The sequence below is a fragment of the Puma concolor genome, chromosome A3 (genome assembly GCF_028749965.1).
Source record: "Puma concolor isolate L17-30 chromosome A3, mPumCon1.1.hap2, whole genome shotgun sequence".
Lineage (NCBI taxonomy): Eukaryota > Metazoa > Chordata > Mammalia > Carnivora > Felidae > Puma > Puma concolor.
The window spans coordinates 81,731,492-81,865,506 of NC_141669.1; the positions used below are offsets into that span (position 1 = coordinate 81,731,492).

General features: G+C 41.6%; 3 protein-coding genes and 1 long non-coding RNA gene across 18 annotated transcripts; 2 read left to right on the forward strand and 2 right to left on the reverse strand.

Annotated features, from left to right (window-relative positions):
* Nucleotides 1-315: 315 nt before the first annotated feature.
* Nucleotides 316-30,590, reverse strand: CHST10 (carbohydrate sulfotransferase 10). 4 transcript variants are annotated; one of them, XM_086701335.1, is made up of 8 exons: nucleotides 30,451-30,590; nucleotides 28,437-28,500; nucleotides 19,823-19,932; nucleotides 19,142-19,273; nucleotides 12,039-12,130; nucleotides 6,112-6,346; nucleotides 3,859-3,964; nucleotides 316-2,170 (listed from the first exon to the last, which is right to left on the reverse strand). In XM_086701335.1, the coding sequence occupies exons 3-8, from the start codon at nucleotides 19,863-19,865 to the stop codon at nucleotides 1,633-1,635; spliced, it is 1,146 nt and encodes a 381-aa protein (XP_086557461.1). In that variant the 5' UTR covers nucleotides 19,866-19,932; nucleotides 28,437-28,500; nucleotides 30,451-30,590; the 3' UTR covers nucleotides 316-1,632. The 4 variants fall into 4 exon arrangements, with proteins under 4 accessions (XP_086557461.1, XP_086557460.1, XP_086557462.1 ...); XM_086701334.1 differs by having other exon boundaries at nucleotides 19,142-19,269; nucleotides 19,819-19,932; XM_086701336.1 differs by lacking the exons at nucleotides 28,437-28,500; nucleotides 30,451-30,590 and adding an exon at nucleotides 22,151-22,220 and having other exon boundaries at nucleotides 19,142-19,269; nucleotides 19,819-19,932.
* A 252-nt stretch (nucleotides 30,591-30,842) lies between these two features.
* Nucleotides 30,843-77,511, forward strand: NMS (neuromedin S). 11 transcript variants are annotated; one of them, XR_015249281.1, is made up of 11 exons: nucleotides 30,843-30,978; nucleotides 43,213-43,237; nucleotides 49,176-49,280; nucleotides 65,780-66,126; nucleotides 68,011-68,066; nucleotides 68,396-68,434; nucleotides 71,892-71,915; nucleotides 74,695-74,730; nucleotides 75,296-75,337; nucleotides 75,495-76,458; nucleotides 77,352-77,511. XR_015249281.1 is itself a non-coding variant. In XM_086701340.1 (11 exons), the coding sequence occupies exons 4-10, from the start codon at nucleotides 65,793-65,795 to the stop codon at nucleotides 76,445-76,447; spliced, it is 570 nt and encodes a 189-aa protein (XP_086557466.1). In that variant the 5' UTR covers nucleotides 30,843-30,978; nucleotides 43,213-43,237; nucleotides 49,176-49,280; nucleotides 65,780-65,792; the 3' UTR covers nucleotides 76,448-76,458; nucleotides 77,352-77,511. The 11 variants fall into 11 exon arrangements, 5 of the variants coding, with proteins under 5 accessions (XP_086557466.1, XP_086557464.1, XP_086557465.1 ...); XR_015249279.1 differs by lacking the exon at nucleotides 71,892-71,915 and adding an exon at nucleotides 73,423-73,500; XR_015249283.1 differs by having other exon boundaries at nucleotides 71,892-71,943; nucleotides 76,409-76,458; nucleotides 77,352-77,395.
* A 16,970-nt stretch (nucleotides 77,512-94,481) lies between these two features.
* LOC147582562 (uncharacterized) lies at nucleotides 94,482-98,500 on the reverse strand. The gene is made up of 2 exons (XR_015249285.1): nucleotides 96,013-98,500; nucleotides 94,482-95,096 (listed from the first exon to the last, which is right to left on the reverse strand). It is a non-coding gene; the product is annotated as an uncharacterized LOC147582562 (long non-coding RNA).
* A 13,246-nt stretch (nucleotides 98,501-111,746) lies between these two features.
* PDCL3 (phosducin like 3) lies at nucleotides 111,747-127,456 on the forward strand. Of its 2 annotated transcripts, XM_086701344.1 has the most exons (7): nucleotides 111,747-111,877; nucleotides 113,218-113,347; nucleotides 115,458-115,548; nucleotides 115,814-115,957; nucleotides 116,739-116,947; nucleotides 120,336-120,491; nucleotides 123,751-127,456. In XM_086701344.1, the coding sequence occupies exons 1-6, from the start codon at nucleotides 111,872-111,874 to the stop codon at nucleotides 120,476-120,478; spliced, it is 723 nt and encodes a 240-aa protein (XP_086557470.1). In that variant the 5' UTR covers nucleotides 111,747-111,871; the 3' UTR covers nucleotides 120,479-120,491; nucleotides 123,751-127,456. The 2 variants fall into 2 exon arrangements, with proteins under 2 accessions (XP_086557470.1, XP_025787849.1); XM_025932064.2 differs by lacking the exon at nucleotides 123,751-127,456 and having other exon boundaries at nucleotides 120,336-120,712.
* Nucleotides 127,457-134,015: the final 6,559 nt, after the last annotated feature.

The following is a 134,015-nucleotide window of genomic DNA, read 5'->3' on the forward strand; positions in this document are numbered from 1 at the left end:
ACATTACTATTCACACTATAACGTTTCAAATAGAAAAGAGGTAATCAGCTCATTAGGTATCAAATGACTTTAACAAGACTTTGCTAAAACTTTACAGAAAAATAACTCCTGTTACACCCTTTGTGTTTCAGTTGAGGATGAAAGGCTACCACACTGCCTGTCATCAATGTTGCCAATGGTCACACTTTAGCCATGCTTCCCTTCCACAGTCCTGTCCCTAGCAGCCATCTAAGCAGGCCTGAGCTGCCTATCACTGTCACCAGGTCTCAAGGACCATGTGTGGCCATGGAGCACCTCCCCTGGAACCGCAGCACGTTAGATTTGGCACATATTTTTTATTTTCTTTTACTTTCACATTTACAAACTCAAGAAGCCATTTTGAGAGAGGGAAGATTGAGGCTGCCTGGAAGAAAAGCAGGGTTCATGGGCACTGTGCAGAGTCGGGCACTTAGGACTTTTCACAGGGAAACTATCCTGAATCTCAAGAGCCCTCATTGTCAGTTGACATCTGAAATAGTAGCTGTGGCTTGCTCCTCCGTGCCTGGAAGATGCGTTACTGGAGGCTGCCTTGGCCCAGGATTTTATTGCTGGTGAACTTGAGTATCCAACTTACAGTTCAGGATGATGGCATTATCGGAAATGGGTCCAGTGGTGAGCATTTTGCAGAGATGAAAGGAAACAGCAATGTGTAAACTGCACTGATTCTGCAGTGCTGGCAAGTTTCCCACACTTGCCTCTGGTCCCGGAGGGGGGCCCTAGAGACGGGTGTTGTCCATCGGGATGGGACAAAGAGGATGGACATGCTCAAATCCACAGCAGCTGGAGTGCCAAAACCTAAGCAGCTCTCCCTTCCCCCATGCTATGTGCCCTATAAGGCCCCCAGAGATGTTCCCTTTCTCAGATGGAAAGAATGTATAGTCCCCTCACTTTCCAAAGTTGTATCTCTTGGGCTGAGTGAGACAAGTGTTTGGCAGGCAGTTCAGAAATATGGACTAGAAGACATAGGCACAGATCTTGGAAAGATGAACTGCTGAAAAGTACCTTTGGGTCACCTCTGAATTTCACAGGAACAAGAGAGTCATGGAAAAATGGTTTGCCTGTGATTATAGCAGCACTAGGACGAAAGCCAGAGGTGTAATTTTATTACTCAGATTTGATCCTGTATCAGCCCCATGTGACTTTTGTGGACCATTAGCTTCTCCCTCTCTCCTAAAAGTGCTAGTCTTGCAACCCTCCAGTGACAGGCGGGACCCCACCCTTCAGGGAGCTGTGTATCTACCTCTTCCACAACTGAAGGAAATGGAAATGACTCCTACACCATGTAATTTTTCTTCCCAGACTGTCAGACTACAAATGTTTAGTCCCTTTCCCCTTCTGAGGACAGCGAAGGCCTTATGGCATTGACAGGGGAGAGGACCGAGGGGGAAGCTGCCAGGGCCCTCAGTGCACCTTATGTCCAAACTAAGTCATAACGGTCAGGGTCCAGCTTCATCGGCCGAGGCATGCACAGGTCCATGGGGGACTGCGGTGTCTCCAGTAGGAATGGAATGGAGGATGTGTCATTTCTGTGCCCACATCTCCCACCTGGTTAGCCTCTGGTCTAACAAAGATGTGAATTCACAGTTTTACACATTAGTTTAGCAAAAAGTCTGGTTTCTGATACCCAAAGAGCTTAAAGTCCCCTTCAAAACGTGCATACAGGCGCCGGATGTCTCGTTTGCTGATGCCCAGAAAGTAACGCTCCACCTTGGTTCTGTTATACACGGTAATGCCCGGAGGGATGGTGGGGTAAGATACCAGGTGGTCTATGCCGGCTTCTTTTAAGATGTATGGGGCATCATCCTCCAGGGTCTCGTGGTGACCGATCACACTGTACTTTATCTCACAGGGTGCACACAGTTCAACGTACGTCACCCAGTGAATGATGTGGTCCCCAAACTGAAGGTCCAGCCATCTGTGGTTTGGATCACCCAGGTAACGTACAAAATCTTCAAACTGGATGCCCCTGGTCTCTGTCCGGTTCCTCCTATATTTCCTAATGATGCCAGGGGCAATCTCATGCCTGTACCAAGGCTCAAAGCGGGGATTGTGAACAAACTTATCCTTAAATGCAGAAATCAGCCTTTCGAAGGGATCTCTTACGATAAAAAACTTGAAGTATGTTTTCAAGCTAAGGAAGGAAATGAAGATAAACAAGCAGTTAGGCCAATGCTGTTGATGGTAACCAGGGCGAGGTGGGAAAGGGGAGGGTCCCTACTGCAGCCGCTGCCACCATGTCTAGAACGCACTCCTGTGAGGAGCAAGTGACATGCATTTCTGAATTCACTCAGCCACCTTTGGAAGCAGATCTTGCTACTGACCCATCTTACAGTGAGGAAGTGGGGGCTCAGAAACCATAACTGTCCCAGGCCACAGGACTCCTCACCTGAGAAGGTCACTGTGAAGACATCTATTTATCTGAATAGATATTTGAATATTCCAAAACTTCAAGGACATTTAAGTCTTGTTGGGCAGAGAACTGACAAGGCCAGGAACCCTGAGAGAGATAGGAATAGCAGAGGCCAGAGAAAGTTACTTTAGGGTCCATCTGTATAGAGTCAATTCACAACTGCCAGGGGAAGGACAGCCAGAGCAGGGGACAGGTAAGAGAAGTGGGGAACACGGCTGCAGGCTCCAGCTGGCAGGAAGGCGGCCCAGGGGAGCTGCCAATAGTGACGGGGGTGGTGCAGTGGTGGCAGCATGATGGGCCTGTAATGGTGCTGATGGAACAATGACAGCATCGGCCACTGATGTAATTACGGTGCTTACTCCATGCCGGAAACTGTGCTCAGTGCTCTGCACACTTGAACTCCTTTTCTCACAAAAGCTCCCGTGAGATCAGTGCTTAGGTGGATAGCAAGACACCCTTACCCAGGAGGCTCTCTGATCTGGCATTTAACACCTGCATTCTACAGGTTTTGTGCAAACTGGGAAGACCAAACAATGCCAGAAGCAATGAAAATCAAGTGGCTGAAAAGTAAGGGAGGTCAGAGTTCATTTGGTGCCCTGACATTTATTTGCTGCTTACGCATTCTGATTCCTTTTAAGCTTTGTTTTATGGGGTCATTTCTTGGCTAATGAAAAGAAATTAAAAAAAATTTTTTTTTTTAATGTTTATTTACTTTTGAGAGAGAGAGCAAGCACAAGTGGGGGAGAGAGAGACAGAGAGAGAGAGGGAGACACAGCATCCAAAGTAGGCTCCAGGCTCGAACTCCCGAACCATGAGATCATGACCTGAGCTGAAGTTGGACGTTTAACTGACGGAGCCACCCAGGTGCCCCTAAAAAGAAATTTTCAATTCACTAGCTAAGTGATTTTTAAAATGCCCAGTCTCCATCCTTGCTGTGGTCAGTGAGGTCTGTCTCTCTCTGCCTATGTCAGGTCCATCCCCCACCCCTCTCCTTAGGGCAGCTACGACAGAAGCAGGTGTAATACCTTTGGAAGAAAATGAAAAACTAAGTGGGAATCCCTGTAATGCAAATCCCTTTCCTGTGACATAAAGGTTCTATTAAGTAAGGAATCCATAAAATTTAACAGGACTGAAGCAGAACAAAGACAACTACTCATTTCTACTAAGAAAATTGTGTAACCTTTGTTTTAATGGACCGCAGGAAGGTAAGAGTGGAGAAAACATTGTGAAATTCTCATAAAGGTTTGTGACTTTAAATGCACTGAACCCTGAGCATATGCTCAGTGGCCTCTCACCCAAGTAAACCAAAAGCCCCCAGTATTCCTCAGAGCAGTTTGATACACATGGTAAGGAGGGAACTGGGCCTTGGATTTTACAAAAATCCCCCTCCCCTTAGGAACCTCTCCTACCGCTTCTGAATTTCTGCATCACTGAAGGAAGAGAGACGAGGGAGGCCATTCTTCTCGTGGTCATGAACCACATTTTCAGGGATCTCCTCAATGGAAGGAAAGGCCCCTGGTAAGGAAACAAGGGAGTACAGGTTGGCCACCTCAGTGCTACCTGTAAAGGAGGATGCTTGGTTTCTTAACTTGGGCCCCATGTTCCCCACAAGTCCATCCCCTAAATCTCAGTTTACGTCTTTGAATTCCAACTGCTGTGCCAAGAGGAGAGAGTGAAGAAAAGCTTCTGGTAATCCATAAGCCAATAGATGAGTTGGGGGTGGGGGGGATAAGGGGAGGGACACTGCCAATACCTACTCCTGGCAGCACACCTAAATTAGGTTAAATCTGACATTTAAAAAAGATCCCTGTATGCATACAGAATTCCTAAAACAAGCAACACTCATTCTACTCTGAAACTGGGGGGGAAAGCCAGAGGAGTGGCACTGTGAAACATACTGGTGCCTGAGGCCCTGGCGGGGGCGGGGCGGAGCCCATTACTCCCAATGGGCTTGGCTCTCCCAGTCCCACATCCCCAGGCCTAAGGTGGTTCCTAGGCAACCTCACCATGTCCCAGATTGGCAAGTGGCAAAGCTGACTGGTGCTAGGAAAACCTGGCCACTGTTGTGGGAGCGGTGTGATATATCTGAAGCAAGGGACAAGGAGGACAAGGAGGGTTTAAGAAGGCAGAGCAGGAACCTTGGGTACACTCCGTCCTCAGCCTGGTGGACTGAGTAGGTTTTTCATTCTTTTCTCTATTTAGCCAAATGGAAACAAAATGTCATTATCCATGAAGGTTCCAGCCAGGCCTCTGCAAACCTTCCATCCTTATTTGTGTTAATCCTCTTGTGTTGGAGTCCAGCAGGGAAGGATCTGTCGGGCCATCTAGGCAGTGGCCACTGCTTTGTCTGTTTGACTTATACCTTCTCCAGATATGTAAGTGCCAGTCCAGAACTCTGCGCAAAGTGCTTTGGATGACCATAAAATGAGCAAGATGAACGTCTGCTCTTGAGGGGACAATGAAAGAACCAGCTCTGAGGATGTGTGCCGAGACCTGCTCAAGTACTTGTCCCCATGCAGGTGTCTCCAGGGACCACTGAAGACAGCCACTGGAACCATCCTCTATCTTATGGCCTGGCAAACCTGCCCCCATTTTTATCCTGCCCTTGTAAATTGGTGTTTACTTCTTTAGAGTCTGATGCTTTGCACTGTGCTGGCAGATTTGTGAGACGTTTGTGTAATTATTGTTTTAAATTTGATTTGTAACCTCAATCTTTGATGTCAAAAATCAAACATTCTGTCGACTCAAGAAGCACATTAATCAAACACTATAAAATTGAAGCAAGTGCCTCCCTTTTCTCCCCCAAACAACCATGAAAAGGCCAAATGACCAACAACTCTGAGGACAGCAGGAGATGTGGGCTAGAGGACAGAGACCCCAGGGCCACCTCCCACAGTGCTCTGAGGGCTGATTCCTGGTCCTGGAATGATTTCCTTTTGAAGCTGAATTTAACAGAGCCCATATTTATCTTGGACCTACTCAAGGTAATTGGAGTTTAAGCAAACGTGATATCTGAAGAGAGTAGTGAGTAATCAAAACCTGTAATGTATGAGGTCACTTTTCAATGATCTGATTTGTTTCCAAATAAAGATCCGATTTCCTGAAGCAAGTCAATTGAATCCTCTGACTATGGAAGCTCAGTGTAAAATGGAGATGCTTGCTTTCTACCCAAGCGGCACAGAACACCTCATCTGTGGGTGAAGGGGGCAGCCCTCCCAGGCATGGGTGCAGGCCCTCCCACTACAGAGGGACAGCTGGGAGGGCAGTGAGTGTGGAGCCTCGACTTACCAGGACAGAACTAGCAACAGCTGAGAAGCAAGGCAACATATCTGAAGAGAAGAAAAGGGGTCAACCTGGGGGTAGGCAGGCTGCCTGAGACAGGGATTCCGCTGTGGAAAGTGAGGAGATTCTGGCCATAGGCAGGGCCCTTTGAAAACCTCAGTATCTAAAACTTTTAAACCACCAACTTTTAAAGTACAACTTCAACAGGGAAAACAATAGAGAACTGACTACAAGGTTACCAGCCCCTCCAGGACAACTGTCCCTTCCCTTAGCTCCTTCCTGCAGTCCTCCTCCGTCTCCCCTGCCCAGGCCACAGTGCCCCTCCCCAGGCAAACCCTGCTGTCCACTGACCACACACATCCACCAGGCGCTGCACGCACCGTTTAACACGATCAGCACCTTCTTCCACTGGGTGTTGCCCACTTTAGGAGTCTGGCAGAAAAGAATCTTGTGCTTGTCACAGACAAATATCCGGTCCAGGACAAACTTGGATACCGCAGTGTGTGAGAGATTCTTCAGGGCTTCATCCCTGCAGACATTTCTGATGAGTTCCAGGCGCTCCATATAGACCAGGGGTTGAACAAGCCGGCTGTCTGAAAGCACTTTCCCGGTTGGCTGCAAGTAACAAGGAGGCAAAAGAGGCACAAGGGCCTTGTTAATAGAAAATAGAAGCCACCGGGGAGGCCCTGCCCCCTGACCTCATAGGAAGAGCAGAGCTCTGTAGGTACCATTCACTTTCACGGGATTCAGACTACATGGATGTGCCAGACCAAAGCTCAGCAGAGACATGAAGATGCTTCTTCCTCCTCAGCTTGGACAGACTTAGGAGGTAGCAGTGGGTGAGCTGCCGACACTTAGCTGATGGCAGGGATTGTGGCCCATAGCTTCTTGGACACGCAGGGTACTTTGCATTCAGGGATCTTAGTGAAGGCCAGTTTCTGCCCCCTTCCTGCTCCCTATCACTTCCTTCCACTCAATTCTGAGTGTACGTATGTGAACTGTACCTAAGGACCAGTCATCAACACACGTGCTGGCTGTTTTGAAGACCCTCTGGTATACTGGTAAAAGTTTAAAATTCATGATTAAATTAACTAAATTAACTCATTCAGTGTGTTTTAAAAATGCAAAAGCCATTACTCCACCTCCAACTCCGTGACAAGCACGCGGTTAAGCTTCCCTGTACCGTGGTTTAAACAAAGGGGACGAGTTCTGCGCAGTAGCGGTGTCAGCTGTACCCGAAGCGTGGCCACTGCGGGCAGGTGTCAGGGCACGTCCTCCCACCCGGTGAATACATCCGCGTGAGCATGGGTCCAGAGATCCCCCCCGGCAGCCCGGAAAGTGGGCCTGGGAGCAAGCGGAAGTGGGCACGCTGGCAGCCCACGACCAGCCCAGGACCACGGGAACCGCTGCGGGCACAGCCTCCAGCTGGGCCTCTGAGGTTGGGGTGCAAGCTGCACCAGGACGCTGTGGCTGCTGTTTTTTGTTTTTTTTTTTAATTTTTTTTTTCAATGTTTTTTATTTATTTTTGGGACAGAGAGAGACAGAGCATGAACGGGGGAGGGGCAGAGAGAGAGAGGGAGACACAGAATTGGAAACAGGCTCCAGGCTCCGAGCCATCAGCCCAGAGCCCGACGCGGGGCTCGAACTCACGGACCGCGAGATCGTGACCTGGCTGAAGTCGGACGCTTAACCGACTGCGCCACCCAGGCGCCCCTTAAGAGACTCTTTTTTTTTTTTTTTTTTTAATCGTATGCCGTCTGGATTCGGAAGCGTTTGTTTTGTTCACCTCCGAGTTATCTGGAGTAGGTCTCTCAGTAGTTTCTCCTCTCAGAAACAGTATCATTCCCAGTCTGTGTGTAGCTAGGACAGTTCCTCTGTAGCCTTCACATACAGAGTGTGAAAACCGTCCCTACGACACCTCAGGCTGGCACTGACGGCTGCAGGGAGGTGCACGTGCGGCCCACCTGACTGCCACACTTTGCAGGCAACCCATTTTTAATACCTGGGTGCCTGTAGGATTTTTTTTCTGTCATGTTTCAGCACGTTACAAATTTTGCCAGGATAGGTCAGCGTGGGTCTCGCGGCTGATTTGCCTGGAAGGCAGGGAGCCATCTGTAATCCTGTTCAGAAAATGTCTTTTTTTCCTCAGGACAGGGGGGCAGGGATTAGGCTCATGTACAACAGAGGGAGAAAGTCATTTTAGGTTAGGAGGCCTAGGTTAGGAGGTGGGCAGGGGTTTTGGGATCAGACTTCGCCTCACAGCTCACATGGATCTTCCCACCAGGTGGGAGGACTCCTTCGAGCAGAAACTAGTGCTGATGTGTGCTCCATCATTTGCTCACAGAGGCTACACTTCCCACACTACTCACACCACTAGGGTGCAGAGCCCGCCCCCTCTCCTTCAACACAGGTTAAGCACATGAATAACCATGTGCTTGTCATTCAGGAAATGTAGTTTTACACCATACAGGTGTTATACCTCAATGAATGTTTTTTAAAAAGGAAACCTAATAAAACTTCTGATAGTGATAAAGAGAGCCATGGATTGTGATGGACCGTAGCTGATGTTTTTTCCTTTTAATGCTGGCTATTTCCTTAAAATACAAAATGAACATAACTTATTTCTTCATAAAAAAGATGAATTAAAACTATTGCCTGGTGGGGGGAGCACCTATAAAGACTTCTAAGAGGTTCTAGAAAACTGGTCCAAGTCCTCTGTGGTTGGGTTTCTACCACATCTGGGTTACTTTATGTATCCAAAGGTAGCTCTGCAAACATAGCACATTTTTGTCTTTCTTCAGCATGATCTTCACTAACTAAAAGCCACAACTCTGCCAGATCCCCCTGAATTTCTTTCCAGGGCTGGCCTGTCCCTTTCTTACCAGCTATGAACCCTTTTCTTCTTTCCTTCCTCCCCTTTTCTACAGAATGACAACCACTATTTCTAGACACTTCCTGAATTGGCCACAGGGCCTTTCCACTGCCCAATAAATCAGATATGAGTCAGTATGGTTGGCAAGGAAAGCAGACGCAAAATGGGTTCATTTGACTTTCCTTCTTAAGAGCAAGTGGACTTAAAAAAACAAAAAAGATGAAAAAGCTCAAGTTCCAAATTATGACATACACTTTTGGGGACCGCTTTAGAACCTAACAGAATATCTATAACAGAAAATGGCTTTTGTTAACACTCGATTCAAAATTCTACTGCTCCGTCACTCAGGAGAGTCAACTGTTTGACAAGTATTTATCGAGTCTTTACTCTGTGTTTGGCTGGTTTCAGTGCTCTGTGGAGACACGGGGAAAGCCTCAGCTGAGTAAGAATATATGGCACTGTCCGTGTACATGAGGGTGTACACGCCCTGAGTGTGTGTTGGGGGGTAGGAGATGAGTAAGACAGAGCAGGCAGAGGGAATATGCCAGCAGTTCAGTGACACCCTGTCCTCAGTGACTTATTACCCCCTCCCTGTTCACATCACGGTAGAATGTCTGCCCACAGAGATCTCCTGACTTCCCAAGAAGCATTCTGAAAGGCAGTTCTGAATAGTCTGTTTCTGCCAACCCCACTCCTTTGGCCGCCTCCACTGTGGCTCTTTTCCTCAGCATTTTGAAATGTTTCTGTTGCTGTTTATTGTCTATTCATTCCTTTTAAGTTACACAGAACTTCTTCCAAGAATTCAAATCAGATGGTCCCCTAAATTAACTTTATTGAATGGACCAAAATGGCCTTTTATCTGTTAAAATGCACTAGGTTTCCAAAGCAATCATTTATGAGGCTGCTGTAACAACGAGTCCTCCCCTGGGACTAAGTCAGGTGTAAAATGGGGGAGAGAGATATAGCCTTCCAAAACACAGGAGAACACACTGGAAAGACTGTAACAGAGGACTCCACCCCACCACACCAGTTCTCTGCTTTCCCTCATGGATCTGCCATAACCAAACTCCCTGATATCCCTTCTCACAGGTTTGACTGAATTTCCTGGGTTTCCCTGGTGAAGGGAAGAGTGTCTTGGGAATTCCTAATGGCTACTTCTTGAGGTCAAGACATTCTAGAAGTGAGAGCGGGCACCTGCAGACTTACCCAGCTCTGATCCTTCCCAGGGACCTGTCTTCCTCCCTAGGGAGCACGGGCACGAGCCCACCACCCTGGCCTTTGCCTTCGTGCTTTCATAAATGGAGTCTAATTTAACCTCATTCCCTCCCTGACCCCAACTCTTGCTTACTTATCGACACAGTCTCTGTCTCCTCTCCTCACTCTATTCTAATTGCTTTAAACCTCAGATCTAACCTGGATCACGGATGACACTCAAGACCAATGCATCGCAGGGCAGCACCTCCAAACAAGTTCTCAAGAAACTGCAGAAAATCTTCCTCCTTTTCAAATTTGCTTTTCTTCAAGCTTAAGCATTAAATATAAAGGAAGACAACTGCTCATTCAATGGTGCTTATGGACTGGCATGGTTTTCTGTTTTCTTCCTTTGCAACTATACTAAACCAATTTTAATGACTGACATTATTTTCCATTCAAATATTCAGCTATATTTAGCACAAAATAAACGTTCTTTTGCAGTTTTTAAAAATTGGAAGTATAACCAACATACAACATTGTATTAGTTTCAGGTGTACAAAATATTCACTCGACAACTGTGCAAAATAAACTTTTAAAGGTGAGCTACACAACCTGATCACCTTTAGAAGTCACCTGTCTTTTGGGAAGACATTGCTGAGTTTAACATAATAACTCTTGGTCTCAGAGCACTGAGTCTGACCACTGTTCCCCACTCCCTCACACCCCTTGATGCGAGAAAGTGCAGGGGACAGGGGACATGTAGCTGAAAGTCCCCGCCCACTACCTGCTGTCCCTGATACACTGGCTCTGTTCCTTGAGCCTCACACTTTCCAAATGCAAAATGAGAATAAAAATACTTATGGCTCAGAGGGCTGTTTTTGAGGACGGGTAAGATTAAAACTCAGTAAAGTCTTCTGTGAACTGCAAGGCATGTTCTGGTGCAGTATTTCCAACCACAATTAGTCCTGCAGACCAACAGCCTTTGCAGGAAGTGTGTTCCTCTGTCCCCTAAGAGTGCCACCCCCCAGGATGGTCACTTTTGTTCTTTTCAAGTCACAGCATCCTACCAGCACCCTGGTCTCAGAGCACTGCATTTCTCTTGTGAAACTCTTACCCCACCTCTGTGTCATTACTGATGCCAGTAACTAAACATTTATTTCCTCACCCCCTTCTATTAAGGCCACTCTCCTATTTCCTTCAGGTTTCTCTGGTTTCCTGTCTCTGTGGTCCATCCATTCTCTTCCCTTGCCCTGGAAATGCCTCAACCTAAAAGCAATATTCCAGGTCTGCTTCAGGGAGTTCTGCAGACTGGATGAATCAATCAGTGTCCTACAACCTGTAAACTCCAAAAGTACTTCACTCTAACCAAGTGCACACTTTCTAGACTTTGTCAGGTTCTAATCTGTTGTCCTTCTTGTGCAAATCAAGGACAGGAACTGTCTCCTTCTCTATGGTTAAATTCTGGGCTGATAAATGTCTTCTAGCTCGGTCTACCCATTTCATTTCTTTTGGCATAACTGCAAACCAAACCACGGAATGGGTGTTAGGAAGTAAGAGGGGATCTCAAGAGTATGCTCCTCATCTTGGCTGGGGAACGATTAGGAAGTTTTGTGTAAAAGGAGCTTGAGGAGAAAGACTTGGGAGTCAGAATGTCAAGCAAGAAGAGTGCTGAGTAGAAGTCGGCAGCCTTGGGCTCTGCCACTAATGCCCAGATGATTCGGGATGATTAGCCTTTTCCCTAAACTCGGTTCTCTTATCCATAGTGCTTGGAGGGAAGATTAGCTGCTCCTTGGTCCAATACCCCCTCCTAACTTTAAAGTTCCAGGATTCTGGGTCAGAGACCTTTTCCCATTGTCTTGGTTTTCTCCTGACCTTGCCCAACATCCTCCATTCCCCTGCCAAGGCTCCTTCTCAGCTGGTCAGGAATTCAACACAATCAACATTTACAGAGGATCCATGATGTACAAAGCACTGTGAGGAACATAAAAATAGATATGACCATGCCACCTCCAAAGAGAAGCTAAAAAAGATGAGCAGAAAGGTGCAGAAGTAACAGAAGTCACAACTATGAAGCAGAAAGTGATGGTTAGAGGAAACCAGCTGACATGAGCACAGAGGGGAGGCTAGTTCCCATGTGACAGGGGGACCCAATGGGGCCACAGCGGGTGGAAAGAAGACACCACAGTGAAACTGGAGAGAAGCAGCTCTGCTCCTCATTGCCCTCTGCCTTGCTGTGCCCACCTTCAGTTCCTCAGGAAAGTGCTTCTCTCCGGGTAACTTCCCCACATCTGGCACGGCTGTCAGCAACAGAAATTCCTGTTTCGCACTGTATGCTAGAAGACAGAGAGGTTAAAGCATATTCTTATGGAGGAACAGACACACACATCAGTGAGACAGAACAGAGGCCCCACAAAGAGGCCCCCACAAATATGCCAACTGACATTGGACACAGGTACAAAATCAGTTCGGTGGAGGAGAGGCCTTTCAACAAACGATGCTCTGGCAACTGGACATCTATAGACCAAAAAAATGAACCTTTCCCTGAACCTCACACTTTACTCGAGAATGAATGCAAAATGCATCAGCAATTAAATGTAATAAAACTTTGAAGAAAACATAGGAGAAAATCTTTGGAAAACCTGATAAACTGACTCTCACCAAAAAAACTTTTGCTCTGCAAAACCCCTATGAAGGGGATGGAAAGACAAGCTACATACTGGGGGCAGATATTTGCAGATCAAATATCTGATGATGGACTAGTATCTGGAATATGTAAAGAATTCTCAAAACTCTGCAGACAAAAAAAAAATCCAATTAGAAAATGGGTAAGACATGAACTGGCATTTTACTGAAGAGGATCTACAAATGGCAAATAAACACATGAAGAGCTACTCAAGGTCATTAGCCAGCAGGCAAATACAAATGAAAACCACGATGAGATACCACTACAGACCTATCAAAATGGCTAAAATAAAAAATAGTGAAAACTCCAAATGATAATGAGGCCATAGAGACACTGACTAATTTACATGGCTGGTGGGAATGTAAAATGGCATAGGAACTCTAGAAAACAGTTTGGCAGTTTCTTTAGAAACTAAGCACGGTGCTTGGGTAACTCAGTTGGTTGAGCATCCAACTCTTAATTTCGGCTCAGGTCATGATTTCATGGTTGTGGGATCAAGCCCCGAGTCAGACTCCACACTGGGCATGGAGCCTGCTTAATACTCTCTCTCTCCCTTTGCCCCTCCCTACCCCTAAAACAAAAAACAAAACAAAAAAAAAAAAAAAAAGAGAGAGAGAGAGAGAGAGAGAAAGAAAAACAAAAAACCTAGGCATTTAACTACCATGTGACCTAGCAATCGCATTCGTGGGCATTTATCCCAGAGAAATGAAGATTTATATCCACACAAAAACCTATATACAAATGTTTATAGAAACTTCATTTGTAAAGCCCCAAAATGGAAAAAAAAAACCCAGATGTCCTTCAACAGGTATATGGATAACAAACGGTGGTGCATCCACACCATGGAATATAACTCATCAATAAAAAGGAACAAAGTATTGATACACCCAATTAAAGTTGGATGAATCTCCAGAAAATTATGTTGAATAAAAAAAAGCTAAAACCAAAAGGTCACATACTGTACATAACATTCTTAAATTATGGAGAATAGATTAGTGGTTTTCAAGGGGGGTGGGGGCCAGGGATGGGAGACAGGGAGAGGGAGGGAGGTGTGGCTATAAAATGGCAACCCAGGCATCCTTGTGGTGATGGCGATGTTATGCATCTTGACTGTATCACTGTCAACATTGTGACTGTAACTCTGCACTGTAGTTCTGGAATGTTACCACTGGGGTAAACTGAGTAAAGGGTACACAGAACTCTGCATTCTTACAACTGCATATGACTCTACAGTGATCTCAAAATTAAAGGGTAATTAGAAAAAAACCAAGTTAGCAGTCAAGTCAGTATTTACACATTAGTTTAAAAATTCATGGAAAGTGAGATTAGACCAGACGAATCTTACAAAATGCTAGTCCAGAGTAATAATTTACAAAAAAAACTGATTTGGGGGAAACCTTTGAGTAGAATTTGAAGATAATTTTCAGATCTTTACAATCAAAGAAACATTTGCTTCCAAAATTTTGCAAAGTCTAGGTGCACTGGGTGGCTCAGTCAGTTAAGTGTCCAACCCTTGGTAACAGCCCAGGTCGTGATCTCGTGGTCATGAGATCAAGCCTCCAAGTCAGGTTCTGCACTGAGTGTGGAGCCTGCTTGGGATTCTCTCTATTCCTCTCTCTGCCTCTCCCCTGTTCATGCAAGCATGCTCTTTCTCTCTAAGTAAACATTAAAAAAAATTTTGCAAAGCCTAAAAACGTAATTAGAGAGAAAAAGTAGATACCAAAAAAGTACCAAAATCAGCATAACACAGCATCAACAAAGGGACATTTATTTCACTTTTAAAAAATAATCAAAACCTACTCCTCTTGGGTCATTAATAGCAACATGTGCACACTGGACTACAGCTCCCACCTGCACTGGTCTGGCTGTTACACCTCCTCCAGGCCCCTGGCAAGCACTGCTACTGGTATGCACCATGGGCTGACATCCTCCTCGCCCAGGGAGGGCAAAAACATCTTACAAGTACCTGACAAAAATAATAATCCCTTCTCCCCATCTGTTACACGCCTTTGAGTTATCGGACTCCAATAAAAACCTCTTTGCCACATACCTTTAGGAACGCTACTAAAATCTTTTTTCTTGTCTACATGTGATTTAAAACGCAATCCTAACCAAAGCTGTGTGCAGGAGCTCGTCTGTACCTGCAGTAAGGTCAAAGAGCCCTGTCTATGTGCCTTCAGCCCCCAAAGCTCCTGAATGCACTCCAAGGACTCCAAGAGACCAGCCTCTACCCATCCTCCTCTTTTGCAACCTGTCATCTTTGGGCACTGACACGCTGACAAGAAAATTCACATTCTATGCCTATCTGGTCACTTCGCGTTCTGACAGTGTCTTCTAAGATTAGCACCGCAATGCTTAGTTCTGCCACAGGTTGAATGGATTTTGCAGAATCCCAAGCTTCCTTAATAACATTTCAGATGGGACAATGCATCCTGAATTCTAAACAGCTGACTTGCCAATGAATCTCTGAAGCAACCTGTTCCACACACTCGGAAGCATACAGAACAAGCTTTGGCAACTGCGGAACATCTTGCCTTCCAATACCACAAACACCAGTCAGTCATCCACCAATTTTTATCATTTTTATGATTTTAAACTTCTTGATATTTGCTTCAAATAAAACTGATAGCACAGTTTACATTTGGATTTGTTTTATTTCTGTTGCTCTGTCAACAACCATTTGTTTTCACAGATGCTATTATCCCCACTAAGATCAAGGGACAGTCTCCTTCTCCACCCTGACCGTTAGGAACAAGCCTCTAGCTCCAGAATCAAGGATTCTCATCCTGTAGGTAAGGCCAAGTGTTCTCATAAAGCATCAGATCACTTTTGTTACAGGCATCGTTATATTTACAATATTTTATAAAATGTCTTTAAACATGCCAAGTGATGTACCCTGTTGTTCTTCTAGAAGTGATCACATCCACTCATCTCCCTGACCACACTGGGCATCAGCCACCCAGCGTCAGTCACCTGTCCATCACACGCAGGCAGTAGGCACGCAAAGATGTTCAGGTCACGGACCCTGCCCTTAAGCGACTAACAGCCAAGGTGAAGGGCTGAGTGGAGGCAAAAGATTGGAAGAGGAAGTCAAATTGAAGTGAGAAGAAAAATCAGTGTCTACACACACACACCGGATTCACAAAGATGTCGTTTTTTTGTTTCAAGTCTCACTGTACCATGCCATCAAATTCCCGTCACTGAATGGGATTTATTTCTTGTGGTACGGTCCAGTTAGAACACCTGAACTTAGATCAGTATGACGCTGAAATTTTTTAACCAAGGATGAGTCATTTCCACAAATATTTCCATGGCTTCCTTGCTGAGCTGAAGAAAGACCATAAAACTATTTTTTTGAAAAGGTAAGTGAGACTTTAAACAGTGTTTCAAGACAAATCCACCCTTCCTATCAGTTTAAGTGGCAGGGAAATCATTAATAACAGGAGAGTAAAAAGAAAACACACTCGTCCCCTGGCAGATTCTGGAACAGAGCCCCATTTCCCAGAGGTCAGAGCCAGAAGGAACAGCCCCACAAACACCAGAGTTACAATTGGCTCCCTGAACGCTGACACCAAGGATGTGCCATCTGCTTTACAGAAAATAGAACCTCATCATATAGGAGAGCACTGTGTTGTCAGTTATTTCTTTGTGATGATACTTCACATTGTGCTTTTGGTTCAAAAGCCACAACACTGTGAACATGAGTGAAACAAATTCCAGCACATGAGAAAATCCCTTTCGGTCACACGTTCACAAACCTCATTCAGTTTCCTATACAGCCGCAAGATCCACCAGGGGGTTTAAATGCCTCCCCAGACAAATGCTCTGTCTGTACCCATGGAACCCTAGAGTGGCAGGAGATGCCCTTGCCGACAGCCTCCAAGAGGCTGTGTATTTGACTTCTCGTGGGTGCTCCATCCCTGCCCAATCACCCAGACTGGAAGACACCCAGCATGGGAGCTCCTTTCCTTCATTCAGAAAGCTGGTGAACATCTGTCTTCGTGACCCCACCCAGGCATTTAGGGACAATCAGGTAAGGTTCTGTGTGCTCAAGAAAGGCTGGGTTATGTTTGGGGCCTGAAAACAAAGGGTTCTCACTTTATGTTCCCTGCACACTGTGGGGCTGACACTGTCCTCCCAGGCAGTCCGCCAGGCTTCCCGGGGGAAGGGGGAGGGGCAGTGGGGCCAAGTGTGCACTGCCTCTAAGGTCCCCACTAGAAGTGGTCAGCACCCCTGTGCCCCCATTCACTAACCACAGCAACCACACCAAACATCCAAGGGTGCAAAAAATACTTGGTGAATAGCACCAAACAGATTTTTCCTTCAGGTTTAAAATCCTCAAGCCTTTCATCCTTCCCTCTAGGTTTCACCTTCTATCCCTTTGACTATTTGCTCCACTTCACAAAACCCTCTAGAGCTTCTACAATTTTCTGAAAGCATTCAGCATGAAACCTGTCACATCCTAGTGGAATGACACATCAGATACCATTGAGGAATGACATGTCCTTCAGAGGCTATTCTACCAGAGAATATTACAACTCGAGGCACACAACTTACTTATTTTTTGTGTCTCATAAAATATATTACCTATACTCCTACTTTTTGAAACAAAATAAACCATAAACAATTTAACCTCCTGACTTGCCTTTGAAAGTGCCTTCTAACTTACTAGGTGACATTTAAGGGGATCAGGAGTAAAATGTGTAGTTGTGGACCCGTTTTCACAGTGATCTCACATCCTCAGCATCTGCCTCTCTTTCCACATTTGCAGTTCTCCCCTGGGTCACACTCCTAGAGACTCTAACTGACTTGGTCTCTGGTTGGGCCAGCAGAGAAAGGTTTACAAAGTCCCACAGATGGTTCTAATGTGCCACAGGATGAGAACCACTCCTCTGATGCTGAAGGAGGGCTCTCCATCACAGGTACATTTAACTATACTGGAGCAGCTGGAGAAACATCCAAATGGTCAAGCTGAGATCATTGTCTCAGATTCCAATGACGCCCCAAGATTCAGCACCTGCTGTTCTGACAGAGGCCCGTGGTATGGACCATGATTATCTGTGATTATCCACAATGCAATGTGATGCTCTTGGCCGCCTCAGATATCTGCAGTTAACACAGCCTTCCCGAGGCTGTGAAAACCTCTCAGGTTCTCACGAGAGGTCCTGGAAGGTGCAGGTGGCACCTGTAATGATGACAGCCTGTCAGGCCCGAGCATGAAGGAGCTGAGTTACTGAGTGCAAACACTGGAGCTGAGAACCACCTCTTAGGGTCAATTTCAGGGCCATCCTCTTAGGCCTGCACATCTGCCTCCAGCCTTGTTCCCCTACAGACAGAGTGAGAGAGCGAGAGCAAGTGGGAGAGCGAGAGCAAGTGAGTGAGAATGGGGGGGGCAGGGGGCACTGGGCAGCCCTCAGCATAGCCGGGAGCTCTGTGGGCTGGAGCAGGGCCCTGTAAGCTGCTGGCCACACAGATGGCACAGTTCATGCAGCCACCAGGAGTAAGTGGGGAAAACAGCTGGAACGGATACTTTCCTGATCTCCCTTTCCTAAGGGCTGCTGTCTGCAGGATAATGTGTAAAGGGCTATGCAAAGTGAAGATGTCGTATACACCCATGTGCACAAGCATCCTCCCCATTAGGCAGATGTTGTCAGGCCACCCTGAATCTGCTCATGAGTCTTTTCAACATCTCCCGTTTGTCTTGCCTCACTTTGCCATGGAAGGAGTCACCTTGGGGTTCAAGATGACCATCAGTGCACCTCCTTACATACACCCAGCAACCTCACAGATCACAGAGAGAGCCTCACTGTACTCAGGTCAATCTTGGAGCCGTCAGAGTATGTCCAATTTGTAGAAAAAAAACCACTGATGACCAGGTAAGCAAAGGTCAAGGGCATAAACTAAAATATGCTCTTCTGAGGCTGGATTTGGTGCACTTAATGTCTTCATCTGAACACCTACGTCAAGTAAGGGGAATCAAAAAGTCCTCAAAGGCTACCCAGCACAGGGGCACCTGGGTGGCTCAGTCAGTTAAAGCGTCCAACTTCAACTCAGATCATGATCCTACAGTTTATGAGTTAAGCCCCTCATAGGGCTCGTTGCTGTCTGCACAGAGCCTGCTTCGGATCCTCTGTACCCACCACCCCTTCCCCTCCCCAGCTCTCTCTCTCAAAAATAAATAAAGATTAAAAGAAAAAAAAAGACTACCCAACACATATTTAAATCACCTTCCTTCTAGTACACTGAAGGTGACTTTCAAACACATGGCTACCAGCACACAGCACCAACTAGAACACAGAGATGCTGGTCAGTCATGGTAGCATCTCATGACAACACGAAGCAGGGGGAAGTCCCAAGCCTGGAGCCTACCAGATGCTCTGGAGAATGGTATTGCTGGGAAGAGGTCACCAAGGAAGCCCAAAGAGAAAGTATGCTCCACCTGCCCCGGGGGAGATACAGGGGAAGAGACTTTCATCCATTTCCACCTCCTGTCCTGCACTTCTGTAACATGAAGGAATTGGATGCTGTGACCTCCAAGGTCACCTCTGGCATTAAAGTTCTTTTGATTCTGTGACAAAGGTCATCTGTGCATGTACCCAGGAACAGTACCACAGCATTGTGTGGATTAGCCGAAATCTATCCCACAAGGAAGCATACCTACCATCGGGGTCTTTAAAGGTCAACGTGATAAATTTGCTAGCAACCATGAACATGAAAATCACCCAAAAGCATGCGGCCAACAGAAGCCACTGGTGGTGCATGTTGTCAAATGTCAGCCATTCAGTAATTCTTTCTGGAAAACAAAAGTGAAATGCACCTGGCACTTATAAATAAATTGAACAAAAGGTAATAAAAAGAACAGGTGATTTTAGTTAGTAGCATCAATACAAATATTTGAAAATCTTTTTCTATTGATACAAGGGTATTTTGACTTAGTATTTAACTTAATTTTACTCTTAATAATATGAACTTATCGATTTGATAATTCAAAAAAATGTAAAACACTCTAATGGAAACGAGCCATTTCTGTTTGTTTTTGGAAAACATGATAAGCTTTTGCAGATTTGCCTCTTGATTCCTTTCTGGCCCAAGCTAACATCAGAACATGTTCCTGGTGCCCAGTGACAGCCAAGGCCTGGAAGTAGGTGGGCAGAAGGAGGTCTGCCAAGGGCCAGACCTTTGCTGTAGTAATCTGCAGAGGGCAGAAGCCATAGTAAGGCACTTACAAGCAGGCCTTGTGTAAAATCCGGACATGCTGACAAGATAAACATAGCCACACCTACAGAATCTCCAAAACAGTAAAAATGAACACTGGAGCTTCTCTCTCTCTCCATTCACTTGCCTGCAAGAGTCTGCGCAGAACCTTGGGGGTGGGTGTTTTTCATGCTATCACTGCCTGAGGGGTGATGCAGGGCATGTCAATCCTTAGCAGGTCACAGAAGTCACACTCTGCTGCAGGGAACACATAAAGAACAGGGAAGTCAGTCAATTCTTGGCAAGAGAGACAAAAAAAGGGTGTTTCATTTCACCTTTAACACAGTGCTTCTTCAGGCCAAACCAAACCACTTAAAGAAACCATGGTGGGCTGGGTTGGTTTTCACTAGCTGACTGAGGCCATCAGGGTGAACAGGTCCTCTCAACAAGGTGCTGATGACATACGATTTCAGAGAGCTTCTGAATGCCAGCTGGGACAGAGCTCAGTGAGGACCCAGGTAATCAACTCTCCTGCTTATCTCAACACTTACCTCCCAGAATTTCACTGGAACCAGGCATCTGAAACCTGAATTCCCTCTACCAAGTGGTTATCCAGCCTATACTTGAATACATCCTGCAATGGGGAACTGACCATCTGCCATGCAGCCCATGTCTTTACAGGGTGGCTCAGGAGCTACCCTCTGTCAACCTCAGGTGCTCATCACACATTAGACCCAGTCAGTGTGTTTCCTGAGGTCTTCAAATAGGGTCGCTGGATTAAATAAATAAAAATAGAGAACAATCAGTTATATCTGAATTTCAGATGAGGAATACAGCAGTCTCCCCTTATCCATGGGGGATACTTTCCAAGGCCCCCCAGTGGATGCCTGAAACCACAGATAGTACTGAACCCTTGATAGTCTATGGTTCCTCCTACACATATATACCTATAGGAAGCTTTAATTTATAAATTAGGCACAGTAAGAGATTAACAACAATACCTAATAATAAAGTGGAAGAATTATAACAATACAGTAGAACAAAAGTATGTGAATGTGGACTCTCTCTCAAAGTATCTTACTGTGCTGTATTCACCCTTCTTGTGATGATGTGAGATGATAAAATGCCTAGGAGAGGAGAAGAAGTGAGGTGAATGATGTAGGCACAGTGACATAACGGTAGGCAACTAACTGACCTTCTGAACATTTGTCAGAAGGAGGATCATCTGCTTTCAGAGTGCAGCTGACCGTGGGTAGCTGAAACCACGGAAGGTGAAACTGCAGATAAGGGGACACTACTGTGAATAATGTTTTAGTAGAAATATGTCCCAAATATTATATGGGATGTTCTTATACTTCGAGAAGCTATTTGTTGCCTCTCTGAGTTTTGAATTTCACTGGTAGTCCTGTGTTTTATTTGGCTACACTACCCAACATGGGGCATGCCAACTCCTCTCTAATCACCTAAAGCCAGCTGGCCTGCCTTGGTTGAATCTTCCTTTCTCCTTTAGTCCTTCTCTTCTGAGGCAGCATGGTACAAAGCAGAGAGCCCTAGGTGGCTCCACCACTCATCCAGCTCTGTGACTCAGCAAGTCACTTAACCTCCCTGAGCCTTGACTTCCCACCTCTGAGACAGGGTCCTCCTCCTTCCAGAGTGGTCATGAGGATTAACAGGCCCTCTATAAACATAAATTGACCCTCTGTGACTTTCCAATTCGATCTGCAAACAGCCTTCTTGGTGGCCAGAAATGAAAGCAACAACATGGTCTGCCTCAAGGAGACAGGAAAAGAAAGGTGAGATTCTCATTCCAGAGGACTCGAGCTCCTAATCCTTCTCTTCCGGGAACAAGTGAGGCACAGACTGTGCCCAGCAGCATAGGGCACTGCAGTCCCGAGTCCATTGATCTTGTCCCTCCAAGACAGTGATGCTCGGAGGGGTCCATCCCCATGGGTCACAGTGGGAGCACTCCAGAATGGCAGAGAGGCAGAGGAGCCAGTGTGGGCTGGGGAGGGAGTAAAAAGAAAGGAGACAAGTACCAGAGAGGAGGTAAGCAACCAGAACAGAGAGGCATTTGCTCCCTTACACCAGTTTTCATGAAGTCTTGGAGGCTGAGGAATAGGTCCCGGGGCTGAGTGGCCTGGGGCTTGCAACCCATGTTTTGCTAAGACAAGTGCTATGGACAAGTGAATACAGAGGAGAGGAACCACCGGGGCCTCCTCCCTCATACACATGCTTGCTCTGCAGAGCAGGGGAACCTCCTGGCACTGCCCACTCGTGGTGTCCTACTCTGATCAGAGCTATACTTTTGGCCCCTGAGCACCCTCCCCAGCCATCAAGCCAGCACTTGGGAGGTTTTTATGGCTTAAGAATTCAGTCTTTCTAATGGGAACTAACCTTCTGAAGGGATCTAATTTGAGTCAGCCCACTGAGCTCACCTCTATATAAAAGTAGGGAGATAATGAATAAACAGACTTACATGAAAATGAAGGGTCATATTACCTGCTCTCCAGGAAGCCAAGTGGCTCAGATTTCTATACATCTGGGCTACCTGAATAGTGAGACCTGCATTATCCTGATGCCGTGCCTGCCTTCCTAAGTCCTGGATTTTAATTTCAAGCCAGGAGTGCTTTACTCTTTCACCCAGGCCTAGGGTTGGTGGGGGTAGGGGATAGGTCTATTCTCTTCTCCCAGAGTCTACCCAAGTTTCTTATCTGTCAGGATAAAACCACCACTGTATTCCTGCCAGTGTGTTGTGAGACCCCTCTGAGACAGAGCGTGCCAACAGACCTCCTCTACAACTTACATCGGCCAATGTCTTCTTCCAGATGGCAATTTTACTTCAAACCCGCTCAACTCCAAAAGTGACTTCAACTAGACTCCTACTGAATGAGACATAGAGTGCCCTCTCCTACCCAAAGCCTGGCTGCTGCATCAGGTCAGGAGAAGGGAAGTTTTAAGGCCCCCACCTCCTTCTCATCCCCGTCAGGATGAAATGGCAGGGATAGCCCAAGACACTTGGGGACTCTGATTGGGGGCTGCAGATATGGAGAGTTTAAACCATAAACCATAACCTCTGCATAAGTGGTGCATAAACCATAGCCTCTGCATAAGAGTGCATAAACCATAGCCTCTGCCAAAAAATGTACTCTTGAGGTGTATAAAACCACAGGCCCTCACCGATGTGTTGAGTAGAGCTGCCCAGACCAGGCTGAAGCCTGCCAATGACCCTCTGCCCTGCTGCAGGCCTCCCTGGAGGCCACAGAGCCTGAGGGTAGTCACTGTGAAAGGGAGCGCTCTCTACTGGCCACTGGGATTCTATAAATGTGAAATAAGCAGGGCCTGCTCCCCTCCCAGTGCACAGCAGAGGAAAAGGCAGCTCTCCCTCACCCCCCACCCTGTTGGAACCCCCCAAAAGCCTCTCTCCATCATCCTGCCTTGTTTCATTTCCCTCATTGCACCCACTATAGCCTGAACGTTTCAGTCATTCACTATGTGCCCCCATAGTGGAATGTAAGCGCCCCTAAGTACACCAAGGACTAGAATAGTGCCGGGCGCTCAGGAAGTCAACCACCATTATTTGCTGAATGACTACATCCACCTAGAAACTTACCAGGAAAACTCTGGAGAGCTGAAAGGTACTTTTGAAGGCACCTTGCCCAACCCTTTATCTGAGAGTTTCCAAACTCTTTAAAGGATTGAGGCCCCCAATTTCAACCTCAAAATATTTCTCCAATATCCACGTGAGAGTAGTTATATATTTAATATCTATTACCTGAGTCTAGACAACAATTAAAAGCTACTAGGACTTCAGTATTACTTGCAAATAAAATCACATTTTATAAATCACAGCATTACATGCATTTGAACAGACATACAACTTAAACATACTGACCAGGGGGGATTAATAAATGTCCCTGAAGTCCAAAATTTTTTTCTAAATTTTAAATAAAACTCTGTGCTGAAGGGCAAGCCAATAACACAGATTCAAAATGTCAATTTATATGTAAACAGAAAGGGCAAGTTGCAAAGCTGAATGTGTGACCCTATCTGTAAAAAAATTACATATATGAAGGTATGTGATTATATACACATATAAACACATATATACATGTAATGTATACAATACAATCTTGAGAGGATGAGAGCAGTTATTTTTTGCTTTGTACATCTATACATTAAAGAAAAACTTTTGCAGCAAGCATGTATCCATTTTATAATAAAAGCTGACAAAATACAAATAATGCCACTCACATACATGCACCCTGGTGTTTTTATTTATTTTTTCTACCTGACTTCTACTAACTGCAGTTTCCTTACAACTTGGCAATGGATGGTAAACACTTTTCCAGCCAGGAGAAAATGTGGTTAAGTGACAAATTGAACATATGTCTGAATATTTAGTAAATATATCTGTCTTCACTAGTTTTCGTTTAGCTTTTAAAAATAATTTAATATTTAAAACATAAAGTACAAAGAATAAAATAACAAAAACAGATTCTGGGCTCTAATAGTTTTGCTGTACTTACTTGAGTGTTTGTAAAGGAAAGAAAGTGTTACAAATAAGGCTGGAGGCCCCCTATGCCCCTGCCTGGCTCTAATCACGCTGTACCCCAGACCTACTCCTCCAGACCTACTCCTCCATCGGGGTGTTACACTTTGTAAGACTCAACTCCTCTGACAGAAGCAGCAGCAGGGGTTAGGGAGGGTGGTCTTCCCTGCACAGAGAAAGGCAGGGCCTCCTGCAGAAGATGGGAAGGCTTGTTCACCCAGGGCCTGCAAGGAAACACTACATTATATGCAGATGCTTTCTAGGGAGGCTCCCGCTGCGGGGAGAAAGCCTGAGGTGGAGAGATGCACTATTTTTAAGCACTTACCTTTTTCATCATCTACAGTGAGGCAGTTCACAAATCACACATAGACTTAAGAGAAAAAGCTGTCATGGCAAAAATTTAGATAAACCAGGACTTGTTCTCCAAGTCATGTGCTATGTGCACCAACCAGAACCAGTAAGACTAAAGCCTGTTCCCTCTCAAAATACCCTTCCCCTCAGGGCTGGTATCTCTACAGTTTACAACATATAAGACACAAACAGGAGTAGATGTATATCTGCATATAGTTTTAAGGACACAATAACCTAAAAAATACTTATTTGCCAAATTCATCATGAAAACATATTCATCCATCCAAAAAAATAAATGCCAGGGATACAACAATGAGTCCCAAACCAAACACATATACACAGTTTATGTCCTTATGGAGCCTATAGTCTAACGGAGACACCCACATGCATCAAAGAGTCTATCCCCTAAGTGGTATGAGATAGAAAGACATGATGCTGTGAGAGGAAAATACAACGGGACAGAACCTAGGCAGAGATGAGAGATAGCAGTTTCGTAAGGTGGTAAAGGCACAGATTCCAGACCAGGTGACCAGCAAGGAACAGCGGCCCGGGGGTACACAGGAGTAAGCCAGGGGCCCCTGAGTAACCAAAGGAAGCCCCTGTGGCTGGAGTTTCCAGAGCACGGTTAGAGACGATCAAAAGCAGATATGGTCACACAACACTGTATCTTAAAACAGCAGTTATGGAATTTAGTTTCACCTTGTGAGCAATGCAAAGCCACTGAAGAGAGCTCTCCATGAGAAGAAAGGTAGTAGTGTCATGATCTGATTTAAATTTTGAAGCTGTTTCTCAGGCACAGAGTCAAAAATGTAAAGCACCATCTACCTGGCCATTCCGCAGGCTCAACATCATTTCCGTAAGTGGAGCAGGAGTGTTCTAACCCAGCTAAGCGGTTCACATCACCACCTAGACCTACCGTCCTAGACCACCACCACCACCACCACCATCATCATTGTCATCGTTGTCAAGGTCTCTAAAAACTAGCTTACCATCATCATAGTTGAGGTCTCTAAAAACTAGCACACAACTAGTAAGATCCACAGTATCTGACGGGTTGGATTTTTAGAAATCCTACAGACTAGGGGTTCCAGTTAACCATAGCATGTTTCTGCTTTGAGACTACATGCATTCTCAATCTAGGTATCTACCTAATGGTGTTTGGCTTTATGTTTAGGGCAGTGTTCCAGCCCTGGCTGTACTTTAGTATCACCTGGGGGGCTTTTAAATAATATAGCAATGTCTTGGGCCCCAAGAACACTAGAGCCCAAACAACACAAATCTCTGGAGATGGATCCAGGGCTTGTTTTGTAAGCTCCACACAGGATTCTAATGAGCAGCCAGGGCTGAGAACTGCTGGTCCAAGCCCCCAGCCCTCCTCAACTTCTAATGCCCACATGAATCCCTGGGGATCTTATTAAAATGCAGATTCTAGGCATTCTGACATAATAGCCATCCTCCCACCACTTCTTTCCATTATAAGAATGAAAACTAGTAGCAAAAGATTATCTGTCAACTAGCATCTATTGATGCTCTGAATTACATGTACCCTGAAAAAACAGCTTAACAAGGTTTAATTAGAATCATAGACCTCTATCACTGTTCCCATTTGTTCTTCTTTTCTAGCCCTCCTGCCTAGAGGTAACTAGCCTCTGTAGAATTTGGGTTTGGTCTGACCTTGGAAAAATTACAGTAATTCACCCCATTTGTTTAAAGAAAAAAGAAAGGGATTCCAAATTCCCTTAGGCCCAACTCCTCCAAGCCCACGCCACTACCTGCACTGCTTCCCCTGAATATACAAATTCTCCATGGGGTTTACCTCCTGTCCAACGATGACACCCCCAAGACTCACTATTTCTGTGTGCAGAGACTGGGGCTTAAAATGAACAGTCTTTCCTCCATGGCTCTGCCAAGGGCCACGGCTCTCCCTGCAGTCCGGTGACAAATGGCCTTTAAAAAGCCTGACATTTTCTGTAATTAACTCTCCTTTGTTCAAGGAGCCAAGACAACTCCCAAGTTGCCTCTTGCAGCTAATGGTGGCAAACCTGAGCGTGCCCCAGGCCCCCTGTGGTCATGGTGTGCTGCCCCGAACGGGCCCCTGGGCCCCCAGGAGTCAGCATACCCATCTTCAGAGCTTTCTTATTTCCAGTCATTAAATGAGAGTTTCACTTCAAGATTCAGGTTCTGAAACCTAGCCAGAGGGCTGGACTCGGAAAACCCACAAGTCAGAACTAGTGGATAAGGTGGTTTCCCCTCTTATGTGGAAAACAGGGTGAGCTAAGCAAGAACACAGCTGAACCTACCAGAAATCCCAGTCTTTTTTTTTTTCCCCCTCTCTCTAAACTAAAAGTGCACATTGTACATGTTTGTAATGACTAACAATGGGTTTGGTTCTATTGCCATCTTCTGGTGCAAATTCTCTCTCCCCTGCATTTGCAAAAAGATGCTTGTAAATCCATTTGGTCAGCTGCCAATAATATTCCTGCCAGTGGCTTTTCCCTGTGTTTGAGCTGCCATCCAAAAACACAAAACCTTTCTGGGTTTGTGCTGAAGAGCTTGACTCCCACCTGCCTTGTTCTACTTTTTCTATGCATGCTTGCTTATTGAAGGTTCTGAAAAAGTCCTGTGGTAAATAAGCCCATTTAACTCTGTTTACAATAGCTTTTTTCCCAAATCTCATTTATTCATTCAGCAATATTGACAAAGTGCCCACTTTGAGCCAGGAGCTGTTCTAGGCCTCGGGAATATGACAACATATACTCCCTGCTCTCATGGTGCTTCTACAGAGGCAGATAGGCCATAAACAAATAGAGCTATTAATATATATAATCACATCAAGTGCTAAGTGCCACGATTGAGAGAAGGGTAAGGGGAATGTTGAGAAGAGATGGAATAGAGTGAGGGAAATCATGTAGCACCTGAGCCAACAGCTTGGTCGGTGTCCCAGTGTCCCCAAAGCAGCAAGGAGACAGTGTCCCTCATGCTGAGTGAGCTAAAGGGCTAGGAAGTGGCCCAGATAAAGCATCCTGTCAAGGGTCCTTTACTGAGCTGGCAACTCCTGAGTCCCCACCCCCACCACATACAGACCCCAGGGAAAGGATCACGAGTCCGGTGTTCAGTTTTTAAAACAGTAATTCAAAACATAACCAGGCACTAAGGGAAACTTCAACAAAAAAGCCTGGTAATGCACAAGGAACTGGTAGCCTTTGGGGGATTGATAGGAAGAAGGGAGATTAGGTAGCTGAGGGCTGGAGCAACTGGGGACATTCAACAATCAACTATTCCATATCTTTGTATTTGGACCTAAAATGTCATTACCTAATCAATAAAATCACTAAAAATGACAAGGTAGTAAGATAAAATATTGTGTATGAATTTATAATATATATAAAGTGCCATGACAGTCGCTGTGACTTCTAAATTCATAGGGCTTCTCTCAATCTAAGTTCAGAAATTTCCTTTGTCTACTGGGCCATTAATCATTACTAAAATTTACAGTCTCAGAACGACTGATCAGCCTTAGTTACCAGGATGAAAACAAACCCCTTACTCTGTCCAGCTGAAGAATGTGTCTGAGATTAAGACAGATTCTCATGAATAACAATAACAAACAGCAAACGCCTGCCTGGGGCTATCTACACTTCAGGCACTGCTCTCAGCCAGTACCAAACTCACTTAATCCCAGGCTGAAGAGGTTGCTTCTATTATTATATTTCAGGAAACATTTCTAAGTAGAAGTGTACATACTCCTACTTAAGGCTTTTAAATTTCCCAAAATTTCCATACAAGCAAGAAAAGAGGCAGTAAGAATACTAAATGACAGGAATCTCAAATAACTAGTGAGATCACATTCTCCTTCACGCACCTTCTGAAGCCTGGGGTCCACATTTCCTTGAAGTATTTGCTCTGCCTGAGGTTCTTGGTTCCTCCTGTCACCGTATAGGATAATTAAAACAAACAAACAAACAATAAGCACCATTAAAAATGATAAGATCTTATGTAACACAACTTGGTTTATATTTTGGAAACAGTCAACCACTTTGATTATTCAAGTACAGTTTGCACAACAGGTTTCTTACAGAGGTGGGTTGTATATGGAATTTTTGACAAATGAATAAATATTCTAAATGTACCAAAAGAAGTACCTGTTTAAAAAACTCATGTAAATTCATACAAAAAATGAAATAAGTTCTGTTGCAAAAAATAATTAAATCCTGTTATATCTATTTTATGTTTGACATAAAGAATGTCATAAAGAATTCTTTGGGTAAAGAATTCCTGTAGACGATGATGGGATGATGAAATCTTCCAATGCAAGATGTTCTCTGGGTTTTGTATTTCTTTAGGCTTTAACATCCTGGCAATTTCTAGCCAAATGACACATCATGAATGAGTAACTGGAAACAAGCCAAACGCGTGGAATTAGAGATTACAGATTTAATAGAGTTGGCTGACAAAATAAACATACAACTCATTTAACACATAATACAGCCCCAACTGCCTGGGATGCATGTAGCACAGTCTAGCTGTGTTTCCTTTTACTCTTAAGAGTTCAATGTTAAAATTAAAAGCAATTTCACGTTATGCAGATGGAAAGATGAAGCTTTACGTACTCACATCCAGATTCTTCCAGACCTATATCAGAAGAAAAAAGACTCTTCATTCCTGCAATCTCAAAGGTCCTGAATTCACCTCTCCCTCATTTCTATTTCTAGCTTTCTCCCACCCTTTTATTGTACAACCTCAAGCATTTGAAAAATGATCTGAATATAACTGCAAATTGCCTGGGATATTTCCTGATTCTTTTCTTTCTTTGTTCAGTTTTGCAAGCACTCTGGTTTTCACTTTGGGTAAGGAAAGAATTTTCCTCTCAGGTATTTCTTTGAGATTCTATTCTTTCAGGGTCAAGAGCAAAGATGGAAACTCCAATTTTGAGCCAAGATGGGCTCAAAATGGGAGGGGGGGGGAGGTTAGTTTCTCTTTGTGTCCTTTCTTTTTAACCCAGTCACTGAAAATTTCAAAGTGAATAAGTAGGTACTGGAGATCAGCAAGCCCGAGCTAAATTGAGCTAATTTTAAGAATGTCTGAGACATTTCTCACTCTGGCAGTTAAAACTGACCAATACCCAACTCTTTATGGCCCAAAGCCCCAGCCTCTGGGTGCTTCAGACAAAAAAACTCTTTATGACAGTCCTCCCGCTTAGCTAACCAGACAGAACCTGGCTGCACTGCCTTCTATTCATTCACTGACCGGCCCTTTCCTGCCTTTAGAGACTTGGAAAACAAAAACGACAGCTTTTGGAAAACCTGGTTCATCTCCCTAGCCAGAAGTGCAGAAATTTATACCTCAACCTCCAACTTCTGACCAGTCCTTCATTGTCAAAATCAGGGCTGAGAGCATTCTGGAGCCTATTTGGCAGGAAAGATGCGTTTCCAACCATCCTTTCCCCTCTCACCCACCAAAACCGTGCATAATCGTGCACTTAGGAAAGGGTGCACATGTTCCTTCTTCCTTGCTCTCTCTCTCTCTTTGCATGCTCCTTGCACTCAAGTTAAACATTTTCTTTCTCTTTCCACCCAATCACAAATGCAAATTCTCAGCCAAAGATGAAAGAAGTAAATTATAGATCACCAAATATCAACCATTCCACCGGTCACACCATCCCGCAACAAGGACGCCGCCTTATTGCATAATTACCGTGATGAAGGTTCCTCCCATTAATCCCACCAACTAGAGAGGTCTTCAAGTCACCAAAACACACTGGGATGGTGCTCACAAAGAAAGACCGGTTCACCCCGTTTTCCTGTCCACTCGGGACGGGGTGGGGGTCGGGGCCCCGGGGTCTACGACACCCACACCCCGCCGGTCCCCTAGCTCACCCTCCGCGGAGCCGGAGCTCGCCGGGGTCCTCGGGCCCTTCCGCGGCGCTGGCGGCGAAGCTCTGCCCGGGCCTCGCGGGCCTGGGGGCGAAGCGCGCGGGGGTCCCAGCGTCCCGGGAGCGCGGGAGGCCCACCCCGCCCGGAGGCCTCGGCGCCGCCACCGGCGGCCTCCGTGCCGCGGCCCGCCCGGCCCGGGATGAGGCGGCGCGCCGGAAGGAGGAAGCCGGGAGCCCGAGGCCCTCTCCTGGGGGCGAGTTCGTCGCCGCCCCACGCGGCGCCCGCCCGCGCGCGCCGCCTAGCCCGCTGTGCGCGCCCCCGCCTCCGTCCCCGGCCGCGCGCGCCGCCTGGGGCCGCGCGGGGAGGCGCGGGACGGCGCGGGGCGGCGAAGGGGCCCCGGGACCCCGTCAGCCCCTGCGCATCTCCGCCGCCGGATCCTGCGCCCAGCTCTTGCGCCTCCCGTCCTCCCCCGGAAAGAAATTCCATCCCAGGAAATTACAGAGAAACGTGCGGCCGACATCCAGAAAACAGGTATAATGTTTGAGAACGAAAAAAATCCCAAACCTGGGAAAACGAAGAAAGGCCAAACTTGGAAAAAGACAAAACTGCTTGAGTTTGGGGTACTTCCCAGCATTTTCTGATCAGTCTACTTTGTAAAAGCTTGACCTTTAGTTCTTCGCGGACCTCACTCTGCTGATAGTCTGGGGGATGTAATTTTGTTGTCTAGGTGTAGTTGATTAATACGCAACTGATAAAGGCCAGAACAGTGTACAGCCCTAGAGCACTGTGACTTCTTAATCTGCAGAAATGGATAGGACTTTAGGGTTTAGAGCCTGGTCTAGAAGTCAACCCCAAAGCTGTTGGGGGTTTTATTGCCCTGGAAAAGATAAACTAGTTTTGTTTTGGTCTAACTTACCTGTTTGTTAACTGTCTTAACTATATGTGTATCTTTTTAGCAAATGGGGTAATAGAAATATGTGTGCACACACCCGCACACACATGAACACATAAAATTTATCAAGCTTTTAAGGAGCCAGCCTCTTTTGGCCTACCTGGTGGGTGCCCTTCCTAATGAGTTAAATAGAATATGGATGGAGCTCACCATTTCAGTGTAGCAGGATTCTCACACAGAGCGGTGACAACAAGGCATTTCTTTCCAGGAAGCAACTTTATTCCTGCTGGCACCGCTCAGTTGGGTGTGTACCCAAAGAACTGAGCCCCCCAACGTCCAGTGGCATAGTTTTTAAATACACTTTGTATTTCTTTGGTAACAGTCTGATTAAGTAATCTCAGTTTACAAGGTCATGAGGGATGTTGTCACTTAGGTGCATAGCCAGCTTACCTTGAAGTTTTTTGGGTTTTTTTTTCCCTTTTCTCTCTTTTTGTCTCTCCTTAGGAAGGGGACCCTACCACATCAGAATTTCACTTTTTACATGATTACCAACCATCGTGGCTTAAAGATAGCAAGGTGGTTTACTTGGTCCTTTGGTCACTCATCCCAGTATTTATTAAGCCCTTACTTTAGGCACTGTGATTGACATGAGACATGTGCTTTCTCCTTGAAGATTTAAATGGACATACATACGTGGGAGATACACAATAAGAAATTTGGAGTTTAGATGAGACATAGAACATAATCCAGGGTTTATGGGTCCAACCAAACTCTAGGAATTAGGCCTTGTGTGTTCAGATCTTTACTGTACCACATACAGCTTGTGACCCTGTCAAGTTCTTTTCCCATATGTGTCCCATGTTCCTCATCTATAAAGTGAGGATATGGTACTATACAATATTGGAGATAATGCATTTAAAATACATAGTACAATTCTCTCCCAGTGGTAAATATTACAATAAACATAAACTACTTTCATTGTTATTATTTATTGCATTCCCAGTGTGCTGTTCAAATATTAAAAGATACAGTTCTTTCTAGGGATTTACACATTGGTGACAAAAATGACTGAGTATTTTTCTTAGGGTATTTGCAAGTAATTCTAGTTCTTTTTGTTTCTATAAATGAACTTCAGGAAAGCATTATTTAGTCTCTATAACAGAAGGATAGTTTCTAATGCAGTGGTTCTCAAAGTGTGATTCTTGGACCCCTGGGTCTGTAATGCCTAAGACTGTTTTCCCATTAATGCTAAGACATTAGTTGTCTTCACTATTTAGACATTTTTTCTGATGACACAAAAGTAATGGTGGGTAAAATTGATGCCACTTAGCATGAACCTTGGCAGTGGAATAAAATGAGATTGGTGGTTGTCTGCAGGCGAAGCTCTTCATGATGGTTTGTGATACTTTTTTTTTTCATGGAACACCATTTTTACTTGAAAGAAGAACTGACAGACAAACTGTGGTTACACAGACTTGGGTATTTGGCAGACATTTTCTCCAAAATGAATGAAATGAGCCTGTCACTTCAGGAAAACAACTGATGCTATCTATTGCCAGTGATAAAATTCAGGCTTTCAAGTGAAAATTCAAGCTTTTGGAAAACCTGTATCTGCCACTAGGAGTTTGACAGTATCCCAATATTTAAAGATTTTTGTCTGATGAAATCAGTGGTGATGCTAAAACCTTTTCTTTCTTTCTTTCTTTCTTTCTTTCTTTCTTTCTTTCTCTCTTTTTTTTCTTTCTTGGTATATTGAATATTGATAGATTGTGGCTGAATAAGAAGTATCTGTATATTATATATTTGGCCTTTTCCCTGATTTCTTGACACAGAGCTCCTAAAACTTTGTAATTTCCACAAAGATAGGGGTGACAGGAACATCTTTTGTTCTAATATTTAGCCTTTGTTCCTGGTTCCTGACACAAAGCTCCTAAATCTTTTGGAATTTCCTGGGTGATAGTATTTTTTGTTCTAATCAGTCAACTCTAGCTAGCTTCAGATGGGGATTGGTCACCACAAAGACCAAACCTTGATTAGAAACCTGGGACTTTCAGCCCCACCTCCCCCAACCTCTGGGGGGAGGTGTGGGGCTGGAGAATGACTTAATCATCTTGCCTATGTGATGAAGCCTCCATAAAAACACTTAAATCATAGGGTTTGGAGAGCTTCCATGTGGGTAAGCTATCGAGGTGCTGGAAGGGTGGCCATGTGGAGATGGCATGGAAGCTCTGTGCACACAGACAGCCTTGACCTAGGAATCTCTTCCATTTGGCTGTTCCTGAGTTGTATCCTTTATAATAAATCACTAATAAGTAAACTGTTGCCCTGAGTTTTGTGAGCCATCATAGTATAATCAAAACTGAGGGTGGGAGTGGGGGTCATGGAAACCTCTGATTTGTAGCCAAGTCAGAAAGAGATACAGGTAACTTGGAGACCCAATATTTGTGACTGGCATCTAAAGTGGGAATGTCCTGGGGCGCCTGGGTGACTCAGTCAGTTGGTTAAGGGTGTGACCGGCTCAGGTCATGATCTCACAGTTCATAGGATTGAGCCCCGCATCAGGCTGTGGGCTGACAGCTCAGAGCATGGAGCCTGCTTCAGATTCTGTCTCCCTCTGTCTGCCCCTCCCCAACTCGCACTTGGTCTCTCTCGCTCTCATTCAAAAATAAATAAACATTTAAAAATAAATAAATAAATAAAGTGGGAATGTCCTTGTAGGACTGAGCCCTTAATCCTGTGGAGTTTGCCACTAACTCCAGGGAGTGTCAAAATAAAGTTAAATTGTAGGATATTCAGTTAGTGTCTGGAGAATCAGAGAATTGATTTTTGATGTTGGAGAACATCCAGGCTGATGAATTTTAATGTCACAGAGTATGAGAAGTTCATTGATAGGGTCTTAGATTCCACACTGCATTAAACTTTAAGAAACTACCACTAGCTGAGTTTGGGTTTAGTGTTAAAGAAAAACATGCAAAATTATCTGAAAAGATTATGAAAATACTTCTTCCTTGTCTACTTTTCTGCATGAGGAAGGATTTTCTTTATATTCTTTCACCAAAATAACATTGCAGCAGATTGAATGTAGAAAGGACAGTGTATATGAATCCAGCTATCTTCTAACTGAGACATTAAAGAGATTTGCAAAAAAAAAAGCTAAATTTTTGTTTTGGAAAATATAGCTGTTTTTCTTTAAGATTGTTATTTATGGTACCCTATAACATGGGAATATTATTATCTTCAAATGAATTAATAAATGTTTTAAATTTCTCAGTTTTTATTACTAATACCATAAACTTGGATAGTTATAATCCAGATTAACAAAAGCTCTTTGGGGTTCCTTGATCATTTTTAAGAGTGTAAATGAATCCTCAGATCCAAATGTTTGAGAACTGCTGTTTAAAAGAAATTCAAGTCCTTAATGATAAAAGAAAAATATACCAGATTCTTTTACCTTCCACAACTGTAAAATGTATATCTTTAAAGTCAAGGCCAGAGGTGAGACTAGGGAATAACAGAAGTTAACCACTGGCCCAAAATATTGCCACCTGTTGGAACCAAACCAGTGGAATAAACAAATAGATGCATCTAGAGAAACCTAGATGCCTCTTACGGGGTTATGGGTTACATGAAAAACCATTCTCCTATGAGAGTAAAAATTTGCCAGTTCCTCTGACCATTCTGTGGTACTAAGATTTTATAAATTTCTCTCAATACTTCATTTTGGGTTAAGCACAAAATAGACTTGGGGTCCGTTAGTGTCAGATCCTAGAAATTGAAATTGTTTTCCTTCTTTGGACTTCCCGAGCTCCTCACGAAACCACAGAGAGGCTCCTGCTTTTTCCACGTCAGGGCCCTGGCCAGAGACGGTTCCCACAATACTGGCTAGCCCCTTCCTGAGTTCTCATCTCAGTGTTCACAGTTGACATCAGCCACTTACAGACCTCCTTGGGTTTTCTTTAAAAGAATGTGTTTGGAAATTATTTTTCAGCCATCCTGGAACTTAAAGGCCATGGAAAATTGCATATAGAAAGCACACATCCAAGTTCCTATTCCCGAGCCTACTGAAAAATTGCACTTGACTCCCTTGGTGGGTGTATGAGGAGATACTTAAACAGAGTTGAAATGAGATTTTTCCCAGGTTAAGGCTTTAGGAGAGCTGTAGTGGCCACAACCAGGCATCTCTAAGTAGTTCTAGAACTGTGAAATTGTTCGGTTACTAAGAGGGCTCTTAGGAGACGTGTAGAGATAGGGATTATACAGACCCGCCAAGTTGATGGCCCTTTCCAATTTATAGAGGGCCATGTAATTCAAAAGTTGTTTGTTTGTTTGTTTGTTTACCAGCAGATGGTGGAGGGAAATAGCCTGTCTTTTATGCTGTGGCCCTCAGAAAACCTCTAATGAGTTTATTATGGTCTTTATGGGGGGTTGTTTTTTCTTGTTAATAGCTTCTCCTAAACTAGGTAAAATATGATAGAGCTTCACATTAGGAAAAAGTCACCAGAAGATTTTTTTCATATTTTAATTCTTTTTTTAAGTTTATTTATTTATTGAGAGAGAGAGAGAGAGAGAACAAGCAGAGGGAGAAAATTCCAAGCAGGCTCCACACTGTCAGTGCACAGTCAGACACGGGAACTGTTAGATCATGACCTGAGCTGAAATCAAAAGAGTTGGACACTTAACCGACTGAGCCACCCAGGTTCCTCTCATATTTTAATTCTGAGACCTCTTTAAGACCTACATTTTGAATTGTTGAAAACACATTTTAAATATTATTAAAATGAGAAAAACCAAAGAGGTGCTGAGCTGTTGAGATGGGAAGACACATCCTACTGTCAGGTTACACTATATTCTCAATGTAATTGCCTAGGGATAGAAAATTGTATTGGAAGTAAGGTGACCACACAGAGTAAGATTGGGCCATATGACTAAGCCAATGAATATACACAAAAGTGATCTAAGCCACCCATAGGGCTCACCATTGGGAACATGCCATATGATCCTGAAGTTTTCTTCCCCTGACACATGTCCTAGAAGGCAACACACAGAATAGAAGCAGCTGTGATTGCTAAGTCACCATTTGGAGGAAAATTACAGTACCTGCATAGAATAAGACAGACATGAAATCAGTATTCATTGTGGTAAGCCAGGAATAGTTCATGGTATGTGCCTTATGAAGCACAGCCTATCCTAATATAATATTCTAGTTAAGTGATAAGCACACTGGACTGAAAGTCAGGAGACTTAGGTTCTGTGAAGTTGAACTATAAGAAATTGCTGATAATCATTAGTTTTTGATGTTCAAGAATGTCAGTTTTACATGATTCACCCTTATAGTTACACTTCTGTGACCAAATGATATGCAACACTGAGTAATCCACCAATCCCAAAGGTATTCTCATTTTTCTCATTTATAAACATCAGACCTCCTAGACATCTGTGGAACATTCCACCCACTAACAGCAGAATACACATTTGTCTCAAGGATACATGGAGCATTCTTCAGGATCTATATCCTATATGCTAAGCTGTAAAACAAGCCTCAATACATTTAAAAGGGCCGAAATTATGCAAAGAAAGTTCTCTAACCATAATGGAATTTAGAAGTCAGTAACATGAGGAAATTTGAGAAATATACAAATTAAATTGAACAACACAATAACCAATGGGTCAAAGAAGAAATCACAAGACATTAGAAAATACTTTCAAATGAATGGAAACAAAAGCACAGCATACCTGAACTTATGGAATATACTGAAAGCAGAACTCAGAAATGTATAGCTATAAATGGGAACGTTACAAAAGAAAAAGATCTCAAAATTTAACCTAACGTTTTACTTTATGAAACTAGCAAAAGAACAGCCAGCTAAACCCAAATCAAGAAAAAGGAAGGAAATAACAAATATTGAAGTGGAAATAAATGAAAGAGAAAATTGAAAAACAATGGAGAGAATAACAAAAAATTCGTTCTTTGAAAAGATCAACCGAATTGATACACCTTTTTCTAGACTGACTAAGAAAAAGAAGAGAGAGGAATAAAATTACTAAAATCAGGAATGAGAGGGGAGACATTACTACCAAGACTATAATCGTTGGAGAAATCAAAAGGATTATAAGTGAATACTTGAACATTTGTATGCCAACCAATTATATAACCTTACATAATGGACAAATTCCTAGAGAGACACAAACTATCTAAAATTGACTCAAGAAGAAAATCTGAATGGACCAATAGCAAGTAAGAGATCAAATTAATGGTTTTAAAACTTCCAACAAGGAAAAGTCTAAGCCCAGGTAATTTTACTATTGAATTCTACATTTAAAGAAGAATTAATACCAATCCTTCACAGCTTCTTCAAAAAAATAGAAGAGGATGGAATACACCTCAACTCATTCTGTGAGGCCAATATTACCCTGAAACCAAAACTAGAAATAGTCATCACAAGAAAACTACAGACCAATATTCTTATGACTACAAACACAAAAATCCTCAAAAACATACAAATTGAATCCAGCAACATATATAAAGGATTATACCCCATGCCCAAGTGGGATATATCTCAGGAATACAAGATTGCTTTAGCATCTGAAAATCAATTGATGTAATATACCATGTCAATAGAATAAAGACAAGTCACATGACTAAATAGAAGCAGAAAAAGCATTTGATAAAATGCAACTCCCTTTTATGAGAAATGCATGCAACACACTGGAATAGAAGGGAACTTACTTAACTTGGTAAGTGACATTTACAAAACCCCACAGATAGCATCGTACTTAAAATAGTGAAAGACTGAAAGCTTTCCCCCAAGATCAGAAACTAGACAAGATGTCTGCTTTTATTATTTCTACTCAACATTTTACTGGAGGTTCCAGGTAGGACAGTTAGGCAAGAAAAAAAAAAATAGTATCCATACTGGAAAGGGATAAATAAAACTATTTCTATTTTAGATGACATGATCTTGCATACAGAAAATCCTAAGGACTCCACTAAACTATTAGAACTAATAAATGAATTGAACAAAGTTACAATATATGAGACCAACCTACAAAAATCAACTCTATTTTTATGGACTAGCAATGAACAATCCAAAAATGAAATTAAGAAAACAATGCTGTTTATAATAGCATCTAAAGGAATACAATTCTTGGGGATATATTTAACAAAAGAGGTATAATACTTATACTCTGAAAACTATAAACATTTTTGAAAGGAATTAAAGAACACCTAAATAAGTGCAGAGACATCCCATGTTCATGTATCAGGAAATTTAATATTGTTAAGATGGTAGTACTCTCCAAATGACCTGCAGATTCATTGCAGTCCTCATCAAAATTTCAGACGACTTCTTTGCAAAAATTGCCAATGTGACCCTCAAGTTTGCATGGATATTCAAGAAACTCAGAGTAGCCAAAACAATCTTGAAAAATAAGATCAAAGTTAGAGGAATCACATTTCCCAATCTTAAAACTTACTACAAAGCTACAGTAATCAAGAGAATGTGGTACAAGCATAAGAATAGACATATAGATCAATGGAGTAGAATTGAGAGTCCAGAAGTAAACCCTCACATTTATGGTCAATAGATTTATGACAAGGTTGCTAAGACAGTTAATGGAAACAGAATTGTATTTTCTACAAATGGTGTCAGATGACTGGATATCCACATGAAGAAGAATGGATTTAAACACCTCTGTCATAACGTATTCAAAACTTCACTCAAAATCGACCATAGATATAACTGCAAGAGTTAAAACTTAAAAAAAAAAAAAGCTAGCAGAAAAATAGGCATAAATCTTTGTAACCTTGAATTAGACAATAGTTTCTTAGATATGACACCAAGAGCACAAGGTCAAAAAAAGAATTTTTTTTATTAAAATTTTAAAAATGTTGTGCTTTAAAGAACACTATCAAGAACATGAAAAGACAGTCCATATAATGGGAGAAAATTGTTGCAAGTCATATATACCTGTTAAGGGACTAGTGTCTAGAATATGTACAGAACTCCTACAATTCCATAATAAAAAGACAAAAAAACTCAATAAAAATGCACAAAGGATCTGAATAGACATTTCTCCAAAGAAGATATGCAAATGACCAATAAGTGCATGAAAAGATGCTCAACATCACTAATCAGTAGGGAACTTAAAATCAAAATCACAAGGAGTTACCACTTAACACCAACTGGAATGGCTACAATCAGAAAAGACAATAACAAGTGCTGATGAGTTGTGGAGAAATGCAACACTCATACGTTACTGGTAAGAATATAAAATGGTGCTGTTGCATCAGAAACCAGTTGGCGGTTCCTCAAATGTTAAACATAGGGTTCCCATATAACCCAGCAATTTCACTCCTGAGTGTGTACCCAAGAGAAATTAAAACAAGCCTACAGAAAAACTTGTACATAAATGTTCACATCACTATTTATAATAGCCTAAGAGTGGAAACATCTCCATCAAATGATGAATGAATTAACAAAATGTGGTATATCCATACAGTGGAATATGACTTGGGAAAAAAAAAAAAAAAGAAGGAATGACATGGATGAACCTTGAAAACATGTTAAATTGAAAGAAGCCAGAAACAAAGGACAACATGTTGTATGACTCCATTTAAATGAAATGTCCGAAATAGGCAAATCTGTAGTGACAGAAAGTGGAATAGTGGTTGCCTGGGGCTGGAGTGAAGGTCAGGAATTGGAAGTGACTATTAGATACAGGGTTTCTTTTTGGGGGCGATGAAAATATTCTAGAATTAGATTGTGGTGATTGCTTTACAACTCTGTGAACATACTAAAAGCCATTGAACTTTAAGTGGATGAGTTTTAGGGCATGTGAATTATATCTCAATAAAAAGGTTAATTAAAAATGTGAATGTGTAGTGATTTAGAAAAATACCCTCACTTATATTGCAGTTCACCTCATTGTATGTATCTGTTGAACAGAATAGTAGATGGAAAAATGCTCAGCTAATAGTTAGGAGATGTGATTTCCAATCTGGCTTTCATGTAGAGTCTGGTAAATCAACCTCTGAGCCCCAGTTTTCTAATATGAAACCAATATGTTATTTTGAATAACCGCTGTGTTCCCTTCCAGCTTTAATAGTCAATTATTCTATGGAAGCTAGATCTGAATCTGTAAAGAGTTGTTGTGGGGGATGTACATTTATATCTGGGTTTAAGTCCTGTAATGAAAATAGCAAAGTGTGGAAGGAAAAATGTCAGAAGCATTCATCTAAGAAGAAAATAATATGGAGACATAAGGAGAAACAAAAAGACAAATTTTTTTGTCTATGTGACATACGGTTAGGTAATTACCCATCCAGTTGGTTGAAAACACAATTATTATTTTCTTTCCAATCATGGCAAGATGGGACCTACTTTTACATCTCTTATGATAAGGAAACTGCCAATTAAAGTTACTATTATCTTTTTTCATACAATGCTACTCAGAATGCAACATAGTGCTAGAGTGGCACTTTGAAAAATTGGCCTGCACTTCTGGTATTGAGTTCATAAAGCATGGGAAAAATGTATCTTGGTCAGACAAGATGTGTTAATAAAAAGCATGAATTGACTGTAAGTATCGAGAATTAACAAACTCCTGATGTCTTATACTAAATATTGTTTTAGGATCGTTATCAGAAAAGCTCTTACATCAGGTGGAAGGTTGGAAATTCACCATGCATATGCTCTATTTTATTTACCATCCAAATCTTCTGCTAGTAATAAGTTAGGGAGGTGCATTGATTCTTCAAACCACGAGAGCACTATTTGGTTCCCAGCTACTGTTGACTCTCAAACCTGGCTAATCATCAGGGATCAGTGTAAAGTAATTCACATCAGTGGCTCTGTCCCCTAGAGATTCTCATTCACTAGGTAAAGCCTGGACCCTAATATTTAAAATCTCCTCAGATGATTCCAGTGAGCAGCCAAGTTTGGGAATACTTGTCTAATTAAGGCCCTGAATTACTGGATAGCCTTAGTGCTTAGGTGCCACTGACTGAAAAATGCTATTGAGAGAGGACTTCAACCCCCTCCATTTTGACTTCAGTCTGTACCTTCTAATTGATTAAGTTCTTTCCAGCTTATCTCTTAACTCAGGCAAAAGACTGTGTGTGTACAGCATCCTGTGATGGGAACTGACACTATTCCCTCAAGCAATAGAGACCCCCCTGATGCCAGCAAGACCCCACATATTAGGCCTGACCTTTACTGCCAAGCTGCATGAACTACCGACCTTTGTCCCACATTTCCCTTATGTAAACCTAGAAATATTTTCAGCACTTTGGAGATGGTCTTTGAGATGTTAGTCTGATGTCTTCCCAGTGTTGTTAGTGTTACTGAAATAAGTTCCTTTCTTGTTTCACTGCCACTCATGTCTCTGGCTTTGGATTTTGTCAGCAGGAATGAGTGGGCCGAACCTGGTCTGTTTGGGAGCCAGATGCTGTTGTATCCCTGTGCCCCAGTTACACTATGTTAATTTATATTTACTTTTGTGGACAGGACAGAGAAATGCTACATTAATTGTACTAAAACTCTTTTTACAAAGTGAAAATAGTAATCATGCATCCATATGATTGATTACGTATGCTTTCTTTTTCAGCACCACATTCAAAGTTTTGGCCTAACCCCTCTTTGTTTCCAGAGTCTCAAGAGTCTCTGGCAAATAGGCTGCCATTATTAACCTATGCTCTTGATCTTGATTACTTGAAAAGTCTTAGGATTGAGTGATTTGAAACACACCGAAGAATACTAGTGTTTTATTTGTATTTTCCATTTGGTCAAAATCTGTTTTGTTTTCCCTTGCCTTAATTGAATCACTTGTGACAGGTTGTTCAAAAGCTCTTCTTCAATGTTGGCCAGAGGTTTTTGACAGACAGTAGTTCAATGCACTGGAATAGACTATTGCAATGTATGCACTGGTTGCAAAAACCTTACCTACCTTTGGAAACTCTGTGATTTGAGAGGTTTGATAACTTCCTCTGCCTTGAATTGACTTGCTTTGTATACCAAAGACCCAGTTTCAATACTGCATCATGGTGGTATGCCTTTTCTTTGTTTATGAAAGTTGGTAATCCAAATTCAAGTTAAAATTCAGCCACATTTGGGGCCACCAAAGTAATTTGCTTAACTGAGATGACAGTGGAGTGAACGGATGCCTTGCCTGAATGAGTGAGTTTATACATGTGTAGCCAATGACAACTACGTGACAGCCTTCTCTTCATTCTGGTGGCTGGCAAATTTCTTTTGCTATTGATTATAAGAGACAGACATGGATGTAGGTGATACCCTAGTTCCTAGTAGAAGTTAAAGAAAAGAATGTTTTAAGAGGGGATACTACTCACAACTTTCTATTGAGACCACTCTCTTAAAGGCCATTGATAACGAGATTAATTCTACAGACATTTATCAAATGCTTACTACATGCCAAGTATTATGCAAGTGCTGGAGAGCCATAGATGAATAATAATAGTAATATATATAGCAAACGTTTATATAATGAATACTATATGTAAGCAACGTTCTTCATACTGCACACAGCAACCTTTTAGTGGGTCACAAGAATCAATTTAGTGCTTCACAACCATCATTTGAAAAATGAAGAGAAATGAAGTAACAGAGTGGTTCCCTCGTATTAAGATTAGGCCATTTTGGCATGGACATTATTTTGAGTTAAAACAATCAAAACCCAGCAGATTCAGGAAAAGGCTCTTTATCTCTCCATTAACTGTCTGCTAGTACAAGGAAGAGAGCTATTAATAGAGATTCTTCTTTACCCAAGAAATTTTTCTGCATAATAGGGTACCTCTGTTTTCCAAACATCTCCTTATACCTTCCTGCTAATGTTCTTTCTCCCTTTTGTATCCTCAGAGTCCTACCCGTCTCCTTAGCTCATGTAAGTGTCATGTTGCCTCATTATCTTTGGAATTTCCATGTCTGTGTGGATTCCCTGTGTGTGTGCTATTAAATTTGACTTTTTCCTATTAATCTGTGTCTAGTCAACTTGATCTTAGACCCGGTAGAAGGGCCTTGAAGGGCATAGGAAATTTTCAACAACAGTAAGAATTGTTCCATAAAACTTTTATTTCATACACACCTATACTCATACATCTATGTCCAGTGGGTCACAATATAAAATTTATTTCCTATTGTTTTGGTCAAAATGGTTTAAAAAAATGTTTATTTTATTTTTGAGACAGAGAAAGAGTGCAAGCAGGGGAGGGACAGAGAGAGAGGGAGACACAGAATCTGAAGCAGGCTCCAGGCTCTGAGCAGCCAGCACAGAGCCCAACACGGGGCTCAAACTCACAAACTGGAGATCGTGACCTGAGCTGAAGTTGGACACTTAACTGACTGAGCCATTTAGGCACCCCTGGTCAAAACAGTTTTAAAGTCACTGATCTGGAACACTATTACTAGAAGCATTAAAATGGGTTAATTACAGATTCAATTTTTTAACAGATATAAGGCTATTTAGAATTTTAATTTTTTTTATATAAGTTGGTTAGTTATCTTTTGGTTAGTTGTGTTTTGGGGGGAAATTTTCCATTTCATCTGACTTTTCAAATTTATTTGCATAAAGTTATTCATAGTATCTTATCTTTTTTTAATATTTGTGGAATCTACATTAACATCTCCCTTTTCATTTCATACTGGTCATTTGTGTTTTCTTTCTTTTTTTCCTGCCCAATCTTGCTAATGTTTATACTTTATTGTTATTATTTTTAAAAAATTTTGATTTGTTGATCTTATTGATTTCTTCTGTTGCATGTCTGCTCTCTATTTTATTGATTTCTGCCTTTATCTTTTTTCTTCCTTTTTATTATTTTCTGTTCTTTTTTTTTAAGTTTATTTTTATTTATTTTGAGAGAGAGATAGAGAGCAAGCAGGGGAGGGGCAGAGAGAGAGGGAGAGAGAGAATCCGAAGCAGGCTCCATGCCATCAGCACAGAGCCTGATTCAGGGCTTGAACTCATGAACTGTGAGATCATGACCTGAGCCGAAATCGTGAGTCAGATGCTTAACCAACTAAGCCACCCAGGCACCCGAGGTGCTGTTCTTTTTAAGATAGAAGCTTAAATCATTTATTTTCAGCTTTTCTAATATTTACATTTAAAGCTGTAAATATCCCTTTAAGTACAACTTTGGCTACTTTCTATAAATTTTGACAGAATACTTACCTGTCAAGTCATTCCAAGTCATATGGTTTTTGTTTTGTTTTTTTTTTAATATTTTTTTTTTTTTAACATTTATTTATTTTTGGGACAGAGAGAGACAGAGCATGAACGGGGGAGGGGCAGAGAGAGAGGGAGACACAGAATCGGAAACAGGCTCCAGGCTCCGAGCCATCAGCCCAGAGCCCGACGCGGGGCTCGAACTCACGGACCGCGAGATCGTGACCTGGCTGAAGTCGGACGCTTAACCGACTGCGCCACCCAGGCGCCCCTAAGTCATATGGTTTTAAGACTCCATAAAAACCTACATTTTGCTCCTTTTCCTGCTTCTATTCCTTACTAGGACCTGCACCCCCACTTTACACATGCCTTGTAATGCAAATAGCATATGTCCTCCTTGTAAGGGACAGGAGTTAATGATTTCTCTGGAATAGATAACATCTAAGGAAGGACCAGGTGAGAATGATCAGAGGAAGCTGTCATATGCATATTCCAGACCACAGATACTAGAGGGCTCAGCACCATGGCCCCCTGCCTCCAAGGAATAACACTTGGGCCCTCGACTATGTTCTAACTTGTTCTTGGATGCCTGAAAGGACAAATTCATTGGATCACAATCCTTAATAAAAACCCCCAGACCCTGAACAAAGATCAGACATATGCTCCTTTCCATGTCTCCCGGATGCTTCATCTGTATCTGTTCTCTCTGTATGTTCAATAAACTCTGCTCTCACTTCCTGCTGGTTTGCATTTGATTTCCATCCTTCGCAAAGTCAAGGACCCTCTTCCTGCAGGACCCCATCTGGGTCTGGCCTGCTGGTGTCAATAATTCAATGGTTCTGTTTGATTTGTTCTATTTAATTTCTTTCAGCTTGAGGAGTATGGCAGCATAATTTTGTGACTATCAGAACAATAGTCACAATTTCCCAAATCATTTCTTATTTAAAATATATCTAACAAAACATCTTTTGGCATTATCTTATGAAATAGCTTTTACCAGGAGATGGTGGTGTGACCCCAACAGGTGGAGGCGGCCATGCAGGCAGTGAAAGAATTTGCCCAAGGCAGAACAAAGGAGATAGCAATGTATTGAATACATTGTAAGGGAGTAGTGGGCAGGACAGCAAGGGAAAGTCTGCCAGGAGGCAGTGTTGAGGGGGGGGGGGGGGGGAGGAAGAGGTGGTTTCTATAGTTATGGGAGGGAGTGAGGAAGTATGGGAACATATGGAATTTTCCTTTTTTGGTAACTATGCCCTGTTGTAAGTAGCCCATTTGTCAACTGGGGCCTATGGCTATACTGAAGTGAATCACTTAATAAGCCTGTTTGCATTCGCCCTGGTGGTCGCTTGTGGGTCCTTTTACCTTCCTCGGTTTTCCATTGCTCAAGCCTATTGCCTAAAAGCAGCCTTGTGGAAGCACATTTTGATTCTTCCCTGCTTCCATAAGAACTGTGAAATGGCATCTCGAATTCTTCTTGTAAGATATGAGCTACTAAGTGTTGCTTATTCATAATGTCTGTGGGCAAATAAGGACATGACAATGAACCTCTTTTGTCTTAATAAAACTCAATATATTAAAACTTTCCAGAAAATTGAAATGCTATTATAATCATGGCAAAACATTAAGACAACCAATTAGAATTATGTACTTTTGATATAAAAGTTTACTTTCAGGACACCTGGGTGGCTCAGTTGGTTAAGCTTCTGACTCTTGGTTTCAGCTCAGGTCATCATCTCACAGTTCATGGGTTTGAGCCCCACATAGGGCTCCACAGCTGGCAGCAAAGAGCCTGCTTGGGATTCCCACCCCCCCCCCCCGCCCCTCCCCCACTCACACGGACTCTGTCTCTCTCAAAATAAATAAATAAAAAAGTTTGTGCAGTCCAGTTACATCTGTAAGAATAGCTTTATTATGCCAAATAGTCTGTTTTCCCAGAGGCATGGAGATAACAAAGATGCTTTCCTCTTTTCTTTTTGGGATGGGATGTCTCTCACCCACTGCTAGAAGGGCCTACATTCTCAAAGCTCAGCACTAGAATTGCATTAGCACTAAGAAAAAAGCCAAGCCCTGGAGACTCAAAATTTATAATATGAAAAGAGGGCAGAATAGAATTATTGACAAATGGAATGTGGAGCTGGGTTGTTTTGCCTCTCTAATTCTGAGTCATTTTATCACATATGAAATGTCCTATAAAGAGTAATTTAACCTCCTGATGTAGATATTGCTTGACTCATGGCACACAGTGGGATAAAAACTGGCCTAGTTAATTGCAGTACCAAATTTTTAGGAAGGAGCAGGACATGGTCTTGGTTGTTGGAAGTCAGAAAATTTGCTTCAGAAGACATCATTTTGCAGTCCTTTGATGCAGCATTTCCATATCTAGGGATTTGCTCTAAGGAAATAACTATTTACATTTGTGAAGCTTTAATTATAAGGATGTCTATCATAATATTGCTTAGAGTTCTATAAAAACTACAAAAAGCCTAAATATTCTCAATTAGGTAATGTAAGTTTATTATATTGGAATATGATAAGGCCAAAAATGATGCTTCTGATGAATATTTCATTCTATAGAAAACATTCCTACTATATTTTAATTTGATTTTTTAATGTTTATTTATTTTTGAGAGAGGGAGAGACAGAGCATGAGCAGGGAAGGGGGAGAGAGAGGAAGACACAGAATCCAAAGCAGGCTCCAGGCTCTGAGCTGTCAGCACAGAGCCCAGCATGAGGTTCGAACACACAAAGATTTCATGCAAGATCATGACGTGAGCTGAAGTCGGACACTTAATCAACTGAGCCACCCAGGCACCCCTACTATATTTTAAAGATACAAATATTATATGTGATGTAATTCAATTTTTTTAAAGGGCAGATGGTATATTATATACTGTATGCTTTGATAAAATACCAGAAGGGATAAATACCAGATGTTGACGGTTGTTGTCTCTTGGAGTGGGGATTATAGGTGATTATATTTTTTGGCTTATCTGCAGTTTAAAACAACTTCTTAAAAAAAAGTCTATGCTTTTTGTTTGTAATACTGAAAAATAGAAGCTATTGCTTTATAAATTGCATTAGAGCAATTGAAAGATGAGTGAATATGGACCCTTGCTGTGAGAATTTCCAGCTATCTGACTTGAATGACATTTAAAAAACTGTTTAATTGTTTTTGAATCACCTCATCTGCAGCATAGATAGGAAGGTATTCAATAGAATATTAACCATGATTATGGTTATTGAATATGGAAGAATCTGAGTATTTCCTTCTTGAGTTCAATCAGAGAAGCATACCAGTAGGAATGGGATGTATTACAGGGATTTGGCCTTACAAAATTGTGGGAGCTAGTTAAATAGCTTATACACGGAGGTTATCTCCGCATCCGGAGCTGGGCCTGATGTCAGTAGGGAAGGCAGTCAGGAAAGAAAGGGCGTGAAATGAGAGAGAGCAGAGACAAGCTGGAATCTGCAAGGATGAACTAAAAGCCACATCAGTTTCTCACCGACTTCACTGCTCTGACTTCAATGATAACTTGAAGAAGATACTTGTGCCTGTTGTCACAAAGCTAATGTGTACCTGGTAGGAGGTAGAAAGCCCAGAAGCCCAAGGAGGAATCCAGCAGGAACTAGAACAGCTGTGGGTCTGGCTGCTGTCTCACACCAAGGTGGGAGGCAGATCTGTGGTATCAGTCATGGTCTGCAACCACACCTACAAACCAGGTAGAAATACACAGTTGACCCTTGAACAGAGGGGCCACTTATACCTGGGTATTTTACAGTAAAGTACTGTAAATGTATTCTCTCTCCCTTATGATTTTCTTAATAACATTTTCTTTTCTCTAGCTTACTTTAATTGTAAGAATACAGTATATATAATAACACATAACATGCAAAATGCATGTTAATCGACGGTTTATATTATCTGTAATGCTTCTGGTCAACAGTAAGCTATTAGTAGTTAAGTTTGGGGGGAGTCAAAAATTATAGGAGTGCTGGATGGCTCGGTCGGTTAAGTGTCTGGCTCTTGATTTTGGCTCAGGTCGTGATCTCATAATTTGTGAGTTCAAGCCCCAGATCAGGCTCTGTGCTGACAGCACGGAGCCTGCTTGGGATTCTCTCTCTCCCTCTTTCTCTGCCCCTCCCCCACTTGCTCACTCTCTCTCTCTCTCTCTCTTTCTCTCTCAATAAATAAACTTAAAAAAATTATATGTGGATTTTTGACTGTGTGGGGAGTGGGGGTGTTGGTGTCCCTAACCCGTGTTGTTCAAGGGTCAACTGGTACAACCAAATGGAGTAGAAGTATATTTCTGAGTATAAATAAACATGGCTTCTGGTTCCTTTCAAGCCCCACATAAGACTGTCTTGTGGCCACACAGGAGGAGGAATTCTAGCCATACAGCTTGACTAAGTTGATACAGCACAAGCTACCATGGCCTTTATTTGCTACTAACCCATGGGAGGACCACAGACAAGTTGCCTATCTTCTATGGCTCCCCAAGCCTCTCCAAGATAATTAAAAAAACAGCACTAGCCACTTTTTGTTTTGTATGTATGGGGTAAAGATGAGAAAGACTAGATTTGTAAAATTATTGGGTGAATGTTAGGATTAGTTCCGTATCATCATTTTAAGTTGTTTTATGTTTATTGTTCTGTGACATAGGCCTTCCTCTGGAAATGCTGCTTTCTGTCAAGCCGACTATCAAAACACATTGAATATGAAGATTTGATAGAAAAACGTATATATAAGCCAACAGTAACCCATAAGGTATGTCAGTCTTCCTAACAAGTAAATGAATACTTTGAGGTTTTCTCCCCAATGGGAAACAATGATAGTATGTCTCTTAATTATGTACTAAAACAATAACTCACTATTCTCTCTTCCATCAAGTTGCAAATATATAGCAAGCATACTGTCTTTTATAATAATACTGCCCACTGAGCCTAAATACTACCCATTGTCATGTGTCGAGTCGCTGCTATGTGTCATGTCCTGGCCAAATGGCTTTTAATACATCATATCTAATTTTCTCACTAACTGTGCAAGATAAGCATTTTTGCCAATCCAATGTGTGTGAAATAGTATTTAATTGTTTTAACTTATATTTCTCTAATACTAGTCTACTGATCGTTAGGTTACTTCTTCTCTGAATGGCTTATTTATATCCTTTGCTGAGTCCTGGCCCAGGCCATTACCAGCTGTATAAAATTGAACAAGTTATTTAAATCCTTTGCATCTAAGTTTCCTTATCTGTAGAAAGAAATACATATAAAGGATTACTGTATAAATGTAGAGTAATTTTTAGGATAAAGTGTATTCATGTATATTAACTATTATTAATTCATAGCACATATGTTAATTGGCATTTGGATATAAATTCCCATTTGCTCTGTTATAAATATGTTCTCCCTGACAGTGGCTTGTCTTTAAACTTAATTTATAACATATTTTATCATATAGGAGTTTAACATTTTTATAATAATATATATCAGTACTTTAATGATTTCTATCTTTATAAAGAACTCATCTTTCCCTCAAACAATAAAACATTATGAGATACCTTCTTCCAGTTGTTTTAAATTCTTTTTAACGTTTATTTTTGAGAGAGAGAGACAGAGTGTGAGTGGTAGAGGAGCAGAGAGAGAGAGAGAGACAATCTGAAGCAGGCTGTATGCTCTGAGCTGTCAGCACAGAGCCAGATGCAAGGCTCGAACTTACAGACCGTGAGGTCATGACCTGAGCCAAAGTCGGATGTTTAACCGACTGAGCTACCCAGGCGCCTCTCTTCCAGTTTTAAAATTTTGAATTTCACATTTAGATATTTAATCTACCTGGAGTTTATTTTTATATGGTATGAGGAAGTACATATCTATTTTTTTTTTTTTTTCCATATAGAAAGCTGAGCTAGGTCAGACCACAAGTGCTAGTATAGGTAAGAAGTCTGTTGAGAATGGTGACCTCACTTAGCTTGGGTTACTTTCTTGGTTGTTTAATAGTTGACCCAGTCAACAACCAGGGCAAAGGATCATAGGAGGGTAAAAGCATGCTGTCGAGGAAACAGCTCTCCCAAATTTCTTTGTCACTGTGGAATTGCCCCTAAATACTTGGGGGTCTCAGCAGCCTGGGAGAGAAAAGTGCCAGAGGCTACAGAATCAAGACAACCCGCCTTTTATATCATCTTGGAGTTTAAGAGGGTTTTGGTGTGAAGTGTTACATCAACACTTGAGGATGACCCTGTGATCTCTTAAAGGTGTTGGTACAATGCATACTTTCTATTCCATTTCTAATTGGGCCTCCTTGATTTTTTCGTGCTGTGAGATGTGAGGTGACACAGTTGTCCCAACTCCATTTATTGACCAGTTCTCCCCATGATTGGTAACATGTCCCACACCAGAGACCTGCAAAAACCAATGTCTGTCTATGAATACAATAGCTAATATAATCATTTATGTAAAACAGAGAATTTCAGGGGCACCTGCATGGCGCAGTTGGTTAACCGTATGACTTTGCCTTAGGTCATGATTTCAAGGTCTGTGGGTTCAAGTCCTACATTAGGCTCTGTGCTAATAGCTTGGAGCCTGGAGCCTGCTTCGGATTCTGTGTCTCCCTTTCTCTCTGCCCCTTCCTCTCTCATGTTCTGTCTCTGTCTCTCTCTCAAAAATAAATAAACATTAAAAAAAGTTAAAAAAAAAACCAGACAACTTCAAATGTTGTCCATCTTGATTTTGGTTTGTGGATTCTAAATGTCCAAAGTTCAAATGATTCAGAGTTGAAGTGAAAGAAAACTAAATCCTTATTTTCCTTTTGATGACACATTCTAGTTTTTAAAGATTCATAACACAATCCAGAGCCTTTTTATATTGATGCCTAATTGTATGACATGGGCTCAGGACTTGGATTTGTGCCTTCTGATAAATATGGTGGTGTCAGATATCATAGCAGGTGATTATAATTGCAATAATTCTGTAGCCTTCTCACAGTAGGAAACTAAGTCAGTCTGTGAATTGGTCAGCAAACTCTCCAAAGGAAATTACTAATGTGAGAAGTGGAGGAATAAATGTGTGGTTATAGTCCAGTTTAATTTCCTGTGAACTGATTGCTTCCTTGGTAGTGGTCAATATGTGTGTCTCAGTGCCTTTGGGGAAGCATGCTCCTATGGTATTATGATGGATAATAAAAACACAGAATCCTGTGTCTCCCTCTCTCTCTGCCCCTCCCCCACTCATGCTCTGTCTCTCTCTGTCTCAGAAATAAATAAACATAAAAAAAATTAAAAAAAAAACAACAACACAGAATCCTGAAGAAGAACATTGCTAAATGGTATTAAAATATGGCTCTGGGATGAAAAAATGAGCTTGTGACATCTGACTAATAGGGAGATGGAGGATAGTGAGAATTATTCATAGTGGTCAATGAAAAGGCTGGGATGCACATTGAGCAGAGCAGCCAGCAATACTCGGGTGTTGTTTGCACATTGCTTCTCTAAGTGACAAACTGTAATCATCAAAGCCTTCTCAAAACTTTCCATTCACCAGGGCTGCTTAGGCTAGTATACGAGTGATATTTTTACAGATGGCTGTGCACGGATCATATAGACGCCAGCAGCTGTGATGGGTCCCCACTGTGGCACGGATCACCCAAGAAATTCCATGTGGCTTCTTGGGAGTCCTCTATTATTTATTTATTTGGGGCATAAGATTTATCTTTGTGAGTGTTTTTCCAGAATTAATATACACCAATAACCTTTGCATGTCCTGAGTATCTCTAAGGTGATGTAGAGAGGAGAATCCAGGATCATGCTGGCTAGAGACAAGAGGCAGAAAGAGCCCAAAAGGGCTGAGAGTGAGCTGTTGAGCAAATAAGAGAAAATGCTTAATTCTGCTGAACTGAGATTCTCAACCTAGGGACTGAACTTAGGGCTCTCAAACTTAGATTTCTGCAGAATCCCCTGGGAAGTTTGTTTACAATGCAGATTCACCCCCAATTCAGATTTACAGAGTCTGGAATGGACCCACAAATGTGCACATCCGAGGTGTTTCTGAAGTATGTGGTCTAGGAACTATATTCAGAAGAAATCCTCTACTGCTGGTGAGTAGTTGTATGTGTTGGGGGTTCATGAAAAAAGACTATGGAAAGGAACCATGCACCTGAACCCCCAACATAGTATGACAAATTGCACATCCAGACATGCCTGTGCATTTGATGAGGGAGCATAAGGCAAGCTGACAGGCCACAAACACCCTCCATACCCCCCACACCCAGATGGGATATGTGTGATACTCCTCAGGTACTCCTGGCTGCCCAAGAACAAAGGAAAGTGGAAAACAAATAGTTAACTGATAGAGATCACAGTTCTATAGGACCTAAGTCTCCATCACCCCTCCATAGTGATGTGGGAAACAAAGGCAGAAGGAAATGACAGATAGAATTAAATTTCTTTATCACCTGCATCCCATTGACAAATACTTGAGGCTGACAGAGTGAAACCTTTCTCCCTGAACTCCCTACTGTCTTAATACTAATGCTTTGCTAGAGGAAAAAACAAACTTAGCTTGACAATAGCTAGACCTCCAGTATCCTGTGAGTCTTTAGTTTATGAAAATCTTGCTAAAGATTTCCCCTGGACTTTACCTCCCCACAACTCCATAGTATAAAACCAGTCTCTCCTCATGGTTCCAGGGCAGCTCTTCCTGCCCATGGGTCTTGTCCCCGTGCTTCAGTAGAATCTACCTGTTTACACCAAAGACATCTTCAACAATTCTTTCTTGGCCATTGGCTCTGGGCCCCACAAACCCCACTATCACCCCAAAAACCTCATCACATTTTTCAGAGATAAAAATCTAGGGGCACCTGGGTAGCTCAGTCAGTTAAGCAGCCAACTCTTGATTTAGGCTCAGGTTATGATTTCAGGGTCATGAGATTGATCCACATGTCCAGCTCTGTATTGATAGCGTGGAGCCTGCTTGGGGATTCTCTCTGTCCTCTCTCTGCCCCTCCTCATGTGTGTGTGCACGCTTGCGCGCTCTATCAAAATAAATAAACAAACTTTATTAACAAAAAAGAAGGAAAGAAAGAAAGTCCATACGTTTCCTCACATACTTGGAAGGATCCATGTCCCTCAGAAGTTACAAACCATGATAGCATGTAATCTCCACAAAGCAAATGATCGGATCTCTATTGCCACAGGTGTTTAACTTCTCTTCCAGATTACTGCCCCATATCCATCCAGCATCTCACACAAATATGAACATTCTTGGCCCTAGGAAGGCTCTGGTCGGAGACAATGTCTGGGTCCCTGTGACTCAGTTGTCAGTATTGGGAAAGTAACACAAAGGGACATCCTACTGAGATGGATAGGTAGCTTGTCTCTGCAAACAAAGATAGCAGTGCTGTTTTGTGCACTAGAAAGCCTTGCTAATGGCTCCCAAAGATAGCCAGAGGGGCATGGAGCTCCCCCAGGAGCTGCTTCTCCTCAGTCAGTGCCTGGGAAAGGACCCTCAGAGTCAAAGGTCTGATTAGAAGAAGGTCTTTCTAGTCCTCTGGCTTCAGTTCCAGAGCCCCCACAGCGCCTTGAGCTTCCAGAACCTTCCTCTCCTGTCCCTCAGGCTGTGTAAAACTGAAGAACAGCCTGGAGTTACAGTGTAAGGGCATCCCCATTGAGCATGCTAACCTTAACTTTGCCCTTAGCCATTTTTTTTCATTTACCACATAACTTCTCAAGCATTTATTATTGTTAATTTCCATGAATTATTTTTTCAAACTGTTTAAGCAAGATAAAAGAGTCATAGAATTTAGTTTTATTATAATTATTAATATTACCTTTGCACAAATGAGATGAGAGAAGTGTCCATAACCCTCTTCTGACTTAGAGGACTCACAATACGTATGCTTTTCAGAAAAAAAAAATCTCGTAGGGAATATTACCAGAGTAACACGTTTTAAAACAAGACCAATGGAGGATTACCACCTTCATGGAAGTTATAGTTACATCCACAAGCTATAGCAACAATCTCTGAAATTCAGATGTTTTATTACTCCTGAGTTAGAAATAACATTGACAGGCATAGTTAAAGATGTAGAAGAATATTTCTTTGTGTTTTCATTTTGTTTTATTTCAGTTAGAAGAAGATATATTTTCTTCTTAACTAGCTGAGATTTCTCTCACCTCTAAGTAGAGGGTCTGTTATTTCAGGATTTTGATTTCCTTGACTTAGCACGGTGAGAAATAATGCACACCTCTGTATTAACATCCTTAAAAATCGTAAAATTTAGAGTAGGAAAAAAGTAGGAAGAGAATTTAACAAATTGGGTACGGAGCGTGAGTGTGAGGAGCTTGATTGCCCTCTCTAACTCCCTGCTTCTTCCCACCAGCCTCCAACTAGGTAACTCAGCCTCTTCTTTACATAGAAGGTAGAGGTTCCCCATCATGTGACTTGCTCAGATTCCTTCCTACCACCTCCAGATCTGAGTATGTCTTTACACTCCCTCCCTCCTGTTTCAGGAATAGAGGACTTATCCTTCTTCTTGGCTTATGATTATATCCCTTTTGATTACTCCATTACTTTGGCTCCTCAATTTCCATTCATTTCTCTGCCTCCCCCATTTCCTCTCTTCTGCCTATCTGCATGTTTGCGTCTCCCTCACCCTTCATTTATTTTAAATCTCCCCTGGTTCCCTGGCCCTTCACCTTCCATCCTTCCTGAAAGGCTGTATCTGCCTCTTCTGCACACCCTCACCCCAGACCCTACTGATACTGCTCACCAGTGAGACCCTAACTGCTAAATCCACTCCTCTCCTGCAGGGCATTTTCCCTGACTATTGCTTCTTGGCTTCTGTTCCTCCCCTGCCCTTGAGCACTGATATTCACCAGGGTCTCATGCTCCTTCACTCCCTTCATTCTCCCAAAGCGTTCTCAATTTCTCTAGTGACTTCAGCTGCCGCACACATACTCCTGATGATTAAGTCTACACACATGACTTCAGTCTCTTTCTTAAGCATGAGGCACTCATCTCCAGCTACATCCTGGACACCTCCGTTTGCATCCTCCACGGGCGCTTATACCACACATCAACCCACTGTTTTCTCTCCATTCCCGGTCTCTGTGAAGAAGGCCACTCTCTGCTCTGCATCACAGGCCTGACTCCTTGGAGGCCTCTCCAGCTCCTTCCTTTCCTTCAGCCTCCAGATAGGCATCCCCAGTTCTTGCCAATTCTCTGGTTAAAATGTCTCAGTCCACCCCCACTTTCCCTTCCTGCTGACGCTACCTTGGGTCTAGCCCTCACTGGTTTTCACGTGCAGATGTTTTCTGATAGATTTCCATTTTAGGTCTCACTTCTCACATAAGCTCTCTGTAGCTACAGCTGTGGGCAGGCCCCAATACCTTTGATGACTTCCTGATACACAATACATCCTACTCCTGAAATGGCATATTGGCTCTTTAGGATAGCATTCCATGTCTCTAACCACTATGATTCTTTCCCTCTCACTTCCCTTCTCTATCAGAAGTAAGGCCAAGTTCTGATATCTGATACTCTGATATCAGAGGTACCCAGCTGGTGGCAAGCACTCCATCTGCAGATGGCAAGAGTAAGCTTATAAAAATGATACCACTCATTTCCCACTGTCTCTAAAAGTCTGCAACCTGACAACCTGCTTCCATTTTACCCCTTCATTCTGTTTCTCTTAACATCTTTGTCATAGTCATAAGAATCTCCCAAAAGATGCCACAACCCTCTCTCCTCCTACTCCAGCTATCAGCCATGCTTCTGCCCCCGCCTCTGGAAGCACCAAACTTCACTTTTCTCTGATGTTTTCCCATCTATGTACCTTTCATATGGCTACTCCCCCTCCTCTTCCTGCTCTGCTGGGCAAACTCAATTGGTCTTCAAACCCCCTGTTGAAGCCACCTCCACTGTAGAATCTTCCCTGCTTTCCCCATAAAGGACATACTGCTCTCATGCCCTCATAGGGAATTACTGATGTGTTTGCTTTTCCTGCTACAGTATGACCTCCTTGAGATCAGAGATTATTTCTTATTAATCTTCCTATCCCTGGTGCCTGGCAGATAGTTGGAGCTCAATAAATGTATAAAGAAATGAATGAATGAGTGAAAGACTATCATTGTTCCAAGTGCCATGGCAGAGCAATAGGACTGGGACACAGAGCCCCCATCCTTCTGAGGGTTAAAAATAGTAGATGATGCAAAGTGAATATGTGGGGAACTCCTTAAGGCAGAGAGGGCAGTAGAATCAACTAGCAAATGGTGTTGTTGAGAGGAGGAGGCAATGTTTCAGGTTGCTTTGCTGGAGAAGTGGATAAAGTACACCAAAGATGGTTAATGGGGCTAAAATAAACTCTGGTCTCTAGCTTAGAGACCCCTCCTCTGGGTTCTTCTTCCTTTGTTTGCTGCATGCATGAACCCCCCCCCCCACAAATATGGAGGCTGATAACTATAAATTACCCTTCCCACTCGCATTCGGGGCTCAGATCTTTGGAGAAACAGTCTCCTCTGAGCCCGCCGGTGTTACATAAATCTCCAATCCACCAAGATCTCCGAGTGCTGCTTGGTTTTTCTGCCAGTGTTCCAGCCTGGTTCCGTAACAGCTTCACATTCCAAGCAAGAGTCATCCCCATTCCTCTTTTCCTCCTTCTCCAGCTTCTGAATCATCAGGCTAGAAAGACTCCACAGCAAATTGACTTATCCCACCCACACACCCCAGTAACCTGTCTAGAAGACATAGGCTGTTCTCATCTCAAACAGGCTGACCTGGGGCATGTGAGTTGCTTGTTTATGTTTTCTTGTCTCAGTTAAGTTCTTATTCTAATTGGGCTTCATGAAACCCCTCCTTCTTATTCAAATTTACCCTTATGTAGAAACCCACTGAGGGGCGCCTGAGTGGCTCAGTGGATGCATCCGACTTTGGCTCAGGTCATAATCTTATGGCTCATGAGTTAAGAGTCCCACATTGGGTTCTGTGCTGACAGCTCAGAGCCTGGAGCCCATTTCAGATTCTGTGTCTCCCTCTTGCTCTCTGCCCCTCCACCCTCATGCTCTGTCTCTCTCTCCTCCAAAAATAAACATTAAAGAAAATTTTTTTAATTAAAAAAAAAATCCACTGGATGCAAGCCATTATCTTTTCTATTGATTGCCATTCCTATTTACTAAATTACTGATTTAGTAATTAGTAAAGATACTGATTCTCATCTATACTCTCCCATTATATAGTCTCTATTTCCAAACGCTAGCAATTTACTCTTTTAAATGTTTCCTATCTAATACCTCTGAACTTTCCCCTATGTGTTTCCTAGAGATTCCTTCTTGCTTCTCTCCTGTGCCTACACTTCAATAGAGGCTTTATATTCTCATTTCATCATAGTCTCTGCCTGCCTAGACAGGATTCTTGATTTTTCATACTTACATAGCCCTGAGAGCTTTCCTTTCAATAAATTATTCATTCATTCGCCTAATACAGATTGAGTATTGAGTTACTTAATTTTTGTATTGACTCAGCATACAACTAGGAAAAAAGAAAAAGAAATAACTCTAGGTATCTTAAACAGAGGAATTTAATTTAGGGAATTGGTTACAAAAGTGTTGGAAGGAGTAGAGTGGGTAAAGTTAAAAACATGACGTATTGGGGCGCCTGGGTGACTCAATTGGTTGAGCATCCGACTTCGGCTCAGGTCATGATCTCGTGTCCGTGAGTTCCAGCCCCGCGTCGGGCTTCATGCTGACAGCTCAGAGCCTGGAGCCTACTTCAGATTCTGTGTCTCCCTCTCTCTCTGCCCCTCCCCCACTCATGCGTGCTCGCTCTCTCGCTCTCTCTCTCTCTCTCTCTCTGTCAAAAATAAATATTAAAAAAATTTTTTTTAAAAAGACATTACATATCAAGTGTTGATAAGAATGTGGAGCAACTGGAATTCCCATGTACTGCTGGTAGGAATGTAAAATAATACAACTATGGAAAATTACTTTGCTGTTTCTTAAAGAGTGAGATATACAACTACCATATAATCCAGTCATTCCAAGCTTAAGTATTTACCCAAGAGAAATGAAAGAAGATACCCATACAAAAACTTGTACACAAATGATCATAGCAGCTTTATTTGTAATAGCTTAACACTAGAAACAAATGTCTGCCAAAAGGTGAATGAAAAACAAACTGTGATACATATAAACAATAGAATACTATGTAGCAACAAAAAAGGAATAAAAGATTAAAATATGTAACATAGGTCATTTTAATTGTGCTGAGTGAAAGAACTCAGATTTTAAAGAAGAAAATATTGTATGATTCCATTTATGTAAAATTCTAGAAAATGCAAGCTATGATGACAAGAAGCAGATCTGTGGTGAGGGAAGAAGAGGGAGAGATTACAAAAGAGCATGACAAACTTTTGTAGCATGAGAAATCACATTTGTTATTTTTATTGTGACGATGATATCACAGCATATACTTATGTTAAAATTTATCAGATTATAAATACATGTGGTATATCTCAACAAAACTGTAAAGGAGTTGAAAGGAGTCTGGAATTGAAAAATTGAAAAATGGTAAATGGTGACATTACCCAGAGATTAGCAACTGAAGAAAGCTCCCATCCACCCCTAGGGTTGGAGAATCATAAGGAAAAATGATGTTCACAGAGCCTGTGTTCCTTGACCACTAAGACTAATGGGGTCTCCACAAGAGCTACTGTTTCAATTACCACCTCTACTTCTCTCCAGGAATCCAGGAGCACACACTCTCATTACACCACAGGACCTGGGGAGTATGAAGTCATGTATAAATGCTGCTGCTTGTGGAGTGCTCATGGAGTCTAGGAGAGTTGCATCTGCAGGAGCCATCACCTAAAGCAGAAAAAAAATGGCTCTCCCTTCTGTCTTTCAAATTCCTCCCATCCTTTTCTACCAATGATAGAAACTAAGGGGAAGCTAGCTGGGAAGAAAGTTTATTTTGCAGGTTTCTAGCTCTCCCTGATCAGAGGGGAATAAGGAAAGGCACTTAAGGAGCTGAAGGCCAATGGACAAGTAACTCACCCAACTGTCTGATATATTACTCTTGGCAGAGGAAAATATAAAATGAGTAAAGCCATGGTTCTTACTTTTGTGGATCTTGTCTCTTAGCACTTCCTGGTTCTCCTGAGATTACATGGCTCTCCCATCCCCTGCCTCCACTAAATAGCCCACTATTTAAGAGCCCACTAAATAAGAGCAGATGTAAAGGCCACGAGAAAAGCACAGGATATAGGCATAGAAGGTGGGAGGCAAAGAAAGAGTGTATTCAGGTGAGTGGGGACAGTGCTAGCAGATTGGAAAGGCTGGCCTTTTCTACCACCAAACAGCTTTTTGGGGGCTTTAACAGCCAGCCTCTGAAATAAACCTGTCATTACTTTCTGTGAAACCCTGCTAGAGAGATAGAAGCCCTCAAACATTAATTCTCATACCTGCGTCTTAATTTGCTTTAGACTCAGAGGTTCTTGAAGGACACTAGGTGCCACTGAAGATCTCAGAAAGCTATGCTTTGAACACAGAAACTTATAATCAATTTTGAAATTACATTTTTTATATCCTACAGATTAAAGTTCAGTTCCTTAAAAGCCTGCTGAGTTTTTTCATAATAACCATTTACAAAGTGGGAGCTAATTTAATGTGGAAAGGAGGAGGAATTTTTAGTGTAATTTTCAGCATTCACTTCTGTTTCAAATGGTGTGGGAGCTCCACTTGTGAGTTCATGTATTTAAAAAAAATGATATTTCATTAAATTCGCTTGACACTGACAAATCCACTGGTTACAGTCTTTTCAGTAATGCCTAACAAAAGAAACACTTCGGAAAAATAAATGTAATAAGATAAAGAAAGAAGCTGCGTTTTCATGTATGTAAGTTCAGATGTTTAAATGTGAACCCACATACTCATAATAGTGTTTGGAGTTGAATAAAGTTTTAAAATTTAGTTTTAGTTATACAAGTAATTCATAAATAGCCAACGTGATCATTCAAAAGTACAGATAATGGAAAAGCTTTTATGATTCCCTCATAATCCCATTTGTCTGGAATCACTGCTCTTTGTGTGTTTGTGTGGAATCCTACCCTTTCTCTTTGTGTTACCTACATACGCACTCATGGGACTGCAGGAGCCATTTTGAAAAAACTTGTATGTAAGTGTAGGTTAGTCGATTACAAAGTTGGCTGTATACTTTTCAGCCCCTTTCATTGAGAAGTGGAGTTTATTTTCCCACCCCGTGAATCCAGTGATGTTGTGCCAGTTCCAAACTAGAAGACTGTAGCTTCTACACTCACTGCCTTGGAACTCTGAAACCAGTATAGGAAAAAAAACCTGGGCTAGCCATCTGGAGATAGAGAGACCACATGGAAAGGGGTCCCAGACACCCAGTCTGCTTACCAGATGAATGCAAATGTCTGAGTGAGCCCAGCTGAGATTAGTTGACCCAGCCCAAACCATAAGAATTGCCCAGTTGAATGCAGCCCAAATTACTGACCTGCATAATTTTGAGCTAAATAAATTGTTTTAAACAACTAAGTTTGGAGACTGGGCTGTTATTGGTTGAGGAAAACTGATACTAGATAGTTGTATTGTAGTTCTATAACTGTTTTTCTTTACTCACTATGTTACAAAGAGTTTGACTTGTCAATACAGATAGATCCATCTTATTCTTTTTAAGCGTTGCATACAGGGGCGCCTGGGTGGCGCAGTCGGTTAAGCATCCAACTTCAGCCAGGTCACGATCTCGCGGTCCGTGAGTTCGAGCCCCGCGTCAGGCTCTGGGCTGATGGCTCAGAGCCTGGAGCCTGTTTCCGATTCTGTGTCTCCCTCTCTCTCTGCCCCTCCCCCGTTCATGCTCTGTCTCTCCCTGTCCCAAAAATAAATAAACGTTGAAAAAAAAAATTAAAAAAAAAAAAGTTGCATACATTTCCATATAAATGATATTCTACAGTTTAATATTTTCTCTATGTTAGACATTTAAGTTGTGCCTGCCTGCCTCCTTTCTCTCCCTCCCCTTTCTTTTTCTGTATTATATCTGTATAGTTGTTGTATAGTTACCCCCACTCTGTCTTTTCTTTGATAATATTGGTTATCTTTTTCATATAGATATTTTTAAAATATAATAAAATTTATCAATCTTTTCCTTAATGGCTTCTCTATTCTAAATTTTGCTCAAGAACAGTATTCCAATCAAATATATACTCTATTTCTTTCTAATACAGAATTTTATATAAGCGCCCCTGTGTATTTATGGGTATATTAGGCTTAATTCATTAATCCTCTGAAATTTATTTAAATTTATAGTGTGAAATAGGGATTTTTTTTTTTGCCAACTAGATTGCTAATTGTTTTTTTTAAAGATTTTATTTTTAAGTAATCTCTGCATACAATGTAGAGCCCGAACTTACAACCCTGAGATCAAGAATCACATGCTCCACCAGGTGCCACGTGGATGGCCAGTTGTTCTAAACACCATTTAGCATAGTTCGTCATTTTGCACTGATTTGAAATAACCACTTTTACTCTGTATTTAAATGATCTGCTTCAAGACTCTGTTCCAGTCCATTTATCTATTTTTTATTGTCTGTTACCAGATCAATAACAAAATGACTACAACAATATAACAATTACTACGGCTTTATAGTACATTTTGACATTGGCAGAGTATCTTTTTGGCAAAGTATAGTTTGAATATTTTCTCTCTGGAAATGATTTGAGAGTCAGTTTTAAAATTCCATGAAAAAGGAGTTTTGGAATTTTAATAAGGATTACACTAACTTTATAGATTAATTTGCCATCAGTTGAACTTTTAACAACATTGACTCTTGTCCTCAACGATCATGATATGTCTTTTCTTTATTCACATATTTCCTTACGTCCTTCAGTAAAGTTTTGTATTTTTCTTTTTTATTATATTGCATACTTATTTTTTGGCTTAGTCCTCAGAATTGCATAGTTTTTAAGGCTATTTACATTTCCTAATAAATTTTTAAATGTGTTTTTATTTTTTTAAGTTTATTTAGAGAGACAGAGAGCACGTGTGAGTGAGTGCACGTGGGAGGGGCAGAGAGAGAGGGAGAATCTCAAGCAGTCTGCACACTGTAAGTACGGAGCCCAATGCAGAGCTGGAACTCACAAACCACGAGATCATGACCTGAGTGGAGATCAAGAATAGGACACTTAACCAACTGAGCCACTCTGGCGCCCCACCTAATACATTTTAAAATTTATTTTTGTTTATGTTCAAGAAAATTATTCCTGAAAATAGTTTTGTTTTGTTTTGTTTTGTTTTGTTAATTAGGCCATTTTGGTAAACTCATTCATTCTACTAATTTGCCAGTTGCTTCTTTTGGATTTTCTGGGTAGATAATCGTATCATTTGAAACTGAGAGTTTCTAACTTTCATTACACTTTTCATTTCATTATTTTACTTTTGGAGGGCTCCTGAACTGACTAACCCTCCCACTCCCCCATGTGTTTGTATTAGTCTGCTCAGGCTACCATTCTGAAGACTACAGTCTGGGTAGCTTAAACACCAGAAATTTATTTTCTCACAGTTTGGAGTCTGGAAGTCCAGGATGAAGTGCTAGCAAAATGTTTCGGATGAGACCTCACTCCTCAGGTTGCAGACAGTCCCTTCTCACTGTGTCTTCTCCTAGCCCTTTCTTTGTGTGCTCTCAGAGAAAGGATTCTGGTGTCTCCCTCCTCTTATAAAGACACCAGTCCTGGGGTGCCTGGGTGGCTCAGTCAGTTAAACATTCGACTTTGGCTTGGGTCATGATCTCGCAGTTCGTGAGTTTGAGCCCCACGTTGGGCTCTGTGCTGACAGCTCAGAGCCTGGAGGCTCCCCCTCCCCTACTCGCACTCTGTATCTCTCTCTCTCTCAAAAATAAAAGATTAAAAAAAAAATTTTTTTTTGAATAAAAAATAAAGATACCAGTCCTATCAGATTAGAGCCCTATCTTTATGCTTCATTTGGCCTTAATTATCTCCTTAAAGGTCCGATCTCCAAATATAGCCTCACTGGGGATCAGGGCTTCAACATATTCCATTTCTGGGATATCAGCATAATCCAATTTCTGAATTAGCATTAAAAATAATGTTTTTAGGGGCACCTGGCTGGCTCAGTTGGTGAAGCATGTGACTCTTGATCTCAGGGTTTTGAGTTCCAGCCCCATGTTGGGTGTAGAGATTACTTAGAAATAAAATCTTTTTAAAAATAATGAGTTAAAAAATATTTCTATTTTTTATTCTAAATATCTGAGAAATAATGTGTGAAAAATGTACAAAATAAAATTAATTTGATATAAACCAGAGTTATCACATAGGTTTATTTGAAAAATGTATGTTTGTGCATAGATCACTTAGTTCATGGTAGAGATAGACCAAATATTTAAACAATACTTATTGATTGATAGTAGGACTGCCACAAACCTTTGCTAGTATGTGTGTGTTGTGTCTAAAATGTCCATAAGTAATTGTGTTTTAATATCATATAGATAAGTGGTTTATGTTCAAAAAGCAATCATTCATTTTTTTCCTGTTCGTTCCTAGTAAAGACTTGCAGTTGGGAAGTGGGTGTATTTCAATACAAAGATATCATCTCTTCCTGGTGTTTGAAGACCTTAGTTTATTCTCCTTGAACTAAAGTGGTAAATACTGTAATAAATAGAAATCTCTATTTTCTTGCTGGCTTAAGGAAGTAGGCAAAATATTATTGCTATACAGTAGTTTATAATTCCCACTCTCTTATGAATTAGAATTTTTTGGCAAAATACCACATTTTAAGTCATAATTAAACAGTTTATGTGTTTATTCTGAGTGACTCCCACACAAAATTATTCTTAAAACTTTCATTAACTGAAAAAAATGATATGACTTAGGTAAAGTATTAACATGTTTTAAATACATTGTAAACATTCAACAATTGTTAGTTGCCTCCTAATCCTTAAAAGAGAAAAAATTAAAGATATGCATAATGAAAAAAAGATATTTATGTGATATATGCCTTATACAGGTTGTGCTGTTTGCAAGACTGCAGACTTCATTCTTTCTCCTTTCTATTCCATATCCAATCTCAAAGAGGCTGTATGTTTGTGCATAGATCAATAAATTTTTTTTATTATTGAAATATAGTTAACACACAATATTATATTAATTTCAGGTGTACAACGTAGTGACTTGACAACTCTATACCTTACACAGTGTTCCCCACAGTACCATTTGTCACCATATGACATTAGTATAATATTATTCATTATATTCCTTCTGCTATACTTTTCATCCTATGACTTACTTATATTGTAACTGGAGGTTTGTACCTCTTAATTCCCTTCCCCTATTTCTCCCACTCTTTTACCCTCTTCCTTTCTGGCAACTACCAGTTTGTTTTCTGTATTTATAAGTCTGTCTGTTTCTAGGTTTTGTGGTGGTTGTTTGTTTTATTTTTAAAGATTTCACATGTAAGTGAAATCATATGGTATTTGTCTTCGTCTTATATCACTTAGCATAATACCCTATTATAAGATGCCTATACTAGGCAAAGCAATCTGCAGATTGAATATATTCCCTATCCAGGAAGGTCTTTTTAGAAAAAAGTGAACACATTGACTAAAATCCCACACTTTTACAGACATGACTGGATTCAGATATCCTTGAGTCCAAATCCCTGCTCTGCATTCATTATGGTTTGGTAACCTTGGCAAGTTCCTTATTCTCTCTCAGCCTCAATTTTCCCATTCATAAAATTAGGATAATCATACACTCCTTACGGATCTTCTGTGAGAACTACATAAAATAACCTAAGTGAAATCCTAAATAGAAGCTCAGTAGATGACATGTTATTATTGTTGTTATTATTATTGTAATTAAACACTTATGTTTTCTTATATGCTGGTTTTATTTGAAATATTTAACTTATTCATAGAAAGGAGTCTGGACAAACCTTAAGGAGTCTAATTTCTAACTATGCTTTTTAAAATATCTACTTGAACTTTTGAGTTTCTTGTAATATTATATCCAGGACTCCAAATTTTGTTCTCAGATGCACCAAAGACTATAAAACATCTTTGTTAATGGTGGAAAATAAACAGCTTCTTAGGAAATAAGACTTCGTCACACAAGAGTGTATAGATTTATATCCAGTTCTTTGATTAAAAAAAGAGAAAACGCCTTTCTAGAGTCAGAAATGTTTCTCAAACCACTATAGAATAACAATTATGACTCTCCACTTTTTATTTTTATTGCTGGATTGAAAAAGATGATTCTCTACAATGCTTACCCCAGGAAGAATTATTCCACAAATAAGGGCCCAGCGTGACATTTATGAGAAAGCCAGGGTCCTCCTGTGCAAAATTGATTGGTTCTCAGCCAACGGGCTCCCGGGCGTTGCAAACAAAGGCACCTTCTCCACTGGGACCTATCAGATGCAGGGCAGAGTATTGCCTCTGCCTTTGGAACTTCAGGAAATGCTCAGCTCCTATCTGGGCAGCACACATCTGTGGCCAGCAAAGAGGAACCTGGCTTTGAAAATGAAACAACTTCCTCCTCAATTCGTTTCCATCTTGGCCATCTATTGCTTCTGCATGCTACAGATTCCCTCCTCAGGTAAGGAGATCCCTTCATCAGACCCCCAGCTGGGCTGAGCTCTAACCCTTCATCCTTCAGATCCTGGGTCCTGGAAGGAGTCCAACATAATCCCCTCACCTACCTCCATTTCCACCCTTTTGAAATGGCTTCCCATTTGTCCCTAACCTTTAAGAGAGGGTAGACAAAACTAGATGCTGCAGCCTTTTACCGAAGGACATGACTCCCTTGTGGAACTGTCGTTAAACAGCTCCTGACTTAGGGCTGTCCCAAAGATGAGCTGCTAAAACTGTGAGGGATATGAGTTGGAGACCCCGATGTCTTAGCCATCTGTGTTCCTGGAATTCTGAAGAGAGAATACAGTAAAATTGAGTTTACAGACATGAGGACTGGGGATTGAGGGACAGTTGGAGAGGGGCGGGAAAGGAACGCAAACAGGAAGAAGGAATATTTTCCTGGCCTTTCTGTGGGCTCCCTGGAGGCAGGATCCCAGACAGAGCTGCGGAGGCCCCAAGTCTTAGTGGGCTTGGGCGCTGTCCGAAGATCTGACTGGACAAGGCTATTGCTTCACCAGCTTCTGAGAAACCAGTACCTTTACAGGGAACCAAGGGTGGGATATGGGATCAGTAGTCGGAATGCATTACCAATTTCAAGGTAATTCACCAAATGATACAGGGATGCATGTGGTGGCAGCTCCAATTGGAAATGTGGACTATTTCAAAATTTCAGACTTTTCCATTAGAATTTTGATTTAGGGGTGTAGAAAAGTTTTGAAAATATATTCAAACAGAAAATATATTTCAAACAGTATGTTTGTTTTGCTGTGTCTTACAGTATAATCACAAAGCCTAGACATTGCAAGGAACCTTGGAGGTCATCTAATTTAACCTTTCATGGCAAGCAGGGATCTATGATTTCCCTGTTTGATTACTTTCAGTGACACCCAACTCACTACCAGCCTAAGAGAGCCAGTAACTGCCTCTTCTTGGGTCCAGTAGAATCTTGTTTATATTACACTTTGGGGAATTTGTTATTACCTTTTTTTTATCTATCTATATATTTATATCCACCTCCCCCTTTTTCCTATTTAAGTTTTTTTGTTTCCCGAGGATAAGGTTCCTATGGTCTTTATCATTTGTACTGTTAACACAGAACCTGTTAATAAATCCTTATAGGATTAGTTCAAATTACTTTGCATTTTTGAATGGCTCCAACCATCAAAAATTTCTTTACACTAAACTGAAATCTGATCACGTGTAACTTGTAACCATTAGCCTGAGTTATTATGTATATACTCTTGAACTAAATATTCCCTGTCCCACATTTAAAAAAAATCTAAGTTCAGGGTTTTACATTTATCCCATTAATTTCACCTCTCCAACTGATTCCTCCAATTTCTGTATTAGCTATTCCCCCAAGTATTGCATCGTGTACAAATGAGATGGAGACTTCATTTAGGCCCGGTAAAGGCTGACTGGCATAGGGTGCAGCTGTGTGCTGGTAACACCCTTGCCCAGACCTACCCCTGAAAAGTCTGATGAAGCAGAAGAACAAGTATCTGTACTTCTTAAAAGTCCCTAGACTGACTCTGATGCACACACTTTCTTGACACCATCTCCTAATATGCTATCTCCATAAATTCCATAAAAATACAAATTAAGTTTTTCCCTCTTGAGTTACTAACTCTTATGTTGGTAACTCCTGGTAAATTAAAAAAGGAATTGTGTTTAATTAATTTTAGTACAAATCTCACATTTACTGTTGTAGGTAGAAATGTGTTTTCTTTGTAAATCCTTTTTAAAATATTGTATTTCTAGAATCTCTATGTTTTTCAACATAAAGATTTAAAAGTTAATGCTATGAACTTTTTTCTCTAATTAATATTTTTGTGATTTCTCATAATAGGATTTCCTCGACCTCTAGCTGATCCTCCAGATGACTTGGATATCATGCAGCTTGAGGTATGCTGCTATTCAGTAATGTGCGATTTTTATTTCATCTTGGCCTTGAAAATATCATGTGGATAATGTTCACTTAAAACTATTTTAAGATCAGATTCTTGGCTGCAGCAGGAACTCATATTGCCATTTTCATAGCCTCATTTAAGGCATCCTGAGAGTTGTGTTGAAATTCACTGCCACTGTGCGAGAAGGTAATGCAAGGTTCATAAATGGGACAGTTTTAGAGTTTTATATGTGCTGTAATAGATTTCTATTGACTAAGGAATTTAGACTTATCTTTGATTTGAATTTAGACTTATCTTTGATTCATTTTTCATATTTTTCTTTAGTGGCTGGCATATGGGGCAACTCTTTCTTGGCAAACTAAGGTAAAACAGTTATATGCATATAATTATTCTTTAAGTTATAACAATTCACATGTTTATATCATAATTGATATCTGTAAGAAGCACAGTTTTTTGGTACCTACAGGAGAAATCTGTGTGTATGTCTAAATACATGTGTAAGAATGTAGTTTTAGGAAATAACAAGTGAATCTGTCATATATAAAATACCATAAAATATTGGTAGTTCATGTATATTCTTATAATTATTATAATACATACATATATAATTATATTATGTATATTGTGACATATCATGGTATATGTTACAAATTGATATACTATGATATAATAGTTCTTCAAAACAATCATGTCATGTAAATGACCTAACAGTGATAGGAACCACAACAGTAATGTTTCAGTGGATACAAAGTAAATAGATCTCATGTAAAGAACCTAACGGCGATAGGAACCACGACAGAACCACTTTTGATTCAGTGGAAAGTACAAGAGGGTGGTGTTAGGGTGGAGTCCATGACTCTTAGCATACACTGAATATTTTCACCTTGAGGCACATCTTTTCTTCCTCACTTCCCCCAAGCCACAGCATACCATATCCTGGCCACATTGAGCTGCTCACTATTCCCCAAGTGCACCAGGCCTTTATATGTTTGTTTGCACAGGCTTTTCCTTAGCCAAAATGCCTTTGCAGGCTGTATTCGCAGCTCAGACTCTAAAACCAAAGTACCTGGGTTTAACACCCAGATCTACTTAACTTTGGCAAGTTTGTTAATCTCTCTGTGTCTCAGTTTTCCCATCTGTAATATGGGAATAAACCTCATGTTATTGTGAAGATTGAGGGCTTTAATATTTGTGAAGTGTTTACAACAGTAACACAGTAAATGACAGCACTTCAGTGCCAGCTGTTACCATTATCTCTGATGCCACTAATGGCCATCCTTCAAGATTCAAACATCACTTTCTCGCTTACACTTCATAAGTATATCATGCCTATTTCTTCTTATTTTCAGTTTATCTTATGCATATGTTTGAAGACAACTGTCCTCTCTTATCTTCAAAACTAATCTTATAGCCTTGATATCCAGAGCAAAAATTTAGGGTGAAAACTCAGTTTTCCATCTCCTTGCCACTGCCTGTTCACTTCACACCAAATGGGCTTCCCTACCCATCAAATGAAGACTGCAAGGATGTCCCCTACATAAGCAGAAAAAGTGGAAGTGTGGCAGTCACATGTGCTAGTTACAGTATTAAATTGGGTTATAGGTTTCCCCAAGTGCAAGGTGCCACATGGAATGAATTTCCTTCCACTTTCTCCATCTTCCCAAAGCCAATCCTGTTCGTCATCACCAGTTGTAGAAGAGCAAGGGCTTGTTCAGTGAACAGAACTATCAATATTTTTAAATCTATGGATAGAGAGATTGTGGCTCTTCCTGGTCTTGCTCCTGCATTAAAATATGACCTGTGGCATGTCACTTCCTTTCCTGGGGCTCTGGTTCCCTCAACTATCCCATGTCTGGATGAGCTACCTGGGCTCTAAGTCCACTTCCAGTCCTGCTCTCCAAAAAAGCCAGGTGTGTGTCTCTAGGGGATTTCTATCTTTAAGCAATTCAGAAAGCAGAGTTATGTTCTACAAATAATGACACCTGTGGAAAGTCTTCCTGTTTTGTGTTTCTGGTGGGATCAGAAGATTAGATGGGAGGGTGGCAATACATTCGTATGAACACAGCTCTACCGTCCATCCATTCAGAAAAATACATTCATTGGAAGCATGCCATATGTTAGGTGCTAAAGGTGCAGTAGTGGCCAAAATAAACAAAACTACCTGCTCTCATGAAACTTAAGTTCTAGGGACACCTGGGTGGCTCAGTCGGTTAAGCGTCCGACTTCAGCTCAGGTCACGATCTCACGGTCTGTGAGTTCAAGCCCCGCGTTGGGCTCTGGGCTGATGGCTCAGAGCCTGGAGCCTGCTTCCGATTCTGTGTCTCCCTCTCTCTCTGCCCCTCCCCCATTCATGCTCTGTCTCTCTCTGTCTCAAAAATAAATAAACGTTAAAAAAAAAATTTAAAGAAAAACTTAAGTTCTAGTTAAGGAAAAAAATCATAAATTAGGTAAGTACATTTTGAAATTTTTTTTATGTAAAAAGACAAAATTAAAACAAGGAAGGTGCATATGAAATGTTGAGAGTGGAGTTCTAGCACCTGGAAAAGCATCTTCATGTTCCTTGTTATTTTTTGGCCTGAAACATAACAGTATAAAGCTGATGAATATGGCACAAAAAAACGATTGTTTGCCCAATAAGTGTCCAGAAAACACACATACACTCACACATACATGACAGGTGTGTGTGTGTGTGTGTGTGTGTGTGTGTGTGTGTAGAATACATAAGTATCAGCTGCTTCCCATGTAGAAACTCTCCACAGTTTGCAGAAAGATGTAATTTTATCAACAGCAACAAGTTAGAAGTATTGTTAACAACTTTCATTTCTGTCTGGATTGAAGTTTGAGTTGATTCAAGAAGATTTCAGTGTGATTGAAATGTGAATGATCAATATTATCCAGATCAGCATATTTGCAATATCATTGACAGTAATCCTCTCAATCAATTTTACAAAATGCGGGCATGGAAACCTGATTTATTGTTTTGTAAGATGTCTTCTTCACAGCAGTATCCTGGAGTAGCGTGTGCTGCCTGTGCAACCATCCCTGTCTGTCATCCACGCCAACAAGGGCAAGGTGGTGCTCTAACAAGGACTTAGAAATGAAAAGTTGGGCTTTCTGCCAAGAGATTGGAAGTTCATGTAGAAAGCATTTGGGGAGGTGGGGGTGAGGAAGAGTTTGGTTGATTTGAACCAACCCTAAAAAAGCTGAATTCCAGGGTACACCCAGCAACAAATTAAAAATTGCAATCATTAATTTTATTTCAATCTTCGATGGTTATCTGGCACATGATTAGGGGATTGCTTGTGTGTACTACAGACCATGTTTTTCTCCCAAAGAAAGGTGAAATAAGATTTAGTTTTAAAATAATGATGTATTGCTGACAACCTGTTTTTTTTTTTTTTTTTAATTTTTTTTTTTCAACGTTTATTTATTTTTGGGACAGAGAGAGACAGAGCATGAACGGGGGAGGGGCAGAGAGAGAGGGAGACACAGAATCGGAAACAGGCTCCAGGCTCTGAGCCATCAGCCCAGAGCCCGACGCGGGGCTCGAACTCACGGACCGCGAGATCGTGACCTGGCTGAAGTCGGACGCTTAACCGACTGCGCCACCCAGGCGCCCCACAACTTGCTTTTTTGTAGGCCCTGCATCAACTCTAGTCTTACTGAGTTTGTCTAATTGATTTCCTTTTAGATTGCCAATTTATTTTGTAATATTCAGATAAATTCAATAAGGTCCCTGGTGTAACTTATACTGAAAACCTTGTCAATTGCCTGCCCCAGTAAAATGCCATGTAACTTACCCTCACAATTCTGTTTCTAGGATAATCAAGACATATACAAAAGGGTGAGTACTGCCCAGCCTGGCAACACAGGCATGTAACTTTCACATTTATAGCAAGTGACACTTGTACTAAAATCAACTCGTACTAAAATCAACTTACTAAAATAGGACTAAAACCTGTCTTATTCAGTTTTTTTTTTTTTTTTTTTAATTTCACTACTCCAGAACTCAGGAGCCAACACATCCAGTTAAAAGTGGGGTCAGTATTTTACCATACTCCTCTTTCTATAAAGGTCACTCTCCTCTGCTTGCCTTTTATCCCTACCTAATATGTGCAGATAAGTAGAAAAGCAGGGGGCTTACAGACGCTGTCTGTATAATAGCTCTCAAAGAGCTTTTTCGTGGGGCTTCCGGCATATTATCTCTCTCCCTGTCTGGGCTGGAAGTGATGTGAGGCTGACACATCAGAAAAGTTAGAGAATATATTACCAAAAAGGAAAAATAAGTGAGGAATAACTTTTTATTATGCACTTACAATACATGTTTTTAAAAGGCCCCATAAATACTTAACCTCTATTTGCATTTATCATACTGCCTTATTGTTTTTAATTAAAAAAAATGCTTTGAGAAGTGTAAAGTGCCATATCCCCAGTAGTGATCCATGGAGCTGCACTTTCTATAACCATCACCATGTGTATGTGCTATGGGAATAACATGCACTACCTCTAACTTTGTTATTATAAACTTGAGTTACCCTGAAAAGCAGGCTGTGTAAGTGAATTTCTGCAGGGTATGATTTGAGGAATATTAGGAAGGTCATAGAATAAAATTCTTAATTCAGGTGCTCTGTCATAGTAACTGAAATTCTACCATTAGAAAGTCACTTATTTATATAGTCAAGGCTTTCCAAGTCTTCAAGAACACCCTTAAAAAACAACAACAAACAAAACAGCAAAGTGTTGTTTCCCCAAGAGGCGAAGACTCAGCTGTAGTATAGGTTAGGAATGAGGATAAGTGAGGATGGGGATATTCTCAGGAAGGGCCATGAGCACTGCAAAGGGAGAAAGGACACTGGAAGAAGAAAACTCTGTGAGACAAATGAACCTTGACTCTGAGCCAAAGTGTTCAGGGAGGATTCCCAACAACTAGATATAAGACACGGGTATGTATGTCTGAGTGTGTGCTGGAAGGTCACAGACAAGAAGTGCAGGAAAATCAAAGGCATTAGGGAGAGGCTTATGGACGCTGCCCTTCTGCCTCCTTCCGTAGACTAGGAGCGCACACCTGGAGCGAAAAGAGATTGGCACTGGGTTGCTTCTTTGGGACACTGCACGCCATACTAGGGCAGAACGCTTGGCATTAAGGCAGATAAAAGTCTGATTTACCCTCAGGGAATATTTGTAAGTGATGTGTTGGAATTGTGGACTGCTATAAAGGCAAGCAGTTCTTTATTGAAAACATAAAATTTAAGCTTAGGCTCTGACATGGACTTTATTCTGGAAATTAAACTATCTGTAAGGCGGGCAATGGAGAGGGCCGTGTCCCACCCTCCCTGCGCCCTCTGTTGCAGTTTCCGCCGGTGCGCCCGTTAATGCGCCTGGCCACGCAGCTCGCCAACCGAAAGATGAAAAGATTTCAGCAGCAGCGCGTAGGTGTCTTTCTCTTTTAGGCCACCCAAAGTTCACTTAACCATGGCAGATGCATGTGGTCGCTGGGGGAGTGGGGGTGGGGAGGCACGCCCTTGCATGCTGTCTTTGAATCTAAGCCTCCACCTTGGGAAGGAGAGCTGGCCCACCTTGTGCCTCAGTCCCCAACCCTGGAACCAGACCCAGTGGCTGCAGAGCCCCCCAGGGGTGGGTCGGTGGGGGGCTAGTGCAAAGTTCTCTTCTGCTCTCGCCATCCCTATGTTTCCTTTTAGTTTCCATGTTGTTTTTACTTTCCCTGACCTTTCCTCTTCTCTTGACGGGAACAGTTTGCCTTGGTGATCCCCTTGCTTTCCATTGTTGCCCCCACCTGCCCTTTTATCCGTATCTCAGAATTTTGTTTCTTTAAAAATCGTGTTTTATAATTTAGAAATTACCAGTTTCAGTAATAGCTATAATTGTTCAAAATGCTAATCAAGATTTTGTTGCATGGCAGCCCCCCCTGCAAAAAAAAGAAAAGAAAGAAAGAAAATTTCTTTTTTAAAAATATATTTTTTTAAGCAATCTCTACCCCTAAGGTGGGGCTCAAACTCAGAGATCCGACATCAAGGGTCGCATACTGGCCAGACTGAGCCAGCCAGGTTCCCCGAGAACATTTCTTTTGAATGCTGAAACTCATCCCAGTTTGCCCAGGACCTTCCTGGTATTAGCTTTGAAAATCCCAAGATCCCCAGGAAGCTGCTCAGATCCTGGAAAATTGGTTGGTCATCTTATGCACAGGCAACAGTTTGTCTTGTTTGATCCACTGCTGACTGCAGCCTTCCAGACTGAGCCTGATCCTTGTTATGCCAGACCCACAAGTAGAGACAGCTGACGAAGCTGCCATGGCTTAACCTTGAAAATTTGCCCAAACCGAGGGTCAGTTTCAAGTTGAGGCTATTGGGAAGAGCAAGCCAACTTAACATTGTGTCCTGGACACAAATGTTACCTCAAGAAAACATGCTTGCCTTCCTGAACAGGAAGTTACAATTGGCTACCCATGGTTAGCCCTTCCCCTGAACTGCTTTTTTGCACCTGATTTCTGGCTACCTAAAGATTAGTGAGGATGGAGCCAGGGAGGTGCAGGGTCACAGCAGAACAACAGCAAGCCTGGGAGATGTGGTTCCTGTTAAAGTAACCTGTGCCTCCCTCCTTCACAGGATTCGAGGACTGATGCAGGAGATTTCACCAAGAAGGTAGGTAAGCCCCCATGGAGAACAAAACTCCCAAAGACCTACAAGGGAAGGACAGGAAGTGCTTGGAGCTAGGCAGTCTTATAGCCCCTTCAGATCTCTTCTGAAAGAACTGGTCTCACAGTATGCCCCTGAAAATCATCTCTGAGGCTGAGCATTTAATTTCAGGTTTTCCTGAGCTTGTCCTGAGGCAGATAGGAATCATGGGGCAATGCTTCTGGCTGTTTATATTTCATCTCCATTCTTGCAGATGAGTCACCTAGAGCCATCTGTTCCTGAGGATTTGCTTTATGTGGCTCAGGGGCTCACATACCAGTTGTATAAACTGGGGGAGAGGTATTGCAGATGGCACAAACCAGCGCTTCTCAAGGTTGACCATGAATCGTAGATACCTTGGGACTTTGTTAAAATTCAGTAGGGACCTGAGAATAGACATTTCTAAAGAATTCTCAGGTGTTGTTGATGCTTCTGGTCTGGGGACCACACTTTGAAAACTGCTGTCATAGACATCTTCAGAAGACCTTTGGCACAAAGTGGTTACATAATGGTTTGTGTTTTTATGTTGCAGGATCACACTGCCACCTTGGGACGACCATTTTTCCTTTTCAGGGTATAACACATTTCTTTTTCTCTGTTTTTAACCCCAGTTCCCCCCTGTCACCCAATTATGAGTTCCTGCAGAATAAGCATAGCCCAGCAAGCTGGTGAATAATTATGGGGACTATCTCATCCTTTACTTAGGGGTAACTCTCAAAGTCTCCTCCTAGATGCTTGATGTTTATAAAGGAAAGAGTCCAGAAGGACCCAGGCTGAGAAACCAGGGCTCTGGGACCGTGGGTGGGAGGCGAGAGTACTGCTGATGGACAGACATGGGGGCAACCAGAATTGGAGTCTGTGGCCCTGAGCACGAAGGTCAGGATACATGGCCCCCAAATGCACTGGAAGTAGTATAATCTCCATCCTCTCCTCCTGCCCTGGGATCTCCGAACCTCTTGCAAAGGTCACAGAGTCAGAAACTGTGTTTGTGATCCTCCACTGGCTAGCTATGCTTCATCCCTTAGATCCTCAATTGTTTTCATCAAAAAAATCAGACTATGAATCAGACTAGACCCATGGCCCTCAAACTGCCTTCTGTGGGTCACTAAGAGGTTCGCCAAGAGGTAACTCTGCAAAGATCGGATAAGATTGGAAAACACGGCACCCAACACTCTCAAAGGTTTACAGTGTACACAGGCGTGTCCTTCAGGAAACAACCTGTAGTTCCCAATTTGTTTGATCAAGGAAGTTCTTCCACCTCCATGCTGCCTGCATGACCTATTAGTGGTTATTCTCCAGAAAGTGCTTTGAGAAACAGTGGGTCTCTATGATGTCTTTAGGGTGAGAAGTCCTGTGATAAATGGTTTGAAGACCATCCCACCACATAAATAGAGGCTGGGGGTGGTGGAATGGTGGGGCGGGGACAGTGGGCTGTAGGATCAGCAAGGGTCCTGGAGCACTGCCACAGGTGACCTACTACCAGCCCTGGGCTAGGGATTACCAGGTGAACTCCCAAGGGGGCTGCTGACATCCCAGTTAGGAGAATAAGGCCATAAGGCCCAGTTGAGGAAGGATCTGAAGCCCAGAAACAGGTTCTAGGCAGTTTTGTCTCAGTATCTGTAAGCTGCTCCATTTTTTTTTCCAGCCAAGGAATGGAAGAAACACTGAAGCCAACACCCAGTAGGATAGTCCAAGGTCAGCCCCATTGCAGTCTTCTCCTCCTAGCAAATGTTGTGTCTGACTGAAGGGGAGTGAGAGGCAGCCAGAGCGGTGGTAGTTCAAGAAGAGGCGGGCCACATGGAAGCTCTGAGGGCCCCCCACCTCCCTCCCTTCCCTGCTCTCCACACTGCAGAGACCTCCACTGCAGCCTGATAGGCTGTCCCAAGCACACAATGCAGGCTTTGCTGCCTGCCAGCTCTTTGCAGGTGTGTTGGCTCCAGCAGTAGCTGTGAGGGAGTGAGAACCCCACACGGCCCAGCTGATCCCCAGGACTTCTCACCTGACTCTTCTGATGAGGGAAAAGCCACCCTGGAAGGCTTGGCAGGGGAGGGGGGGTACCTTATAGTGGGCACATCTCTGAGTACAGCCAGGCAAGGCTACTCTGTCCATTCAGCCGTGTTCTGAGACCCAGTTTAAATCTGGGGAGATTCGTTGGCCTCCAAGCCTGTGGAAGTGAAATCCATGTACGAGGGCAGCTCTGGGCCTCCTCTGTCTCTTGTGTGGTCCCAGGGGCATCAGGTGGCTGTCCTTCAGAGTGTCACAGTTTCCTTCCTAGAGCCTGATCCTGACCTGCTGGCAGCAGCTAAAGCCTGGGCAGGCCTAGGTGCCTGAGAAAGCTGTCCAGATGCTGGGAAACAGAGCTCTCCGGGTGAAGGTGGGGGAAGATGTTCACAGAGGCCATAGCACTCACACAGACCGAGTGGCCTAATTAGATACAGCAAAGATAAATAAGTACCGTTTTGGGGCATTTATGACTTGTCCAATGAGGCATAATTTTAAAATATGTTGTATAATAACATACCCGCCGGTCTCGTCTTGATTCTGATAATGATTTGTTCCAAGTGGTACATTTTTCTCTTCTTTTGCAGAATTCAGTGGCAAAGACAAACTGGATCAGATAAGGAAATCGAGCAATTATTTTGAACAAATGTCAAATTTCTTTCTGTGAACAATACTTAAAGATAATTCTCTTGCTCTGTATTCTCCAGAATATTCAGTTGTGTAAAAAATAAAGTAGCATAGGCATAACATTTTCATTTCTTGTTGGGAAGTCTTGGGGGAGGGATAAGATATATTTTTAAAATAACAGGATATATATTTTTTAAATGTGTTGGTTTTGGTATTGTTTTCATGTGCCTCAACTATCTTGTTATTACTGAGAATTGAGAGGACTGTCTGGCTTCATATTCTGACCCTTCCCCCTTTTAACTGGAGGACTATGGGCTGGTCACTTCTCTATGCCTCATTCTCCTCCATGGTAAAGTGTAGTTGGTAATGATAGTACCTTCACATAATTTTTGTGATGACTGGGGAGACCACCTGTTTTAGTAAGGGGCTTAGCATAGTGGTACATAGCGCTCAGTAAGCATTGGCTCTAATTACACTTCAAAGATTAAATCAAAGATGATTTTCATGACACAAATGGTACCAGAGCAACTTGCCCTTATGAGAGCTGCTTCTCTGTGGCTGACCAGGGCCTTGAGGTTATAGCACTAAGTTAATGTCTAACAATTCCATGAGTCTTAGGCCCCTTACCTTATTAGGCACCTCCTCTGTAAACAGGATGTGACTTCCAGGCCTCCCAAGATCATTTGAAGGAGTAGATGACGCAGAAGATCTTCTCTTACTCTTTAAATAATAGTGACACATACTTTCTCACTCTTTTTTCTCCAATCACATTTATATTAGTTCTTTTTTTAATTGTTTATGTATTTTGAAAGAGAGAAAGAGTGCACATGGAACCCAATGCAGGGCTCAAGCTCACAAACCATGAGATCATGACCTGACCCGAAATCGAGAGTCAAATACTTAACTGATAGCCACCCAGGGGCCCCATATTAGTTCTTTTCACTGCAATCTATATATCTCCCATATTGTTTTGTCTCTCTGATATTCATTATGGATATTATCTTTTAGTCTGTCTTCCAGTTCACTAAATCTCTTTTCAGCTGTGTCTCTTATGTTATTAAAGCCACCTGCTGAGGGGTGCCAGGGTGGCTCAGTCAGCTAAGCTTCTGACTCTTGATTTTAGCTCAGGTCAAGATCTCATGGTTAGTGAGTTTGAGCCCCACATTGGGCTCCACACTATGACTGTGTGGAGCCTGCTTGGGGTTCCCTCCCCCCCCCCCCGCTCTCTTTCTCTGCCCCTCCCATGCATTCTATCTCAAAAAAAAAAAAAAAAAACCTTAAAAAACTTTTAAAAGCCACCTGTTGAGTTCTTAATTAGGGTTATTATATTTTTCAGTGCCAGAATTTCCATTTGCTAATTTCATATTTTCTAGCTCTCTGGTGAGATTCTCAATCTTGTCATTTTTCTCCTTTAACCTATTAAGAATAGATATTTTTAGAATCTTTCTGATAAGTAAACAATGTAGCTTCCCTTTATGTATGTTTCACGATTGCTATTTATCTTGGTTTTTTATTACGTACCCTTATTCTTACAGTATAGTTCTTTGGGGGCCTTAATGAAATAGTTGAGAGTTTTTCATGGGTTCCTCCATTGCACACCCTACACTCCAGTTCTTGCCCCCTGGTCCTAGAGGGTGACAAAGATTGCTGCCCAGTTTTTCAGTCTCACAGCTGCCTTCCTGAGACCTTCAGATATTCCTATAAGAAATATACTAGCCCCAAAGGTTTATTTTACCTTTCTGGGTTTACATCTTAATCATATTATGGCCTTATAAGTCTTAACTGCCAAGTTATCCTTCATGATACCAATTTACCAGAGGAAATTCTTGCAAATCCATGAGAACACAGGTACAAGAGTGTTCACATAGTTTCTTAGAGCAAAAGAATTGGAAAGAACCAAGATGTCCATGAGAAGAGAAGAAATAAATATAATATTCATATAAATGAACATTTGCATGATGTTAGAAGAGTCTTAAAATCATGATGTTGAGTGAAACAAGCAAGATGATTTTTATGGAAAGATATAAGTTGAATACTATTGTGAGAACAAATACCAAATTTAGGAGAGCAGTGATTCCTGAGGTAGGAAAATTGACACAAACCAGGGAGCCACAGCAGGGCTTCAACTATATTGGTAATTTTTACAGTGGGTGTTAATTGTGTAAAAAAATAATAATTTACAAATGAATTTATGTGGAAGCACAGAGATTGTGTCCAGGAAGATCAAAGAGAGAGGTGGTTCTTGAATTGATTCTTTTTTTTTTAATGTTTATTTATTTTTGAGAGACAGCATGTGAGCAGGGGAGGGGCAGAGAGAGAGGGAGACACAGAATCTGAAGCAGGCTCCAGGTTCTGAGCTGTCGGCACAGAGCCTGATGCAGAGCTTGAACCCATGAACCATGAAATCATGACCTGAGCTGAAGTCAGATGCTTAACAGACTCAACTACCCAGGCACCCCTTGAATTGATTCTTGAAGTATCTGTAAGATTTCTATAGATGGCAATGGAAAAGAGCATCCCTGACAGAATAACAAAGGCGGGAAAGTGGGAAGATTCAGGGCATGTTCAAAAGACTGACTACAAGTAGTCTAGTCTGACCAGAGGGCAGGGTGCGTTGCAGGGTGGTTTCCTCCTGCTTTCCCACCCCAGCCCCTGCACACATACACAACCTTCCTGCTGGGCTAGATAACACTTGTTGAAACTGGGGTGAGGCTAGATTCAAGTAACTTGGAGATGAAGCTATGGCCCATGTTGAGGTGCCATGACCAGCCATAATTGAGATATATGGACAGTGTGCATGACTTGGCAGCCAGACTACCAGGGGTTCAAATTCCACCTCTGCCTCTCACTATTCGTGAGAGCCTAGAAGAAGGAGAGGCAGATTTGGTGAACAGCTGGTTAGTTTCTACTGTAGTAAAAGTATTATCTCTAGGCCATGAGAAAACTGACACTCATAGGTATTAAATTCTTGTCCAAGATCTTTCAGTAAATGGCAGAGTCAGAATTCAAACCCAGGTGTAACTGGCTCTAATATCTATAGCTCATGACTCACCATTGCCAGCTGTCTCTCAGGGACACAGAATTAGCCCTTGGCTGTGTGCAGGAGTGGGATGGGATGAGGGTGGAGGGTTGAGTTCTACAGGAAGTTACGAAGCTATAATGCCTGTCACCTCAGTCCTGGACTTGCTAGGTAGAGATGATGTACCTAGTACAAGAACAGAGTGAAGCAAGAATTCGCTGCAGCCGAGTAATGCCAGGACCACTTCTTATTTAGGGGTCAAGAGAGGGTTCTGGGTAAATTGGGGGAGGTTGAGTAGGGACCTCCCCCACCTCTGCTTGGGCTCTCAAATTCTTTTCCAATTCAACATGTTTAGACACTTTGACTTTCTTAGTATTTATAAAGATATTTTTCCTATATATCTCAATCTCTGAAAGAAATAGATGTGCCTGGCCCAAACAAACCCCTTCAGAGGGTTGGAAAAGTTCCACCTCTGGACAATTTTATTTTTTGTTCAATTGTCTGATCTCTTTGCTGACTCCTAGCATTTCAGTTTAATATTAAAACCATCAATTTGCCTCAAGAGATTAAGTCACGATCAATAGAAACCCTGAAGGAGAAGATAATAGGACTTACATTATTTATACTCTCAGTCTTTGTCTTCCAGACATTGGTGAAATGGAACTTAGGAAATTGCTGTAATAAAGCAGAGCCCAGGACAAGAGGCTTTCACCGCATAGCAGCTATAGGGACACTGGAGCACCGGGAAGTGGGCAGTAGACTATGTGGCTGCACACTCAGAAAGAGAGGTGGCCAAGGGAAGAGTTACCACTTGTCACCATTTCCCAGGGAAAACTCATCCTGACCTCAAACAGTGGAAGAAGCGTGAGGAACATTTGCGGGAGAGTTATTTTATGCTTGATTGGCACTTGAGTGATGGACAGCACTGTAAAACGTACCTTTTTATCAGGGGATAGGGTCTACCCCCACTGAACTAGAAAACAAAGAAACCTCTGGGTAATGAGACTTGTTTTACTTAGAGTGAGAGACCCAACAATATTGTGATTTGAAGAACAAGTAAGTTTTTCTCTCTAGCTTACAGTTCCAATGTGGATGAACCAGATCAATGGAGCAGCTCTGTTCCTTGAGCCGTTCAGAGATACAGGACCCTGAAAATCGCTGCCCCACTATACCCTGCGCTGTCAATGCTGAGTTTCCACCAGTCTATGCTCCAGCTTGATGAGGTGCACACACAGTGTGTTAAGTCCTGGGCCTGGAAATGGCAAACATTGCTTCCCTCCCTTGGAGAGAAATCAGCAACAAGGCCACACTCAGGGGATGTAGTCTGTACCTAGCGTGGCCATGTACCACTAAACCCTGCTGCCTTAGATTTAGAAGAAGAGAAGGGTGCCTAGTGGGCAACACAGGATTCAATGTCAAGGAAGGGGAAGGGATTCTTTTTTTTATTATTATTAATATAATTTATTGTCAGATTGACTTACATACAACACTCAGTGCTCATCCCAACAAGTGCCCTCCTCAATGCCCATCACCCATTTTCCCCTCTCCCTTACCCCCCATCCACCCTCAGTTTGTTCTCTGTATTTAAGAGTCTCTTGTGGTTTGCTTCCCTCCCTCTCTGTTGGTAACTATTTTCCCCCCTTCCCTTCCCCTATGGGCTTATGTTAAGTTTCTCAAGATCCACATGAGTGAAAACATATGATATCTGTCCTCCTCTGACTGACTTATTTCACTTAGCATAACACTCTCCACTTCCATCTGTGTTGGTACAGAAGGCCATATTTCATTCTTTCCCACTGCCAAGTAGTATTCCATCGTATATATAAACCACGTCTTCTTTATCCATTCATCAGTTGATGGACATTTAGGCTCTTTCCATAATTTGGCTATTGTTGAAAGTGCTGCTATAAACATTGGGGTACAAGTGCCCCCATGCATCAGCACTCCTGTATCCCTTGGGTAAATTCCTAGCAGTGCTATTGCTGGGTCATAGGGTAGATCTATTTTTAATTTTTTGAGGAACCTCCACACTTTTCCAGAGCGACTGCACCAGTTTGCATTCCTACCAGCAGTGCAAGAGGGTTCCCATTTCTCCACATCCTTGCCATCATCTGTAGTTTCCTGATTTGTTCATTTTAGCCACTCTGACTGGGGTGGGATGGTATCTAAGCATGGCTTTGATTTGTATTTCCCTGATGATGAGTAACATTAAGCATCTTTTCATGTGTCTGTTGGCCATCTGGATGTCTTCTTTGGAAAAGTGTCTATTCATGTCTTCTGCCATTTCTTCACTGAATTATTTGTTTTTCGGGTGTGGGGTTTGGAAAATTCTTTATAGATTTTGGATACTAGCCCTTTATCCAATATGTCATTTGCAAATATCTTTTCCCATTCTGTCCGTTACCTTTTAGTTTTGTTGATTGTTTCCTTTGCAGTGCAGAAGCTTTTTATCTTGATGAGGTCCCAATAGTTCATTTTGGCTTTTAATTCTCTTGCCTTTGGAGATGTGTCAAGTAAGAAATTGCTGCAGCTGAGGTCAGAGAGGTTTTTTCCTGCTTTCTCGTCTAGGGTTTTGATGGTTTCCTGTCTCACATTTAGGTCTTTCATCCATTTTGAGTTTATTTTTGTGAATGGTGTAAGAAAATGATCTAGTTTCATTCTTCTGCGTGTTGCTGTCCAGTTCTCCCAGCACCATTTGTTAAAGAGACTTTTTTCCATTGGATACTCTTTCCTGCTTTGTCAAAGATTAGTTGGCCCTACATTTGTGGGTCCAATTCTGGGTTCTCTATTCTATTCCATTGGTTGATGTGTCTGTTTTTGTGCCAATACCAGACTATCTTGATGATTACAGCTTTGTAGTAGAGGCTAAAGTCTGGGATTGTGATGCCTCCCACTTTGGTTTTCTTTTCCAAGATTGCTTTGGCTATTCGGGGTCTTTTGTGGTTCCATAAAAATTTTAGGATTGTTTGTTCTAGCTTAGGAAGAATGCCAGTGCAATTTTGATTGGGATTGCATTGAATGTGTAGATTGCTTTGGGTAGTATTGACATTTTAACAATATTTATTCTTCCAATCCGTGAGCAAGGAATGTTTTTCCATTTCTTTGTGTCTTTTTCAATTTCCTTCATAAGCTTTCTATAGTTTTCAGCATACAGATCTTTTTATATCTTTGGTTAGGTTTATTCCTAGGTATTTTATGGTTCTTGTTGTAATTGTAAATGGGATCCGTTTCTTTATTCCTCTTTCTGTTGCTTCATTATTGGTGTATAAAAATGCAACTGATTTCTGTACTTTGATTTTGTACCCTGTGACTTTGCTGAATTCATGTATCAGTTCTAGGAATCTTCTGGTGGAATCTTTTGGATTTTCTATGTAGAGTATCATGTCATCTGCGAGAAGTTAAAGTTTGACTTCTTCTTTGCCTATTTTGATGCCTTTTATTTCATTTTGTTGTCTGATTGCTGATGCTAGGACTTCCAGTATGTTAAACCACAGTGGTGAGGGGCACCTAGGTGGCTCAGTTGGTTAAGCATTCGACTTGGGCTCAGGTCGTGTTCTCACGGTTTGTGGGTTTGAGCCCTACATCGGGCTGTGTCCTGACAGCTCAGAACCTGGAGCCTGCTTCAGATCCTGTGTCTCCCTCTCTCTCTCTGCCCCTCCCCCGCTCATGCTCTGCTGCTGCTCTCTCTCTCTCAAAAATAAACATTAAAAATTAAAAAAAAAAAGTGGTGAGAGTGGACATCCCTGTCATGTTCCTGATCTCAGGGGGAAATCTCTCAGTTTTTCCTCACTGAGGATGATATTAGCTATGGGCTTTTCATATATGGCTTTTATGATGTTTAAGTATGTTTCCTTCTATCCCGACTTTCTTGAGGGTTTTTATTAAGAAAGGATGTTGTATTTTGTCAAATGCTTTTTCTGTATCTATTGACAGGATCGTATGGTTCTTATCCTTTCTTTTATTAATGTGATGTATCACATTGATTGATTTGCGAATACTGAACCAGCCCTGCAGCTCAGGAATGAATCCACTTGATCATGGTGAATAATTCTTTTTATATGCTGTTGAATTCGATTTGCTAGTATCTTGTTGAGAATTTTTTCATCCATGTTCGTCAGGGATATTGGCCTGTAGTTCTCCTTTTTTGTGGGGTGTCTGTCTGGTTTGGGAATCAAAGTAATCCTGGCTTCATAGAATGAGTCTGGAAGTTTTCAGGGAAGGGATTCTTTTAGCAAAGTACTAATGCTATGAAATGTGAGGGGGAAGAGGATATCAACAGTGCAAGAGCCTGTCAGGGGCTAGTAGATGCTCTACCAGTGGGACCCAATGTGTCCCCTTGTCCTCCTCATCTGAGTGGACTTTGATGAACTTAATGGCCGTCTACTGAAATTGAAGGCTGAGAGGAGGTAGGATTCTGTGGACCAGACTACCCAGAAGAGGAAAGAGAGAGGGAGGGGTTGGTGACCCAGTGGCTACAAGAAGGGCTGGCTAGGAGGAGCTGTCCCAGAAGTGAAGTGAAGGCTGTGTCTTTTGAAGAGTTACTGGGTGAGAGAAGGTAAATTGAATAGTAAGGAGACTCTGTTCCTGAACATTCCTGTGAATATTCTCTCAAAGGATGAGAAGGCGTGACTGGAACCTGAAGTAAAAACACTGTATGAAATCCTTCTGGATCATGAGTGACTTGTTTAGGAATGGGCTGTTCCACTCTCTTCTACTGTGGCAGGGGTGCGAGGAGCATAGTGCTTCTCTGGTCTAACTTAGTGAGAAGGTTCTCCACAGGGACTCTGTTGGCCCACACATGGAAGATTTTCCTTGACATTCTCCTCTAGGGAGCTGTGCTTCACCCCTGAACCACTCCTTACTCATAATTTCTGATTTAATATGTCTTCCTGCCCAGATATTAAAACACCAAAAGGGCACGAGGGCCTGAGGGCATGGACCCCAGCTGTCTAGGTATATGCTATATATACAGTTTCTAACACATGCTCAGCACATAGTAGGTGCTCAATTAATAACTGAATTGAATTTCTTCCAGGCCCTATGGCTTGCTGCCAAACAGGGGAAAGGCTTGTGACAATGCAAATGGAGGGACTGCAATCTAATGCAGTTGGGATCCCTCCCAGGGATTCAAAGCCACCTCTGGCATCTGCTTGCATCAACCTTAGGACCTTAGACAGGGTGCTTGAGCACCCACCCAGGCCAGTCCCTGATAGCTGCTCATGACTGCTCAGCCCAGTGCCTCAGGATTCCTCAAAGCAGCCCAACCCAATGGACCCATTTACTCCCCACACCCATGGTCACAGCATATGCTGCTGGCTGCTACAGCCCCCACAAAAGAAGAGATAAGCATCACTCTGCCCCAGAATTATCTCCCAGCCATCCTCCCATTGCCTCCCTGTCCTCCAGGGCCACTCCTCTATCTGGGCTCTCTCAACCTTTGCACCAGGATGAAAAACCTTCTTTATCCACAATCTCTTCCTGAAATCTGTACCTCCATTTCCTTTCTCTTTCTGGGAAGGGGGTGGGGTGGGAGAAGATGCTCAGTGTCCAGTACCAGGTATTCCAGAATGCCTTCAGGGGAGGGGTCCTCCTCACCACCTTAAGAATTCCAGACCAATTGTACTCTACCCTTCCCTAAAGCTCTGCACTTCTGGGCAGCTCATTTCTTCCAGCTAAGCCATCTTATCCCCGCTTCAGTTCTGTCATCTACAGACATCCTGACTGTACTTTTCTCTTCCCTTGAGGGATATAGTAATTTGTTCATGATCTCCATCTGTATCTCATGTCCTGTGTCATCTGGATTGGCCTCACAGCCCCTGTGGACATCAGGACTTGGATTTCTTGACCTCATCCACAGAACTTTTCATCTTTTCACTTCAGCTGCCCTCTGGTTCTCTCCCCAACCTTAGTTTAGCAAGCTTCCTAAGAGCAGAGGCTCTGTTTAATTCCTTTTAAGATCTGAGACCTAGGACAGTATTCAGCTTACAGAAGGTTCTCAAAAAATGTTTGCATGAATGGAAGAATGAACATGTCAAAGATAAGTGCCTAGCCTGTATTTGAGATACAGAAGTAATATACTAGATTTATAATTCAGAGACACTGCATTAATCAAGTCACAAAGCTCTTAGCTTTGGTTTGTTGTAATTATCAGTGCAAGTTCCTTAGGTGGAGAATGCTCGTATTATTAATAACTTTAGTGATTTGATTAAATGAAAGATTGCCATACTTGATTCATGACTGATAATTTCAGATCTTTGTGTAGGGCTATTATAAGAAAATACCTAATGATATGCGGAGGCAGAAATAGGGTCTGATCTGAAATGTGATAAGTCATCATTGAAAATTTCAGTCCTCTGGCTTCCTTTCTGGGATGTAAAACTGGTAATGAAGTCAAATAAAAACAAACAACAAACAAAAATCACTACTACCCCTTCACCCAAATACAGGGCCAAGGGACCATTTTCCTATTAAAGTTTCATCAGACAAGGACCTCCAGGGACGAGACTGTAGTCCAACAAAATCAGATTTATTGATGTGAGCTTAGTGACATCAAAGCAGCTGTGAAGTGCTGCTCAGTAGGAGGGAGGAAGTCTGTAAAGTCAAGGCTCCAGCAGAATGATCTGAAGAGAGTCTAAAGGAAGTGGGGACCGAAGCACCTGGGTGGCTCAGTCAGTTAAGCGTCTGACTTCAGCTCAGGTCACGATCCTGCGGTTTGCAGGCTTGAGCCCCCCCCTTCTGGCTCTGTGCTGACAGCTCAGAGCCTGGAGCCTGCTTTCTGTATCTCTCTCTGTCTGCCCCTCCCCCATTCTCTTTCTTTCTCTCTCCCTCTCTCTGAAAATGAGTTAACTTCAAAGAAAAAAATAAACAGGGCCACCTGGGTGGCTCAATCCATTGAGTATCTGACTTTGGCTCAGGGCGTGATCTCGTGGTTTGTGAGTTCGAGCCCCCACCAGGCTCTGTGCTGACAACTCAGAGCCCACAGCCTGTTTCAGATTCTGTGTCTCTCTCTCTGCCCGTCCCCTGCTTGCATTCTGTCTCTGTCTCTCTCAAAAATAAATATTAAAAAAATTTTTTAATAAATAGGGAAAAAATGAAGTGGGGGTCATGTCTGGGCTGGTTGAAGTTTCTGAGGCAGAATGAGGAGAAACTACAATGAATCAGGGGTTGCATACCATTGAGAGCAGGGATGATTCTGCCTGTGGATATTCGTAGTAAAAGATGGGTGTAGTAAAGCAGATCTAGGGGAATCACTGGTAAGAAAGCAGTGGCCATTCAAAGCAGGGGTTGTTCTGGCATTTTATAACCACAAGCCAGACTTTGGAAGAAACGTGATTTTCTGTGACTTTGCTCTTGGCTTTACCTGGGTCTGTTCTGCCAGCCCGGGGAACAGCAGGGCTGCTTTTACTCCCTTTCAATCTGAGCTTACTTTCATTCTTTCAGGCCTGGATAAGTTTTAACTCTTTCAAATAACTTTTGCCCATTTAAACACTCTCTTTTAAATCATGCTAATGTCATATGTCTACATTTCCTCTGCTACGGTAACGTGACCACCCACCACACATGGGATCAGAGGCCCCGCCAAGTTCAATGGGGCCATATGCAGGGCAACTGCAGGATGCCTCATTAAAACAATTGGAGTCAAATAAAACTCAGAAGTGACTTCTTCCTGGCAAAAGTGGAGCCAACCTCTGCTTGCTGTAGCATGACCAACTTCTTGTGACTGGTATCAGAGAACCTTTATCTCTAATGAGGCCCAAAGCATTCACTAAGAGAAAGTGCTTATTAGTTCCTTATCTCTCACTTCTTAAAAAAAGAGAAAAAAAAGGAAAACCACTTAGAGTTTGGACACATGAGGAGCCAAGCTATCGTGGCTAATGAAAAATAATTCCTATACTCTAGTGGTCCTCAGACTTTAATGTGCTGCAGAAACACCTGTAGGTCTTGCTGAACACCAGACTGTGGAGATTCTGCTTCAGTAGGCTCCAAGAATTCACATCGTTAACAAGTTCCCAGGAGATACTGATGGTGCTGGTGCAGGGACCACATTTGAGAGCCACTTCTGTAACTCTTAGTACTGCCACCTTCTACACGTTTGCACTTTCTGTTCTTCCTGCTTGAAATGCCTTCCCTGCTCTCCATCTAACTGATGGCTTGTCTTAATTTGGTATGCCTCCTTTGTGGCCATTGTATTAGCTAGTTACTGCTGCATGACGAAGGACCCCAAGGAGGACCCCCAGAATGGTGGTTTGAGGTGTTCAGGGCAACCATTCCCCAACAAAGACCCTTATTAAACTGGTCAAAATTAATAAAGTCAATTGTTCAAAATCTCTGGAGATTGATTGAGGGGTTTACAACAAATTGAGAAACCTTAATCCTGCAAAATGTGTGGACACGTAACAAGAAGAGTAGAAATCCATGATATTCAAGCCAGGGATTGTAGCCATCTTCCCACAGCTCTGCCTTCTGGAAGAACTGTTTCAGTGAACTTGGCAACCAAGTGGCAGTTCACGTCTCTTCCAGATCTCTGGGGGTGGAACAGGTATTCCTGCTGGTTTTGTCAGACAGCGAACATGAGCAGATTCCATTTTCCATATCTCTATGCTGTAGAAGACCTATAACAAGTAAGTGGGAGCAGTTAGGTGGCATTCGTTTCCTTACTCACAACTTCTACTACATAGAGAAGATCCTTCATTAGGAAGCCACTGAAGAATAGAACCCGCCTCTCTAATACAGCTCTGTGTTGCAGAAGAGATGCTGTGGTGGGCTCAGCAAATGAATGGCAGTTCCCTTCTTCCCCAGGGATGAAGACCTATTCTGGCAACCAGGAAATTTCAGATCTCATCCTCTTTGGGTCTGTGTTGCAGAAGATCCATACTGGGGACAAACTTGGGAGTGGCAGCAGCCTGGCATGGGACCACCTTCCAGCACCCACTCCCCACTATCAGTACGTACAGCTCCTACTCTGTAAGGAGGACCCAGGTGGAGCAATCAGTCAAGAGTGAGCTCCTTAGTAGCAGAACCTGAAACACCTTTTTAAAGTCCCCATAGAATATTCACCAATATTGACCATATCCTGAATCATAAAACAAATCTTAACAAATTTTAAAAGTGTGAAACCATATAGAGTATATTCTGTCCATAGTGGAATCAAACTAAAAATAAATAATAAAACGGCACTTAAAAATCTTCAAACATTTGAAAAATTAGCAGCACGTGGTTACAAAATTCAAACTTGTCTGTGCACCTGATGCATAGTAAGCCAATGTCTGAAATATTGGTTTTGAAGCAAAGAAAGCTTTATTGTCAGAAGAGCAGTCCAATGAGAAGGCAGAGAATCATTCCCCAAAGCAGCCTTGCTCTGTTGAGCCTACAGATCGCTTATCCACATAAGAGGAAGGTAAGGGGTTTCTTGAAACCAGGGATGGGGAGGCTTGAAACAGTCTGGAGGTAAGCATTCTTTTGAAAAATGGGACACTATTTAGGACCTGGTACAATCAGATATGTCAAGACAAATTTTACCATCCTGTCCCCATTAGGTTTCTACAATCACTGGGTAAGTAAGGAATAGGGGTAATGATTGGTCAAGCATGATGTCAAGAGGTGCAAAGAGCATAATTAAGTAGGGAGCTAAACAGAACATGGAGCTAAGTTAACAATCAAACTAATAAAACCATAGTTCTGTTCATGCTTTCAAAACAGGTCCATGAACCAAGCATCCAGCCTCAACACTTCTTAATCATCAATGTGTGGGGCTTGGATAGTGGAGCATGCAACTCTCAATCTCAGGGTTGTGAGCTCAGGCCCCATGTTGGGCTTGGAGCCTACTTAAAAAAAAAAGAATTGTCATGGGTCAAAGAGGAAGTCTCAAAAGAGATTTAAAAAAAGTAAATAGAACTGAATGACAATGAAAACATATCAAAATTTCTGAGATGCAATTAAGCAAAGCTAAAAGGAAAATTTATAGCACTGAACATTCAGATTAGAAGAGAGAAAAGGCCTCAAATCAATAATTTAAGTTTCTACTTCAAGAAAACAGAAAAATAGCAAAAGAAGAGAAAAATAAGCCCAAATCAAGCAGAAAGAAAATTATAAAGATAAGAATAGGTATCATGGAATTGAAAACAGAAAAACAGAGAAAATTAATGAGACAAAAAGCGGGTTCTTTAAAACAAATCATTGTCATTGATGCACTTTTAGAATTAGTGAAAAAAAATTCTAGCCTGGGAACTGAGATTTTTAAAAACATCCCAGGGGAGTCAATGTGCACCCAGGGTTCAAAGCCACAGGTAAAGGATTTCAGGTCAGCTTGTGCTGGTTCCTCGGGCTGATGAGAGAAGAGTTTGGGGTGCAGGGAAAATGCTCCATGTATCCAACAGCTCCTCTACATATCCAAGGTGCATCCTTGCTAAAACACCAAGCCTTCTCCATGACCATGATTCCAGTTAAATTCTGAGATATGCTTACAGCTCAGTCCTCTCTGGGTCTCCATTTCCTTGCTGTGAAATGGAGATAATAGTACTTATCTTGAAGGACTAGTGTGAAGATTAAATTATATGATGTGTACAAAGTGTCCAGTCCAGTGCTTGACAGATAACCGTTTTGGCTATCAAGTAACAGAAAACCCAACACAAGGACATTTATTGTCTCACAAAAGAGTGGTCCTAAAGGTTAATCTCAAGGACACAGGATCTTTGGGCTCTTGCATCCACTGTATTGAGACTTACCTTTTGGGTTTACAAGATGGCCTCAAAAGCAGATGGGACAATGTTGAGCTGAAGAACAGTCTTTCCTCCCCTGTGTTGTCAACACCAAAATACTACCCCAAACCACCCAGCTCTTTGTGTCTCATGGGCCAGAATGGAATCATACCTTATGTCCAAATCAATGCCTCAGAAAGGATAACATTGCCATAAACAGCTTAGAAAAGGGAGAGTTTTAAAAATAAAAACAAATACAAAAAAAAAAAAAAAAAAAAGGGTGCCCAGATCCCACTCCCAGAGATTGAGTAAATTGGGGATGAGCCTGAGCACAGGTGGATTTTCAAAGCTTCAAGATAACTCCCAACGTGCAGTCATTCCTGAGAATCACTGGCTTTGGCTCTCCTGTGAATAATGTCGTCATCCATTTAACGAGAGAAACTGCCGTGAATAGCCCATACTGGTTGCCACAGTCTCTTTGTGTTAGACCCTCCATTTCCGAAGGAGTGGTGATTGGCTTTGCAATCATAGTCTGCATTTTTTTTTAATTTTTTTTTAACGTTTATTTATTTTTGAGACAGAGAGAGACAGAGCATGAACGGGAGATGGTCAGAGAGAGGGAGACACAGAATCTGAAACAGGCTCCAGGCTCTGAGCTGTCAGCACAGAGCCCGACGCGGGGCTCGAACTCACGGACCGCGAGATCATGACCTGAGCCGAAGTCGGACGCTTAACCGACCGAGCCACCCAGGCGCCCCTCATAGTCTGCATTTTAACACGATCCCCAGGTGAGTCTGATGACCAGGTAAGTGTGAGAAGTGCTGGTGTAAAAGACACCTCTGCATGATCTCCCTGTCTCAAACCTGCAGCTCCGTCTCCAACTGTTTCTAATCTTACCCCCAGCTTTTCCCTGGGTTCATGTAATCATGACTTCCAATGTCTTGCTACCTGGGAACATACAGCACCCCATCTCGCTTTGCCAGATAGACTGACTGAGTCTTTAGAGCATCTAGGGTGAGACTCCACCAGGTGATAGACTTCAGGTGAGAATACTTTGTTACAGTCTTGATAAATATGTGACACTTCCTTCAATAGGTCAAGGCCCTTCTGGGGTGCTTTGAGGAGTCAAAATTGAATAATGCATGGACTTTCTTGCCAAGCTTGCAAAGTAGAAGGGCCAAATAACAAAAATATGACAACAATAAGTACATTTACAGAACTTTAAACCTACAAGATGATTTTATTTCTACATGGTCCTTGCAAAAACAGGCTTAAAGAAGTTACCTGGTTGTTCAAGTCCATACATCTCAGTGTGTGCTAAGTTTGGCTCTGAGAACCAGGACTTTTGACCACAAACCAGGATTTCCAGATAAAATACAGGAAACCCAGTTAAATTCTAATTTCAATGAATATTTTTTAGTATAAGTATGTCACATGAAATATTTGAGAGACATTCCAAACATTTATTTATTATTTATCTGAAATTCCAATTTAAATGAGTATCCTATATTTTTATCTGGAAACCCTATTTCACAACCCGTTTTTCTCTAGCAGAATGTGATGGGTGCTGGTTATTTTCACTTAACCAAATTCCTTTCCTTCCTTCATGATCCTAGTACCCAGCATAGCCATTATAGTACATTATAATAGTACTATCTACTGCTGAGGCACTGAGGTAACTGCCGCTAATAGCTTGAAGCTATGAAATGGAAGGTCTGTAGAGTCTTTCAATGTGACATCCCTCCTGTCTGCCTTTGAGGCATCATCATGACAAAGGCCCCCAAGATTGGGGACCACATTGGGCTTCCAGTGATGCTTCAGACCCAGGCCCTCAAAATGGTCAAGGGCATGATGCTTCCTGATGAGGTCTGGGGAGAATTGGGTTAACGTATACAACCTGTTATTTCCCTTATAAGTTCTGAACCAGTTGAGAGAGATACACAGAACTTAGGAAGATGGAGGTCAAAATAATCATCTTGAACACACACTTAGCATTTACAATTCTGTGTTCGGATGGGGATGTTGAAGGTGTGAATCCAAGGGACTGATTTCTGAAACAACACACTATGGATCTGACATTTTAACTTTAAAACCAAATCCTTCAAAAGTTATTTTGTGCTCCGGCCATCTCTTAGGATTATCATCCTCATTAGTTCGTTAACGGTGGTTTTGCTCTATTTTAGTCTGTAGTCCAAACCCCCTGATCTCTCTTCTTCTTGCCCACTCTGCACACTGTTGTCAGCCCCATCTGCCCTAAGCCTTGTTTCAACAACACCACTCCCCTCCTCAAAAACCTTCAATGGCTCCCTGTTTTCAGTTCTTCACATCTCAATTCTTCCTGCCCCTTCAAAGCTCTCTGTCATCTGTCTTAACCCACACTTGAGTCTTGCTCACCTGCCCCTCTGCTCTTCATTCTCACTCACTGAGCTGATCCCCACTTTAAACCTGTTCCACTCACACTTCTCCCTGAGACAGCCTCTTTTCTCGAACTTCCACACCTTCCCGGTCTCTGCAAATTCAGCTCTAGTCCATTGATTTCCTCCTCCTTTAAACCCAAATGGCAAGTTTTTACTCTGAGAAACATATTAGCCTCTTTGTGCCATCATTTATCACTCACTGTTTCTTTTCTCCCCCAGTAAATCTCTAAGAATAGAGACTACATCTTGTGAAATTTCTATATTCCCCATTGCACAAGCCCATTGTGGAGAGTGACTGAGAGATCCCTGATTGCTTGCTTGTTAATTACCTAAAAACTAGTCTCTCCAAACTCAGGATCAGGATTTGATGTGGATTTGATGAACACACCTATACTCTCCCTATTCCTTTGCTTACTGATGTGTAAACATTTGTCTTTATATCCTACAGGTTTTTTTTAAGGTTTTATTTATTTTTGACAGAGAGAGAGGAGAGAGAGGGAGAGAGAGAGAGAGAACATGAGGAGAGGAAGAGCATAGAGAAAGGGAGACAGAGAATCCCAAGCAGGCTCCACAGTCAGTGCAGAGCCCAACGTGGGGCTTGAATTCATCAACTGTGAGATCATGGCCTGAGCTGAAATCAAGAGTTGGCTGCTTAACCTACTGAGCCAGCCAGGTGCCCCTTAACATCATACAGTTTTAAATGAAAGCTACTATCATTTATTTGTGTATTTATTCCTGAGGACACACTGCTATTAAGCAGCAGAAACTGACCTGAACCCAGATATACTTGCCCCAAAGTCCATGATTTTAACTGCAAGTTGTTATTTGCAGTCATTATTACAGTGTGAAGAAACTAGTCTCGGTGATGCATCATTTCTCAAAGTGTAATTTTTGGGGTCCTACTAGATTTTTATGTGAAATCAAGATTCCATGGCTAAATCAGTTTGGCAAACACTGCATAGAACAAGAGTAATTTTTATTAAAGAGCTTGACACCTTTAACGAACTGAAATACATTATAAATAGTCAAAAAAGGAACATGATCCACAGGGTTCGAAATGTATTTGATTTGGGATTATTTTTCATACAACCTCTCAAAGGACCAGTGCATTCTGGAATGTGTTTTAGAAGCGTGGCTTGACAGCATACTTATATTGTCAGTTGTTTTTTTTTTTTTTTTTTTCCCTTTTCTGGATTCACTTCATTTCCATGTTTTTTCTCTGAAGGGGAGTACCCCGAGCCCCATTAGGCATTTCTGTTATTAAGGTTTATGACAAAGCTAGGATGACAGTTATCTCTGATTTTAATATCTTTCTGGGTGATGGGCATGGTGTTAACTATTGACCTTTTGGGGGAAGTTGCACACTTGGGATCAAGGTCATTGGGCAACATGAATCTCCAGCTACAACTCTCCGTCATCCCTGGTGCCCTGACTCATTTGTCCCCAGAGTGCGATGCACCTAGACAAGGTGGGGTCCAGGATGTGCCAAGGGACAGAGTGCGTGTTGTAGAGCAGCAGAAGGCAGCAGGTCAGTCTGCCTGTGGCAAGCAGTGAGATGAGGTGAACAAATTGCTGGGGAAGGAAACCAGAAAAGCTTTAAGGGCACGCTCAACATTTAGCTTATTCTAAATCTATTATAAGTTATTCTTGTCCCAGTTGAAACTCATTGGATGATTTCATGTTCACTCACTTAGTCTCAGTTTTTCCTAGAAGAACAGCTGGAGCACTGGCCCCTAACTGTTTCCCTGGGTCTCAGTCCCTGAGAAGACACATCTTCAGAGCCTTAGATTGCCCCTGCCTCATGTGTCCTGCAGGTCAGGCACTTTCCCATCCAGAAATAAAACTGTGTTGGTTTTTTCTTGATTGACATTTTTGAATGACCTTTGGTGTTTAGCTTTGTAATGGATTTACTCATATATTTAGTCATTTATTCATAATATTTACTGACCACCTATTTCATGCTAAGCTCTATGCTTTGTGTTTAAAGAACAAGCAGAAGCCCAGACTTTGCCCCAAATTAGTTCCCATTTCAGTGTGGGAAACACATACATACTATATTGCAATGGTGCACAGATAAGATGGGCACTGAAACAGAAGGAAGCACCATCTCAACATGGGTGGAGGCTTCTGGAAGAGTGGGCCAGTTGGATAATAGTTGGCCAAGCAAAGGTGGGGAAGGTGAGTATAGGGGGCGTGGGAGCTGAGGAAGGGATTCCTGGTAGAAGGGTCAAAATGAGCCCAGTGCGGAGGTGAAAAATAAAACAGAGTACATATAGAATCATTCAGCGTTAGTAAACCATTTACCAGCTCCCACACATCTACACACTTTTAAGGAAAGGCTGGAAGTAGAGAGATGGTCCCCCACCATTGCATTATCTTCTGTTGCCCATCTCTCTTTTCTGGATCTTAACTATCAAGAAATAATCACAATCTTGCAGTTGTGCAAGATCTCAGGTCTTGTGATAGATTTTTTTCCTATTCCACTTACCGATTAATGAAGCCTCAGAAACGAGTTCAGACCTCTTCCATGGTTAACACTCAGGAGAAAGTCTCATTTCAGCAGTTAGGAACAACAGTGTCATTTTTCAGGGCCATATGCTTGAGATGAATCAAGGTGCCTCCATTACTAAAGTGAGTCCAGAAGCCTGAAAAATGCTTCTACAAATTCAGGAAATACTGTGCAATGAAATATTCCTTCCACAGTAGTCGAAGAAGAGTTAATACACTTCATCTTTTCAGATGTTAAGTGGTAAGCACTGGCCCTGTGTTTTCACCAGTATTCTTAAGGAAGAACAACTCTCCCCCTGAGAGGTCAAGTTTCTTATTAAGAATCATATTCTTTTTGGGTGATACTAATAGAATTGTAATTCTTATCATAATCCTGAGAAATTGTTGGACACAGCATAGATCTGAGTCTATGTGCTGCAAAAACAGAAATAAAACATGGATAATCAATCGTAGCCCCAAATCCTGCAATCTACAATTTTAAATGGTGGTACAGGAAATTAGAAGTCCTTTCTGATAAACATGAATCAAATTAATATATTTGATTCAAATTAATGAAATATATATATATTTCATATAAATTATGAAAACATGAATCAAATTAATATACCACCTTTAGGTGCCAGAGAAAAAGTGGGATGGTAAAATGGCAAAAGCCCATAGATTTTGTTTTCTGTTTTCTTAACTTTATTGAGATATACTCAATATATGACACTGTGTAAGTTTAAGATGTTCAGTGTGATGATTTGATACCTGTATATATCTGAAATGTTTACCAAAATAAGGTTAGGTAACATCCTTCACCTGGCATAATTGCTATTTTGTTGTCATTATAGTGAGAAGGTGAAAGCAACATTCTCATAGCAACTTTCAAATACACAATACAGTATTATCAACTATAGTCACCATGCTGTGCATTAGGTCCCTGGAACTTAATCATTGTATAGCTGAAAGTTTATACCCTTTGACCAACATCTCCCTACTGCCTCCACCCCTAAGCCCCTGGCAACCATTCTACTCTGCTTCTATGAGTTCTGTGCCTTTAGATTCCACATATAAGTGAGATCATACAGTATTTGTCTTTCCTTGTCAGATTTATTTCACTTAGCATAGTGCCCTCAAGGCCCATCCATATTGCTGCAAATGGCAGGATATTTTATGGCTGAATAATGTTCCATTATATATACCACATTTCCTTTAGCCATTCATTTTTTGATGGCCACTTAGGTTGTTTCCATGTTTTGGCTATTGTGAATAATGCCGCATTGAATATGAGAGTATAACTATCTCTTCAAAACAGTTATTTCATTACGTGGGATTAATGAAGTGGGACAAATGAACCCATGTTTTAACATCAGAAAACATGGATTGGAACAGAGATCTACTTAGCCATAATATGACCTAGGGGTGTCATTTGACCTCTCTGTGCCTCAGGTTCTTCATAGATAAAGGAAGGATAAGATCACCTGTTTTTGTACAATAACTTTGATGGTTAAAGATACTTGTAAAACACAGAATAATACTTGGCAGATACTCATTCTTAAATAAGGAGCAGCTCATGCCTCAGTTAGGATTCCATCCCTAAGCATCTAATGTATGTAATTACTTTTAAATTGACTTGTGAAATAGCTATGTCTCCCGCTCATTGCTGTCTTGAAGATATGAGTTCTGAACTTTCATTTTACCCTTAGTTGCATCTAATTCCCTATGGTGTCTTCAACAATAAACAGGTTGCCTTATATTAATTCCTAGGAGGTTTTTTATCCAGGTTCTCTGTACATTAAGACAAAATGAATCTTCATCCCTCATTTATTTTAGAGAATCAAATGACCTCACTAGGGCTGTAGGATGAGAGGAAAATGAAAATAAATGGTGCATAAATTTGACCAGTTAGCAACTTGCAGAAGCTGTCTCTCCAAGCATAATGCTGAGCGGCCCTTTCCAAGTTATGTCATGCTTTTTTGAGTTCAGGAGCTGTATTTCTCTGGAGAAGAAGAAGAAGAAGGAACTCAACCATTGCTCCTTTAACACAATTTTCTAATTCCAGTTTATGTATCCCTGGGGCACCTCAGCCAGAGTTCTCCATATGCCTCTTGGTGGATGGTTATTTCCATGGACTAATTTCTTCTAGAGATGGATAATATCTCAGCCCCATTCCTAGGCTTGCTGGGGCATAGAGGACCTTGAATTAAAGGTTTGCCCCTAAAAATGCAAATACCTCTGGAAGATAATTAGCCTTACCCTTCACATTTAACTTACTAAAAAGGATTTTATTTGGGATGGGGCACAAAATATGAAAACATGAAGGCCCCAGGAGAAAGATCATCATGAAAGGACTGAAGGAAACTTCCAAAGGACCAGAATTAGAGGAAGTTGACCACGCCACTGTGAATATTTATGTGGCTGGGAAAATGTAATTGTGTTCTGATTCTGATTCCCTGGTCTTCCACCCAGCCCTTACCATGAAGAGGGTTCTGAGTTAACCAGCCTGAGGAGGCTCCTGCCTTGCTCAACTTATTCTCTTGGTTTTTTTTTGGGGGGGGGGGGGAGTGGTGGTGGTGTACATAATTGGAAAGAAATGGGTATAAAAAAGACAAAAAGTCTAAAAGTGGTACCAGGTGGTGTGTTTTCCGTGCTACTTTGAAAAGAGAATTGTGGGTGTAGCTACAAAAGTATAGCAATTAATGGGCTAGAAAGTGAGTTTTTCATAAGTGTCCCTGTGGTCAACATGTTTCTGTCTGGTATTTAAGAAATACAAGACAGGGCAAAGTCATTTTGGATTTCCTTGTAGATATATTGACTGTGCTTCTTGGATTTTGACACTTCTCCAAGACTGGGCCACCTGGGTGACTTTATAAAAGTGGCAATGACACCATGCAACTAAAGACCAAGTGATTTTACTGTAGAAGTGGCAGGGTTTGGAGCAGGAGGCCAGTCTTGACTGCGTCATTCATAGTTGCATGAAGGAGGAAACAATCCCTTCTACTCACTGGATCACTTTCGTGGCAATGTCAGCAACCTCCCTTCTTCGTTCTATCATTGGCCAAGAAATCAGCGAATCAATCAGTTGTCTCCTAATTCAAAATCAGAAGGTCTGGGCTCTTGGCAAACATGGCAATTTGAAGATGTATAATTTAGTGCCACTTCCTCTAAGGACTGTAAAGGACTAATAAATGAGGATAAACCATGAGGAAAGGGGAGAGATTGAGCATCATATGCAGAGAAGTGGAGTGACCCAGAAGGGATAAAAAGACTGAAGTCAAATTTTAGAGATAAAAAACTATAATACCTAAGAAGAAAATTGCACTGGATGAGATTAATAGATCAATGCTGCAGAATAAAAGATTAGTAAATCGAAAGACACAGTGAGAGAAACTACCCAGAATGAAACAGAGAGAAAAAAAGAGACTAGGATTTTCCAGAATTAATGACAGATCTGGGAAGCCCAGAGAGCAGTATGCAGGTTTTATACACACACACACACACACACACACACACACACACACACACACACACACACACGCGCGCACGCACGCACACACCACACCACGTTCTGCTTATGTTGCAAAAACTGTGGTTTTCTCTAGCTTAGTGAATAGATTTGTCAAGTCACCAGATTGTGACCTGAAACTAATGTAATACTGTGTGTCAACTATACTTCAATAAAAAATAAACTAATAAAACTGTGGTTTCCCCAAAAAATGAACATCTCTGCAAAAGCCATCACATATCTGTAGTTGTCAGCATAAAGAAAGTCAAGGAAGAAGTCGGTAACTTACAAGATAACATTCGATGTTTAATCTATTTAGGGGACTGGTGCTTGCATGGTAATGTGGGTAGTTTATTTCAGGGTGCAGAGCCCTTTCTGTCTGTTATGCAGTTATGTAAGCTGGTGACAGGGCAGGTGACAGCTGCTTCCTTACCTACCTAGAGGCTGCTGGTCCAAAGACTCAAGTGCCTTAGTGGCCAGGGTCAGCTCTCAAAGCAGACAAGAGAAAAAGCAGGGGATCACCCAAGAGCTCGAGACATTGTACTGCTGGCCCTCTCGCCTTGCACCTCCGACACCCAAGCCAGCCCAGGTTGGACATCAGGGCCCTCTCACAAGGGAACTAGCAGAGAACAGAGACCCAGTTTCCCCTCCAGCCTTAAAGAAAGCAGTGTTTGCTTCAATTCACAGGAGGATGGCAGACGTGGGGTTGGGAGTGAATAGTCCAAACGCATGGGGGGTTGAAAAGACTCAAACTGCTACATGTCAGTTACCCGATTTTAACTGTGCTCTTTCAAATTCCCCTTCCCTATCTCTTGGGCAGATATACGTTTCCTAAATATACCAAGTTATTTAAGTCCAGCCTGGATTAAACCCTTGCCCTTCTAATTTAGATCTCACACCCTCTGTATGAGTTTGCTGGGGCTGCTGTAACAAAGTACAGACTGAAAGGCTTAAACAACAGAACTTTGCTCTCCCACGATCATGGAAGCTGGGAGTCTGAGCTCAAGGTGCTGGCAGGATTGGTTTCTTGTGGTGCTGCTCTCATTGGCTTGTAGATGGCCATCTTATCCTTGAGTCTTCACATGGTCTTCCTTCTTTGTGTCTGTGTCCTAATCTCCTCTAGTTATAAGGCTTACAGTCATACAGTATTAGGGCTCCCTCTCATGACCTTATTTAACTTTAATTACTTCTTGAAAGACCCTGTGCCCACATCCAGTTACATTCTGAGGTACCAGGGTTTATGACTTCAACATATGAATTTGGGGGGGGTGGGGACACAGTGCGGCCTATAATACCATTCTTTCTTTTCCAAGTGCATGCATGAGGAGGTGCCTTGGGAAAGGGGAGAAGGTGGCCTGGGTCTGGACACCACCACTTGCTCTTTAATGGCACCTAACTCCTCTGGCATTTGGGTTTGGGAATAACAATGGGGGAAGGGTAAGTATCTTTTTATCTAACAGCCAGCAGTTGGTGTCCTCCGCTGCTTTTCCTGCTAGTACTCCCTGGCATCCACAAGAGCTCTTCAGAGGTCTATGGTGAGCAGCCTTTCCGAACAGCTCCCCGAGAGCTGGCTCAACTTCTATCCCCACTGGTCTCTACACCTCCCAGAAGCCTCAACACCTCTCAAGTGCCAGAGATGCCTCACCATATATGCAGCCTTCCTTGACTCCATCCAGCACAGGGATTTGAGCCTGGTCATCTCCAAGCTCCTAGAAACTGTGTTTCCTTGGCGACCCATGATGGCCATGCAGGCTTCTCCAGTTCCCTGTTCAGAGTGGCACAGGGGTAAACGTGTTTGTCCATAGTGTCAGCAGACATCTCACTAGTTAATAAAATGCAAAGGCAGGTAACCCACATCTTAGAAGGTCCAAGGGAGGTGTCTAGCCCCAACTGATCGCTCATTAAAATAAGAGGAGTTTATTTCCCTCTGGCCTTTGTCTGGGCTTTCAGCACCAATCTCTATGCACTGAGAAAAGCCCTACTCTGCTTATCCTTGCACTGAAACCATCACTGCCAGGGGAGCAGTCAGAATCTAGCATGGCTTATCCTTGCTGTGAGGAAGTCTCCTTGGGAGTCTAGAGAAGTGAGTTAACAAGGGATCAGTACTGGGGATGAGTTCAATATGGTAAGGTCCGAACTATATTTTGAGACTGACTTACAGTAACAATCTCTGAATCTCTACCTTCCTTCCTTCTATCGTACCATGACTCATCTTGATACTTTAAGTTATAACAAAGACTTTGCACTCAATTCCCAAGCCTTGGTGATGGAATCTTAAGCACTTGTGAGGCTTGAGAATGATTTGACACAACAAAGGAGCTTTATTATTACAAGATGGATTCTAGAGTCTCAAAAAACAAACAAACAAACAAACAAACAAACACCCCAGATAAGTCCTGCCCCTGTTCCTGTATGAATTCGAGTCAATAAAAATTTCACGGGGAACTTTAGTGACATAATCACACGGTGAGAATAGCCCTGGATTTAGTTTCAGAAGACCTTGATGTTATATTCTTCCCCACTCCCCTGTCCTCAGCTGTGAGACATTGACCGGTAACCCAATAAAATGAAATACCTGCTATTTCACGTGGTTTCTGCGCTAATAGATCATATCATATTTATTATATATTGAAAAGGCTTTAAAAGCAAATTCTGTATAAAATTGAAAAATGGTCACACATGTTATTACCAGACAATGGTCAACGACCCAGACATGCATGGCCTTCTGACATTTGCAGAGTGCTTAAATTATCATGTAACTTTTACTATGAAGCAGCTTGAATCCAGAAGGTGAGAAAGGTCTCTTGCCTTCCAGCTCTGCCTGCTTTCCATCACAGTGCACATTCAGGTATGCATAAGCAATTGCTTAATCACAAATGACTGCAATAACACACCAAAATCAAAACACGTTTTTTGGTTTTTATTTCACATTACAATAATATATCTTCCTTTATACTTTGTTCATCAGTTGCTGATCGACCTGAAAGAAGGCCAGCATCCCAGAAGTAGGTTCCTGTGCCTTCTGGCATGAGTCTTCCCAAGCAGTATGATTGGAGAAGAAAATCATGTTATGCTAACTTAAGCCACATCCTCTCCCCCTTCTGCCTCTCAACTTTGTAAGCTGATAAGGAAGGGTGAGTGCTCTCTCCTTTGGTACCAGCAGGCAGTTCAAACCACACAACCCCTAGTCTGCTTACTGGAACCCTCACCCCATCCCCTTATCACCACAAAATACAGCCTTGATGTGAAAGAGAAAGGATTTCGTTGTTAGAACCCAGCTTGAAAGCCACTATCACTTTGAATCCCCATCTACTAACAGACTGTGATGTGACAAGTACTGTTTTAGGCTTCAGAGACATAGTAAAAAAAAGACAGATGTGAGACACAGATAATCATTAAATCAATTACTCTAAAACATCGTGGCAAATAAGTTCTATGAAGACAAGTAAAAAAAGGGTCAGGAGTGACAGGGAATGGGGAGAATGCAATTGTAGAAAGAGTCACAGAGAAGGCTTCTGTAGGTTAATATCTGAGCACAGAACTGAAAGAAGTGAAAAAGTGACCCCCACAGAGATCTGGGGCCAGGTTTTTCAGGAAGAGGAAACAGCAAATGCGAAAGTCCAGACAGAATCATGCTTGGTATGGACACAGACCAGCAAGAGGCTAGTGTTGCTGGAGCATGAAGATGGGGAAAATGGCAGGGAACTCAGGGAGGGCCAGGGGTCTGAGCATATAGAGACTCTGGACTTTACTCTAATTATGATATGGAGCCAAAGGAAGGTTGCCAAAATTATATGATCTGACCTCATAACTGGGCAGGTCCCTTTCTTCTCTGAGGAGACTTGACCATGGAGTGGGAAGTAGAGTGAAGGCAGGAGGAAGATCCATTGGGACATTGCAGTGTCCAGGAGAGCATGAAGGTTGCTTCATAGGAGTGAGGGGGTGAAGGAAGGGAGAGGGGGTGGTAGAATTTAAGGCTGGATTACATGTGGGATACAAGAGAAACTGAGGCATCGGGGCTGAGCCTAATGCTACCATGATATGAACACTGGAGGGAGAAGACTGGGGGTGGGGTACCCCAAGTTCTGGGGCTGACTTGTTAAATTTGAGAACCCAACAGACATCCAGGTACACCATGGATCTATGAGCCTGGAGTTCAGGGGAGGACCAAGGGGGAGTTCATTTCTGAAGACTTCAGCATATAGATGGCATTTATACTTATAACCATGCATCAGTTGAGATCCCCCATCTCTATAGATAGAGAAGAGAGCTGAGGACAGAGTCTTTGTGAAATCCCAGCCTTGAGCTTAGGAAGAAAAGAGGACCCAGCGAGGGGAGCAGCAGATAGGAGAATCAAGGAGAGTAGGAGTAGCCAAGCAAAGAATGGGATTCATGAAGGAGAGAGTGAGCAATGGAGTCAAGTCTACTGAGATCAGAGGAAGAAGTCCATAGAGAATGAGCTATTGGATTTCCCAACATGGGGGTCAAGGGTGACCTCAACAAAAGCCTATTTAATGGGTGAACAAATGCCTGACAGAAGTGAGTTGAATAGAAGGGGGGGGGGGTGGACACAATGAACACAGTCTTCCAGGAGCTTTGCTGGAAAGCTCTGTAGCTGGAGGGTAATGTGGGGTCAAAGAGGGTTTTTTGTCTTTAACACTGGAAATATTTCAGCACGTTTATGTGTTGATGTAATGAGCCACTAGAGAGGATAAAACACACAGTAGGTAGGGGAGCGGGAGGAGTCTGCCTGCTGGAACAAAGTCCAACTGTGGATAAAAGATGGCTAGGGGCTCCACTGCACAAAGGGGTGTGGCAATGCTCTCCTTTCTCAGTAGCACAGACAGGACAATCAGAAGGAAGGACAGTAGAGTCAATGGGTTCAAGTGCATGTTGATGGGTAGAGCTGCCAGCAGGAGCATGGGAGAGTCTTTTCTGATTGCTTTTCTTATTTAGGTATAATAGATTCAAGATCATCTTCTGAGAATCAGGAGAGGAACAAGGCAATTGGATTTTGAGAAAAGAGAAAGTATGAAATAGTTCTCTAGGATAGGGTGTTAAAACCAAAATTCAACTAAGTGAATTTGAAGATCGAATTGGCTTTATTAAAACAACTCATGAATCAGCAGCATCCCATCTAGCAAGTAGAGGGGAGCCCCTCTGAGCAAAACAAAATGAAGATTTTTAAAGGCAGAGAGAGGGCATAAAAAAAAAAGAAAGGAATTTATTAGCAAGGAATGCATTGTTTAGGCAAGGTTTGTCCTTCAAAGGGGAGCAGAAGGGGTGTATCAGTAAATTTTCCTAGTATTGACCTGGAAATTCTACATTGACTGGCTAAAGGTTACATTCACAGGAGGTGGAAACTGTAGTCAGGTTCAGTACTGTCTTGGTTTGCTGAGTTGGGGCCTGAACCTAACTGATGCCATTTTGAGCCTATGGTTTCCTTTTTAATAAAGGGAAGAGTGGATAGACCAGTAGATGAAGTCCTGGAAGCCCACTGGGAGTGTGTGGTTATAATTGTAAACCAAAGTGAGTCAGATTGGTGGTGTTTGGGCCCCAAGTGGGCAAGGGATGGAATGTAACTAGTCCTGGGGTATGGTGTGCAAGTTTGATAAAAAAGCGAAGGGAGTCTAGAGTGATCAGAATGGAGGGTCATGAAACATGAATCCTCACTTCTCTCCTTGCAGCTTGAATGGCCTGAGAAACAGTGAAAAGGTCAATGAGCCCCAAATGGTTGGTGAGCAGATATCAGAGTGTTAAAAAGGAAACCACAAGCCCAAAATGGCATCACTTAGTCCAAACTCCCAAATTGGGGCTTAATACATAATCCAGTTGCAGTTTCAACCTCCCCCATAAATGTAGTTTTAATAGGCCAGTCAGGAATTTTCTGATAGGCACCAATGAATCTGCCACATGGGTCCTCTCCATCCCCCAAACAAAAATAAGGTAATCGGCATGATAAGACCCTCTGCTCTTATCATGAGGGAAAGTGACTTTGTCTGGAATTATTCTTTTCTTCTGCTAATAACTTTCTTGTCCTATCCTTCTAGAAAGACCTTCCATTTTAGACACCTCAGAGTTCTCCTCTACTTGCTAGATGGGATGCCACTGATTCATGAGTTGTTTTAATAAAGCCAATTATATCTTCGAATTTACTTGGCTGAATATTTGCTGTTTAACAAAAGGGAAAAATAAGAGTTGGTGTTCAGGGAGTAGAGCTCTGTGGGTCAACTTAGATCCTACTTGAATTTGGGGTGAGGTGTGGGTGAGGGGGTCCATTTTACAATGAGCAGGTAAAGCGGTGCTCTTCAATCCTGTCAGACAATGTGAAGCCAAGAGCATTCCATGAGATGTTCCACTTCATGTTTAAGAAGTACTAAACTTATTTTATAGTAATGAAAGCCTTGTAATAAAGCATAATAAAAACATTTAACACTGAGCACCTACCACGTGCTAGGCATTTGAGTGAACCTGACTGATGCCATCTTGGACAAATCTGCCATGATGACTGCTCCATGACCTGAAGCGTTCTTGAGCACAGCATCCCCCCATTCTCTCTTTTTGTTTAACCACACCATCAAGTACACCCTGGGAAAATAAAGTCCTTGATCTGCTCTGGAGATATGTCTATGATTCTCAAATATTCCCTCCCCACCGATCTTCCATGACTCTTGCATGACTACATAAAAGCAGGTTTTACAAGAGGGGACATTGTAGAGATCTACTGGTCCCATAGCCTCCCAAGACATGCTTCTGTTCACTGGTCTCCTTAAAAACCATTTCTCATCAAACTGGACTTGGCCTTTTCCTTCAGTCTTATGGATACTTTGGCCTTTGGAGGTCATTTTGCACATCCTTTTCATGGAACAGCCTTGTTTTGAGTACTAAATCAATGAATCTTTACAAGAGCCTCATGCGATTGTTGTTCTCATTTTGCAGTTAAGAAGACTGGTAAAAGAGATTAACTGGCCTTTTCAATGTGTGAACTCTAATATACAAGCCACGATCATTGTTTGTTGGAAGTAGTTGTATGGTGTTGATACTTCACAAAACTATCTCCTTGTGTGTAGTAGAAAGGGACTTATGGAAAGCGTGAGCTGTTCATTTTGGGGAATATTATACTAATGAGATAAGGATCCTGGGCTTTGGGAAACACCACATTCTTCTTAGCTTTTGCTTATGTTTTAAGAAATGTCCTCTTTGTTCACCTTAGGATTTGTGAAGTTGATTTAGAATAGATCAGCTTGACAAGGTTGGGTTACGGCAATGATTTCCAAGGAGGGCAGGGACAGACCCTATAGGACATCTCAGAAATTACTGAGAATTTTTTGGTTACCTCAATGACTAAATAAGGAGAGGAATACTGCTGGCATCCATGGGGTTCAGGAAAGCTAGATATTCTACAAGGCAGAGGGCTTTCATGTAGCTGTGAAACCTACTTAAATTTAAGCATACACTTTTGTCCAGTTTTAGCTGAGGTTTTCTAGTAATACACCAAATTTACTAGAAGAGCAATTCTTTTTTAAACTGAGGGAATATTGTACTTTGCTTTGATTGGAATTTTACCAAGTTGTTCACTATTTTAGAAAATCCTCACTCTGCCTGTAGTATTTCAGTTACCAAGGCAACATACAGTATTAGTATACTATGTACCAGTTGTATTCACCGTGACACCTCTTTGTCAGATGTTATTAGAGAAGTCTCACATATTTTTGGAATCTGGCTAAGGGAAAGTTGAATTGGGGATATATTTACTGGTATACATTTATATACCTGCAGTTATTTCCATCCACAGTTATGGTTGTCTATCCAGGAGACAGAGGACCTGTGTGAATACTGGCCTCTCGCCCAGTGATGTGATGTGAAGTTGCAGGGCCAGAGAACATAATATGATATGAATGTTACATATGGAGTCTATCCTTGAATGAGGTATTTAAGTAGTTCTGGAAGAAACAGAACTTAATATTGTAGGGGCCAAGGGCAGCCTGCCCCAAATTATGCCCCTTTGGCATATTGATTATTTGAAGTAAAAGTTACTTAGAAAACAGCCAGTATAAAGACATTCAAACCTCCTCTGTCCCCCTGAAAGCAGGAAATAAATCTCTCATGTGAAAAATACCCTCCCTGGGAATGCAAGCTTGTGCAGCCACTCTGGAAAACAGTATGGAGGTCCCTCAAAAAACTAAAAATAGAACTACCCTATGATCCAGCAATTGCACTACTAGGTATTAACCAAGGATACAGGTGTGCTGTTTCAAAGGGACACATGCACCCCCATGTTTATAGCAGCACTATCAATAATAGCCAAAGTATGGAAAGGGCCCAAATGTCCATCGATGGATGAATGGACAAAGAAGAGATGGTATATATATACAATGGAGTATTACTCAACAATCAAAAAGAATGAAATCTTGCCATTTGCAACTATGTGGATGGAACTGGAGGGTATTATGCTAAGTGAAATTAGTCAGAGAAAGACAAATATCATATGACTTCACTCATATGAGGACTTTAAGAGACAAAAAAAATGAACATAAGGGAAGGAAAACAAAAATAATATAAAAACAGGGAGGGGGACAAAACATAAGAGACTCTTAAATATGGAGAACAAACAGAAGGTTACTGGAGGGGGTGTCGGAGGGGGGATGGGCTAAATGGGTAAGAGGCATTAAGGAATCTGCTCCTGAAATCATTGTTGCACTATATGCTAATTTGGATGTAAATTAAAAAAAAAAAATTTTTTTAATCAGAGACAATCAGATTCAGAGATAATAAAGACTGTTCTTTCCAAAATCAAAAAAGAAAGAAAGAAAGAAAGAAAGAAAGAAAGAAAGAAAGAAAGAAGAAAAATACCCTCCCTATGCTAACAAGTAAAACGGCATCCTTATCACTAGAGATGAAGACTTTAAAGCTGATAAAGCTGTGGAAATAAACCTTGTTACTTTTTATTCTAAATTTCTACCTTAGCCGGAATTCCATTTAGAATTTCTTACTAAAAGCTCCCAAACATCTATTTTCTTTATCCTGTCAATTTCTTATAAACGTATTGTCTTTTGGTCTACAGTGTATAAAATCTGCCTGCCTTGGTCATTTCCTTAGGCTTCAATTTCAGTATTGGGCCTCCATGTACACTTAGTATAACTTTGGATTTTTTTCCTGTTAATTTGTCTCGTGTCAGTTTAATTCCTAAACCAGGGAGAATAATGCTCGGAAGTGGGATAAAGAAGGAAATTTCTTCCTCCTCAACAATACATACAAGCCAGAAGTTAGTCTATGATATCATATAGACATGTCAGAGTGTTAATTAATAGAAATATTATGTTATTTTTCTGGATTTTGTGATGCTTGTGGTAGTTGTCAGCTTTTTAAAATTGGTAATTTGCAAAAAATTAAAGATAGATAAAATATAAAATTCATAATTTGTTACTACTTGTCCATTCTAATTAAATGTCTACTTTCATGCCCACTTTTATATTCATAATTTTGTATTTTTTAAACTTTATATTTGGTCAAAATGTCATCATAATATTTATACAGGCCAATCTCTACTCAACACAGAAATTATACTTTATTTCTTCCTTTTTTGTAGGTTTATATTGTATTACTTAGCAAATTATGAGGACAGGAAAGATAGTAGAATAAACTTACTCTTCCTGCCATATCATAGTCAATGACATTTTAAAAAACATTTGTTGAATGCCGATTCTGTGTAGGCATTATTCTAGGAGATATCTCATTTAATCCCTAAACAAAAATTTGCAAAGTCTCTCAAATGGGGTCTTAGGACCGCTTCACACTCTTTTTTTCCCTATAATTTTTTTCTAGTTTTGTTGAAAAATAATTGACATACATTACTGTATAAGTTTAAGGCATACAATGGTTTGATTTACATATGCTGTGAAATGATTACCATAATAGGTTCAGCTAACATCCATCCTCTCATAAATACAACAAAAAGAAAGAAGAAAAGAAAAAAGAAAAAAAAATTCTCCTTAAGGTAAGAAAGATCGTATATCTTTTGCTATTAATTTTTTGGCTTATTTTTTAAATTCCACATGTAAGTGACATTGTTTAAAAAATTTTTTTTTAATGTTTATTTATTTTTGAGAGAGACAGGGCATGAGCGGGGGAGGGGCAGAGAGCGAGGGAGACGCAGAATCTGAAGCAGGCTCCAGGCTCTGAGCTGCCAGCACAGAGCCTTATGTGGGCTTGAACTCACGAACCGCAAGAACATGACCTGAGCTGACTTAACCGACTGAGCCACCCAGGTGCCCCTAAGTGACATATTCTTAAAGAGAACCTCCAAGATTGAGTGTTTCAGGCCCCATAAAACATACCTCCTCCCAAATAAAAGTTTATCAGAGGATTCTCCTAATTTTGTCTCTACCACCTCATCTCCACCGCACCCTGCCTCACTGCTAGTTAGCCATTTCATTAATTTCTGATTTCCTCTGTGATTTTTGCAAAATTAAGCAAATATGAATATACACATATATGTATTCTTATTTAACCTTTTATTTTACACCAAAGGCGGCATGCTTGTGTTCATTATTCTTATGCAAACAAAAATTCTTTAAGTTGTCAAGTATATCATTTTCACTTGATTTTCTGGATTTTTAGTAATAGTCATCAAAGACTTTTTCCATTTTTGGGTTATAAAGAAATTGTCAATATTTTCTTCTAGTACTTTTAGTTTTCAATTTTTAATTTGATATAAACCATAAAGTACATGTCCAATTTTATCTATTTTCAAGTGGCTGTCTGATTGTCCTAACACCATTTATTAAAAAGTCCACCCCTTCCCCCAGTGATTGAGATGCCATCTTAAGCATACACTAACGTTTGTATGTACTTGGCTCTATTTGTAGATAAATTCTGAACTTGCTGCTCCATTGACCTACTTGCCTATTCATGCACCAATAGCACACTATTTTAATATCTGATAGGGGCTAGCTGTCCCCCCAGTCTACCATTCTTGCTGTTTATTTCATCATAAAAACTTTTGAGAATCAACCTGTCTAGCCTCAGAAAATAATTGGTTTTTAAAATTAAGATTGTGTTAAATTTTACACATGAACTTGGGAGAAAATGGACATCTCTGTATAGCAATGGTTTTGCATATTAGCAACACCTGAGTATCTTGAAGAAAATACCAGTTCCTGGTTTCTTCTCCAGGAATTTAATTTGACTGGGGATGGACCCCCAAATAGCTGCAATGTTTGAAGACTCCCAGGTGGTTCTAATGAACAGCCAAAGTTGGGAGTCATACGCCTAGTCCACAGGTATGTGGATACACATTATTTGTGTCTGTTTGGTTGCCGAGAGGCAGCAAGTTAGTCCAGGTGTCCCAAAAGGGCTATTGCTTTCTTAACTCAAATTGTGAGTGCTGTGTAGGCAGAACTCTGGAGCCCAGCACCTGCATTTTACAATAAGATTCTGCTGATACCGGCTTAAGCACTTTTGCAAAGTTGTACCACGCTTAACCAGGTGAAATGACTTTCACCTTTCTGTTTTTGTCTCTTGTGATCACTGCTCTATCCACAGAGCCTAGAATAGTTCCTGGTACATAGCAGGCTCTCGATAAATACGTGCCATATGAATTAATTGCATAGTCCTGCGCTGAAATGACAGCCAGTGAATACCGGATGACCCGGCATCATTTTTTTTTTTTATTAAAATTTTTTTTTCAACGTTTATTTTTTATTTTTGGGAGAGAGACAGAGCATGAACGGGGGAGGGGCAGAGAGAGAGGGAGACACAGAATCGGAAACAGGCTCCAGGCTCTGAGCCATCAGCCCAGAGCCTGACGCGGGGCTCGAACTCACGGACCGCGAGATCGTGACCTGGCTGAAGTCGGACGCTTAACCGACTGCGCCACCCAGGCGCCCCCGACCCTGCATCATTTTTAATTCTAACATCGGATCACTGAAACACATTTCTATTTCTGACTGAAAAAGCCATGACCTCTTTTATAATGACTGGGTCTGCGGCAATATATAGCGCATACCTCGAATTAACCTCCTCCGTCCACCCCCAACTCTCCAAAGATGAAAACCTGCCCTAATAAGGTAGCACCGAAACCTGGTTCCGGGTCACGTGAAGCGAGTGGCACCGGCAGACAGAAGGCAGACCCTCCCTCGCTCCTGCGCACAGCTTCTGCGCCGGTTTCTTGAGGAGCGTACGCAGGCTCAGAGGCCTCGCTTACACCCTGGCTCCGCCCAGCTCACTCCTAGGGGGCGGGACGAAGGGCGGCGGTGGGGGAAGAGGCTGGGCGGTGGCTGCGCGCGTGCGCCGAAAAGAGCTGAGGGGCAGGGGCACCGTGGCGGGCCTGGCTTAAGCGATTTCAGACAAGATGCAGGTAAAGAACCTGGGGTGCCGAGTCCTGGAGACTGTCGCAGTTCGTTTGCCCCGCGTGTCATCGGCGGACCGTCCGGGCTGGGACTGTGGGAAGCGCTTGGGCGCCACCGACGCCGGGGAGGTCACACGAGTCTAGGCCCGGCGCACGCGCAGTGCGAGAGGGCGGGCGTGGTCCCTTCGAGGAACTGCGGGCTGGGCCTCCACACTCCCGCAGTTGTAACCCCTCCAAATCTCAGTCTTTGGGGGCTCTCTCTTCTTGAGGTCAGATCCTGCAAAGCCTGTGAAGGACTCATCGCATCCCACCTGGCAGGGTTACTTCCTATTTGTTAATTTCCGTAGCACCTGAGCGGGGGTGTTATAGGCTCCTTGTGTGGATGTGGAAGCTGAGGCTCGGAGAAGGGAAGGGGCCGACCTGGAGGTCCGGTAACTTGAAACAGTGGCGGAACCTGTGTTCCTGAAACCACTTAGAGCTGGTTGAGAGGATAGTTACATCCTCTTTCTCCCTAACGTTGGTGTTTAGGTTGAAGTGTGCTCCCTTTCAGATTCCCTGGCTTTCAGAGCTCAGCCCTGGGGTCTCTCTCTTCAGTCTTAAAATAGAGTCAAATTGGCCTCCTTTCCCCCCCCCCGTATCTGGAATTTTCTAATGAAATTGGCCTAAAACTTAAAGTGAAAGAAAATGAAGCCGCCTAGCATCAGGCTCTCCTGATTGTATTGCAGTCACTAAGAACTTTGAGATACTCCGTATCTCTGCTCTTGGGCCGTTTGCACATGCTGGTCCCTCTGCCTGGAAAGTAATTTCTTACTTGCCTATCCAGTGGAATGCAGACCTCTTGCAACCCTCTAGGTCAGCAGCCTGTTGATCATTGCACTTGCCACAATGTGTAATATATATATCTGTATATTTATTTGTTTATTGCCTGCCTCTTTCTCTCAACTGTAAAATAGGTGACACCATCCTTCCCTACTATGTATTACAATAATTTACATATAGTGGGTACTTAATACCTGTTGAATGAATCACTCCAAGTCAGTAATTAAATTACTGAGAAACCATCTCAGCCTTGGTACAGCATTGATACTGATCTGTGCATCATATCCTGATATTTACCCAAGACTAATTCCTGGGTGTGTATGTTTAGGGGGGTGCAGAGTGAAGGTGCAGTGAAGGACAGGAAAAAGAACAGGGGCTGTGGGTCATGTGACACTTTCTCAGAAATAGGTCACAGTATAATTTGGTTTGAATTCCTCTTCCCTCCACCTTTCGCATTCAACCCTTTCCTCAGTATGACACCCTCCATGGTGGACTTTGCACTCATGGTATCCTTGGTCCACTTGCACTAGGACCCCAATGCAGACACTGAGTGGAATGACATCTTACGCAAAAAGGGCATCTTGCCCTCAAAGGAAAGTTTGAAAGACCTGGAAAAGGAGGCAGAAGAGGAGGAACAGCGAGTCCTTCAGCAGTCAGTTGGTGAGCTTGCTTACATTCATTTTTGTTCTGTCTCTCTCTGGGATAAGAAACAACTTTCTAGGTCTCTAAGTGGTTTGGTGGAAGGATGCTCTGAGCAGGAATTGGGAGCCAGAGATTGGAGTGCTGGAATGGGCACTAACTCTGGGACCTCAGGCGAGTCACAGGCTTTCTCTAACCTTCAACTTCCTGGGCTTTAGAAATGGGACTTCAGAGGCCTCCTTCTTTTCCATAATTTCTGGTCTGTGTCAGATGGGCACGTGATAAACCTGAAGAAAATACTTGAGTTGTACTTTTTGTCCCATTGATCACAGGGGCTAGTACTTCTGTCTTCTGTTTATACATTAGAGCTAATTTAGAGATGGGTTCATTAGAAAGCGTTTGTCCAGTGAATGTTTATTAAATGATCATCTGCCAGGTGTAATTCTAAGCATTGGGGCTTTAGTTGTGTGCAGGCCAGACAAAAATCCCTGTCCTCATGGCACTCACATTCTATTGGGAGAGATAGACAATAAGCAATACATAAGTAAATATAGGAAAATAAAGCAGGGAAAGGCCTCAAAAGGGTGGGGGGAGGGGTGAGTGTAATTCTAGATAGGGTCAGAAAGAGCCTCAGTAGGAATGACTTTGAGTAGACCTAAGAGTTGAATCAAGCTACTTAAGTAAGTGAAGAGCATGTTAGAGAATCATCTGGGAAGCCAGTATGACTGGGAAAGAGTAGTAAGTTCAGAGAGGCAGCTAGGGGTCCAACCATTGAGGACCTTGTATCTTTTAATAAAGGCCTTGGCTTTTATGTCTAGTGGGGTGGGAATCACTAGAGGTTTGAACAGAGGATTGACATGTTGGCAGCACCCTCCTGCTGCTGCCTTACTGAGCATGCAAGATGGGCAGAAAGTCAGGAAGTAGACAGTTTAGTATAGAAACTACTGCACTAATTCAGGCAGGAGGTATGATTGGCTTGGACCAGCCTGCATGGTGTTGGTGGAAGTGGTGAGAAGAGGTTGGATCTGGAAATAATTTGAAGGTAGGGCCAATAGGCTTTTCTGGTGGATCCTGTGAGGGGCGTGAGGAAAAGTAAGCGAAAGATGACTGCAGGGTGTTGGGCTTGAGCAGCCTGAGGGATGGAGTGACCACCAACTGAGATGAGGAAGGCTTGGTGAGTAGCAGTTTGGAGCTAGGATCAGGAGCTCTCTTTGGAACACAGTAACATTGAGATTTTTATTAGTCCAGTAGAGATGATAGGTAGGCTGTTGGCCATGTTTTTCTCCAAATCAGAGAAGTATGGGCTGGAGGCATAAAGTCATGAGTTGCAGTCACCAAGGGAGTGGGTATAGATAAAAAAAGGAGTCAAATCAGCAGAGGTTCAAAGGAAGGGCGGTCATAGAAAGAAGTAGGACGAGGGAAGGCATCCTGCAAGCCAGAGGAGGACCATCTTTCAAAGAGAAGGCAGTGGGGGGTTGGATTAATGCTGCTCATCCATCAGGAAGTGGAGGTCATTGTTGATCTTGATAAGAGCAATTTGTTTAGTGTTGGAGTTGGGGTTGGAGGATAAAAATCTAATTTGATGTCAAGAAGCAAGAATATGGCAGTAAAAACGAAATAGAGATTTTGTAGCAGTTGGTTAAAAGGAAAGAGAGCTGCCTACCTACCACTCACAAGAGAAGAACCAGAAGTCCTGTAATAATCCCTTTAACTCTAGGGCAGGTGTGCCAGGGAGGACACCCACTGGTATCCCCCATGTGCTCAGAGACAGAATTGTTAATACTCCAGGTCATGGGTGTGTGTGCTTGAAGAGCAGACCAGGTGAGTTTAGGCAAATACAACTCTCTTGTTTTATAAACTTGGGAAACTTCTCATTCATATCCCTACAATTGCATGGAGGTAGGAGAGTCAGTTCTGCTGCATATGTCAACATAGGCCTATCTTTTTTAAAACACACTTAAGTTCTTATTTACTAGTGTAATACCTTCAGTATTTTTTATTTTGGTTTTGCCGAGTGAGTTTTATTGGTGTTGCATGCACATCTTTAGGAGAAAAGAAAAGGAGGAAAAACAAAATGCAAGTTTGTTCATCTTTTAAATATTTTGGTTTTTGCTAACTTAACTACATTCAGTGAAAACATATGAAGATATGACTTTGGAAGAGCTGGAAGAAAATGAAGACGAGTTTAATGAGGAAGATGAACGTGCTATTGAAATGTACAGGTTAGTGCCACCCAGAGGGACTGTTTGTTTTTTTGTGTGGCACTAAAATGTGTGTCTTTTGAAAAGTTAACTTTCTGACCGAGATAACATTTGGAAAGGATTATATAATTAAATAGTAATTTGCAGATTTCAGTGAACTAGTCTTGGACATCTGCCATGTGGCAAATAAATAAACATGGATCTTTATAAAGGTTGCTGTGTGAAAGGTGTGTGGGACGTGTGGGCTGGATGTGTAAGATGTCTTTCTCCTCCTTCTGCGGTACAGGCAGCAAAGACTGGCTGAGTGGAAAGCAACTCAACTAAAGAATAAATTTGGAGAAGTTTTGGAGATCTCAGGAAAGGATTATGTTCAAGAAGTTACTAAAGCTGGTGAGGGCTTGTGGGTAATCTTGCACCTTTACAAACAAGGGTGAGCTGACCTTACGCACTATCCTTAAATGTTAATTTGAATTTATGCCTTGGATATCCCAGGCTTAATCCACATTGGAGGTTTTGTTTCTTTGTTTTTTAAACTAGTATTTTGTTTTTGCTGATTTGCCCAAACCTAATGCCTAATTTTTGTCTTTAGACTTTCAAAGTAATATTTGTGACTAATAAGAATGCTTTTTATTACATCATAGCAATGAAGATTGTTTTTATTGAAAAAGAATTCCTTATTTATCCTTCTAGAGAAACTCTGGCATTTCAAAATTGCATGTAGTGAATCATTCTCGTAGATGTCGGGGGTGACCTTTATAATAATTGTTCCAGGCAAGTGACGCAGTGGTGTTCCTCTGTGCCTCACTTCCAGCTGCATTCTCCTACTGTGTACTTGTGTAGAAATTTTTTGAAAAGCAGGAAATACTTTCTGACCTTTTTCACTCCTTCTGAATCTTGAATGTTCTCTCATATAGGTGGGCATAATAATTATCTTTTACATTGAAGCTGTTTTTTTGAGTTACTACTGAGTCAAATTAAATTGCATTTTAGATTTTGAGTTCTTTATTTTCCCTGAACTTATCAGAAAGGTTTTTTAAAAAATGTTTAATCATCTTGACTGGAGTAGCAGAATCATTTGTGAAGCTATTAGGGTTTACATAGGGTAGAAGGGTAGTTGAGCTTTGCCCAATATAAATGCAGAATCACAGTTGCTTCTATTTCTGTTTTATAGGTTTTCTCGCTCACTGTTGTTTCCCATTTCTACTTTACAGGATTCCCCTCTGTGCCCTCATAAATCAGCACTTCAGTGGACTTGCCAGGAAGTTTCCTGATGTCAAATTTATCAAAGCCATTTCAACAACCTGCATACCTAATTATCCTGATAGGAATCTACCTACGATATTTGTTTACCTTGAAGGAGATATCAAGGCTCAATTTATTGGACCTCTGGTGTTTGGTGGCATGAACCTGACAATAGATGGTAAGGGCTTCTTTGAGGTGGTCTAGAGCATGTGAGCGATGACCAGTGCATGTTAGAGATGATGAGGGGATGTTTCTGTTGAACAGACATGTGTTAGATGATTTGTCAAAGTCATCTTTGCCCCTGTGTGTTGTCAAAAGGAAAGAAGCACATTTAATCTCTCATTAGATGAGTCACTGGGGGCAGTTACAACTGGGCTCTAATAATTCTATTAAAAGAGGACACAATGGACTTTAAAATATGTATATTTAATACTTATGTCTAATAGGTTTTATTTGCCCCTATAGTTGGGTATATTTTAAGTTACAACTAAAGATCTCAGCATTCATTTTTTCTTTAATTCACATGAACATATTACTGGTATTTATACTTTTTTATACTGACATGCATAAAAATGTTTAAGAATATTTTCTCAGTTGAATGTCTTAGTGGCTTTTAAGTTAAATTAGAAGTTTATTGAATTCTGCCTCTTAACTCCTGAAGGATATATCCTTTTATTCCTGAAGGACGTGTCTTTTATTCCTTTCTACCTGTTACACGAGGTGTTGAACTATGTACATACTCGTAGCATGAAAGAGAGAACCTGAGGCCCAAGGGTTTCCACCTAAGTCACTCATTGAAATAATGTGTCCACCTGTGCTTTAAAAAAAACATTAGGGGTGCCTGGGTGGCAAATTGGGTTAAGCATCTGGCTTTAGCTCAGGTCATGATGATCTCACGTTTCATGGATTCAAGCCCTGTATCGGGCTCCATACTGGCAGTTCAGAGCCTGGAGCCTGCTTTGGATTCTGTGTCTCTCTCTCTGTCCCTCCTCTACTCGTGCTCTCTGTCTCTCTCTCAAAATAAATAACTTTAAAAAAAAAATAAAAAAATAAAATAAAAAAATGTTCAAATGTGACTTTACATACTATTTTATGTAACTATTTTATGTAAGATACTTGTGAGATAAGTATAGCATGTGTACATACATACACACATTACATCAGTTATACATTATTCAAATCTTCAAAGGCATACAGCATTTCTAAATATTTCTAAACTATATGTTTTCATCTTCTTTTTTTTTTTTTTTTAATGTTTATTCATTTTTTGGAGAGAGAGACAGCATGAGTGGAAGAGAGGCAGAGAGACAGGGAGACACAGAATCCGAAGCAGGCTCCAGGTTCTGGTTGTCAGCACAGAGCCAGACATGGGGCTTGAACCTATGAACCATAAGATCATGACCTGGGCTGAAGTTGGTTGCTCAACTGACTGAGCCACCCAGGTGCCCCTCTGGTGTTTTGAATCTTACCATGAGGGGACAGAGAGGGGTATATGATAGTAGTTACAGTCTTTATTTGTAGAAATAATTTGAGGATTAGTGAACTTATAATTATTGCATGGAAGTGAATGATAACATTAATACGTACACCTATACATATATGTATGTATATATGTATAGGTGGATTTAAATATATTCTTGAGTCAAGAATCAGAATTAAGATTTTTTTTTTTAAGAAATTTGTTGAATTTTCATAACATTCAACTGAGGTACCTAGAAGTTGTAAACACTGGTGTTAATGATCTCCATGGAGCATTTTAAATTAATAATGACTTAAATAAAGTGGTTGTCATATTTTAATGGAGTTATCTAATTGGCAGAGCATCACTTAAACCTATTTGCTGTTTGCTGTAGTCTCTCATGTAGTCCTTAGTTCTGCTTGGAGTCTTTTCTGCAAATGCAAAATGTATCCCTTGATTTCACTTCACGAGGCCTCACATCCTTGTGTAGTTTCATTGATTACAAGAGAGTGAGGGGCACCTGGGTGGCTCAGTTGAGCGTCTGACTTGATTTTGGCTGACGTTCTGATCTCATGGTTCACGAGATCAAGCCCTGTGTTGTGCTCTGCACTAACAGTGTGGAGCCTATTTGGGATTCTCTCTCCCTCTCTCTGCTCCTCCCCTGCTTGCATGGACATGTGCTCCCCTCTCTCCCAAAATAAATAAACAAGTGAAATACAGGAACTGAGGTTTTAGTCACTGATTTATTTTCTTGGTACTGCTTTTATTACTTCAGACAAATGTGTAAGTTCTGGGATGTCATCATACATTTATCCTTTGACTCTAGTAGACTGAGATGCCGGGCATGAGGCCTAAGAATTTCCTTTTGTTAACTAAAATTAGACTTAATGATTAGATTGCCAGAAGGACTGTGAAAAGTATTTCCTTTGAATGTTTCATGATGATTTCTTTCCTGGAAAACTGTGCAAGTTGAGAAGCGGTAGTCATTAGAAAACAGGTTTAGTCTTTGGTTTTTAATTACCATGTAGGTTCAAATACAGTAAAACCTTGGATTGCGAGTAAGTTATTCTGCAAGTGTTGTGCAAGATGAGCAAGGATTTCTAATAAATTTTAACTTGGTAAACGAGCAGTGTCTTGCAATATGAGTAGTACATGATGCTGAATGTCACACAATCAAACTGAGCCAGTGGTAGTTCTTTCTCTCTCTCTCTCTCAATCTGAGGGATTGTGGGTGATCATTTCAGATGCTTGGTCTCAGGCTACACTGTTTAGCAGAAATCAGTGTTTTTTCAGAACCACAACTGGCACTAGTGTATTTTTTGTCACTTCAAAGCACCAATGAACTGTCCTTTGCTTTTCCATACACGAGTAAGCTTGGGAATGCTTTGTTTCATTCTAGGTCAGGCTGCCTGCAGATATAGACCCTTTCCTCTGCTGCTTTATTACCAGTTACATTAAATACGGTAGATGACAAGAGTTTATTAATAGTGTACTGTAGCCAACATCCATGCCAGCATATATAATGGTTCCCATGCAGAGAGTCCATTGAGCCAATAGATAGCAGTGATTCCATTAGTGATAGTGAAAGTCGTCCTATACATAACCCTCCTCTCTTGTCTCCTTCACATCAGCCATGAAGGTTTTGAAAGGTTAAGTGCAGGTTAATTTGTTTATTTTTCTTTATATTTTGTATTTTATTTTATATTACATTACAGTATTGTAATCATTTTTATATGAGTGTTTTTGCGTTGTGGAATGAATCATCTGAGTTTCCATTATTTCTTATGGGGAAATTAACTTTGATATACAAGTGATTTGGATTACAAGCATGTTTCTGGAATGAATTATGCTTGCAAACCAAGGTTTTACTGTGTATGTAATATCTCATTTGATCTCATCTTCTGAAAAAGCATTTGAAAGTATTTTGTTTTCCTCCTTAAGGGTCTGATTTTTTTTTCTTCTAGGCACCTTATAACTGTAGCACTAAAATTGTCATCAAATGTTGATGATCATAGTTTCTGCTTAGAAAAAAACTGGCTTGATGGGCTTGAGGACAAGGGTCTTGTGCTGACTGTCTTAGGTGATTTGGCTTTTCTTTGTCATGTAGAGTTGGAGTGGAAACTGTCAGAATCTGGAGCAATCAAGACAGATCTGGAGGAAAACCCTAAGAAACCAATTGAAGACACTTTGCTATCCTCGGTGCGGTGCTCTATCCCCACAAGAAGGAACAGTGATTCTGAGGATGACTAAGACTATGGCCTCGGTAATGTGCCAAACTTCCTTGATGTGACAGATCATCTGGATTTTTTGAAGAAGGTTAAAGTAGAAATGTGTTTGGCTTTTAGCCTTTTATAATTACGTTTCAAATCTCATAGATCTCAGAAATCATTACTGGGAATCCTATTACATTTCTTGGAACTCCCTTTTTAAATTAATAGCATTTCCTTAAAAAAATAAAAATAAAAACCAGCTGCTGGTATGACAGACGTCTATGTTTTCCTCACTTGTATTTTAAGCTATAAAACTGTCTATTCACTATTTGTCCACATTTAACTATATAAGAGGAAATGTGGAGTGTCTTTTAATAATGTGAGGAGGTTTTATAGTGGATAATTGCAAACTAAGTTTTGTAGTCACATTATCATTTATTTTTATTTTATAAGGCTAGCAATAGAATTATTAAAGGAATGATTGATAGGAAAAATCCTAGTATTTGTCCTATTTAGAAGAAATAGGCAATAATTTTTATAAAACGTTGTCCTATGAAAGCAATAACTAAATGATTCCAGTTTATTGCCATTTTTGCTTAAATGTTTTTTTCTAGTTAAAATAATTTTTGTCTCAGACTGTTGAGATGTCAGTTAATCCCAATTACTGTAAAAGTCCACCTTAAATTCTTTTTTGTAAACAGATAATAAACACATAAAATGATAAACTGTATCTCAGTCAGTAAAAAAAATGGCAAGGTGTTTTCTGAACTAGAATCTTAGCACTTAACCCTTGTCAAATTGACATTAACAGAAAAATTAGGGGTAATATTTTTCTCTAATATTTGTGTTGAATGATGTAGTACTCAATGTGGGTTTGAATATTAAAAATATGAATTCTAGAGGGCCTGGACTTCCTTCAGATTATATTGCAAAATTTATTTTTGCTATAATTCAAAGAGTAACAACAGCTGTGACCCATTTTGATCTGTCAGAAGTGTCCGTGTTAGTGAATATTTATTTTTCTACACACATAAGAGCCAGTGCTGCTTTTAAAAATGTGTTCTATGTAACAATGTACTTTGAATGATTTTTCATGAAATTTTAATTGCAGGGTTGATATAAGCGTGGTCAGTTCTATCACTCACATGCCAGTTCCATGGGTTTTGTGGGAGAGCTGCCTTCTTGGATTTTCTATTGTTAGCTGACATTAAAATGAAATGCTGTGGGAAGAATAAAGGTGAAAAGCTTGAGTGCTGCATTTGCCTGAGCACTGCAACGCTCACAACTCTTGAGAGAACAGTGCTTGAGCATGATGGGGGGTAATACCTACTGTGATGGAAAATAGCAGGCTTTATTCCGCTTTGGAGCCCATGCAGGATGTAGTTCTAGATACTCACTATGCCACTTTGATCTGTGGAAGTGTGAAAACTGCTTCATCATCTTGCCTCCATGCCCGGCTAATGCTCTTAGTGGGAGCTCAAGGAGAGCTCAGGTGCCTCTGGACTTGGCTGATGAGTGCTGTCTGGCCACATGGCACCCAGGCCCCAGGCAGCTATTTAGTCATGCTGACTGAACTTGATTTAAACAGAGAAACATCTCTCTCCTAACATGAGTGTTGTGATTTAGAACGCGACCTGCAAATTTCTACAGGTTAGTTAATTTGGGGAGACTTTGCCGTAATATTTACCACTAATTTTCTGTTTCATGTGAGGCATTTGTGACATGACAGAGGGGATACAATTGGATCCTTAAGCATTGAGTTCATCTAATTCCACACAGGGAAAGCAAACAAGAAGGCTACCTAGAGGCTGTCTTTCAGTGTTCAGAGGAAGGGATTTTGGGAAAGGGTGTTAAGCAAGTGCTAGATAGCCCTTTATTCAGTGGTAAGAAATGGTTCTGGAAAGTTGGGATGATAATTGGGAGAAGTGAAATGGAGTTAAGACTATATAATCAAATCAAATTGATTCTTCCTTATTTTCCTCATCTCTAGAGGAAGAAGAGGATGTGAATGAATTGTATATGCTTATCTCATTGCAAACCTAAATTTATATCCTCACTCCCCAAGGTTGCAGACCATTGCTTTGGCACATACCTGACACAGAGCTTCCGGGGTGGGTGGCTCAGAAGTACTTCAGAAAAGTTGTACTAGAGGTTGCCTGGGTGGCTCAGTCGGTTATGACTTCAGCTCAGGTCATGATCTCACAGTTCATGAGTTGGAGTCCTGCATCGGGTGAGCTCAAGCCCTGTTTCGGGTGAGCACAAGCCCCACTCCTGGTGAGCCCTGCTCTCTCTCTGTCTGCCCCTTGTGGGATTCTCTCTCTTCACCCTTGTTCACTTGCACCCTCTCTCTCTCTTAATTAAAAAAAACAAAAACAAAACCCTAGACATGAAAGGCACTTTTTGAGAGTTATGAAAGGAATGTTAAGAAGAGTGTCCTCTGTCATCAATGCCTAAATTGTTTTTGTCATTTATTACCTCCAGCTTTAAATTCAGTTTTCTTATGTAGTGAGACCAGAAGTGACAAGTGCGAATAATCTCTCTCTATATTTTATATAAATATAAACATAACAGCATTTTTTTATACTGTTTACATTCCCATAGCAGGTGGTCCAGGCTTTCTGCCTTCTGCATCCCCCTCCCACCACAATTCAGTGACCTCCACAGGAGACCTTGTCATTTGCATGCTACAAGGAATCCCCTTGGTTTCTAGTCTTAACCATCCCATACTTGCGCAGTGTCCTGTCTTCTCTTTCTGTTCCGTTTAGTCTCAAGTGAAGATGTGTCTAGTCTCCAAGTTTAAACCCTCCCTTTGTGCTTTTGACTGTATTCTCTCCCACGTTCTTAAGGACTTGTTCCAGCAGTAAATTACCATCTTGATTTTAGTCTCTCCCTTGATGTGGAGCCTCACACAGTGAAAATGTTCAGGTTCTGTGGCAGAGACTGCTATTTGCCTATCAAGTATCCAGGAATCTCCAGTTCTACTCCAGCAGCAATGGGACCAGCCAAAAGATTAAACTTCCAGTCTCCTTGGAGCCATGGATTGCCAGATGGAGGTGGGGAAGTTGGCTGGACAAGCCTCTTTAGAGGGACAGATGATTGGCATGTGCCCTTTTTGGACTTAACCCCTTACTTTCTGACAGGAGTGTAGATATGGTTGAAGACTACTTGGGCTATAGGGCATCTTTATAGAGGAAAAGCTGTAAGGATAATATTCCTGATGACCTTGTGGAAACAGTATAATCCAGCTCTTGACTGCCTTCTCTGGACTTTGGTTACTGGGAAAGAAGTAACTTCCGTCTTGGTCTCTCTTAGGAGCAGCTGACACATTTCCTGATAATGTCACCTGGCCATCGCCAAAGAAAACCTCAACCATTCTAGCTTTCTACTCACCACTTTCACCTTGCTTGATAAAACAGAAGAACAATCTAGATGCTCTACCTCTACTTTATCAATGTTGCCTTTCAGTGATGTCATGAATTAGACTTTAGGGACTTTGCATTTCCAGTGTGTGAAGTAGATACTCTGAATAACCTGATAATAACTCAAAATGTTGGATAATTTTTTTTAATGTTCTTAAATTGTTGCTGAACTGGCAAGAAAGGAAAGCATTCTCAGAGGTCAAAAGCAGTTTGAATTCTCATGTTACATGATGTCTAAAAACTTCTCAAAGCAAGTTCTTAAAGTCATCTTAAGCTGGTAATGCCCCTGAGCTCATGGCTAAAGCAACTGCATATCCACGCTGTAAGAACAGAGCTTTAATGTAGTCCTCAGACACTCTTTATAGATAAAGCTCCAAAGGAACGTGAGCTCATAGTCCTAAATCACAAACCCACAAAATCACGGGATGCCTCAAATAAGGTATCCTGAATGAGAGCCAGTGGAAAACAGATAGTACAGTCAGACCTGCAAAAACTTAGGATAGTGGAATTTTCAGATATAAGATATAAAATGAATATATTTAATATGTGTTTAATAAGAGTAAGGAATAAGAATTCTTTATATAAATAAATCCCTTGTCAACCTATGGAAGAGAGAACGAACCAGAAAATAGAGCCAAATGATTACTCAGTAGATAACACACAAAGATAAATAGATAGAAATATAAAAATTAGGAAAGCAATGTGGAGGAGAGACTGAGAAGTTCTAGCATAATCTTAAAAAGAGTTTTAGAAAGAATTGGAAATTGGTAATATTTGAGAAGATAAAGACATTTTCTAGAACCAATGAAAGACATGAGCCTTCAGATTCAGAAAGCTGTATAAGTCCTAAGCGAGTTACAGACTCTGTGTGTGTGTGTGTGTGTGTGTGTGTGTGTAAAACTGCAGAATGTTGAATTTGTGCAAGTAGTCAGAAAAGTCATTACCCAAAACGGAGTAATGGTAGGGCTTACTGACTTCTCAGCAGCAAGGAAAGCCAGAAAGATGGCCAGTGTCAGTGGTTGAAGAAAAACAAAAACTACTAACCAAGAATCAATACCCAGTGAATCTATATTTTTGGAAGTAAGGATTAATAGACATTTCCAACAGAATGAGTAGTTTTGTCATCAGTAGACTCTCAGTTTAGAAGATGAGTGATGCAGAAGGACCACCATCTGTTGAAAGGTCTGAAGTTCAAGAAAGGATCGTGACCAAAAAAATATGGGTAAATCTGAATGAAAATTGACTTACAACAGTACAAATAATGCCTTATTTGTGATATTAAAAGCAAGATGGATCTAAAAAACAAGACAAAATAGGGTACACGTCGAAGGCTTAATTGGAGTTCAAATGTTCTTAGACCCTTAAAAAGTAGATTTAGGAGGTTGGCAAAGATACACATGTAAGAAATATTTCATTCAAGGTAACAATAAAAGAAAATGAGTGTGTAACTTTTAAAGTAGTGGGGGCATGGAGGGTGGGAACCTCTTAATTTAAAAGAAGACCAAAAACAAAACAAAAAACCAAAAGGCAAAACCATAGGAAGTCCAAAATGCTGGAAACCTAACACAGTAATCACAATAAATGTAAATGAACTATAATAGTCTTATCCAGAAGTCATGCTTGTAGGTACTTAACCAACTGATGTGAAACATATGCATACAGAGACCTGCACACAGATTTGCTAACAGCTAATTTATAATCACCAAAACAACCAAAATGTCTATCAATAGATGAATGGATAAACCAACTGTGCTATGTTAACAGAATGGAATGTTCAGCATTACAAAGAAATGAGCTATCAAGCCACAGAAAACATGGATGCTAACTGAATTAAACCATTCTGAAAAAGCTGTATACTATATTATTCCCATTATATGTCATTCTGGAGAAGGTGGAGCTATGGAGAGGCTAAAAAGAGGTTGCCAGAGGATTGAGGGAGGGTGGAAGGGTGAAATAGGTAAAGCACATGGAATTTTTAGGGCAGTGAAACTATTCTGAATGATACAATAATGGTGGAGATAGGACAATATGCCAAAGCTCATAAACTTATAGTACAGAGAGTGAGTCTTAATGTATGCATATTTAAAAATTTCATTTAGAGAGGAGATCCCTGGATGGAATCCAGGATGTGATAAAATAATCTAACTGTATTACAAATGTGTGAAACCACCTAATAGAAGAGGTTTCAAGGGAAGGGTTCTGATCTAAGTAACCTTGGAAATGAATCTGTAAGGTGAAAGGCAAAAGAATCTGTATAAGCACTGTACTCTAGTTGATAGTTATTTCTCACAGTAGTACGGGTTAATAATCCTTTTAGTGCTAGACTATGTACTAGGTTTGAACAATTAAATGAATAGCAGATGGCAAGAGTCCAGTTTCACTGCTCAAGTGTGGGGATACAGATAGCAAGGAGAGGAGGTTAAAATGATCTATGGCGTAATGGATTCAAGTTGCAGACATTGGTATAAACTGTTTACTTAATATAGATACAGATGATTATATATTTAGATAGTGAACATACATAGGCTAGTAAACACATTTTTTTTCATTGTTCTATCAGCTAAGGTGACCCTAAAAGCAATGACACTCTAGTATCAAAGACCACACCTGACCTGTAGATACTGGCTTCTAATACTGTTCTCCAAAAAAGGAGCTAGGGCTCTAGAGAAATGGCTGATTCTAAAACTGGAGCAGGAAATATACAAGATTAGCCTGAAGCATCTTGTAGCACCAGAAAGGAAAGAAATATTAAAACAAAAACAAAAAACTCACAATGATAAGAATATGTCAAAAGGATGAAGGAGGCAACTAAAAGATCTAGTGGCTAAAGCTGGAACCCTTTGAGCAACAAAATAAATAATGTATTATAACCCAAAGTATAATCCATGAGTCCATGCTGATAAATGATTGAGTAGATAAATAATTGGAGAAGAAACCATCTCTCATTCAGAATCCTAAATAATTTATGTAGATACTCTGGACTTAAGAGATTCCACCTTTAAGCGTGGGTTGCATGTAATGATTTCCTTCCAAAGTTTATAATGTGGAAAGGTGGCTGGGAAGAGTAACTTTGCAGTACAGAGACCTGACAAACTGTCTCAGGCAGGTGATCATGGTCAAAGTCAACAGTGGTAAGTCATTTATTAGTATGGACCCTGGATATGATGTCATGAAAATAATACTTCACCTCTTTGGTCTTCTTTACAAACATCTGACAAATCCCAATTGAGGAGCATTCTACAAAACAGCTTACCAGAACTCAAAATTGTCAAGGTTATTAAAAACAAGAAAAATGCGAAAAACTGTGACAGCCAAGAGGTGCCTATGGAAACAGGACTACTAGATGTAATATGTCCTGGATGAGATCCTAGAACAGGAAAAGAATAGTAGCTAAAAACAGAAGAATTCTGAATAAAGTGTAGACTTCATCAATGATTATGCATGATAATATTGATTTGGTAATTGTAACAAATGTACCATACTATTGTAAAATGTAATGGGGAAACTGGGTAGGGGGTATATGGTAAATCTGTACTATATTCTTAATTTTTCTGTAAATTTAAAACTGTACCCAAAAAATAAAGTTTATTTTAAAAATATGGTGGCAAAATGGAAATTGTAACGAAGAAAGGTGGTTTTCAGTTCTTGTCTGTCATATGTCTGTAATAAAAGGCACAAGTCTTAGTTTGGATCTATCCAAATGCAGAGCCTGAGCCAAGGACTTGGGTGCAGAGTTTGAGAGGCGATTCCAGGGAGCAGGAGGGAGGGAGCTGAGAGAGAGTGGCAGGGAAGGGAAAAGGCAAGTATAAGTCTGAGACAGGTCAGTGCCATAGGTAGACAGTAGGAACTCAATCCCTTTAGGACTTTGAAGCAGCACAGTCTATCCACTGACAAAAGCCTGAGTTATTTATTTACCAGTCCTGCCCTCCAACCCTCAAAGGCTGCTTCCAGAGGAGTTAACTCCCCTGCACTTCTGGTCATGCCTGCACAAAGACTGAGCAAATGTCTGTGCCTGGGAGAAAAACTTGGGCAGACAGATACAGTGTGGCCTTTTAGGTGGGATGCTGGTGGTACAAGGTGAGTCTGAACTTGCATGGAAATTAGTCCTATTTTATATATTTGAAAGAACTTAGACATTCAAAAATAAATTCTTGTTGGATATCACTCTGCTGCATACGTAAGAAGGGAAATAGAAGCAAACACATTGGTTAAAACATTCCTAAAATGGGCTCTTAAGAGTGCAACTCTGACACCATCTTCTGCTAGGTTTGATGCTGGCACTTCTTGATCCAGCCAGAAGGTGGCGAGCAGTAACAGTGTTGTTCCCCCAGGCCAACAGCGACTGCAAGATGCACCCTGACCTCAGGGATGTTAAAATGAGGGGAAACGTGTTTAGCATTGGTCAAATGAGGTATCTCACAGTGGCTTATTTTAACTTGACCATTGTAGCTCATTTCTGTTTATTGACGTTTAAAATACTGAAAATACAAGCTTCCTAATAGGAAAAATGCTGCTACTGTTCCTTACCTACTTATTAAAATGACTACAGTTTTGTTTTTAAATTAAAAAAACAATACTGTTGGGGCACCTTGGTGGCTCAATCGGTTAAGTGTTCGACTCTTCTGCTCAGGTCATGATCTCACAGTTCGTGGGTTCAAGCCCTGCCTTGGTCTCTTTGCTGACAGCAGGGAGCCTGCTTGGGAATCACTCTCTCCTTCTGTCTCTGCCCCACTTTCTCTCTCTCTCTCAAGATAAATAAACTTAAAACCCAATACTTTTTGTAAGATGGTGATGAAAAATTTTTAAAGATATTTAAAAATGCATATATATTTCATAAAGAGTTGTAGTTAGTAATAATCAATCCTTTGCCTTTTAGCAAATGTTATAGAAAAGAATAACTTGCAACTTTTTGTTTTATCCTGGGGTTTGAGATATCCAAGTGAAATAGTACAATAAACACACGCCCACTAATGCAAGCTGTACTTGGACTATACTGTAATTGCAGTAACTAAATCAAAGAGCAGATTAGTGAGCCCCAGGTTGTCCCCCTTACTGACTCTGGGTCCCAAAGGCTTTCTATTTTGGTTTCCCAATGTTACTGGGGAGAAAATGTGAGAAGTTCAGTACACTTGGCAGTTATGTTTTGTAGTGTAAATTAATACAGTTCCCAAACCGCACTGAGGTGCCCCAGTTTCCCACAGCAAGCTCACAGGAATGGGATATTCTGTTTTCAAGGGAAACACAGCCATGCTGCAATTTATCAAACACTGCAGGAAATACCAGCTCCAAGTAGTCACATTAAGTGTTAGCTTGCACTACATTCCTTTTGATGATGTCATATCTTTCCAAAGCAGGGTTTTTGGCAGTTGGTGTGATAAAAGCAGGTACAGCTCAAAAATCAACATGGAGCAGGGAATGAAGGTGACAGTGTCTGATCAAATTTCAAGGTTGGAGAAAGTGCAGAGCCCAACAGGCACTCACATCACATTAGTAATTAATGAAGTAAGTATATTTTCATTCAATTTTCAAATTTTTTCAAACAGCTAAAAGTTTTTAGAACATAAATTCTCATTAAGTTGTTTGGCCCTAAGTACTTCATAAAAGAAATTATTAGATCTTTCTTTCTTTCTTTTTTTAAAGTTTATTTGAGAGAGCATGAGTGTGCATGAGCAGGGGAGGGACAGAGAGAGGGAGAGAGAGAATCCTAAGCAGGCCCCAGGGCAGAGACAGATGCAGGGCTCAATCATGAGATCATGACCTGAGCTGAAACTAAGAGTCAGAAGCTTAACCAGCTGAGCCACCCAGGTGCCCCAATGTTTCCTCTTTTTCTTAGGAGCACAGTGAAAAAATTACTAAGCCATGAACCAGTGGAAGTTTAGGAATCTCCATTAATAAATTGGTATTCTGGTTTGTAACTGAAAGTGAAATTACGTTGATTCAAATCCATCCTTCAGACTTGATTACCTCAGAGTCAACACAGGATATTCTTGACTATGTCAGGCTGAGTACTACACCCTAAAACCTGGGTGACTCCCAATTACTCCCCAAAGGACCAATCTTCATGGGGCAGACAGCTTTCTCTTTATCATCACCTGCAGCAGAGCTGGTAGCTTGTCATGTTGTCAGTAGAGTGTGTTTAACCTTCCTGTGCCTTGGGTTTTCTCCCTTGTAAAAAGGATCCAACAAATACGGTTATCTTGAGGATTAAATGGACTAAGATTTATAAAGTACTTAGCACAGTTTGTTGAGGTTTTATTGTTGTAGATGTAGTAATAATAGTAGTTATCAGTGATGTCATTATGGTCATCCTCACCAGCATCCTGTTTTTTTGAAAGCATTTAGGGTTTGGCATCCTGATAAATTTGCTCATTTGAGATTGATTGGTAGGCCTTAATACTTGCAATTCTAAACTGGGCCTCCCATGACTCGGAAACTCTTAGGGTAAAGTTTGTCAGTGCAATTTGGGAAGAACTTGAAATTATATCTTTTGACCTTTGGGGAACTTTGGGAAATTTGCTTCCCTTTTACATTTCCACCATTACATAATCCTCCTTGTAGAGTCTATTTTTTTTCTGCGCACTTTTACATTTTTTTAGTGTGTTAAGTAATACCTCTCTCACTCTAGGTGATCATTTATTTTCTTGGTGTCCTAGCAAGTAAAAGTCTCAGTATAAAGCATAAGAGGATTTTATATGCTTACAGTGTGATATTTGTCACTTCCCAAGACAAATTTCCTCCATGTAGATTAAATGCTGTCTTTTGGACTGACTTTTCTCTATCAAGTCTCTACTGCATATTGGTTGATTGGGTTATCTCATACTATTCATCAGCCCTTTTGATGGATGTGCCCTGTAAATTACAGGAATGGCATTAACACGAGGAGTTTTGAGCCACGTCAGGCCATGTACTGGGCTATGTAGCATTTAGGCCATTCCTCTTCCCTTTTGGGATTCTAAAATGTGAATTCTTTTAGAATAATATACAGCTCATAGCAGCACAGAACCATGTTCAGAGACGATAGGATGAAGATCACTGGGGTTGAAGGCACATTCTCCGTTTTTCATTGTGTTAGAGTGAGTATGAGAGAGAAAATAGAATCAAACAGGAATAAGACATGAAGCAGAGTGAAAGTGCTCTGAACTTGAGTACTCTCTCCCAGACGTCTTGTTTAATCTGTCCTAGCTTGCCACAGCAGATCCTGCTGCTAATATTCCTGGCAGTGAGAGGTCTTGGGAGAATGAACATCAGTGTTAGTGGGTACATTTGTATCCTGGTCAGTGAATAGTGGAGGAGTGGGGGAATCTCTTTGAAATGAATTCTGAGGTGTATAGGATCTGCCACTAATGATTTTGTAACATGCTGTGGCTTACATCAAACAGGTGCTATACCAGCCTTCTCCTAGTGTCCGCTTGTATCTGTGACCTCCTGTAGGTCTTACCCTAAACCCAATAGGTGCATAGTTTAAGGAAAGCAAAAAGGAAAGGAGAGAGGATGGAGAAGGAGAGAGGGAAGGAGGAAAGGAAAGTTGAAAGAGAGGGGTGGAAAGAGAGGGAGGGAGGGGATGGAGGGAAGAATCAGTGATGTTTGCTGGAAATTCCTTTTTAAAAAGTTTTTAAAAGTTTGTTTATTTTGAAAGAGAGAGAGAAAGTGGAAAGGGGCAGAGAGAGAGAGGGAGAGAGAGCTCCAAGCAGGCTTCATGCTGTCAGTTCAGAGCTTGATTGGGGCTCAGACTCACAAACCATGAGATCATGACCTGAGCAGAAACGAAGAATAGGACATTTAACCAAATGAGCCATCTGGGCGCCCCTCTGGCAATTACGTAAGTAGCAAATAAAATAGTAGGTGGGTAAGAAGCTAGGGCTTTTTACTCAGGGCTTTTATTTGTTTGGAAAGGATCAACCAAAGGAAATGTTTTGTTCATTTTTGATTGATACCTAGAATAGAGGAGACATCTACGTAGGATTTTTGCATGATCTAATGGCACCACAATCAGAGTTTGACCCTGTGGTTTTAGGAAAAACTTTTAAATGGCAGAAGTGAACTTCAAGAAAGAGTTTCTGCTAAAAGACCACAAAACATTATCCTTTATTGATCAGGATTTGCTAGTGGGTGTGCATAAATGTTAAATGTTTACAGAAGCAAACAAAGCCAACACTTAAGAGCTCCTGAGGGCTCTTGAAGGCCACTGTCATGCAGCGTCCTCTTTTGGAGACAGCAGGCCTGCTGAGTAAGCACACAAGAACTCGAGGAACTCAACATGTCCCCAAACAAAATGACTGCTAAGCAAGGGCTTGCAGGTCAGGAAGCAATCTCAAGCTGCATGCGTGGCTGCAGCAATGTAAACTAGCCCCTGCCTGGAGCCTGGGAAAAATCAGGTCAGGACCAGGAGTCACCATGAGGCTGGTCTGAAAGGTGCATAATGAACTTGCCCTTTTCTTGGGAGAAAGCATCTTTCTATTAGTGTTTTCTTGAGGTGTGCAATATAGGTGGGTTTCCCTGGAGTGTCTGATCATATCTTAGCAAGGCAAGGAAGGTAGAAAGGAAAAAAGGATGCTGAGTGGATGCTGGGGCCTAGGTAGAGTTGTTACATAAAGTTTAGTACCAAAGATTTGGACAGAACCTAAGTACCTACTAAGTGGTCTAAGAGTATGCATTCTAGAGCTAGATCATTTCAATTTGAACGCTACTTGGTAGCTGTGCAACTTTGGGCAAGTTACTTAATTTTTCTGAGCTTCAGTTGCCTCAACTGTAAAACATAGACAATAATAGTATAGGCCTCACAGAGCTATGATGAAGGTAAATATAAAGCAAATTAGTATTAGTATCTTGCTTAAGACAGGGCCTCCACACAGTAAGCACTATGTCAGTGTTTACATCTGAACTCCTACATCTGATATGGAGTTCCAATTACTACTGCTGCCCACGGACCCACCACAAATCTAGTGACATAAGCAACCACCCTTTTATTGTGCTCACAAATTCCATGATCAAGACCCAGTGGTCATGGCTTGCCTTTGCTCCACAGTGCTGATCAGTGAGGAAGACTCAAGATGCTAGGAGGGATTCCGGTGATTGGAGCTTCTGCACTCCCATGTCTGGGGCCAGGCTTGAAGCACCTACTTGTGTCTTGATAACCCAGCTTTGTACATCCTGATAGCTGGGTTCTGAGATGGAGTGTCCCAAGAGCATGTGAAGACAGCTAGCAAGAAGCCATGTAGCCTTTTGTGACCTAGCCCCAGACATCACAGGGAGTCACTCCCACCACAATGTGGGGTTACAGAATTAAGGGGAGCTGACATAGACTTCACCTCTCCATGGTATATGATGGGACAGGAGAACCTCAACTGCCCCATCAACTCTGGTAGTCCCAAGTGCATTGCTCGAGTGGGCAGAACTCACCTGGGACTCTTCCAGAGGAGCAGAAACCCTGGGTTGACTTTTGTCATTCCCACTGGGTGGGCTTGACTGATGGAATCTAAGAATCAGTGCCCCTTTTCATAACAATTGTGGTGCAGGACTCTGAAGTGATTTGCGAGGCCAAAAAGCTGGGATCAGAACCTTGTTCTCCCTTTCCTGCCTTCCAGCACAGTGGCTGATATATCCCATTACCTGAATTTGGTGCTGAGTTGCTATTCTTAACCCACTGAGGTTGCCTGTGCTCCATTGTTTTAATTACAGGCTGTTATTTCATTTAAAAAATCAGCGATAGGATTAAGGGTACTGTCATTTTAAAAGCTAGACTCCTGGCCTGAAAACTCGTCAGTGAATCAGAGGACAAATGTTCCCATTGTGCTGGTTAAAAATAGGAGCTATGGAAAAAGTGACAGAATGAGATGAATGCCATTAAAGTGTAATTACATTTACTGTAAATGTGAGCCTTGGGAAGAGCCTGTTCCAGGCAGAGAAGCTTTACCCGAGCCTGTGACTTGGAAAACCCAAGGCCTCTGCTCACAACTGCTTTTATGTTTTGAATTTTTATAGTGTATATTGTTATGGATTGTACTGTCCGTTACCCTTGTTAGGGGTATCAGAAAGAACTATGTTACTCCAAAAGAAAGTAAGAACCATACAGTTCATCTTGAGTCTTAGAATGTAGGTTTTCCATTGTTCTCATAAGGCAATGCTTCTATCAATCTATATACTTATGTGTTTCTATAG

What these genes read in the sequence shown, in the direction of transcription:
- CHST10 (XM_086701335.1), bottom strand. Translation starts at nt 19,865, where the DNA reads ATGAAAAACACCCACCCCCAAGGTTCTGCGCAGACTCTTGCAG. An exon ending in TTCTGCGCAGACTCTTGCAG is followed by an intron (nt 19,274 to 19,822) that starts GCAAGTGAATGG and finishes TTTGTTTTCCAG; the next exon opens with AAAGAATTACTGAATGGCTG. An exon ending in GACCTTTAAAGACCCCGATG is followed by an intron (nt 12,131 to 19,141) that starts GTAGGTATGCTT and finishes TCTGTCTTCTAG; the next exon opens with CATACAGTGCGAAACAGGAA.
- NMS (XM_086701338.1), top strand. Translation starts at nt 65,793, where the DNA reads ATGCTTACCCCAGGAAGAATTATTCCACAAATAAGGGCCCAGCGTGAC. An exon ending in TGGATATCATGCAGCTTGAG is followed by an intron (nt 68,067 to 68,395) that starts GTATGCTGCTAT and finishes ATTTTTCTTTAG; the next exon opens with TGGCTGGCATATGGGGCAAC. An exon ending in CAGGAGATTTCACCAAGAAG is followed by an intron (nt 74,731 to 75,295) that starts GTAGGTAAGCCC and finishes TTTATGTTGCAG; the next exon opens with GATCACACTGCCACCTTGGG.
- PDCL3 (XM_086701344.1), top strand. An exon ending in AGTCCTTCAGCAGTCAGTTG is followed by an intron (nt 113,348 to 115,457) that starts GTGAGCTTGCTT and finishes AACTACATTCAG; the next exon opens with TGAAAACATATGAAGATATG. An exon ending in CGTGCTATTGAAATGTACAG is followed by an intron (nt 115,549 to 115,813) that starts GTTAGTGCCACC and finishes TCTGCGGTACAG; the next exon opens with GCAGCAAAGACTGGCTGAGT.